The sequence below is a fragment of the Nicotiana tomentosiformis genome, chromosome 11 (genome assembly GCF_000390325.3).
Source record: "Nicotiana tomentosiformis chromosome 11, ASM39032v3, whole genome shotgun sequence".
NCBI lineage: Eukaryota > Viridiplantae > Streptophyta > Magnoliopsida > Solanales > Solanaceae > Nicotiana > Nicotiana tomentosiformis.
The window spans coordinates 117,838,750-117,982,928 of NC_090822.1; the positions used below are offsets into that span (position 1 = coordinate 117,838,750).

The 144,179-nt window shown below is 38.4% G+C and overlaps 7 protein-coding genes and 3 long non-coding RNA genes across 11 annotated transcripts; 5 read left to right on the forward strand and 5 right to left on the reverse strand.

The window, feature by feature from the left end:
- The first annotated feature begins 19,536 nt into the window (after positions 1 to 19,536).
- LOC138900882 (uncharacterized) lies at positions 19,537 to 22,766 on the forward strand. 2 transcript variants are annotated; one of them, XR_011412206.1, is made up of 2 exons: positions 19,537 to 19,951; positions 21,454 to 22,766. It is a non-coding gene; the product is annotated as an uncharacterized lncRNA (long non-coding RNA). The 2 variants fall into 2 exon arrangements; XR_011412205.1 differs by lacking the exon at positions 21,454 to 22,766 and adding an exon at positions 20,094 to 20,347.
- Positions 22,767 to 23,092: 326 nt separating this feature from the next.
- On the forward strand, positions 23,093 to 24,175 carry LOC117274770 (uncharacterized). The gene has a single exon (XM_033654123.2). The coding sequence runs from the start codon at positions 23,093 to 23,095 to the stop codon at positions 24,173 to 24,175; it is 1,083 nt and encodes a 360-aa protein (XP_033510014.2).
- A 34-nt stretch (positions 24,176 to 24,209) lies between these two features.
- On the forward strand, positions 24,210 to 24,718 carry LOC138902070 (uncharacterized). Its single transcript, XM_070189880.1, has 2 exons — positions 24,210 to 24,269; positions 24,329 to 24,718. The coding sequence occupies exons 1-2, from the start codon at positions 24,210 to 24,212 to the stop codon at positions 24,716 to 24,718; spliced, it is 450 nt and encodes a 149-aa protein (XP_070045981.1).
- Positions 24,719 to 36,688: 11,970 nt separating this feature from the next.
- Positions 36,689 to 38,540, forward strand: LOC104091328 (cytochrome P450 94A2-like). Its single transcript, XM_009596650.4, has one exon. It carries the CDS (start codon positions 36,833 to 36,835, stop codon positions 38,369 to 38,371), a length of 1,539 nt encoding a protein of 512 aa, XP_009594945.1. The 5' UTR covers positions 36,689 to 36,832; the 3' UTR covers positions 38,372 to 38,540.
- An 866-nt stretch (positions 38,541 to 39,406) lies between these two features.
- On the reverse strand, positions 39,407 to 40,689 carry LOC138900864 (uncharacterized). Its single transcript, XR_011412174.1, has 2 exons — positions 39,814 to 40,689; positions 39,407 to 39,724 (listed from the first exon to the last, which is right to left on the reverse strand). It is a non-coding gene; the product is annotated as an uncharacterized lncRNA (long non-coding RNA).
- A 21,961-nt stretch (positions 40,690 to 62,650) lies between these two features.
- LOC108944287 (uncharacterized) lies at positions 62,651 to 63,994 on the reverse strand. Its single transcript, XR_001968288.3, has 2 exons — positions 63,864 to 63,994; positions 62,651 to 63,735 (listed from the first exon to the last, which is right to left on the reverse strand). It is a non-coding gene; the product is annotated as an uncharacterized lncRNA (long non-coding RNA).
- Positions 63,995 to 66,122: 2,128 nt separating this feature from the next.
- On the reverse strand, positions 66,123 to 66,764 carry LOC138902072 (uncharacterized mitochondrial protein AtMg00860-like). Its single transcript, XM_070189881.1, has one exon. The coding sequence runs from the start codon at positions 66,762 to 66,764 to the stop codon at positions 66,123 to 66,125; it is 642 nt and encodes a 213-aa protein (XP_070045982.1).
- Positions 66,765 to 68,140: 1,376 nt separating this feature from the next.
- LOC138902073 (uncharacterized) lies at positions 68,141 to 69,283 on the reverse strand. Its single transcript, XM_070189882.1, has 2 exons — positions 69,148 to 69,283; positions 68,141 to 68,700 (listed from the first exon to the last, which is right to left on the reverse strand). Exons 1-2 carry the CDS (start codon positions 69,281 to 69,283, stop codon positions 68,141 to 68,143), a joined length of 696 nt encoding a protein of 231 aa, XP_070045983.1.
- A 57,008-nt stretch (positions 69,284 to 126,291) lies between these two features.
- On the reverse strand, positions 126,292 to 128,649 carry LOC117276677 (uncharacterized). Its single transcript, XM_070189883.1, has 3 exons — positions 128,467 to 128,649; positions 127,624 to 127,933; positions 126,292 to 126,353 (listed from the first exon to the last, which is right to left on the reverse strand). Exons 1-3 carry the CDS (start codon positions 128,647 to 128,649, stop codon positions 126,292 to 126,294), a joined length of 555 nt encoding a protein of 184 aa, XP_070045984.1.
- A 4,481-nt stretch (positions 128,650 to 133,130) lies between these two features.
- Positions 133,131 to 135,556, forward strand: LOC104085545 (thymidine kinase-like). The gene is made up of 4 exons (XM_009589602.4): positions 133,131 to 133,353; positions 134,007 to 134,151; positions 134,954 to 135,075; positions 135,179 to 135,556. Exons 1-4 carry the CDS (start codon positions 133,199 to 133,201, stop codon positions 135,453 to 135,455), a joined length of 699 nt encoding a protein of 232 aa, XP_009587897.1. The 5' UTR covers positions 133,131 to 133,198; the 3' UTR covers positions 135,456 to 135,556.
- The last annotated feature ends 8,623 nt before the right edge of the window (positions 135,557 to 144,179 follow it).

Sequence of the window (144,179 nt, forward strand, 5' to 3'; positions counted from 1 at the left end):
GAACTAATGTAGCCCTTAAACTTTATGGTGGAGTGAGTATTTGCTCGAACTCGAACTAATGTAGCCCTTAGGCTTTATGGTTGAGTGAGTGTTTGTTTGAACTCGAGTTAATGTAGCCCTTAGGCTTTATGGTCGAGTGCGTGTTTGCTCGAACTCGAGTTAATGGAGCCCTTAGGCTTAATGGTCGAGTGAGTGTTTGCTCGAACCCTAAATAAGAGCAGCCCTTAGGCTTAACGGTCGAGTGGGTGTTTACTCGAACTCGAAATAAGAGTATACCTTAGGCTTAATGTTCGAGTGAGTGTTTGCTCGAACTCAAAATAAGAGTGGCCCTTAGGCTTAATAGTCGAGTGAGTGTTTGCTCGAACTCGATTTAATGTAGCCCTTAGTCTTAATGGTCGAGTTAGTGTTTGCTCGAACCCGAAATAAGAGTATCCCTTAGGCTTAGCGGTCGATTGAGTGTTTACTTGAACTCAAAATAAAAGTAGCCCTTAGGCTTAACGGTCGAGTGAGTGTTTTCTCGAACTCGAAGAAAGGGTAGCCCTTAGGCTTAATGATCGAGTGAGTGTTTGCTCGAACTCGAAGAAAGGGTAGACGATAGGCTTAATGGTCGAGTGAGTGTTTGCTCGAACCCGAAATAAGAGTATCCCTTAGGCTTAACGATCGAGTGAGTGTTTGCGCGAACTCGAAATAAGAGTAGCCCTTAGGCTTAGTGATCGAGTGAGTGTTTGCTCGAACTCAAAGAAATGGTAACCCATAGGCTTAATGGTCGAGTGAGTGTTTGCTCGACCTCGAATTGAGGATATCCCTTAGGCTTAATGGTCGAGTGAGTGTTTGCTCGAACTAGAACTAATGTAGCCCTTAAACTTTATGGTGGAGTGAGTATTTGCTCGAACTCGAACTAATGTAGCCCTTAGGCTTTATGGTCGAGTAAGTGTTTGCTCGAACTTGAGTTAATGTAGAACTTAGGCTTAATGGTTGAGTGAGTGTTTGCTCGAACCCGAAATAAGAGTAGCCCTTAGGCTTAATAGTAGAGGGAGTGTTTGCGCGAACTCGCAATAAGAGTAGCCCTTAGGCTTAATGATCGAGTGAGTGTTTGGTCGACCTCGAATTGATTATAGCCCTTAGGCTTAATGGTAGAGTGAGTGTTTTCTCGAACTCAAATTAAGAATATCCCTTACGCTTTATGGTCGAGTGAGGGTTTGCTCGAACTCGAATTAAGAATAGACCTTAGGCTTAATGGTCGAGTGAGTGTTTGCTCGAACTCGAACTGATGTAGCCCTTAGGCTTTATGGTCGAGTGAGTGTTTGCTCGAACTCGAGTTAATGTAGCCCTTAGGCTTTATGGCGAGTGAGTGTTTGCTCGAACTCGAGTTAATGTAGCCCTTAGGCTTTATGGTCGATTAAGTGTTTGCTCGAACCGGAAATAAGAGTGGCCCTTAGGCTTAAAGGTCGAGTGAGTATTTGCTCGAACTCGAGTTAATGTAGCCCTTAGGCTTAATGGTCGAGTGAGTGTTTACTCTAACCCGAAATAAGAGTAGCCCTTTGGCTTAACGGTCGAGTGAGTGTTTGCTCGAACTCGAAATAAGAGTAGCCCTTAGGCTTAATGATCGAGTGAGAGTTTTCTTGAATTCGAAGAATGGGTAGCCCTTAGGCTTAATGGTCGAGTGAGTGTTTGCTCGACCTCGAATTGAGAATAGCCCTTATGCTTAATGGTCGAGTTATTATTTGCTCAAACTCGAACAAATGTAGCCCTTAAGCTTTATGGTCGAGTGAGTGTTTGCTCGAACTCGAATTAAGAATATACCATTGGCCTAATGGTCGAGTGAGTGTTTGCTCGAATCTAAATAAGAGTAGCCCTTAGGCTTAATGGTCGAGTGAGTGTTTGCTCGAACTCGAAATAAGAGTAGCCCTTAGGCTTAATAATCGAGTGAGTGTTTGCTAGAACTCAAACTAATGTAGCCCTTAGGATTTATGGTCGAGTGAGTGTTTGATCGAACTCAAATTAAGAATAACCCTTAGGCATAGTGGTCGAGTGAGTATTTGCTCGAACTCGAACTAATGTATCCCTTAAACTTTAAGGTCGAGTGAGTGTTTGCTCGAACTCGAGTTAATGTAGCCCTTAGGCTTAATGGTCGAGTGAGTGTTTGCTCGAACTCGAGTTAATGTAGTCCTTAGGCTTAATGGTCGAGTGAGTGTTTGCTCAAACCCAAAATAAGAGTAGCCCTTAGGCTTAACGGTCGAGTGAGTGTTTGCGTGAACTCGAAATAAGAGTAGTCCTTAGGCTTAATAATCGAGTGAGTGTTTGCTCGAACTCGAAGAAAGGGTAGCCCATAGGCTTAATGGTCGAGTGAGTGTTTGCTCGACCTCGAATTGAGGATATCCCTTAGGCTTAATGGTCGAGTGAGGGTTTGCTCGAACTCGAACTCGAACTAATGTAGCCCTTAAACTTTATGGTGGAGTGAGTATTTGCTCGAACTCGAACTAATGTAGCCCTTAGGCTTTATGGTTGAGTGAGTGTTTGTTTGAACTCGAGTTAATGTAGCCCTTAGGCTTTATGGTCGAGTGCGTGTTTGCTCGAACTCGAGTTAATGGAGCCCTTAGGCTTAATGGTCGAGTGAGTGTTTGCTCGAACCCTAAATAAGAGCAGCCCTTAGGCTTAACGGTCGAGTGGGTGTTTACTCGAACTTGAAATAAGAGTATACCTTAGGCTTAATGTTCGAGTGAGTGTTTGCTCGAACTCAAAATAAGAGTGGCTCTTAGGCTTAATAGTCGAGTGAGTGTTTGCTCGAACTAGATTTAATGTAGCCCTTAGTCTTAATGGTCGAGTTAGTGTTTGCTCGAACCCGAAATAAGAGTATCCCTTAGGCTTAGCGGTCGATTGAGTGTTTACTTGAACTCAAAATAAGAGTAGCCCTTAGGCTTAACGGTCGAGTGAGTGTTTGCGCAAACTTGAAATAAGAGTAGTCCTTAGGCTTAATGATCGAGTGAGTGTTTGCTCGAACTCGAAGAAAGGGTAGACGATAGGCTTAATGGTCTAGTGAGTGTTTGCTCGAACCCGAAATAAGAGTATCCCTTAGGCTTAACGGTCGAGTGAGTGTTTGCGCGAACTCGAAATAAGAGTAGCCCTTAGGCTTAGTGATCGAGTGAGTGTTTGCTCGAACTCAAAGAAATGGTAACCCATAGGCTTAATGGTCGAGTGAGTGTTTGCTCGACCTCGAATTGAGGATATCCCTTAGGCTTAATGGTCGAGTGAGTGTTTGCTCGAACTAGAACTAATGTAGCCCTTAAACTTTATGGTGGAGTGAGTATTTGCTCGAACTCGAACTAATGTAGCCCTTAGGCTTTATGGTCGAGTAAGTGTTTGCTCGAACTTGAGTTAATGTAGAACTTAGGCTTAATGGTTGAGTGAGTGTTTGCTCGAACCCGAAATAAGAGTAGCCCTTAGGCTTAATAGTAGAGGGAGTGTTTGCGCGAACTCGCAATAAGAGTAGCCCTTAGGCTTAATGATCGAGTGAGTGTTTGGTCGACCTCGAATTGATTATAGCCCTTAGGCTTAATGGTAGAGTGAGTGTTTTCTCGAACTCAAATTAAGAATATCTCTTACTCTTTATGGTCGAGTGAGGGTTTGCTCGAACTCGAATTAAGAATAGCCCTTAGGATTAATGGTCGAGTGGGTGTTTACTCGAACTCGAACTAATGTAGCCCTTAGGCTTTATGGTGGAGTGAGTGTTTGCTCGAACTCGAGTTAATGTAGAACTTAGGCTTAATGGTCGAGTGAGTGTTTGCTCGAACCCGAAATAAGAGTAGCCCTTAGGCTTAATAGTAGAGTGAGTGTTTGCGCGAACTCGCAATAAGAGTAGCCCTTAGGCTTAATGATCGAGTGAGTGTTTGGTCGACCTCGAATTGATTATAGCCCTTAGGCTTAATGGTAGAGTGAGTTTTTTCTCGAACTCAAATTAAGAATATCCCTTACTCTTTATGGTCGAGTGAGGGTTTGCTCGAACTCGAATTAAGAATAGACCTTAGGCTTAATGGTCGAGTGAGTGTTTGCTCGAACTCGAACTGATGTAGCCCTTAGGATTTATGGTCGAGTGAGTGTTTGCTCGAACTCGAGTTAATGTAGCCCTTAGGCTTTATGGCGAGTGAGTGTTTGCTCGAACTCGAGTTAATGTAGCCCTTAGGCTTTATGGTCGATTAAGTGTTTGCTCGAACCGGAAATAAGAGTGGCCCTTAGGCTTAAAGGTCGAGTGAGTATTTGCTCGAACTCGAGTTAATGTAGCCCTTAGGCTTAATGGTCGAGTGAGTGTTTACTCTAACCCGAAATAAGAGTAGCCCTTTGGCTTAACGGTCGAGTGAGTGTTTGCTCGAACTCGAAATAAGAGTAGCCCTTAGGCTTAATGATCGAGTGAGAGTTTTCTTGAATTCGAAGAATGGGTAGCCCTTAGGCTTAATGGTAGAGTGAGTGTTTGGTCGACCTCGAATTGAGAATAGCCCTTATGCTTAATGGTCGAGTTATTATTTGCTCGAACTCGAACAAATGTAGCCCTTAAGCTTTATGGTTGAGTGAGTGTTTGCTCGAACTCGAATTAAGAATATACCTTTGGCCTAATGGTCGAGTGAGTGTTTGCTCGAATCTAAATAAGAGTAGCCCTTAAGCTTAATGGTCGAGTGAGTGTTTGCTCGAACTCGAAATAAGAGTAGCCCTTAGGCTTAATAATCGAGTGAGTGTTTGCTCGAACTCAAACTAATGTATCCCTTAGGATTTATGGTCGAGTGAGTGCTTGATCGAACTCAAATTAAGAATAACCCTTAGGAATAGTGGTCGAGTGAGTATTTGCTCGAACTCGAACTAATGTATCCCTTAGACTTTATGGTCGAGTGAATGTTTGCTCGAACTCGAGTTAATGTAGCCCTTAGGCTTAATGGTCGAATGAGTATTTGCTCGAACTCGAGTTAATGTAGTCCTTAGGCTTAATGGTCGAGTGAGTGTTTGCTCAAACCCAAAATAAGAGTAGCCCTTAGGCTTAACGGTCGAGTGAGTGTTTGCGTGAACTCGAAATGAGAGTAGTCCTTAGGCTTAATAATCGAGTGAGTGTTTGCTCGAACTCGAAGAAAGGTAGCCCATACGCTTAATGGTCGAGTGAGTGTTTGCTCGACCTCGAATTGAGGATATCCCTTAGGCTTAATGGTCGAGTGAGGGTTTGCTCGAACTCGAACTCGAACTAATGTAGCACTTAAACTTTATGGTGGAGTGAGTATTTGCTCGAACTCGAACTAATGTAGCCCTTAGGCTTTATGGTTGAGTGAGTGTTTGTTCGAACTCGAGTTAATGTAGCCCTTAGGCTTTATGGTCGAGTGCGTGTTTGCTCGAACTCGAGTTAATGTAGCACTCAGGCTTAATGGTTGAGTGAGTGTTTGCTCAAACCAAAATTAAGAGCAGCCCTTAGGCTTAACGGTCGAGTGGGTGTTTACTCGAACTCGAAATAAGAGTATACCTTAGGCTTAATGTTCGAGTGAGTGTTTGCTCGAACTCAAAATAAAAGTGGCCCTTAGGCTTAATAGTCGAGTGAGTGTTTGCTCGAACTCGATTTAATGTAGCCCTTAGTCTTAATGGTCGAGTTAGTGTTTGCTCGAACCCGAAATAAGAGTATCCCTTAGGCTTAGCGGTCGAGTGAGTGTTTGCTTGAACTCAAAATAAGAGTAGCCCTTAGGCTTAACGGTCGAGTGAGTGTTTGCGCGAACTTGAAATAAGAGTAGTCCTTAGGCTTAATGATCGAGTGAGTGTTTGCTCGAACTCGAAGAAAGGGTAGACGATAGGCTTAATGGTCGAGTGAATGTTTGCTCGAACCCGAAATAAGAGTATCCCTTTGGCTTAACGGTCGAGTGATTGTTTGCGCGAACTCGAAATAAGAGTAGCCCTTAGACTTAGTGATCGAGTGAGTGTTTGCTCGAACTCGAAGAAATGGTAGCCCATAGGCTTAATGGTCGAGTGAGTGTTTGCTCGACCTCGAATTGAGGATATCCCTTAGGCTTAATGGTCGAGTGAGTGTTTGCTCGAACTCGACTTAATGTAGCCCTTAAACCTTATGGTGGAGTGAGTATTTGCTCGAACTCGAACTAATGTAGCCCTTAGGCTTTATGGTCGAGTGAGTGTTTGCTCGAACTCGAGTTAATGTAGAACTTAGGCTTAATGGTCGAGTGAGTGTTTGCTCGAACCCGTAATAAGAGTAGCCCTTAGGCTTAATAGTAGAGTGAGTGTTTGCGCGAACTCGCAATAAGAGTAGCCCTTAGGCTTAATGATCGAGTGAGTGTTTGCTCAAACTCGAAGAAAGGGTAGACCTAAGGCTTACTGGTCGAGTGAGTGTTTGTTCGACCTCGAATTGAGAATAACCCTTAAGCTTAATGGTCAAGTTAGTGTTTTCTCGAACTCGAACTAATATAGCCCTTAGGCTTTATGGCCGAGTGAGTGTTTTCTCGAACTCGAATTTAGAATAGACCTTAGGCTTAATGGTCGAGTGAGTGTTTGCTCGAACTTGAAATAATGTAGCCCTTATGCTCTATGGTCGAGTGAGTGTTTTCTCGAACTCAAGTTAATGTAGCCCTTTTGCTTTATGGTTGAGAGAGTATTTGCTCGAACTCGAGTTAATGTAGCCCTTAGGCTTAATGGTCGTGTGAGTGTTTGCTCGAACCCGAAATAAGAGCAGCCATTAGGCTTAACGGTTGAGTGAGTGTTTACTCGAACTCGAAATAAGAGTATCCCTTAGGCTTAATGATCTACTGAGTGTTTGCTCGAACTCAAAATAAGAGTGGCCCTTAGGCTTAATAGTCGAGTGCGTGTTTGCTCAAACTCGAGTTAATGTATCCCTTAGTATTAATGGTCGAGTTAGTGTCTGCTCCAACCTAAAATAAGAGTAGCCCTTAGGCATAGCGGTCGAGTGAGTGTTTGCTCGAACTCAAAATAAGACTAGCCCTTAGGCTTAATGGTAGAGTGAGTATTTCCTCGACCTCTAATTGATCATAGCCCTTAGGCTTAACGGTCGAGTGAGTGTTTGCGAGAACTCGAACTAATGTAGCCCTTAGGCTTTATCATCGACTGAGTGTTTGCTCGAACCCGAACTAATATAGCCCTTAGGCTTTATGGTCGAGTGAGTGTTTGCTCGAACTCGAATTAATGTAGCCCTTAGGCTTTATGGTCGAGTGAGTGTTTGCTCGAACTCGAGTTAATGCAGCCCTTAGGCTTAATGGTCGAGTGAGTGTTTGCTCGAACAGAAATAAGAGTAGCCCTTAGGCTTAATGGTCGAGTGAGTGTTTGCTCGAACTCGAAATAAGAGTAGCCCTTAGGCTTAATGATCGAGTGAGTCTTTGCTCATACACGAAATAAGAGTGGCCCTTAGGATTAATGGTTGAGTAAGTGTTTGCACGAACTCGAGTTAATGTAGCCCTTAGGATTAATGGTCGAGTGAGTATTTGCTCGAACCCAAAATAAGAGTAGCCCTTAGGCTTAACGGTCGAGTGAGTGTTTGCTCGAACTCAAAATAAGAGTAGCTCTTAGGCTTAATGATCGAGTGAGTGTTTGCTCGAACTCGAAGAAATGGTAGCCCATAGGCTTAATGGTCGAGTGAGTCTTTGATCGACCTCGAATTGAGGATATCCCTTAGGCTTAATGGTCGAGTGAGTGTTTGCTCAAACTCGAACTAATGTAGCCCTTAAACATTATGGTGGAGTGAGTATTTGTTCGAACCCGAACAAATGTAGCCCTTAGGCTTTATGGTCGAGTGAGTATTTGCTCGAACTCGAGTTAATGTAGCCCTTAGGCTTTATGGTCGAGTGAGTGGTTACTCTAACCCGAAATAAGAGTAGCCCTTTGGATTAACGGTCGAGTAAGTTTTTGCTCGAACTCGAAATAAAATTTGCCCTTAGTCTTAATGATTGAGTGAGTGTTTGCTCGAGCTCGAAATAAGAGTAGCCCTTAGGCTTAATGATCGAGTGAGTGTTTGCTCGAATTTGAAGAATGGGTAGCTCTTATGATTAATGGTCGAGTGAGTGTTTGCTCGAACTCGATATAAGAATAGCTCTTAGGCTTAATGGCCAAGTGAGTGTTTGCTCAAACTCGAACTAATGTAGCCCTTAGGCTTAATGGTCGAGTGAGTGTTTGCTCTAACCCGAAATAAGAGTAGCCCTTTGGCTTAACGGTCGAGTAAGTGTTTGCTCGAACTCGAAATAAGAGTAGCCCTTAGGCTTAATGATCGAGTGAGAGTTTTATCGAACTCGAAGAAAGGGTAGCCTTTAGGCTTAATGGTCGAGTGAGTGTTTGCTCGAACTCGAACTAATGTAGCCCTTAGGCTTTATGGTCAAGTGAGTGTTTGCTCGAACTAGAATTAAGAATAACCCTTAGGCTTAATGGTCGAGTGAGTGTTTGCTCGAATCAAAATAAGAGTAGCCCTTAGGCTTAATGGTCGAGTGAGTGTTTTCTCGAACTCGAATTAAGAATAGCTCTTAGGCTTAATGGCCGAGTGAGTGTTTGATCAAACTAGAACTAATATAGCCCATATTCTTAATGGCCGAGTGAGTGTTTGATCAAACTAGAACTAATATAGCCCATATTCTTAATGGTCGAGTGAGTGTTTGCTCTAACCCAAAATAAGAGTAGCCCTTTGGCTTAACAGTCGAGTGAGTGTTTGCTCGAACTCGAAATAAGAGTATCCCTTTGGCTTAATGATCGAGTGAGAGTTTTCTCGAACTTGAAGAAAGGGTAGCCCTTAGGTTTAATGGTCGAGTGAGTGTTTTCTCGAACTCGAATTAAGAATAGCTCTTAGGCTTAATGGCTGAGTGAGTGTTTGCTCGAACTCGAACTAATATAGCCCTTAGGATTTATGGTCGAGTGAGTGTTTACTCGAACTCGAATTAAGAATATCCCTTAGGCTTAATGGTCAAGTGAGTATTTGCTCGAATCGAAATAAGAGTAGACCTTAGGCTTAATGGTCGAGTGAGTGTTTGCTCGAACTCGAAATAAGAGTATCCCTTAGGCTTAATGATCGAGTGAGTGTTTGCTCGAACTCGAACTAATGTAGACCTTAGGATTTATGGTCTAGTGAGTGTTTGTTCAAACTCAAATTAAGAATATCCCTTAGGCTTAATGGTCAAGTGAGTGTTTGCTCGAATCGAAATAAGAGTAGACCTTAGGCTTAATGGTCGAGTGAGTGTTTGCTCGAACTCGAAATAAGAGTATCCCTTATGCTTAATGATCGAGTGAGTGTTTGCTCGAACTCGAACTAATGTAGACCTTAGGATTTATGGTCTAGTGAGTGTTTGTTCAAACTCAAATTAAGAATAGCCCTTAGGCTTAGTGGTCGAGTGAGTGTTTGCTCGAACTCGAACTAATGTAGCCCTTAGGCTTTATGGTCGAGTGAGTATTTGCTCGAACTCGAGTTAATGTAGCCCTTAGGCTTAATGGTCGAATGAGTGTTTGCTCGAACTCGAGTTAATGTAGCCCTTAGGCTTAATGGTCGAGTGAGTGTTTGCTCGAACTTGAAGAAAGGGTAGCCCATAGGCTTAATGGTCGAGTGAGTGTTTGCTCGTCCTCGAATTGAGGATATCCCTTAGTCTTAATGGTCATGTGAGGGTTTGCTCCAACTCGAACTAATGTAACCCTTAAACTTTATGGTGGAGTGAGTATTTGCTCGAACTCGAACTAATGTATCCCTTAGGCTTTAGGGTTGAGTGAGTGTTCGCGCGAAATCGAGTTAATGTAGCCCTTAGGCTTTATGGTCAAGTGAGTGTTTGCTCGAACTCGAGTTAATGTAGCCCTTAGGCTTAATGGTCGAGTGAGTGTTTGCTCGAACACGAAATAAGAGTAGCCCTTAGGTTTAACGGCCGAGTGAGTGTTTGCTCGAACTCGAAATAAGAGTATCCCTTACGCTTAATGGTCGAGTAAGTGTTTGCTCGAACTCGAGTTAATGTAGCCCTTAGGCTTAATGGTCGAGTGTGTGTTTGCTCGAACCCGAAATAAGAATAGCCCTTAGGCTTAACGGTCGAGTGAATGTTTGCTCGAACTCGAAATAAGAGTAGCCCTTAGGCTTAATAATTGAGTGAGTTTTTGCTCGAACTCGAAGAAAGGGTAGCCCTTAGGCTTAATGGTTGAGTGAGTGTTTTCTCGACCTCGAATTGATAATAACCCTTAGGCTTAATGGTAGAGTGAGTGTTTGCTCGAACCTAAACTAATGTAACCCTTAGGCTTTATGGTCGAGTGAGGGTTTGCTCGAACTCGAATTAAGAATAGCCCTTTGGCTTAATGGTCGAGTGAGTGCTTGCTCGAACTCGAACTAATGTAGCCCTTTGGCTTTATGGTCGAGTGAGTGTTTTCTAGAACTCGAGTTAATGTAGCCCTTAGGCTTTATGGTCGAGTGAGTGTTTGCTCGAACTCTAGTTAATGTATCCCTTTGGCTTAATGGTCGAGTGAGTGTTTGCTCGAACCCGAAATAAGAGTGGTCCTTAGGCTTATTAGTCGAGTGAGTGTTTTCTCGAACTCGAGTTAATGTAGCTCTTAGGCTTAATGGTCGAGTGAGTGTTTACTCAAACTCGAAATAAGAGTAGCCCTTTGGCTTAACGCTCGAGTGAGTTTTTTCCCGAACTCGAAATAAAATTAGCCCTTAGGCTTAATTATCGAGTGAGTGTTTGCTCGCACTCGAAATAAGAGTAGCCCTTAGGCTTAATGATCGAGTAAGTGTTTGCTCGAACTCGAAGAAAGGGCAGCTCTTAGGTTTAATGGTCGAGTGAGTGTTTTCTCGAACTCGAATTAAGAATAGCTCTTAGGCTTAATGGCTGAGTGAGCGTTTGCTCGAACTCGAACTAATGTAGCCCTTAGGCTTAATGGTCGAGTGAGTGTTTGCTCTAAACCGAAATTAGAGTAGCCCTTTGGCTTAACGGTCGAGTGAGTGTTTTCTCGAACTGAAAATAAGAGTAGCCCTTAGGCTTAATGATCGAGTGAGAGTTTTCTCTAACTCTAAGAAAGGGTAGCCCTTAGGCTTAATGGTCGAGTGAGTGTTTGCGCGAACTCGAAATAAGAGTAGCCCTTAGGCTTATTGATCGAGTGAGTGTTTGCTCAAACTCGAAGAAAGCGTAGCCCTTATGCTTACTGGTCGAGTCAATTTTTGCTCGACCTCAAATTTAGAATAGCCCTTAGGCTTAATGGTCGAGTGAGTGGTTGCTCGAACCCAAACTAATGTAGCCCTTAGGCTTTATGGCCGAGTGCGTGTTTGCTCAAACTCAAGTTAATATAGCCCTTAGGCTTTATGGTCGAGTGAGTGTTTGCTCGAACTCGAGTTGATGTAGCCCTTAGGCTTAATGGTCGAGTGAGTGTTTGCTCGAACCTGAAATAAGAGCGGCCCTTAGGCTTAACGGTCGAGTGAGTGTTTACTCGAACTCGAAATAAGAGTACCCCTTAGGCTTAATGATCGAGTGAGTGTTTGCTCGAACTCAAAATAAGAGTGGCCCTTAGGCTTAATAGTGGAGTGAGTGTTTGCTCGAACTCGAGTTAATGTAGCCCTTGGTCATAATGGTCGAGTTAGTGTTTGCTCGAACCCGAAATCAGAGTAGCCCATAGGCTTAGCGGTCGAGTGAGTGCTTGCTCGAACTCGAAATAAGAGTAGCCCTTAGGCTTAATGGTCGAGTGAGTGTTTTCTCGAACTCGAAGAAAGGGTAGCCCTTAGGCTTAATGGTAGAGTGAGTGTTTGCTCGACCTCGAATTGATCATAGCCCTTAGGCTTAATGGTCGAGTGAGTGTTTTCTCGAACTCGAACTAATGTATCCCTTAGGCTTTATTGTCGACTGAGTGTTTGCTAGAACTCGAACTAATGTAGCCCTTAGGCATTATGGTCGAGTCAGGGTTTTCTCGAACTTGAATTAAGAATAGCCTTTAGGCTTAATGGTCGAGTGAGTATTTGCTCGTACTCGAACTAATATAGCCCTTAGGTTTTATGGTCGAGTGAGTGTTTGCTCGAACTCGAGTTAATGTAGCCCTTAGGCTTTATGGTTCGAGTGAGTGTTTGCTCGAACTCGAGTTAATGTAGCCCTTAGTCTTAATGGTCGAATGAGTATTTGCTCGAACCGAAATAAGAGTAGCCCTTAGGCTTAATGGTCGAGTGAGTGTTTGCTCGAACTCGAAATAAGAGTAGCCCTTAGGCTTAATGATCGAGTGAGTGTTTGCTCGTACTCCAAATGAGAGTAGCCCTTAGGCTTAATGGTCGAGTAAGTGTTTGCTCGAACTCGAGTTAATGTAGCCCTTAGGCTTAATGGTCGAGTGTGTATTTGCTCGAACCCAAAATAAGAGTAGCCCTTAGGCTTAACGGTCGAGTGATTGTTTGCTCGAACTCAAAATAAGAGTAGTCCTTAGGCTTATTGATCGAGTGAGTGTTTGGTCTAACTCGAAGAAAGGGTAGCCCTTAGGCTTAATGGTCGAGTGAGTGTTTACTCGACCTTGAATTTAGAATAGCCCTTAGGCTTAATGGTCGAGTGAGTGTTTGCTCGAACCCGAACTAATGTAGCCCTTAGGTTTTATGGTCGAGTGAGTGTTTGCTCAAACTAATGTAGCCCTTAGGCTTTATGGTCGAGTGAGTGTTTGCTCGAACTCGAGTTAATGTTGTCCTTGGGCTCGACAGATAATCCCTAAATGAGAATGGTTGTTCGAACTCGAGTTAGGGTAGCCCTTAGGTTTTGTAGTCGAGTGAGGAATTGCTCGAACTTGAAATAAGAATATCCATTGGGCTTTGTAGCCGAGTTAGAATAACATCCTTAACTCGAAGTAAAGTTGCCCTTAGGCTCGATATATCCATAGAAATCGGATGCAATTAATTTTTGGAGTGACCTCTTTTCATTCTTGTGTGAAATAATATTACATGCATACATGTTTTATGCTTAAGGTTTGAGCAATCTACGCGGGCACAGTTCATTTGACCGTTTGGCCCATACAATAATCTTGTATTCTCGAGGATCTTTTAACGTAAATCTTTTTCTTTGCTGCAGCTGATACCCGAGGGCGACGCCCCCAATATTCGAGGTTGATCAGATAGAGAAGCCTCAGATACTCAGCAGCAGTATCACTTTTAGATGAGTTACATTCCAATTGTTAGGCCCAATAGCCTCGGTGCTTCCTGACGGGCCTGTCGAAGTCGTTTTTGGTCATGACCCCTAATTATTTCGACCTTGATCATTTCTTCTTTCGTTTATCACATGGTTCCGACCGGGTCCGATTCTCCTCCAATCTTCGTTATATGGACGATATCGATCCCTGCTTGACCCTGGCCCGCGAGCGGTGTCTCTCTTGGTTCTTTCGAGGTTCCTGGCTGGATAAATAGGCTCTGAAGGGACTCCGAACTGATCATCTTCGACTCTGATTTTCGATTGATACCTATTGTGCACATCGGCCAATGTAGTGGCAGGGTATTCTATTAAGTTTTGCTTCAATTGTCATGAAGCCATCGAGCTTCATTCATTCAGCCCTTGAGTAAAAGCTTGAACAGCCCAATCGTCCGTAACTGGTGATAAATCTATTCACTCTATTTGGAAAAAAGATACAAACTCCCTTAGCATCTCGTTATCTTTTTTTCTTACCTTGAAAAGGTCCGACTTCCTGGGACCTTTATGGATCCAGCGTGTACTTTTACGAAAGAATCTGCAAGCATAGCAAAAGAATCAATAGAGTTAGACGGTAAATTATGATACCATATCATTGCTCCCTTTGACAGGGTTTTGCCGAATTTTTTCAATACTACATATTCGATCTCGTCGTCTTCTAGATCGTTTCCTTTAATGGTATACGTGTAAGAGGTGACGTGTTCGTTGGGGTCGGTCGTTCCATTATATTTAGGAATTTCGGGCATGCGGAACTTCATGGGGATCGGTTTCGGAGCTGTGCTCGGGGGGAAGGGCTTTTGTATGAATTTTTTGGAATCCAAACCTTTCAATATTGGTGGTGCCCCCGGGATCTGATCAACCCTGGAGTTATACGTTTCCACTTTTTTTTCATTTGCTTCAATCCTCCTTTATCCTGACTCTATTCGTTTTGTCAGTTCCTCGAGCATCTTAACAATTTCGGGATTAGTCCCCGATTCTTGCTCATTCGACCTTACTATAGCTGGCCCTGTTTTGTGGGTGACTTCTTGGGGTGGACTGGGATCGAGCCTGGTTGGTGCCTGGGTTTGGCTCTGCAACTGGGCTATTGCTACTTGTTAAGCTTGCAACATTTTGAAAAACATACGCAAGCTGATTCCGTTTTCCTCAGTGTTTTTGGTATTTCGAGCTGCAGATCGAGTTCCACCATGAATGCTATTTTCAGGGTCGGAATGTTGGTTTGCCTCGATGGCCACATGTGAATTAACGTCTATTGGCTCTTCGACCCGAGCTCCAACAAGATCGACGAGTGGCCTTTCACCCCCGGGCGTTAAGTTGTTGTTCTCATCTTGAAGGCCAGCTTCGTTGTCGATAGGTAGGGCCATTAATTGAGGATTCGTCGTTTTCAGCCTGAAATCAAAGACACTTTCAAGAGCAAGTGTAAAATAGTGTGTTTCACAGAGACTCGTACCAAATAACCACTATTATCCCTAGCCCCACGGTGGGCGCCAAACTGTTTACCCGAAAAACGGATAGAGTTGAATTTATACGTAGTTCTAAGGGTACGTGGTATAGCTTGGTACAAATCAGAAAAGTAAGTAGAAATATATAGAATATTGACTGTATAAAGGAATGAAATACAAACCAAATTGAGTATTGAATGATTTATAAACAATCAAGATGAATCAATGTCCAAGTTCAAAAAATGATAATCTCAACTATATATCAATGTAATAATCTTTAGAATGTGAGTGTATTAATGTTTGCTTCTCTGGATCTGCTCTCCTTTACATAAATGATACCCACTCTTAATATAGTGGAAAAATTCTACTTTGGATATAATAAAAAATACATAGTGTGGATCCCATGATAAATTAGTTAATTAGCTTTTCCTTAATTCCCGCCGAGATTATCTCCCTAAGTGCGGCTGCAACGGCTCTTTGTCTCTTAGCTCGATCTTGATCGGTTTTGGTATTGGTCGATCTTCGGGTCTCGAGCTCGATATTGACTCGGGCTCGATATTGATCGGTCTCTGGCTCTTGAGCTCGATAACACTACTTCATATCATAGCTCGATATTGACTCGAGGATCGGTCCATGAGTTTTGAGATCGATAACCTGGATTTACTTCTTATCTCGAAGCTACAGTGACAACCCTCGGTTCATCACGTTCCAACCTCAATTAATTACACGAAGGAAAAACTCAGATTTGACCGTATACAATATTGTCTCGTGTCTAAAAGAAAAAAAGCTAAAGTATATTAATTTATATAGTATTAGAATTCTATCCACCTAACTACTAGGTCCGTCTCCTAGTAGTAATATTTACTCCACAACTCTTAATCAAATATCTATTCTGCATTAACTATATATTGAATGTTAGTTTTTAGTTATAATGAAATTAAGTTTTTATAATATTTCGTTTTTTTATCTCTTGTCTTTGGATTTTTTTTTTTGTAATTAAATTTTTTTATTTACCAATTGAAAATATTTACAGAGTGTTTGAAAACACCCAGCATATTTGGACAGTTGGCCCCAAATATACTAGCACCAACAAAAACAACAAGTCACTAGAGCAACTAAACAAAGGCTATCTATGGATAGAAATTGAGAGCCTCCAACTTCTTGATCAACCGAGCTTTTAGGCTTCCTCTGCAAAGAACCTCTTACACTATCAACCTGATAATTGTCTCTTGATTCCTTGTCTTCTGTTAAAAAATTCTCCTATTCCTCTCTTTCCATATATGATATATACAACATGCTAGTGTAATTCTATAGATCTCAGCCTCAACACTCCTTCCTTTTGAATATCTTATCGTCTATAAGATCTCATTTTGCAGTTCATTACTCCTCTATTAATATTTTGCCACTGTAATAGTTTCTTCCATATGACTGTATAAAATGCACACTCAAAAATATCAGATAATTAATGTCTTCATTCGCAGCAGTGCACATAGGACAAGTAAGTTCAGTTATCAATCCCCAATGTGCTAACCTGTCTCTAGTAAGAAGTCTCTTGTGAGCAGCCAAGTACATGACTAAGTTCCATTTAGGTGCACCTAGACTATTGCATACTATCTTCCTCCATTCGACTTTTGCAAAATCACCTCTCAATTGTCCATATATAGTTTTAATAGAGAACTTGTCAATCATTTATATATCGCTCTCCACATATCCAGCTTGGTTCAAGAACTTTTTGCCTTCAGGATCCTCTGTACCACCCATGTAGCTCGACTTGTTCTAGCTTCCCGGACTCGATCACCTTTTATATAAAAATGATGGACTCATATAACCCATAGCTTGGGAAGAAATTTAAAAATAACCAGATTTATAAGTGGTAATGGAAAAATAGCCACAGTTTCAAAAGTAATTGAGATTTAGCCACTTTTCATGTAAAGATAAATCTGAACGAAAATACTGTTAAAAATTCAGAAAATATTTCAGCATAATATACTGGAGTTCCAGTATAATATACTGGTCCAGCATAATATGCTGGAAGTTTATACACAGGTGCTCCAATCTTCAGTATATTATGCTGGAACTTTCCGCGTGTTGGAGTTCCAGCATAATATGCTGGAAGTTCATACACAGGTGCATCAATCTCCAATATATTATGTTGGACCAGTCTGTGTTGCAGCAAAATAGTGACTATTTTTCAATGACTTTATAAACGGTGGCAATTTTTGAATTATCAGTTCGAAAACTGACTAGCCCGTGCTATTTTTACCATAGCTTGTCCTTTTTGTTACTTAGACTCCACAACAGCTTACAAATTATAGCATTATTCCACGTATATATGTCTAAGATGTTGAGCCCACCTGCAGTTCCTGGATAACACAACTTATCCCAAGTTATTAGTGCCTTTTTTGAAACCTCAACCCCCCCTCCCAGTCCACAAGAACCTTCTACAAGTAGCCTCAATCAAGTGGACTATTTTTTTTGGTAATACAAATATCTGGGACTAGAAAACTTGTATTGAGAATAAGACAGTTTTAATCAGCTGGACTCTCCCGGCATATAATAGAAATCTAGTAGTCCGCGATTTTATCCTACCCAGAATTTTATCTATTAGAGTTTGGCATTGTACTACAGACACTCTCTTTGTACTGAGAGGCACTCTCAGATATCTAAAAGGCAACTCACCCTTCACGAATCCTAGAACTTGCATAATGGCACACTGATCATCTGAACTTACTCCACCAAAATAAATGAAACTCTTCTCAATGTTAGCAGTCAGGCCAGAAACATGAGAAAATATTTGAAAACACTCAAAAAGCATCTGGACCAATATAAAGTCACCCCTGCATAAAAGTAAAAGATCGTCTATAAAACTCAATTGAATGAGTTGCATTTTTGCATATCTCTTGTCTTTGGAGTTGTTAATTGAAAATGATCTCTAAAAAGAAAATTTACATGTTATAGCTAACTTTAGGAGTGTTTATCGATTTTTTTCTTAAAAAAAAAATAAATCAATTAAGTCGGGTTTTCAAATATTAGAACCAAATCAAACCAATTAACTTGGTTTTTTATAGGTTATTTTATGTCGATTTTTGTTGGTTTTTCGGTTATTTTGGTTTCTTGTTTGTTTTTTCCTTAAATATAAGACATTTGCTAAGTACATCTTCGGCCAACTATATTCTAGCACAACATTATCAAACCAATTATTCTTTAAACAAATTTATAATTTATTAAGATATATTGATAGTATGATAAGTAATTTAGGGACTCAATTAAAGACAAGTTATTTTTAATATGAAATAGATTCTTGGACTTAACAAAATAAAACTACCATCAAACTAGAATATAAAGGCAAAGAACTTAATTATTATCACAACAAAGAACTAGACTACCAACTAAGAGTACAAACGATTAAATATCTATCATATTTTTTTATATAAATATATACATATAAATGTGTAATAATAAAATTTTAAATAAGTATTTCTATAGTTGGTTTGGTTCGATTTTTTCCGATTATTTTGTACTTAAAACCGAAATCAAACTAAATTTAATCAATTTTAAAATTCAAAATCAAACTAAAATATTATTGACTTGGCAATGGATAATCCGATAATAAAGGTAGAAATAGAATTTAGTTAGATTAATATAGTATACCCAATATGAATGGCAATCTTCTATATCTATATCTATATATTATTAAAAGGAAGGAAGTTTGGCATAGGATTGTGACAAGTGACGGACTAAGAAAATGACACGTGTTAGTTTTTAGGACAAAAAGTAGTTGTTAGGAGTAATCTATATATCTATATATTATTAAAAGGAAGGACGATTGACATAGGATTGTGACAAGTGGCGGACTAAGAAAATGATACGTCTTAGTTTTTAGGACAAAAAGTTATTGTTAGGAGTAATAATTAGTTATTAGTTAAAGTTATCTATATCTTCTATCTATATATTATTAAAAGGAAGGACGATTGACATAGGATTGTGACAAGTGGCGGACTAAGAAAATGATACGTGTTAGTTTTTTTAGGACAAAAAGTTATTGTTAGGAGTAATAATTAGTTATTAGTTAAAGTTATCTATATCTTCTATCTATATATTATTAAAAGGAAGGACTATTGACATAGGATTGTGACAAGTGGCGGACTAAGAAAATGATACGTGTTAGTTTTTAGGACAAAAAGTTATTGTTAGGAGTAATAATTAGTTATTAGTTAAAGTTATTTATATCTTCTATCTATATATTATTAAAAGGAAGGACGATTGACATAGGATTGTGACAAGTGGCGAACTAAGAAAATGATACGTGTTAGTTTTTAGGACAAAAAGTTGTTGTTAGGAGTAATAATTAGTTATTAGTTAAAGTTATCTATATCTTCTATCTATATATTATTAAAAGGAAGGACGATTGACATAGGATTGTGACAAGTGGCGGACTAAAAAAATGATACGTGTTAGTTTTTAGGACAAAAAGTAGTTGTTAGGAGTAATAATTAGTTATTAGTTAAAGTTATCTATATCTTCTATCTATATCTATATATATTATTAAAATGAAGGAAGTTTGGCATAGGATTGTGACAAGTGACGGACTAAGAAAATGACACGCGTTAGTTTTTAGGACAAAAAGTAGTTGTTAGGAGTAATAATTAGTTATTAGTTAAAGTTAATATTTTTTATTAAAATTATAATTGAAAATAATAAAATAACTTTTTTTAAAGTAACGATCGTAGAATAGGAAGAAAAATTTAACAGTTTGTAAGTAGTGGTGTCCTAACCGCTTGCAAAATAAAAACCACATTTCTTTGGCAAGTGGTTGTACTGTTTACGCAATAATAAAATTGAACAATTAGTTTTTAATTATTGGTCTTCATAGAACATATTTTATTTAAAATAATTAAATATTTGATTTAATTAATATTAATAATATATAGATATAGCCTTTAATTTCTTGTGCATTGTGGAGGAAATGTCGAAGAAGTGGTAAAAAGAAACTGTATAAGTCAGCAAGTTTAAGGGAGAATCTCTGAGAACGTGGACTCAATATAGGATTTCAAAGTGTAATGGAATTTCCTATTTGTGGAGCACTTCATTTCCTCTCTAATTTCTCAAAGTAGTCTACTTTACATGCCAAACATGAACTTCTTTGGTTGGTAATTTCTAAATTCCCATTGAAGTGGACTATACACCTAAGGTCTCTTAATTTGTGCTCTATTGTTATTTGTTCCTGTAAGAATAACTTTATCTATAGATCCAGTTCCAAAAAGGAAGAGACGAACAAGGAAAGATGAGGAAGAATGATCTGCACAACTGCTTGTGTGACAATCAATCTCTTCTCTTCTGAAGAGAAAGCAGAAGATGAACGAAGATGCACCTATTTTTTTAGTTAAGTTCTCTACATTCTCCCCCTCTTTCTTTTAATCGTGTGTTTATTGATGATATGCCTATTTTTTCAGTTAAGTTCTCTACTTTCTCTCCCTCTTTCTTAATGAAAATCATTGAAGTGGACTAACTTCCTTTCCTGCAGATTTTGCATTTCTCAGTATGCCAATCCATTCACTGGTCTGAGCCATTTACCTAGCTAATGTGATACTTTCCTTCTGAAAGTCAGGAATGGTGATTTAGTTGTTCTATACTTGAGATTTAGCAGACGATGAGTTATTTTTCCTCTTATACTGGCTTCTATTTGTTTGTGAAATTTCGTATGTAGTGTTACCAAACATATATGAAATTAAAGGATTTTTGACATAATGTAAGGTCATTAATTTTTGTTAATGTCAATATCAGGGATGCGATAAGAACTTTTTTGTTTTCATATAAAATGAGTAATTAAGATCGTGATATTGATATTAAGTGTCAATTAAACGAGTAATTAGACTTGCTACTGTGTCACTTTAGCAAGAAATGTTACAAGATATGCTGAAATATTTGGTTCATAAAGATTTTGGGATTCAATCTGCAGGAACTTTGGAGTGAGAAATTTGAGCGATTTATATATATCACATGTTACGCTCATTCAGTCTGTCTTCATCTTGTATTTGTATTCCTCTGTAGTAGCATCTTGTTGCTTTGACATTTGCTATAGGAATTTTGAACGGAGAGAGTACATCATCTCTGTGAAATAAATGCAGAAGATCCAAACAGATCTTTACCTAGAATTCTTGAAAATTGCATGCAGAAGTTTGAGGGTGTAACACCCCTCAAAAAAAAAAAAAAAAAAGAGAGAGATACTTAAGGGCAAGGAAAGGCTTAAGCCTTGGACTAAAGTGAGATAAAAGGCTTAAAAAGCCTTAAACAAGTCAGGCTACTAAAAGAACTCTATACGAACAAAACAGAAGGTTTAAACTTCTGTTCATTCACGCAAATCTGATTCGGAAAAGAGAAACAGAACGCTAAGAAACAGAGACAACAAGATTATTTAAGCAGACAACGAAATTCTAGGTTTCTTTACAAATCACTAATTCTTGAACTCAGGTATATAAAATTCCCTATTGTCAATTATTTTAAAGTAGTAGTAGGTAAGAATTGAATAGTTAATTCCCTTCTTTCTCTGTATCAACGTTAAATTTCATGTTTAGGTGTGAAACTTTGAATTTAATTAAAATGCGCTGGTTGTTATAGAATCAATTATTTGACGGGTATAAATTAGACTGAGACCTACATATTGGCTCTAGGAGTTTTGAGGTGAGTTGATATAACCCTTTACTAAAGTGGTTCTACTCACAAAGACATGCCCACAAAGTATTTGATAAAATACTTTAAAGAGTCAACATGTGCTTAATTGAAACGAGTGGATATATATTGACTAGGTATATTCTAGTTAAAGCTTATGTATTTTACTCGAGAAGTATAAGCGTCTATTTTCATATTCTTATGCTTTATTACAGGATCTTACATGTTAAATGGTGCACAAGTTTCACACCAATAATGGACACAGTAGTCGTACAACAACAAGCTTACCCAATAACTTTTATTTCAAACACTTTGAGATGTGACACGTATCTACTGCCATCCTTATCTTCTGCTACTCAAAAATCCCCTACATGTCATTATATGTCCACAGAGCAGTACTATAAGACTAGTGTTGGAGTTTTATGTATGCAAAGAGATGATTACTTCGACTTTATGTTCACTTTAAAAAACAAATACTATGGCAATCACTTATCAAAGTTTTGAGAGTTAGATAGAACTTTTAAAAATACTTTGAGTAATTCTATTTCATGCTTATGCTATGTATGCACTCAAGAATATTGATATGAATATTGATAGATCACTTTTCAAACAAGATTTAGACTTCAAAGGTCACAAGAGAAGTTTTAGAAAGAAAATATTTTTGGGAGTATCCTCTATTCTGAGAAGGGGTCATCGTCCAGGACGAGGGTTCCTAACCAAGGCGTTGACTTCCTGAAACTACTTGTGCCAAAGTAGGAAGCACACGAGCTGAGGGTCTCGTTGCTGAAAATTTACTTAGCCAGGCTAAGGTATGATACATGAGTGCTGAGAACCATAAAGCGAGTGGCACCTCGTGGATTGGACCTATTCGATCAGGTTGGGATCGAACTCGTGTCGATCACACGGTGACTAAGACAGAATTAAGTCAGGATAGTTAGAACTCCCGAAGTATAAAGTGAAGTATTTTTTTTCTAAGAAAGAAAAAGAAAAGAATTTCTTTTAGAATATTCATAAACTGCAAATATGCAATTATTTTAGAATTGTTCTTAGAAGATTTATGTTTTTCATTCATTTAGAATCTTTGCTCGTAATGTATATTTTATTAAAGTTTCATCCCCTGTCATTGAGACTCACTGAGTACAATGGATGGTACTGACGTTCTCTTTTGGGAACCTACGTTGGTCTGCGGTACAACGTAGGAACCGATTTTGCAGGCGAGCAAGCTACGGGTTAGGACTTCCCTCTCTTCCAGTGTTATTGGTGAGCTCCGCTTTTGTTCGTGGAGTATTCCTTTGAGTCATATTTATGTAGTTATATTTCTTTGTTTACTTGAAGAACTAGCCAAACAATCTCATATCCTGAGCAGTGCGTCAGTTTATCAGTAGAGGCTTCATAGACACAGTCGGTGGATTAAGATTCAGATATTTTTGATAATAACTTAGCAGTATTTCAGTAGTTACTACGAATAAAGTTTTGGAGTTGGTTTATTTTAGATATTCAAATTAATTAAAAGTATTTGGTTAAAGTATTTCCTTTGTTGCATATAAATTTTGAGGTTATAATAGTTTTGATAAGCACAGATGGTTTGCTCGGTCAAATTTAGCGACCAGGTGCCGGTCACGGCTTATTCAGAAAATTGGTCGTGACAAACTTGGTATTAGAGCATCAGGTTTATGGAGTCCTAGGGTTCTATGAAGCCGTGTTAGTAGAGTCTTATTTATGGGTATCCATACTTATAAGTAGGAGGCTACAAGCATTTAGGAAAAGTCTCATTTTTTTCATACTTTAGATCGTGCAGTAGAGCCTCCCTCTAAGAAATTATCTAATGTATTCGCTTTTCCAAAACTCACAGAAATGGCTCGTACAAGCAACTCTAACACCGACACTCAGGATGCTGCTCAAGAAACTATTGCTACTATTGTGACTCAAGGTAGAACTAAGAAGGCTTCAACTCAGAAAAGGAAGGGTAAATCTATAAAGGGCGTTCAAGTACCCCGGGTTGAACATGAAGAAGGGGTGGAGCATGATGAGCAAGTAACCCAGGATCTAGTGCCACCCCCAACAGCAATTCCAGCTCAGACAACTATATCTCCAGAGGTGGGTCAGATATTTAATGTTGTCAACAGTGCTCTAGAGATGTTTAAAGCCTTCATGGCCAACCAGAACGAGAGAAGAGATGAGATTCCACCTCAATCAAATAGACTGAACAATTCTAAGTCCTCAAGAGTGAATGAATTTTTGAAGTTGAGTCCTCCATTGTTCCATGGTTCTGTAGCTGATGAAGATCCAATATTGTGGCTGGAGGGTGTCAAGAAAGCCCTCCGAGCGATGAAGGCATTTGATGATGAAGCTGTGAAGCTGGTTGCTTACCAGCTTAGAGATGTGGCTGGCTCTTGGTTTGAGATGTGGGAAAAGGAAAGAGATGAAGATGATGATCCGCCTACTTGGGAAGAATTTGAAGAGGCTTTCATGGCTAACTTTATCCCGGAAGAGGATAGGGAAGCTAAGGCTACAGAGTTCGAACAGCTCAAGCAAGGGAATAAAAGTGTGCAAGAGTACTACATGGAACTCATAAGGTTGGCTAAGCATGCTCCTCACATGGTTAAGACAGAAAAAGCAAAGATTCGCAGGTTTGTTGGCGGTTTGGCTTATCACATTAAGGATACGATATTAGTTGCAGCGGTAGGAATGACAACTTTCTCCTATGTTGTGGGATTTGCCAAGAACTTAGAAAAAGACAGACAACAAAGGAGAGAAGAAAAAGAGCATAACAAGAAAGCTCGGACAGCGGGCAGGTTTAATGGTACGTCCAGCGGAAGTAGAAGGGGTTCCTCCAATAAGGAGTCATTAGCACCAGCTCAGTCCAGTCATCAGTCAGGTGGTGGGTCTTTCTTTAGAAGTACTCAGAGTTATGGAAACCAGTCTCGCCAGAATTAGAATTTTAGGACATCATCCTCACATAGCCAGAGTCATGCTGAGCAACATTCACAACAACAAGGTCTTTGCGGAACATGTAAGAGGAGACATTCAGGTCAGTGCAAGCTCGGATTTCATGGTTTCTATCATTGCAGAGACATTGGTCATATAAAGGCCAACTGCCCAAAGTTGCGACGTATTTTTAGTGGGGGATCAACTCGTCCTTCTAGTTCCTCAGCTACTACAATTGCACCATCACAAGCTCGTGGTTCTCATAATCAGGTCGGGCATGGAGCAGGCAGAGGTGCAGATCGAGTTACTCAGGGAGGGGGAAAACCCCGTTTGTTTGCTACACTTGATCGTCAGAGTGCAGAGGCATCCGCAGAAGTTATTACAGGTATACTTCTAGTCTGCTCACATAATGCTTATGCCATAATTGATCCAGGTTCAACGTTTTCATACGTGACTCCATACTTTTCAATTAATCTCGGGCTAGAACCTGAACAACTTAGTGAGCCATTCCTAGTATCTACTCCAGTTGGCGAGTCAGTGGAAGCCACATAAGTTTATAGAGGTTGTATAGTTTCAGTCTAAGGTCGCAGCACCGAGGCCAATCTCATAGAGCTAGAAATGGTGGATTTCGATGTGATCATGGGTATGGATTAGTTGTCTTCTTGCGATGCCATGTTGGATTGTCGTGCCAAGATAGTTAGGTTCCAATTTCCAAATAAAGAAGTCTTAGAGTGGAAAGGTAGTTCAGCATCGCTTGTAGGTAAGTTTATTTCTTACCTTAAGGCACAACGAATGATCGGTAAGGGGTGTCTCGCCTATTTGACTCCCATCATTAATCCAGAATCGGAACCACCAGCTCTTCAGTCTGTGCCAGTTGTTAGAGAATTTCCAGAAGTTTTCCCATATGACCTTCCCGGACTTCCTCCTAAAAGAATCATAGACTTTGGCATTGATCTTATGCCAGGCACTCAACCCATATCTATACCTCCTGATAGGATGGCTCCAGCATAACTTAATGAGTTGAGGGAACAGTTGAAAGACCTTTTTGACAAGGGCTTCATCAGGCCGAGTGTTTCACCGTGGGGGGCCCCGATCCTGTTTGTCAAGAAGAAAGATTGGTCTCTCATAATGTGCGTCGACTATCGGTAGTTGAATAAAGTTACCATTAAGAACAAGTACCCACTGCCAAGAATTGATGATTTATTCGATCAACTTCAGGGTGCAAAGTACTTTTCAAAGATAGACTTGAGGTCGGAGTACCACCAGTTGAGAATCATAGAAGAGGATATATCTAAAACAGCCTTTAGAACTCGCTACGGGCACTATGAATTTCTAGTAATGTCCTTCGGGTTGACAAATGCTCCAACTGCATTCATGGACCTCATGAACAGAGTTTTCAAGCCATTCCTTGATACCTTTATTATCGTGTTTATAGACGATATTTTGGTATACTCTAAGAGCAAGGAAGATCATGCAGAACACCTCAGGATAGCCTTGCAGACCTTGAAGGAGAATGAGCTTTATGCCAAGTTTTTAAAATGTGAGTTTTGGTTGCAGTCAGTGGCATTCTTAGGCCACGTGGTATCTAGTGACGGCATAAAAGTAGATCCTCAGAAGACAGAAGCAGTCAAGAACTAGCCTAGGCCGACAATGCCAACCAAAATCAGGAGTTTCTTGGGGTTAGCTGGCTACTATAGAAGGTTTGTGGAGGGATTTTCCTCACTTGCAGCTCCATTAACTAAGTTGACTCAGAAAGCAGTTAAGTTCCAGTGGTCTGACGCTTGTGAGCAGAGTTTTCAAGAGTTAAAGAAGAGGTTGACCACTGCATCTGTGTTAACCTTGCTGACAGGTTCGGGAGGGTTCACAGTGTATTGTGATTCCTCTAGAGTGGGTCTTGGTTGTGTCCTTATGCAAAATGGAAAAGTTATTGCTTATGCTTCCAGGAAGTTAAAGAATCATGAAAAGAACTACCCCATACATGACTTGGAGCTTGCAGCAGTGGTGTTTGCATTAAAGATATGACGACACTATCTTTATGGCGAGCATTCTGAAGTATTTACAGATCACAAAAGCCTCCAGTACATTTTCAAGAAAAAAGAATTAAATTTGAGACAAAGAAAGTGGCTCGAGCTATTGAAGGATTATGACATCAATATCCTTTATCACCCGGGTAAAGATAATGTGGTAGCAGATGCACTTAGTAGAGTCAATGGGTGTCTTGGCCCATCTTGCAGTACAAAGGCGAACTTTAGGTCGAGAAATTTAAAAACTAACAAATAATGGAATTAGATTGGATGAGACCGAAGAAGGAGGTATAACTGCTTATGCCTTAGCGCAATCCTCCCTTGTTGCACATGTTAAGGCTAAGCAAGACGAAGATCTGTACTCAGTGAAGTTAAAAGAAGGAGTCAGAAACAAAGAAATCACTACTTTCACTCTAGGAAGTGACGGAGTTTTGAAGTTGAATGATCGGTTATGTGTGTCTGATGTAGATGGTCTGAGAAAGGCCATAATGGAAGAAGCTCACAGCTCGAGGTACTCTATCCACCCAGGAGCTACCAAAATGTATCTCGACTTGAAAGAGTTGTATTGGTTGAAAGGCATGAAGAAGCAAGTAGCAGCTCATATGGCTAAATGTTTGAATTGCCAGCAAGTCAAAGCCGAGCATCAGAGGCCTGGTGGCCTAGCTCAAGATATAGAGATACTACAGTGGAAATGGAAGATGATTAATATGGATTTTGTAGTAGGTCTACCTCGCACATACCGTAAGCATGATTCAATTTGGGTTATTGTAGACCGACTGACAAAGTCCGCGCAGTTCCTACCAATAAAGACGACAGATTCCGCGGAGCAGTACGTGTAGTTGTACATCAAGGAAATAGTCCGATTGCATGGTACTCCACTTTACCTTAAAAGTGGCTAAATTTCGATTACTTTTGAAACTGTGACTATTTTTGAATGACCACTTATAAATCTAGCTATTTTTGAATTTCTTCCATGTTATGAGTATACACAGAGGCCAAGTTACAGTGCGTGAAAGATAGAACACCTTTCTCCTAAAATTTATATTACATAAATCAAATGCGACTCTAATGCTATGAGTATACACAGATGTGGAGTTATCGTCCGTCAAAGATAGTCGCTTGAATATCTTTCACCTGAAAGCTATATTGTATATATAAATTAAATAGAAAAATTAACCCAAATAGTCGTTCTCCTAATCTCTTAAACTAAAAATAGCCGCCAGATGTATAATATATGTATTATTCATGTATAATATATGTATAAATATGGATAATTAATGCATAGTCTATGTATACCGACTAGAAAAAGTAAACATTAAATCTGACCGGCTATTTATGTAACAATCCTTTACTAAGTATTATTTTCTCTATAGATATATCAAATCTTGATTACCGTTAGACACCCTTAATTCCCGGCTTCGCTATTGATAACACATACTATGATTATACATAAAATAACAACACAAAGAATAAAAGAGAAGGGCACACTAAAGTCTTAGCATATGACTTTACATTATGGCTATGTTGACGTTGTCACAGCAGAGATTCCTTTTATGCATAAATTTACTTAAACCAAAGGATAAGGAGTAATAGATACAGTAGGCTGTTATCCATCTTTTTCAGATTACATTATTAATGTACAGAATTTTAATTTATGAGTTCAAATCTATCTTTTGTTATTTTTAATGAAGTTTTACACTTACGTCAAAAATTAAAATGCGGCGCTTCTTCTACATCCGCATTTGATGGCCGTATTTTGATGGCCGCAATTACTTAGAACTGTGAGCTGTCATTGGCAAAGCGATGAGTGATAAAATAGAAGCTTAATTGACAACATTTTCCACGTGATAAAACATCCCAAATACAGAAGCTTAATTGTCGACGTTCTCTGTTGAAGATACGGCATCTATTCCTATTTAGTTGTGATATATATATTTTTTTAAAAATTATATTTGTCAACTTTAAAAAGTAAGAGAAAATTAATTATTTTTAATTTGCCTTTAACATTTATTGTTCTATAATTAGGAGGCAGGTAAATAAATAAAAATTAAAGAATTAGTCAAATTATATTCCTAGTTAATTTTTCTTTAAGGATTATGCAAAACTTTATCCTCACAATTAAATGAGAACGGAGGGAGTAGAAGAGAAGCTATATTAATTAGTTTTTGTCCTTTCTTAAGATATTTGGGCTCTCCTTGACCAAATCTTTTACTATAACCCCCAAAATACCTTATTTCGTAAAACACGACGCTTGACTCCTCCTACATATTCATTTCCATCATTCAACCTTTTTCACGTGCAAATACTTTTAAATTTATATTTTATATATAAGGGCATTTCAAATATTCTAATAAATACAAAAATCGATATTTGTTTACCAAATACATCAACTATGTTATTACATATCAGTTTAAGCACTTGTACCCAAACCTTTAGCTTCTTATTAATAAAATCAGTTTCAGTTCCTAAAATATTTTAAAGGAGTAAATGTCTATCAACTATCTTAATCAACTAAATCAAACATCCCCCCCAACCCCATTTAAATTTTTAATGTGTTTAAATTTTATACACTTATAATATAATTTTTACACTATTAAATCATCTGAAGGTTCACTAGAGGTAACTATTTATAATATGTGAAATTTGTTATTAAAAAAATAAAATAGAAAACAGCTAGTTAAAACAAATTTGTCTTAACCAATCTTTTTTTCCTACCCAAGTCCACCAAAATCCCAAGATCATATCCTATTATTGGCTCTTATTTCTCAATTAAATCCAACAAAAATCGTCGGATTCAATGGACATCTGACATTGTTTTAAGTAGACCAACTCTTACTTTTACCCTCCGTCGACCTTTTGGCCATCGTCATATATTCACAGGAAATTCCTCAAATGTTCAACATATTCTCAAAAACCATTTCCATAATTATCAAAAAGGGTATCTTGGTAAGGAAACTCTTAAGGATCTTTTAGGTAATGGGATTTTTAATACTGATGGTGAAATTTGGAAATACCAAAGAAAACTTGCTAGCCATGAATTCAACTCGAAATCTTTGCGTAAATTCGTTGAGAAGGTAGTAAATGTTGAACTGTGTGATCGTCTTATTCCTATTCTGACAGGCCGCGGCTTCTCAAAACTGTGTTATTGACATACAAGATTTGCTTCAGAGGTTTGCTTTTGATAACATTTGCATGGTTGCTTATGGTTATGATCCTGCATATTTGTTACCATCTTTCACTACTAGAAATTCGCTAAAAACCGACCAAAAATACCGACCAACGTTGGTTGGTTATGGCAAATTACCGACCAAAACGCGACCATTACGGTGTGGACGGTGTTTTGATGGTCGGAATGGCTTACCGACCAAAGTTGGTCGGAAATTACCGACCAACTTTGGTCGGTATATTAAAACGACCATCTGACAAGTTTAATTACTTACCGACCAACTTTGGTCGGAAACATATTTTATTAATTTAATTTTACCGACCAAAGTTAGTCGGTTTAACTAAATTATATTTTTTTATTAATTATTAAAATTAAAAAAAAACGACCAACTTTGATCGGTAATTGAAAATATATATTTTTTAAAAATAATTAAAATTAAACATTACCGACCAACTATGGTCGGTAATCTCAACAATGCAAGCAAAAAACCGACCAAAGTTGGATGGTAGTGTTGAATTCTGGGAATTCAATGTTTATTAACCGACCAACTTTGGTCGGTATTTTGGAATAATTTATTTTTTTTATTAAAAATCGACCAACTTTGGTCGGTTTTTCTGTGTTTAATTTTGGCATAAAATGCCTGTTTTGGCAGCTAAACCACCTGCCAGCATACCAATACAACAACACAACAATAACAACAACAACAACAACAAAAACACAACAACAACAACAACAACAATAATACAACAACAACAACACAACAACAACAACACAACAACAACAACAACAACACAACAACAACAACCAAAACATTCAATAAATACTTTAAAACTAACAAATTAAAGTTCAATTGAACATAAAAATCCAAAATCAAGTTAAAACTAATTACAACAAGTTCAAAACTGGTTCTATTTGTCTAGTTCAAAATATATAAAAGTCAAGGGGTGTTTTCTACAACATCATCATCACCGTCTGATAAACGTTCATCTACAAGACGATATAGAGAACGGTCTTGTGGAGGATGGGAAGCACGATCATGGGGAGGACGGGAGGAACGATCACGAGCAGGGCGGGAGGAACGATCACGTGGAGGTCGACCCTCTGGAGATGACTCACGAGATCGGGGCAACGGAAAAGCTCCACTAGATAAGAGAGTTCTGATCTGAGCTTGCATGCCAAGGAATTGAGCATCTCTAAGCCTTTCTCTTTCCTTGGCCGCTTCTAGCTCTGATGTGAGCTTTGTCACTGTCTCCCGCATCGCGGAGATGCTCTCCCTATTAAGTTGCTCGCCTTGCGAGGAAGTCCTTATTCCTCGCATTCCACACTTATAACGATGGAAGTTTTTAGTAGGAAGCCTGTATACCTTCCCCCATTTTGGACCGCCAACAGACTCCAACCATATTCTTTCAGCATCCTCGTCCGAAGGTTGGGTTGGCTCACCCGATTCACCAGCTGGATGACTACGGATGAATTTCTCCATGTTACTTTGGTAGCGACCCTATATTATTTTAAATTAAATCAGTATTTCAAGTTTTTTATAAAAGTAAATTATAATACTTAAATAAAATTGAAAGCTTACATATGCAGTCGAGGCCCGGTCCTCGACCCACCTATCTTGATCCCCCTATTTCTTCTTCTTCACAATATGTGTCTCCTTGAATAGCTCATCATGACTCATTGGACACCCATACTTCTTTTCCTGAAAACAAATTAATTTAGTTAATAAACAGAATTGATATACGTAGAAAAGTAAAATAATTTAAGCAATTACGTACCAATCTTCTTTTTATTGTCTCTAGGCTGATCGCACCTCCAGTGTGCAAGGAGCCTCCCTTCTCGGATGCGCGAGCTTTCTTTCCTTTTTCGCTCCTCTCTAGGAACTCTGCGGTAAGCCATTGCCTTTGCAAATCATTCCACAAATTCTCAAGTAACCAGCCAGGCCTCTTGTTCTTCTTTCTAGCACCCGAGAAAGCATCCGCCAATCTCTTGCGAGCTTTATGATGAAAATTTGTAGCCACTTCCGCGCTATAGCGATCTTCTCATACACACTTGCTCTGTATTTCAAAAGTTAAATATTAGATGGAAACATCATAAATATAAATTATTAAACTGTTTAAAAGAACATTTATACCTTAAATTGATTGAAAATTTGCTCCTTCAGTGAGAATAGGCAATCAGTCCAAGTCGCATAAGGGCCATCATAAAGCTTTCTGATGGCATTGGTGATTATCCTCGTAGTCTTATTACCCAGCCTGAACCTGCAATTTAACAATAAAAACACATTAATATCTTAGTAAAAATGTTACAAATCAATAGACACAAAAATAATGAATAACACTTACCCATCACCCTCAGGGACTATGATGATCCTGCCATATCGATCATAATGCACTACCTCGTCATCACCATCCGAAGCATGTGTATCAGAGGCATGTGAAGACGGTGTAGGCGGGTCAGAGCTAATGCCTCCCAGGCGAAGGCCTGCAATAGATGGAGTCGATGATGAAGATGGTTGCGATCCCTGTGACTGCGACATAGCTGGATGCGACCCAAGTGGATGTGATACCGATGGCTGTGACCCGAGTGGCTGTGACCCGAGTGGCTGTGACATGGGTGGATGCGATCCATGTGGCTGTGATATGTAGGGATGTGATCCATGTGGATGTGATGCAGATGGCTGTGAGGCAGCTGGACTGTATGTCGGACGTATAGTCCTGTGGCCCTGTGATGGAAGACTGGGTGTCTGAATGAAGGTGTACGGCTCGTGATCTCGTGGCAGCTCAGTATAGCCGTGTGGTGGAGGATAAGACATAGGCATCTCTAAAAAGGGTGGACAAGAGGGATTATTATTTTCTACCCTCCTCTTTCCCTTCCTACCCTTTTCTCGACCCCGAGAACTAGTAAGGTCATTGTTACCTTGACCCTTGCCTGCCATCTGCATAATATAATACACATTTAGATTGAAACATATAAGAAACTAGCTATAAAACGAGAGTGCTTTAAAAAACCAACTTTTTAATCCTCATCGACGTATTGTTCCTCGTCCGAGAATTCTTCGTCCTCACTTGTTTGAGCTTCATCAGTTGATTCTTCGTCCTCATTTTCTATAATTGTTACTTCATTTATATCAACTTCTTCCAATATGCGTTCAGGAGTGCGGACTTCCTTCATGTAATGGACGACTAGCTTTCTCTAACTGTTCATAAAAACGTTTTGCGTCATCATTAGGAGTTTGTTCAATATTTTCATTGGGCTCACCCCCAAAAGCATCCGCAACCATATCCTGAATTCTAGAATCAAGATTTGTATTCTCCACCGACCTACTACTTTCACCAACAACCATGTTATGAAATATCTCACGGCTACCATCGATCTCTCCATGATTAGTCCACACAAAGTAATTCTCTATAAACCCCTTCCTATAAAGATGAAGCTTAACTTCCTCCGATTTTTTAAACTTCATACAATCGCACCTCACACAAGGGCACCTAATTACTCCTTCACTTTGGTATGGTGGAAGTGACATTGCATGTCTAATAAAGTCATCAACCCCTTCTACAAAATCCTCCCGCAATCCCCGCCGATTAGGATAATTTCTATTGTACATCCAAGTACGATGTTCCATCTATACAAATAAAACAAGAACAAATTAATTTATTCTACAATTATAAATTAATTATATCTTTTTTAGTTAATTCAAGATAATTATTTTTTCCTAATTACATCAATTTATATCCTAAAAGTTCAATTCATATCCAAAAAGTCCAATTCATATCTTAAAAGTTCAATTCATATCTTAAAAGTTCAATTCACAAGAACAAATCCTAAAAACTAAAATTTCAATTCATATCCTACGAGTTTAAACATAAACTAACTAAACTAAAGAAATTCAACCCATACCCTAAAAGTTCGATTCACAACAACAAATTAATTTATTCTACAATTATAAATTAATTATATCTTTTTTAGTTAATTCAAGATAATTATTTTTTCCTAATTACACCAATTTATATCCTAAAAGTTCAATTCATATCCAAAAGGTCCAATTCATATCTTAAAAGTTCAATTCATATCCTAAAAGTTCAATTCACAAGAACAAATCCTAAAAACTAAAATTTCAATTCATATCCTACGAGTTTAAACATAAACTAACTAAACTAAAGAAATTCAACCCATACCCTAAAAGTTCGATTCACAACAACAAATTAATTTATTCTACAATTATAAATTAATTATATCTTTTTAGTTAATTCAAGATAATTATTTTTTTCTAATTACACCAATTTATATCCTAAAAGTTCAATTCATATCCAAAAGGTCCAATTCATATCTTAAAAGTTTAATTCATATCCTAAAAGTTCAATTCACAAGAACAAATCCTAAAAACTAAAATTTCAATTCATATCCTACGAGTTTAAACATAAACTAACTAAACTAAAGAAATTCAACCCATACCCTAAAAGTTCGATTCACAACAACAAATTAATTTATTCTACAATTATAAATTAATTATATCTTTTTTAGTTAATTCAAGATAATTATTTTTCCTAATTACACCAATTTATATCCTAAAAGTTCAATTCATATCCAAAAGGTCCAATTCATATCTTAAAAGTTCAATTCATATCCTAAAAGTTCAATTTACAAGAACAAATCCTAAAAACTTGCGAATGTCTTAGCATATGACTTTACATTATGGCTATGCTAATGTTGTCACGGCAGAGATTCCTGTTATGCATAAATTTACTTAAACCAAAGGATAAGGAGTAATAGATACAGTAGGCTGTTATCCATCTTTTTCAGATTACATTATTAATGCATAGAGTTTTAATTTATGAGTTCAGACTTATCTTTTGTTATGATTTTAATGAACTTTTACACATACATTAGGACAAAACGAATGGACCATATCTGATTTCAATGTGTAAAAATAGCACAGGCTAGCAAGTTTTCGGACTAGTCATTGAAAAATAGTCAGCATTTGCAAAGTCATTGAAAAATAACTACTATTTTGCTGCAACATGAAAAGTTCAAGCATAATATACTGGAGATCGGTGCACCTGTGTATGAACTTCCAGCATATTATGCTGGAACTCCAGCACGCGGAAGGTTCCAGCATAATATACTGGAGATTGGAGCACCTGTATATGAACTTCCAGCATATTATCCTGGAACTCAAGCACGCAGAAGGTTCTAGCATAATATACTGGAGATTGGAGCACTTGTGTATGAACTTCCAGCATATTATGCTGGACCGGTATATTATACTGGAACTCCAGTATATTATGCTGGAGTATTTTTCGAATTTTGAACAATGCTTTTGTTCAGATTTCTCTTTACATAAAAATTGGCTAAATTTCGATTACTTTTGAAACTGTGACTATTTTTGAATGACCACTTGTAAATCTAGCTATTTTTTAATTTCTTCTATGTTATGAGTATACATAGAGGCCGAGTTACAGTGCGTGAAAGAAAGAACACCTTTCTCCTAAAACTTATATTACATAAATCAAATGCGACTCTAATGTTATGAGTATACACATATATCGAGTTATTGTCCGTCAAAGATAGTCGCTTGAATACCTTTCACCTGAAAGCTATATTGTATATATAAATTAAATAGAAGAATTAATCCAAATAGTCATTCACCTAATCTGTTAAACTAAAAATAGCTGTCAGATATATAATATATGTATTATTCATGTATAATATATGTATAAATATGGATAATTAATGCATAATCTATGTATACCGATTAGAAAAAGTAAACATTGAATCTGACCGACTATTTGCGTAATAATCCTTTACTAAGTATTATTTTCTCTATAGATATATCAAATCTTGAATACCGTTAGACATCCTTAATTCTCGGCTTCGCTACTGATAACACATACTATGATTATACATAAAACAACAACACGACGAATAAAAGAGAAGGGCACACTAAAGTCTTAGCATATGACTTTACATTATGGCTATGCTAATGTTGTCACAGCAGAGATTCCTCTTATGCATAAATTTACTTAAACCAAAGGATAAGGAATAATAGATACAGTAGGCTGTTATCCAACTTTTTCAGATTACATTATTAATGCAAAGAATTTTAATTTATGAGTTCATACCTATCTTTTGTTATGATTTTAATGAACTTTTACACATAAATTTATATTTTGTGTCAAAAATTAAAATGGGGCGCTGCTTCTACATCCGCATTTGATGGCCGCAATTACTTAGAACTGTGAGCTGTCATTGGCAAAGCGATGAGTGATAAAATAGAAGCTTAATTGACAACATTTTCCACGTGATAAAACATCCCAAATACAGAAGCTTAATTGTCGACGTTCTCTGTTGAAGATACGGCATCTATTCCTATTTAGTTGTGATATATATATATATTTTTTTAAAAATTATATTTGTCAACTTTAAAAAGTAAGAGAAAATTAATTATTTTTAATTTGCCTTTAACATTTATTGTTCTATAATTAGGAGGCACGTAAATAAATAAAAATTAAAGAATTAGTCAAATTATATTCCTAGTTAATTTTTCTTTAAGGATTATGCAAAACTTTATCCTCACAATTAAATGAGAACGGAGGGAGTAGAAGAGAAGCTATATTAATTAGTTTTTGTCCTATCTTAAGATATTTGAACTGTCCTTGGGTTTGACAATATCTTTTACTATAACCCCCAAAATACCTTATTTCTTAAAACACGACGCTTGACTCCTTCTACATATTCATTTCCATCATTCAACTTTTTCACGTGCAAATATTTTTAAATTTATATTTTATATATAACGGCATTTCAAATATTCTAATAAATACAAAAATAGATATTTCTTTACTAAATACATCAACTATGTTATTATATATCAGTTTAAGCACTTGTAACCAAACCCTTAGCTTCTTATTAATAAAATTAGTTTCAGTTCCTAAAATATTTTTAAGGAGTTAACGTCTATCAACTATCTTAATCAACAAAATCAAACAGGCCCCCAACCCCATTTAAATTTTTAATGGGTTTAAATTTTATACACTTATAATATAATTTTTACACTATTAAATCATCTGAAGGATCACTAGAGGTAACTATTTATAATATGTGAAATTTGTTATTAAAAAAATAAAATAGAAAACAGCTCGTTAAAACAAATTTAATTTACATCAATTACATATATTGTGTATACATCAGTTACATATAGTGTATATAAGCTTTGAACCATCCCTAATATGTAATTCCCAAGTACGTGCTATAAGTGAAGTCGACAGTCGACATGCATTCTGTTGAAAATCTAGCTACTAGTCATTTTAGAAATATAAACGTGGGGAATATCTAGTGCAAAATTCTCTAGTCTTCTAAAAAAGTTGTATATACAAACATTATATAAACAAACGATTTGGAACCTCTACTTCTTGTCTTCTCAAGCTTGCTTTCTTTAACCAATTGTATTGAGAAAGTTAAAAAAAAGAGAAGAAAATGTTCTTCAACTTTGATCTTCGTCTAATATTTTCACAGATTTATTTTTACTTCCTCCCCTTAGTATTCTTCTTGTTCTTCATCAATTTTAGAACCAATCTTTTTTTCCTATCCAAGTCCACCAAAATCCCAAGATCATATCCTATTATTGGCTCTTATTTCTCAATTAAATCCAACAAAAATCGTCGGATTCAATGGACATCTGACATTGTTTTAAGTAGACCAACTCTTACTTTTACCCTCCGTCGACCTTTTGGCCATCGTCATATATTCACAGGAAATTCCTCAAATGTTCAACATATTCTCAAAAACCATTTCCATAATTATCAAAAAGGGTATCTTGGTAAGGAAACTCTTAAGGATCTTTTAGGTAATGGGATTTTTAATGCTGATGGTGAAATTTGGAAATACCAAAGAAAACTTGCTAGCCATGAATTCAACTCGAAATCTTTGCGTAAATTCGTTGAGAAGGTAGTAAATGTTGAACTGTGTGATCGTCTTATTCCTATTCTGACTATGGCCGCGGCTTCTCAAAACTGTGTTATTGACATACAAGATTTGCTTCAGAGGTTTGCTTTTGATAACATTTGCATGGTTGCTTATGGTTATGATCCTGCATATTTGTTACCATCTTTTCCCGAGGCAAAATTTGCGAATGCTTTTGAAGAAGTTGTTCGAATTAGTAGCGAGAGATTCAATTCCCTCGCTCCGTTTATATGGAAGCTCAAGAGAATCCTCAACGTTGGATCGGAGAAGAAATTGAAGGTTTGTGCAACACAAATTCGCGAAATGGCTAAGGAAATAATCAAGGAAAAGAAATCAAATTTGACTAATTCTAGTGGTGATGATCTTCTTTCAAGATTCTTAATAAGCTCTGAGCAATATCAAGATGAAGAGTTCATTATAGATATTGTGATAAGCTTTATCTTGGCTGGAAGGGACACAACTTCTGCTGCACTAACATGGTTTTTTTGGTTGATTTTCAAGAATCCTAACGTCGAAAAAGAAATCTTGGAGGAAATCGCTAAGAGTAGTAATGAATCTTCGACGTACGATGAAGTGAAGGACATGCCATATACGCATGCATCACTATGTGAGAGTATGAGATTTTTTCCACCTGTCCCTGTGGATACTAAAGAAGCCATGCAAGATGACATTTTGCCAGATGGAACGTTCGTGAAGAGAGGAACAAGAATAAGTTATCATCCGTACGCAATGGGGAGAGCGGAGGCTATATGGGGGAAGGACTGGCAGACTTTTAAACCAGAAAGGTGGTTGGAAAGGGACGTTAAAACAGGAAATTGGAAATTTGTTCCTAGGGATCCGTTTGTGTATCCTGTGTTTCAAGCTGGACCTAGGGTTTGTTTGGGGAAGGAGATGGCATTTTTGCAGATGAAGAAGGTGGTCGTCGGAGTTCTACGGCGGTTTAGAGTGGTTCCGGTGGTGGAAAAAGGTGAGGAGGAACCAGTGTTGATAGCTTACCTTACTACTAAGATGAAGGGTGGTTTCTTGGTGAGGATTGAGGAAAGGATAAATTGATATATAGGACCCACACTCCTTTCCCTTACAATAATAAAATCTCCGTTAATTATACTAAGGGGAGAAATATAAAGAATGTATATGTTTGCGTGTGAGAGAACATATTTATGATTTTGTGTATGTTTGTCATGAGTATATAAATATATATGTTTACTTTCGTGTGCATGTATATTAATCTACTCTTATCCTCAATTATGTGAATGTGACACTTTTTTAAACTGTGTAAATTTTGATTAATATTTTAAAATATTTTTTTTTAACAAAAGTATCACATATTGAGATGAATGTATAATTCTGTACAGTAACACTAGTTTGGTTAGTTACTTTTATTGGTCCTTTATATAAATATAAAAGTGCCCAAAGGGTAAATCTATGATCTTTGAAAGCGATGTGTAACTAATTTGACCCGATCCTCCTTTAAGTTACTTTTCGTTTTTTTCTACTTCTATTTAATTGTCTATTTTCTTATGCTACCTCTAATGGCGATCTAGCCTTTTTCACATAGCTTCTTAAGTTTGGTTTAGTTTTAACTAAAAAAAAAAAAAAAAAAATCGAAATCAAATCAATCCGATAGTATATTTATATAATTTTTAAAAGTATTTTATACATATAAATATTTATTATAATATAATTTATAAATATTTCTTAAACTTTTTCACAGTTTTATCTTTTAACGTATTATTTCAAGTTTAGACTTAACATTCTTGAATGGTAAATAAATTTTATAACCCATAAATATAGTAACTCAAACAAAGTTCAAATCAATACTAATGCTAACAAAAGAAATTCAATTCATTACTAGGAATGATGAAAGTGTTGGATAATTATTTTAGTTTTACATTGGTTTATAATGAAAATGCATAACTTAGTTTATCTTTTTCTTTATTGCTAAATTTTTTTTTTGGTAAATAAAGAATTTTATTACCAAGTAATGTTATGTACAGAGTTTCAAAACTACAAAAGCAGACAAATTGCACCCGCGAGCTGAGCATAGTGCCCCAACTGCTAGGTACTCCCTATCTATCTATCTTCTACTTTGCTGCCTATGGATATGAATCCAATTCTTTTAATTTGTTTGCTACTTTTGACTTCTTGTTTCCTCGATAAAATATGTCTTGTACTATCAGCCGAAGGATCCCATCAACAGTCTTCTTCTTGTCCTGGAACAATCTTGTATTCCTCTCAAGCCATATGTAATAGACACACCCTGCGAGAGTCATTTTGTAGACCTCCGCAATGGCTTTCTTTCCATTTATTTCTCGGACTGTCCATTCAATCTCCTCATCCCACTTCAATACCGACCTTTGGAATCCCTGCCATTTGAGTAGTCTCCCCCAGATTTCTTTTGACATCCTGCATTCAAAAAATAAGTGTGGAATGGTTTCATTTTCCTCATTACACAACTTATATATTTGGTCTACTGCTTTGCCCTATCCTGCTACCTTATCTTTCGTGTGCAACCTCCCTTGGATCGCCAAATTCATTATAAAACTCCACCAAGGAACAACATAGTTGTTGCAAGTTAGTCTCCTCAATGGCACCTTTGGGAACTCCCCTCTCATCTTATGGTACATCTTTTTAATAGAGAAGAAGTGCTGGCTCATCAACTCTGTTACCTCCATTCCTACCCTTTCCAGGTATGCCTTGGCTTTAAGTATTTTAAGTAGTACCCAGGATGCTTGCTTCACTTGAACCTCCCAGATGTTCTTCCCCTTCCCGTAGTACATATGGACCCACCTTACCCACGGTTTATCTTTTTTGGTACATAGGTTCCACAGAAGTTTAATTATTGCTGCCTTGTTCCAAGTTTCAATGTGTATTACATTAAAACCCCCTGCTGTTCTGGGCCAACAAACCTTTTCCCAAGCCAACAATGCTCTCTTTGATATCTCTGTTGCGCCAGTCCAGAGAAAGCTTCTGCATGTTGCCTCTATCAGCTTCACAACTTTCTTAGGTAGCACAAAGATTTGGGACCAAAACACTTGGACTGAGAATAGTACATTCTTGATCAGTTGGATTCTTCCGGCATAGGACAAGTATTTTGTGGTCTATGAAGTTATCCTTCCCAACATCTTCTCTATAAGTGGTTGGCATTGTACTGGGGATAGTCTTTTGGAGCTCAGAGGGACCCCCAAGTGCCTAATAGGTAACTCCCCTTTTGTAAACCCTAGTGTTGTTAGAATTTCCCCTCCAAAATAAATGGAGCTTTTGTCTCTATTTGCTATCAGTCCTGAGCATTGTGAGAATTCATTAAAACAGTTCATGAGCAATTGAACTGAGATTTCATCTCCCCTACAGAAGAGAAGTAAATTATCTGCAAAACATAGTTGAATAAGCTGCAGCTTTGAGCATTTCAGATGAAAATTAAATCTGGGTTGTTTTGTAGTGTCTTGAGTTTTCTATTGAGGTACTCCATGGCAATAACAAAGAGGAATGGGGACAACGGATCCCCCTGCCTTAGTCCCTTCTTGGCTTGAAATGGGGAGTTTGGTGTCCCATTAATGATAACTGAATAAGAGACACTTGTAATACATATCATGATCCATTCTATGAACAACTTTGGGAAGTTTAGAGCATGTAGGATTTGTTCCAAGCAGGGCCATTCCAAGGAGTCATAAGCCTTTTGCATGTCTACTTTGATCATACATCGTGGGGACACTCCTTTCCTTCCATAACCCCTGACCAATTCATGGCTAATAATAATGTTGTCTAATATAATTCTGCCAGGAACAAAAGCTGATTGGCTTTGGTCTATTATAGCATCCATTACTCCTTGCAGTCTCTTTGTAAGAATTTTGGATATCAATTTATACAAAATTGTGCAGCATGATATGGGCCTAAATTGCTTGATAGTGGAGGGGTTCTTAACTTTTGGTATTAATGTAATTGTAGTGCAATTGATAGGCAGGTGCATGGTCTTTCTATTGAAGAAGGACAGGACAACATCAGTTACCTCATTCCCTATAATGTTCCATGCTTTCTTGAAGAAAAACGCATTGAAACCATCACAGCCTGGCGCTTTCTGGTCATCTATATCTTTCAGAGCATTCATCACTTCCAGTCTTGACACTGGTGCTATCAGTTTCAGCTGCATCTCTCTGTTCAGACAAGGTCCATTTTTCATTTCAATGGGTTTTATTGCAAGTATAGAGTCAGCTGCTGAGCCCAGTAGTCGTTTATAGAACCCCATTATCTCTTCTTGAATTGTCTTTTCACTCTGCAGCAGCACACCATTATCATCCATCAAATTTCTGATTTTATTTTGGGATAGTCTATTCTTCACAGATGCAAAGAAGTAGGCTGTATTTGCATCCCCCAATTGCAACCATTGGTTTCTAGACTTCTGCTTTGTTATACTTTCTTCAATAAGGATCCACTTCTCCAGTTGCTCTCTAGTTGATTTCTCTTCCTTTTTTAATTCCTCTGATATCCCCTTGATTCTCAACCCCTCCTGGACTGACCATAGTTGTTGTCTACTGTTTTTGATTTTCTCATCAACTCCTGAATAGTGAGTACTGTTGAGTTGTTTCAGTCTGTGTTTCACTCTTTTCAGTTTTTCCCATATTCTCTGCATATTCCCCTCTTTATCCATGTTGGTCCACCCTTCTATTACTTTTTGCTGGAATTCTTCATGTTCTGCTATGACATTGAAAAATCTAAATGGTCTATATGTTTTCTTCTGCTGGTCCTCCAATCTAATTGCTAACGGACTATGGTCGGAAAAGTAAGGCGTCATGATTATAATATCAAAGTGTGGATATTTGATCATCCATTCTACATTTGCCACTCCTCTGTCTATCTTACTGCTAACTGAATTATTCGACCATGTGTACATTGCCCCTATACTTCTCAGCTCTGCCATATGACAATCATTCATAAAGTCTTTAAAATCTTTAACCTCAGATTCCTGTATCTGATTGCCGTTTATTCTATCCTCTATATTCAACACTGCATTAAAGTCTCTCATTGCTAGCCATGGTCTTGCTTGATCATTTTCAATTTGCCTTAGTTCATGCCATAGACTTCTCCGATCACCAATTATATGCAGACCATAGATAGTTGTGAAGCTAAATCTCATCTTGCTATCCAATATGCAAACCTGCCCATGAATCAGTTGTACATGAGTAACTTCTACTGTGAAACTGACCCTATTAGGATCCCAAAGTAGCCAGATTCTTCCTCTATCTCCTGTTCCATAGTTGTTGCACCAGTTCCACTGCGGAGCTATTTTATTTTTGATCTTTTTTGCGACTAATTCTGTCACTCTATGTTCTACTATAGCTATTATTGCTATATTATTTTCCTTTATAAACTCCTTCATCTCCTTTTGCTTGTACAGCTTATTCAACCCCCTTACATTCCATGTGACTAACTTCATCTTGGAATGAATAGGTGTTGTCTCTCCCCTCCTCTACTTGTGCTACATTGCCCTGCTTCCATAACCTGCTTAGTTATAACATATTGCATAGGATCACCTATTGCTATAGGGTCAAAACCATTTTTGGTCTACATGCCTTCAGTTTGATGGCTCACTGGAGACCTGCCTGCTGATTTCTCCCTCACTTCTGTCCACCCTTCTTCTTTTTCTATTGTATTTTCATTTGTTGGTTCTTTCTCTATAGTTGGTATCTTAACCATCTTAGTTGTCTTAGGATTGCTTTGTGCCTTTGCTATCTGTGTTTCCCCTTTTGCGTGCCATTCTTGTCTCTGCTTAGGGGCATTCTTTCTCACTTGCTTTGGTTTCTCTTTGACCTGTTCTTGTTTCTCCTTTTGTTGGCAAGAGTGTCCCAATTGTAGGCAAACATTACAATATTCAGGACGCCAATCATAGGTCACTACCTATTCAAAACATCTACCATTTGGATCCTTCACATCAATCTTTGCAGGGAGTTTTTTTGTGATGTCAATCTCAATTAACACCCGAGCATAAGAAATTCTATCCACTCTGGTAGTACAGTCATCAGCATACAGGGGTACTCCCAAACTACTTGCTATTCGACTCAGGGATGTCGTCCCCTAACAATTCAGAGGTAAGTTTGGAAATCTTACCCATATTGGCAAAGTATTCAGTACTTCATCCTGGAAGTTGAAATCAGCTGTGCATGCCCTTGTTATTATCGGCCTGTTAATTATAGTGTTGGGGGATGCATATAACGCCTTGTCCCTGTCCTCTATAGCTGTGGAATCGGATTAGGAAGTAGCCATCGCTATGGTAGTAGACTCTTGGCTTTGCAGCAATTCCCCATTGACTTGCTATGAACCTCTCTACAGCCCCAATTGTAGGGGAGTCCCCAACCACATAGAATACAATTGCCTTGCGCCATTTTTCAGTTTCTTCTTCCACTTCTTCTTTTTCTAATTCTACGACTTTAATACCATCTCGTATAGTAGGGGCGATGTAGCTCAGATTCATACCTTTGGAAGCATATTTGTTTCCTTCAAACAAATTCACCCAGGTCAGCTTGATTGGTGGATCATGCCCTAGGTCCAGTCTTCTTTGCGCCTTATTCGTCTCTGCCACTAGATTCCCATTTTGTGGGCGGTGTAATCTTCTCCGCTACCATCTTTGCTGGTGCGGTGCAAATTAGGTCATTCACATCCCCTCTAAGATCCTCCTGCTCTGAGTTGTCAGTTCCCATGGGTCGTCGATTAACCTTTGTCAATTTCACATTTGATAGTTCAATTCTGTGCGTTGCCTTTTTTGCCCGGCCCCTAGCCATTTCCGTCGAGGGCGTACGTTAGTAATCACCACTATCGTGCGCCTTGAGAGGAAAAGCTAGATCTATCCATGTTTTTTTATCACTGTAGGAAGCTCACAAAAGTGTGTGTGAAAAATTTCCTTACTTATGTAATAAATATTACTAGTACTTATTAGTTATACTTGTTTTAGCATGATTTATAGATTATGTTATTATTCATTATGGCTTATATTAGTAATATTTATTTTGTATAATTTTATTATTGAATATTTTAGTATAATGCTATGACTTATCTCATATTATTATGTTAATTTCTTGAAAAATACATTATATATAGTTGTATTTTATTAGGACTTAAAAAATATTTGGAACACAAGTTATATATTTTATGCTACGAATACTTTATCGGAAAAAATTCGAAAATTCGAAAAAATCCAAAAATTCCGAGAAAAATCGAGATTGAAAAATCTAACTTTGTTGGTTTGGTTTATAAATTTAAAAATCCGGCATCATTGGTTTGTTTGATAATTGAAAAATTCGAACCAACCCGACCCATGTACACCCCTAATTGTGTGTTCCTCTGCTATGGCCACCAGCGAAGTCTAACGGAATAGGCTTTTCGCAGTCATTTTTCCGACAAAATGTGGCTAGCCACTTATTTGCGGATGTATTGAAACTAAAAAGCAGTATAATGCAGGTTATCAAGAACTTCATTTTTAGCTATCAAATTATGTATGTTATGTAAAAAGTTGAAAACCATTGATAAACTTCAACTCATATTAGTGAGGTATTTATAGTTGAAATTCTCTCTTCTATTCACTACACATTCACATTTCTTAATCAAAAATTATGTCATATTGATTAATGTTAATTTAATGCATTTAATAGATTTTACTCGATCACGCTTTGTTCACATGAACCAGAGCTACAACTCTCCTTAAGAATTGGAGTATTCTTTTATCATGAACTAAGTATTTTCTAACATCATATTTTCGCCAAATGAACATTTGCCAATTTATAATGTCTCGTGTCAAAAAGAAAAATGCCAAAGTTTATTAATGTATGTAGTATTAGAATTCTATCCACCTACCTACTAGGTACGTCTCTTAGTAGTAATATTTACTCCACAGCTCTTAATCAAATATCTATTCTGCATTAACTATATATTGAACGTTAGTTTTTAGTTATAATGAAATTAAGTTTTTATAATATTTCGTTTTTTTATCTCGTCTTTGGAGTCTTTTTTTTTTTTGGTAATTAAAATTTTTTATTTACCAATTGAAAATATGTACAGAGTATTTGAAAACACCCAGCATATTTGGACAGTTGCCCCAAATATGCTAGCACCAACAAAAACAACAAGCCACCAGAGCAATTAAACAAAGGCTATCTATGGATAGAAATTGAGAGCCTCCAACTTCTTGATCAACCGAGCTTTTAGGCTCCTCTGCAAAGAACCTCTTGCACTATCAACCTAATAATCGTCTCTTGATTCCTTATCTTCTGATGAAAAATTCTCCTATTCCTCTCTTTTCATATATGATATATACAACATATGTTAGTGTAATTCTATAGATCTCAACCTCAACACTCCTTCTTTTTGCATATCTTATCGCCCATAAGATCTCATTTTGCCAGTTCATTACTCCTCTATCAATATTTTTCCACCATAATAATTTTTTCCATATGACTGTATAAAATGCACACTCAAAAACATCAGATAATTAATGTCTTCATTCGCAGCAGTGCATATAGGACAAGTAAGTTCAGTTATCAGCCCCCAATGTGCTAACTTGTCCCTTGTAAGAAGTCTCTTGTGAGCATCCAAGTACATGACAAAGTTCCATTTAGGTGCACCTAGACTATTGCATACTATCATCCTCCATTCGACTTTTACAAAATCACCTCTCAACTGTCCCTATATAGTTTTAATAGAGAACTTGTCAATCATTTGCATAGCGCTCTCCACATATCCAGCTTGGTTCAAGAACTTTTTGCCTTCAGGATCCTCTGTACCACCCATGAAGCTCGACTTGTTCTAGCTTCCCGGACTCGATCACCTTTTATATAAAAATGATGGACCCATATAACCTATAGCTTGTCCTTTTTGTTACTTAGACTCTACAACAACTTGCAAATTACAGCCTTATTCTATGTATATATGTCTAAGATGTTGAGCCCACCTGTAGTTCTTGGATAGCACAACTTACCCTAAGCTATTAGTGCCTTTTTTGAAACCTCACCCCCTAGTCCACAAGAACCTTCTACAAGTAGCCTCAATCAAGTGGACTACTTTTTCTGGTAATACAAATACCTAGGACCAGAAAACTTGTATTCAGAATAGGACAGTTTTAATCAGCTGGACTTTTCCAGCATATGATAGAAATCTAGTAGTCCATGACTTTATCCTACCTAGAGTTTTATCTGTTAGAGTTTGGCATTGTACTACAGACACTCTCTTTGTACTGAGAGGCACTCTCAGATATCTAAAAGGTAACTCACCCTTCACGAATCCTAGAACTTGCATAATGGCACACTGATCATCTGAACTTACTCCACCAAAATAAATGGAACTCTTCTCAATATTAGCAGTCAGACCAGAAACATGAGAAAATATTTGAAAAAACTCAAAAAGTATCTGGACCAATATAAAGTCACCCCTGTAGAAAAGTAAAAGATCATCTGCAAAACTCAATTGAATGAGTTGCATTTTTGCATATCTCTTGTCTTTGGAGTTGTTAATTGAAAATGATCTTTAAAAAGAAAATTTACATGCTATAACTAACTTTAGGAGTGTTCGTCAGTTTTCTTCTATAAAAAATAAATCAATTAAGTCAGTTTTTCAAATATTAGAACCAAATCAAACCAACTAACTTGGTTTTTTATAGGCTCGTTTAAGTCAATTTTTGTTGGTTTTTCGGTTATTTTGGTTTCTTGTCTGTTTTTTCCTTAAATATAAGACATTTTCTAAGTACATCTTCCGCCAACTATATTCTAGCACAACATTATCGAACCAATTATTCTTTAAACAAATTTGCAATTTATTAAGATATATTGATAGTATATATAATTAAATTAAATAGTGATGAGTAATTTAGGGACTCAATTAAAGAAACATTATTTTTAATATGAAATAGATTCTTGAACTTAGCAAAATAAAACTACCATCAAACTTGAATATAAAGGCAAAGAACTTAATTATTATCATGACAAAGAACTAGACTACCAACTAAGAGTACAAATGATTAAATATCTATCATAAATTTTTTATATAAACATATACATATAAATGTGTAATAATAAAATTTGTGGTTACTCTTTTGTCTTTAATTCATGCTAAGCAGTTAATCATTATTTTGCAAAGACAACATATACAACAAAATAAATAGAAAAGAGAGAGGGTGTCCTAGGCACTGTAATTAAGCAGAATATTTATATGTATATATTCTACACTATAGTTGTAACGACCCGACTGCGTCGTTCGGTGGTTTGTGACCATGAACAGCTTCACTTCAGGTATTATGACTTGTACGCATAGTCGGGATTGAATTTCGGGAAGTTCGGGATTGAATTGGAAAGAAAATTCTCATTTCGAAAGCTTTAAGTTGGAAGAATTGACTAAGATTGAATTTTAGAGTAAACGGGCTCAGATTCGAGGTTTGAAGATTTCAGTAGGTTTGTATGATGACTTCGGACTTGGGCGTATGATCGGATCGGATTTTGGTTGCCCCGGGAGCGTTTCGGCACCTATTGTGGAAGTTAGTATTTTGGAAGAATTCCATAAATTTGGGTTGGAGTGCATTTCAATGTTATCGATGTCCGTTTGGAATTCAGAGTTTGAGAATAGCTCCGTATGGTGATTTCGGTATTGGGAGCGCGCCCGGAAGTGGATTTGGAGGTCCGTAGGTCATTTTGAAGTCGTTTGGCGAAAGTTAGAAATTCGAAGGTTTTTGAGAAGTTTGACCGGAAGTAAATTTTTTGATATTGGGGTCGAAATCCGATTTCGGAAGTTGGAGTAGGTCTGCAATGTCAAATGTGACTTGTGTGCAAAATTTGAGGGCAATCGGGCGTGATTTGATAGGTTTCGGCATCGAATGAGGAAGTTTTGAAATTCTAAAGTTCATTAAGCTTGAAATGGGGTACGATTCATGAATTCGACGTTGTTTGATGTGATTTGAAGGCTCGACTAAGTTCGTAATGTGTTTTGGGACGTATTGGTATAATTGGTTAAGGTCCGAGGGCCCCGTATGGATTCCGGGTGGTTAACGGATCGAATTTGGAATTTGAAGAAGGGCTGAAGCAGCTAAGCATATGGTGTAACCGCACCTGCGTGAAGAGGGCCGCAGGTGCGGGAAAATGGCTCACAGAGGCGGAAGGGGACAGGCTGCTGAGAACCGCAGGAGCGGGAAGATTTGCGCACCTGTGAAGGCGCAGGTGCGAAGAGAGCAACGCAGGAGAGGACACGCAGATGCGCCGCATGGAGAGCATGTGCGAAAATGTTGGGCCGAGCTAGAGCCGTACCTGCGATGGGATTTCGGCAGGTGCGAAAGTCGGGGCTGGGCAGTGTCTTCTTTAAAGCGAGGGTTTGGCTCTATCTCATTTCATTTTCACCCATGAGAGCTGATTTTGGAGCACATTGGAGTGCCATCTTCATCAATCATAATGGGGTAAGTGCTTTCTTCACGATTTTGAGTTAAATACATGAGTTTATATGGATTTGAATATGGAAATTAGTAGAAATTGGGGCTTGGGTGAAAAATCTAGAATCTTGTATATTTGAATTTTGACCACGAATTTTGGGCATAGAATTGAGAATAAATTATATATTTGAGTCTGTGATGTCATGGGCAGAGTTTATCTTCGAAAATTTTCGGAATTCGGGCACGTGGGCCAAGGATGATTTTATCGACTTTTCAAGCGGAGTTGGGAATTATTGTAAATAGGATTATAATGAGTATTTGAGTATATATAAATGAGTTTGCACAATTATTGACTAGTTTTGGAGCGTTGGGTATCGGTTTGAGTCGTCGGAAGGTCTTGGGAGCCGGTTATGGAACTTCGGAGCGAGGTAAGTCTCCTTTCTATCCTTGTAAGAGGGAATTTACCCCATAGATAAAATAATTCAATATGTGCTTGTATTTTTGGGGACTACGTACGCACGATGTGACGAGAGTATGTGTGTAGCTACTATTATACTTATGTTCGGGCAGTCTAGGACCCAAATCACGTTATACTCGCGATGCTTGCATCCTACTTGTTAATTTAATTGTTTAAAATAGATTGGAACTTGATAAGGGAATTTCAAAAGGGTTAGACTTCGCCTACTTGAGTTTTGTACGGGTCACTTGATCGTTAATGAGAATTGATATTTCTTTAAACATCAAACCTAAATAAATCCTTGATTTGGTTGTCTGAATGTGTTTATCTTTTGTGGAACGGACCGAACGCCTCAGCAGATTAAATAGATGTATCTATGGTTCGCACAATTCGACCATCTGGCACTGCACAATTTAAATATTTGTTTGATCGGGCCGTACGACCTCGGCATGATTTGCGCATGACTTAATTGATTGTTTTGAAAATTATTGATAATTGATATGGCCTCATTGGCTGGGGATTTAAATTGTTAAAAGATGAAGATAAATTTGGAAATACCCTATTAACAAGAGAATTATTTACCTATCTCATGTTATTATGTTTACCGTTGCCTCATAAAAATTCATAATTTATCATATCATTGGTATATTGATTATAACCTACAGTAAGTGTCCGAGTCAACCCCTCGTCACTACTTCTTCGAGGTTAGGCGGGATACTTACTGGGTACGCGTTGATTTACGTACTCTTGCTACACTTGCTGCATATTTTTTGTACAGGTACACATATGTTTAGCGGCCTTGTGGGCGTAGAGGCGCGATTATGGTGGGAATTTAGGTCAGCTGCATTCTATACGATGCTCCGCAACCAACAGAGTCTCCTTCGAAGTACTTACATTTTTCATGTCCAATTGTATTCCGGACAGCTGTTATATTTTATTTTACATTCTTAGTAAATTCTCATGCACTTATGACACCGAGTTTTGGGATGATTATAGGTTGCACTGTATTGGAATTATTTTTTAAAAATATTATTACGTATTTTGTGAACTCCATCTTCTGCTATTTAATTGAGGGGAATAACTATGATTTCAAAAATATTAAAATGAGAATTTACTAATTATTGGTGTTGGCTTGCCTGACAGTAGTGTCCAGTGCCATCGCGACCTTTCGAGGATTTTGGGTCGTGACAACATGGTATCAGAGCAGTAGGTTCACTTAGGTCTCACGAGTCATGAGCGAGTCTAGTAGAGTCTTGCGGATCGGTACAGAGACATCTGTACTTATCTTCGAGAGGCTACAGGGTTGTTAGGAGCACTTCCCTTCTTGATTCCTCATCGTGCGATTTGATTCCTTTGAAGCTTATGCCTTTATTTCTTTCCCATTCAATCTTATGCGACGTGAAACGCTAGTTCTAAATCGGGAATTGAGGAATTGTAATGGTACTACAGATGTGGTGCAGGATGTTTCTCCCTGCGTAGTTGATGCGACTATTATCATCGCCTTGTGGAAGGATATTCTGTCATTTCAGCTCAGTAGCTGTACTTCTGAGAGCTTTGAGGCTATGCACAGGTTGCTATGATGCTCGTGAGTTGTTATCGCACAGTATTGATGTGATGGTAGGATGCTTGCCTATGTCTTAGGGCAGTAAATGACTTGAAAGGAGGTTTACTCAGTGCATGATTCATAGATTCAGTATTTTATTTTCGACGGAGAAAAGGCAATTGAACTAAAAATATGATGGAGTAGCGGGACTCGATATTTTCGAGAATGGTGGAATCTTCGCCTGTGATGTGGCATCATCATCCTTGATTGGTTATAATATGTTAAGTTCGCCTGTGTTATGGTTTTCTTCAATTCGCCTTGGGGCAGAGTATTATAAATGATACCGAGAAAGCGTCTGTCAGAGGTCGCAGTATGCAGGGGTTCAGGATCGAATCGACATTCCTGGTATTGATGGCTCGAGAAAGATGATTTCCAGAAAGGTTTAAAGTTGGTAGCGATCTATCGGTTCAATTGCTACAGAGGTAGATTTTGATTTAAGGCAACAACTGGGCAGCAAAGGATGAGGAAGGATATGTGGGAGGTGCCTTGCGGTGGATAAACTTATAGAAGGCCAAGCGTGAGAAACAGGAGTCGGGTAGTTACTTAAAGGAGTGAGTTTGACCAAAGTGGGAGAGTGGGAGAGTAGCATGTGGGTTCTGTGATAGGATAGCTACACGCCTTGAGGAATGTTTAGAGTGATTTGGGAATGATGGTGGACGGTGATTGGGTCTACGGACTTAATTTGAAATATTGGCTATTATACGGCGGGAGATTGGATACAACAGAAAGGAGTTGCTTGATATGAAGAATGATACAACATGACTTTGGATTGGAATGTAGTGTCGCACCTTTAGTTGACGTCCATGAGGAGTGAACGGACTGGTGCAAGTGGTGAATAAGCTCGAACTCAGGATGATCTACTGATTTCGTAGTAATTATACCCAGTACAACGATGTTGGAATATGTCGGCATGTAATTTTCACAGGTGGGTTATCTCCTGTGAGCAGGTTAGTGGTCGTGTGGTGTTGACGAAACTTCTGCAAAGAATTCTACTGGCTACCCGGTAAGAGATTGAATATATAAATGTGGCTAGTGGTTCGGAGTGTTCATTAAAGGTTAATGGAAGGATTTCGAGGAATTTGGCGGGTTGATTGTGCTAGATCATGTCGATGAAGGAAGAATCTTGGTGGGTTTCAGGTTTATGCAATAGTAGCTTCAAGTTAAATGGGAGAGTCCCACCGCCCACAGTTGGATTGTATGGTCGTCTATTTGTAAGATTTCTGGTTATCGGCATATTGATGGGTTATTACGACTAAGGAAAGAGAACATCAGTGGTAATTTGAGCAAGCGATTTGAGGAATGTGTGCTATAGTTGGCCTTATCGGTTCATGTTCAGGCTTTGGGAAGACTCAGGATTTATGCTTCGTGTAGAGGCGAGTTGCAAGGAAGATAATTCGACCAGATGCTTCTTTGAGAGGGTGCTCATGTGCTAGCAGAGCCTTGTAGTTGATTATATTCGGGACCAAGTTAGAGTGGGTGACTCTCAATAACGGTCCTAGTGGATTCAAAAGTTAAGGTGTGGTGCCTAAGGATTTCGAGTCCATAGTATGGTTGAATATCGAGCTTTTGCAGCGGATTATGATAAAGGATCTTAGAGTGTTTCGTGTTATCATTGGTCTACGGGGTATCATAAGAGGAAGGGGAGCATGTAACTTTGGATTTATAGAAGAATCATCAGAATGGGTGTATCAGTTGAAGAAGCGATTATGCGCACAAGGAGGGCATGAAATGGTTCGTGGGTTTTGAGACAATGTGGTCTTGTGAAATAGGATCACTCAGGACGAGTGCGGATTGAGTTCGCCATGTTTTGAATGGAGCTATTATTATTCCTAAGGCAAGTCCAGGGTAAACTAGAAAGAGTCGGGTCGGTTAGCAATGGTTGAATCGGCATAATGATGGTAAGAATCAGCTCCTTCAGTGTGTTGGGTTATTCATGTGATTTGTGACGGTACATGCGAGGTTTGATGGTCGCCGTAACTGATCTTATTTGGAGGCTTTCGAGTATTATGGCTTGTTATGTGCAGATGGTTCCCGAAAGGGTTATGGTGGTTTAGAACACTACTTGAGGTTGGTATTTTCTACGGATATAAGGATTCAGTTGCGTGTTGCAATGGTTCTCTTGGAATGAGTTAAGTAAAAGGTTTCTATGAGATGAAGTGTTTACCCTATTAGTAGTTCGGAAGTTAAGATAAAATTCTTGTACTCTTATGCATTGGCATGATTAAGTGCAGTGATCGGCATGGGATTCGGAAGTTGAGGATCAAGGTTGCAGTTTGGTGTCGATAAGAATGTCAAGAGCTCGGATGAGCGGGAAAGGATTCAGATGGTTAGAGTAAGCTGGTATTGTCTTTAGCTCACCTGAGATCGGTGTCATGTGCAAGAGGCTTTGAGTAGTGATTTCGGATTTTTGATTTGCTTTACAGCATTTGTGCAGCCGATGGTATGGATGTGCAGACTTGTTATCTGGTGCGGAAGGTCGTGGGAGCACGTCCCACGGGAAGATTGTATAAGTGTAACATGTAGTCACTTGATTGATCGAAGATTGGAACCAAGTATGGAGATTGCGGTACTATTGTTCATGTGAGAATTTATGCCTGGAGGGCGCTCTGTTTATTTGGTTGTGGACTGTGGAGTTTTGTTCCGGATATGATGGTTGTTCTTGTGTGTTATGAGAAAAAGGGTTATTATGAACCCTTGAAAGGTTATTAGACTAGTACGGTGCGATCTGAATTGGCTTAAGGTCCGTGGGTGGATCTAGATATGAATGTGGGCTCTATGTCGGGCCGGAGGTATTCATTTTAGCATAGCGCTCCTTATGAAGGAGTATTCGGACGTTGGATGTTAATTCGTCATCGGCTATTTCATGTAATACTATATTGTGCTGCGTGAGTTGTGAAACAGCTTGATGATTTCATATGTGTTGAGGTTCCGCGTAGCGATAGTGTTATGTGAGCAGGATGGCTCTCGAGAGTTAGATCATATATTGCACCTTAGTTGTGTTTGAGTTTTGTAGCGTATGGCGCTATCTGTCTCCCAAAGGATGGTATTATGCACTTGGCGTGTTTGTGGCCGATATTCGAGTATTTCGCAGGCATAAGCATTTTAGCTCGGTAACTAATTCCTTACAAGTTATTATGTGTGAATCAGGTGGCATGCCGCCACAGACATGTTGTTTGGATCGGGTTGCACGCCGCAAACAGTGTGATGTTGAGTACAGTTCCCTATATCTATTCTTGTGTGTTTTGTTTCTCACTTTCTGAGGAACGTTCATAACGCCTTTTCGGTTGTTTAATTAGTTACGTGGGTAGAGTAGTTCTTTCCAGAGTTCGTTTTCCTTATGTATCATATTCAAGTTTGTAGCTTATTGGCACATTGTGGCATCACATGAAACTTTTGGCAGTGCCTGAGGTGGCTTATTGCCTGGGCAACTTATACTGGGTGAGACGAGATTTTTGGATCTGGGATTAGTATGATCGGATTATGTGAAGCATATTAAAGAGAAAATACCATTATTCGGTTCATAATGGGGTGATGATTCTAGTCAAGAGGAGAGATTCAATGATTTGTTGGCTTGGCAGTTAGTTATAAATTTCTATACGTCTCTTCCGTTGTGGAGGTATTGCCAGAGTTAAAACGAGACTTATATATGTCATGAGGTGTATTGTGATCATCAAATTCGTGAGATTTAGGCTATTGTTGTCAGGGGATGTTATGGGTCATGTAAGTTATGCAGTGCGTAGTGTGGATCCAGCAAAGGTATGCAATCATGTATTGGTGCATCGTATAGAGATTGATACGACGTCCGTATGATAGAAGCAGGCATGGCAGAGAAATCCGGATGTTGGAATTGGGCTTTAAGGCCTATTTGGCTAAGTAAAAGGGAAATTCTTAATATTAGCTCGAGCTAATGTGCTCAACTAAGTTGTGATAGCACGGGTAGGTGCATGAGGTGTTAAACAGTGATTTCGGACAACTCCAGCGCAATTCTTAGCACGTTCGAGGACGAACGTATGTTTAAGTGGGAGAGAATGTAACAACCCGACCGATCGTTTTGAGCTCTAGCGCGTCGTTCGGCGGTTTGAGGCCATGAGTAGCTTCACTTAAGGTATTATGACTTGTACGCGTGGTCGGGATTGAATTTCGGGAAGTTCAGAGTTGAATTGGAAAGAAAATTCTCATTTCAAAAGCTTTAAGTTGGAAGAATTGACTAAGATTGGATTTTAGAATAAACGGCCTCAAAATCAGGATTTGAAGGTTCCAGTAGGTTCATATGATGACTTCGAACTTGGGCGTATGTTCGGATCGGGTTTTGGTTGCCCCGGGAGCGTTTCGGCACATATTGTGGAAGTTAACATTTTGGAAAAATTTCATAAATTTGGGTTGAAGTGTATTTTAATATCATCGATGTATGTTTGGAATTCCGAGTCTGAGAATAGCTCCGTATAGTGATTTCGGTATTTGGAGCGCGTCCGGAAGTGGATTTGGAGGTCCATAGGTCATATTGGAGTCGTTTGGCGAAAGTTAGAAATTCAAAGGTTTTTGAGAAGTTTGACCGGAAGTAGACCTTTTGATATCGGGGTCGGAATCCGATTCCGGAAGTTGGAGTAGGTCCGTAATGTCAAATGTGACTTGTGTGAAAAATTTGAGGGCAATCGGGCGTGATTTGATAGGTTTCAGCATCGAATGAGGAAGTTTGAAATTTTAAAGTTCATTAAGCTTGAAATGGGGTGCGATTCATGAATTCGACGTTATTTGATGTGATTTGAAGGCTCGTCTATGTTCGTAATGTATTTTGGGACGTGTTGGTATAATTAGTTAAGGTCCCGAAGGCCCCGGGTGGATTTCGGGTGGTTAAAGGATTAAATTTGAAATTTGAAGAAGGGCTGAAGCAGCTGAGCATCTGGTGTAAGCGCACCTGCGTGAAGAGGGCTGCAGGTGCGGGAAAATGGCTCGCAGAAGCGGAAGGGGATAGGCTGCTGAGAACCGCAAGAGCGGAAAGATTTGCGCACCTGCGAAGGCGCAGGTACGAAGAGAGCAACGCAGGAGCGCATGTGCGAAAATGTTGGGCCGCGCTGGAGCCGCACCTGCGATGGGATTTCCGCAGGTGCGGGACCGCAGATGCGGCCAAGGCACCGCAGGTGCGGAAGTCGGGGTTGGACAGTGTCTTCTTTAAGGCGAGGGTTTGGCTCTATCTCATTTCATTTTCGCCCATGGGATCCGATTTTGGAGCACATTGGAGTGCCATCTTCATCAATCATAATGGGGTAAGTACTTTCTTCACAATTTTGAGTTAAATACATGAGTTTATATGGATTTGAACATGGGAATTAGTAAAAATTGGGGCTTGGGTGGAAAAACCTAGAATCTTGTATATTTGGATTTTGACCACGAATTTTGGGCATAGAATTGAGAATAAATTATATATTTGAGTCCGTGATGTCATGGGAAAAGTTTATCTTCGAAAATTTTAGGAATCCGGGCACGTGGGCCCGAGGGTGATTTTATCGACTTTTCAACCGGAGTTGAAAATTATTGTAAATAGGATTATAATGAGTATTTGAGTATATATTAATGGGTTTGCATAATTATTGAGTAGTTTTGGAGCGTTGGGCATCGGTTTGAGTCGTCGGAGGGTCTTGGGAGCCGGTTATGGAACTTCGGAGCGAGGTAAGTCTCCTTTCTAACCTTGTAAGAGGGAATTTACCCCACAGGTAAAAAAATTCAATATGTGCTATGTATTTGTGGGGGCTACGTACGTACGAGGTGACAAGAGTCCGTGCGTAGTTACTATTATGCTTATGTTCGGGTAGTCTAGGACCCAAATCATGTTATACTCGCGATGCTTGCATCCTACTTGTTAATTTAACCGTTTAAAACAGACTGGAATTTGATAAAGGAATTTCAAAAGTGTTAGACTTCACCTACTTGGGTTTTGGACGGGTCAGTTGACCATTAATGAGAATTGATATTTCTTTAAACATCAAACCTAAATAAATCCTTGATTTGGTTGTGTGAATATGTTTATCTTTTGTGGAACGGACCGAACGCCTCAGCAGATTAAATAGATGTATCTATGGTTCGCACCATTCGACCATCTGGTACTGCACAATTTAAGTATTTGTTGGATCGGGGCGTACGACCTCGGCATGATTTGCGCATGACTTAATTGATTATTTTGAAAATTATTGATAATTGATATGGCTTCATTGGCCGGGGATTTAAATTGTTAAAAGATGAAGATAAATTTGGAAATCCCCTATTAACAAGAGAATTATTTACTTGTCTCATGTTATTGTGTTTACCGCTGCCTCATAAAAATCCATAATTTATCATATCATTGGTATATTGATTATAGCCCATAGTAAGTGTCCCAGTCGACCCCTCGTCACTACTTCTTCGAGGTTAGATGGGATACTTACTGGGTACGTGTTGATTTACGTACTCTTGCTATACTTGCTGCACAGTTTTTGTACAGGTACACATATGTTTAGCGACCTTGTGGGCGTAGAGGCGCGATTATGGTGGGAATTTAAGTGAGCTGCATTCTATACGATGCTCCGCAACCAACAGAGTCTGCTTCAGAGTATTTACATTTTTCCTATCCAATTGTATTCCGGACAGCTGTTGTATTTTATTTTATATTCTTAGTAAATGCTCATGCACTTGTGACACCGGGTTTTGGGATGATTATGGGTTGCACTGTATTGGAATTCTTTTTTTAAAGATATTATTACGTATTTTGTAAACTCCATCTTCTGCTATTTAATTGAGGGGAATAACTATGATTTCAAAAATATTAAAATGAGAATTTATTAATTATTGGTGTTGCCTTGCCTGACAGTAGTGTCCGGCGCCATCGCGACCTTTCGAGGATTTTGGGTCATGACAATAGTATAAAAACAAGTAGTATTTCTTTATTTATTTTTCCAGATCCTACTCCGTAATTATGAGTAATTATACCTTAGTAGGAATGATGATCTTGGCTGCTCCACCACAGCCTCTAGTGTGTGGACTTGGTGGGCAGGGAATGAAATTCCTCAACATCTTATCAAGACAAAAGAAAATCAGACATGGGTAGCATTTTTTGCAGTGCATGATATATAAACACTCGTTATTGCACTCTTTTTGTAAACCTTATCATTTGACGGACGGATTCCTGCACCACGCAGTTCGTTAACAATCGCATCGCCCGCAATCTTGGTGTTTCCTCCATACTTCAGTACTGCAGCCCAGAAGTAGTCAGTATCTTTTATTGTTTGGCTAGAGCAATAGCCATGATCCCTCCATTCATGTTTCCACAGTATGTCATCGGAGCGACCCCGGATCAGACTATATCCAGTACTGTTTGCGGGCCAAAGCCCATGCAAGGTGAAACTTGTTGGAAGTTGGAACATGATTGTTGCAGTTATTTCTCCTACAGAACGTGGGTGCCCATTGTAATACGATTTGCATATTATCATAGGTGGTCGATTGAGAAATTACTTGATGGGGGACTGTAGTGAAACTAAAAAACAGTACAATTTAAGTTACCAACAACTTTATTTTAATTTTGCTATGTAAAATGATGAAAACAATCGTTGAACATCAACTCATATTTATAGTTGAAATCCTCACTTCTATAATGTTAAAATTTAATGGTATTTAATAGGTTGTTATTAGAATAATTTTTTGGACCTAATTAATATTTCCACCAGAAGAACATTTGCCAAAGTATGTTAATGTACGTAGTACTAGAATTCTATTCACCTACCAACAAAGGTTGCACGTGGTAGAGCGGTAAGTACTCAATCATTCTTAACCAGATGTCTCGGGTTCGAGTCCTGTATATGGAGTCACTTTTATTAAGGAACACTTTATCCTCCAATGTGGAACTTTTCGACACAAATCCGAATTTAGTCGACCCCAATGCGTAGTTACTTTTTAAATCAAAAATAAAAAGGAATTCTATTCACCTACCTGCTAGGTCCGTCTCCTAATAGTAATATTAATGACTCCACGTACAGGTCTAAATCAAATTTCTATTCTGCATTAACTACGCATTTAACCTTAGTTTTTAGCTATAATGAAATTAGTTTTTATTAGAGTTTCGTTTTTTTCGTTCCCGTCAAACCAACCATGGCCAAGGGGCTTCTTTTCTCAACTAGTAGTATATTTAAAACCAAGCTCGTCCCTTGCGTCGCTCTCTTTTCCTTAAAATCTATAATTATTATCTAACCTAACTATGCATAATTAATTTAACTTTAAATTTAAATTCAAAAAAAATTAATTATTACCTAACCTAACTAATTTTGTCCTAAAATTATCAAGCGGCTTTTTATTATGTTGTCACTTCATGTTAAATTGTGTCCCTTGTAAACGAAAGAGCTCATGCCATAAATTGCTAATGAAGACCGAGTCCTCAGTCGCGGACAATTGAGTGTGGCATTCCATGAAATGAATATATCAGTCAATGACGTTGCCCTTGATTGTTGGTAGAGAAGAAAATCCGCTTGAAACAAAGATTCTATTTTCAATAGTTTCAAAAACTCGAAGGAGCTTAGCCTTATTCAAAAGGAATTGATAGAAAGACTTTTCTCTCTCAGATTATCTCCTGCAACAAGATAAGAGGTAAGAGGTGTCTTTGCCTTTCCTATATATAGAAAATAGATTATTATTATGTGTGCGTGTAGAATTTTTGAGAACTTCAAATTGTCCAATGAAATATGCACGAGTGTACTAAAATATATCTCACAAGATGAAACTGCAAGTTTTAATAAACGATAAACCAAGCACGTGCAACACATCAATTTTTCGTCCCTTGCATCGCTCTCTTTTCCTTAAAATCTAACCTTGTAAGGTCGGATACCGTGCATAATTTGGTAAATACCGAATTACCATATCGAAATCGAAAATTTTGGTATTTGATATTCGATATTTTGGTATTCGGTATGATATTTGGTTTAAATTTTAAAAAATATTGGTATTAGGTATGGTATTATGTATTTTAAAATAAAATACAAAAATACCAATACCGTACCGAAATATATATTATATTACACAATACACATATTATTAATTATGACATAAATATAAAAATCTAAAATTTTACTTAACGTTATTCTCTAAATTTATCAATTAACTCTAAGCAAGCAACAAGACATTTCTAATGATCAAATTTTTTCTTTTATGTACGATTTTCTCTCTCTGGGTTGATATTTATTAGTTTTGGACAAAACTTTTGTCAACAAATATTTTTAGTTTTGTACTTTTGAGTACAATATTAGAGTCTGTGACTCTAAGCATTAGTTAGTATTCAAACCGAATAAATCGAAACCGAAAGGAGAAAAATCGAACCATACCGAATTTAATTAGGTACGGTATTGGTATTGCATTTTAAAAAATCGAATACCGAAAATACCGAATCAAAATATCTAAATACCGTACCGTACCGATCGATAAACACTCCAGTAAGGAATGTCCAACAAAAAACTTTACTATTAATTTTCTCCTCTACAAGTCAAACCAAGCACGTGCAACTTGGAACATTTAACTCCCATCTTGTCTAAGTAAATACATTTAACTCCCATCTTGTCTAAGAAAACACAGTACCTCTACTTGACTTGGTTGGTTGGAACTTGGAACTTGGAAATTGGGTCCATTAAAATTTTAAACTATGTTTTTTATGCACATTCTTTAAGAGAGTGATTATGATTTTTTTTTCCCTGTATCGTTTTAATGAAAAATATATTCTCTTCTATTTCAATTAAAATATGAGACATCAAGTTCTCTTGAGTAGGTATGTAAAAACATACTTAGAAAATAACATGGAAAGGAAAGGAAATACATCTTTGTAACTTGAAAATTCATTTCATCCTTCTTGTTTCAGTCCAAATTACACATTAAGTTACATCTACCATAAAAGAGCTAAGGCATTCAGATACTCTATCTAAGGCACCTGTGGCGGATCCAATAATAGGTTCACAGGTTCGGCAAAACCTATAGTAGATTTTGGGTCGTGATATACTCAAATTCCGACGAATTTATAATTTGATGGAAGAATACAATGCTGAATAAAACATATTCGGATATGGTGATTATAGAAAAATGTCAATGCCAATGCCAATTAGGTGAATGACATTGATGTCTTTTGTAAATAATCTTAGCTTCAAAGTGTAAAGCTACTCCAAGGATGAGTGCTAGCACCAAACGTAGTTCCAACTGCAATTTTCAAGAATTCTAGGTAAAAAATAGTTTACATTATATCGAGGATCTGTTTAGATCTACTATGGAACAACCTAATTACCTGTAACACTCTTGATGCTGTAGCAGTAGCCCTACTGAAGTCTTTCTGAGCAAAAGCACTTGCTAGTATTGCCTGATCATACGGAAAAAGAAAGGTCAAAGTTATGAATTTAGTTTACAATTGTTGATCATGCTCATGCTTTTGCAGGTTAGAAGATTGAAACTCTACTTCTCAAAACACTCCAAATGTTACATTAGTACAGAATGCATTAGAGATATATGAATCAAGACACAACTCTCAGATAATTGTAATGCATCTATACAGTGTAATTTATTGTAGTACCAATTAGTACTACCTCCAGTCCCAAATATTAGTTGAATTTGCTTCAAATTATTTGTTGTTTTACAAAAGAAAAAGAAGTCATTTCTTACTTGTTTTTCCAAAAAACAAAAGACGTTTAAGGAAAGATAAAGGATAGTTTAGATAAATATAACTAAAACTAAAGGGAGGGGTGCAAAACCTTAAAAGACAGATAACATAGACTAGAGGAAGTAATACACATTTTGTGTTTCTGATTAGCGAACAACAATGTAAATTGCTACACACCGAAAAAGCTAGTCTAGTAGCCAAAGCCTTGTCATTTGGCAACTACAAGTGTGCACATAGTGGCAGGTTACTTTTAAGAGGGAATAATGGCAGTCTTTCTTCAGTAAATCTCCACTTTTTGTGACAAGTGTGTTGCTACGATAAACACCCTTCACTTCCAACTAAGAAGTTGTGAGTTCGAGTCACCCCAAGAGCAAGGTGGGGAGTTCTTGGAGGGAAGAATGCCGAGGGTCATTTCGAAACAGCCTTTCTACCCCAGAGTACGGGTAAGGTCTGCGTACACATTACCCTCCCCAAACTCCACTAGTGAGATTATACTGGGTTGTTGTTGTTGTTCTTTCTTCAGTAAATCAAGAATTCATGGACTGTGCATCATCTCCCTGACTGTTTAATTTATTCAAGAAATTGCGCTTTAGAAAATGATAGGAAGAATATCTGACCAGAAACAGCCAACCCACAACTCACAAGAGCAAGTAGACGTGAAATGCAGCCATTTTTGTTGGTCCTAACCTTGCCGCCAATGATGAAGCTAAGGTTATGCAGAATGTCACTCATTAACAACAGAAATCCTGAAATTCTCACCACAATAAAAGAAGAAGCAAGAGAATGGAAACATAAATAAAGAACAGTTAATGGGCTAAATAAACTTTATACTTGAACATTAGCAATTTCCTACAATTAAAAGATCGAAAAGCAGAAGGAAATTTGGTGAATAAAAACATTTCAACATCTCGGGAAAGCTCATGTCTTGTAATATCTCAAGATAATTTGTTTCACAGAGATGAGGTACTCTTTCCATTCAGCTCACTTTTCAAAATTCCTATAGCAAATGTCAAAACAACAGGATGCTACTACAGAAGAATACAAATACAAGGTGAAGACAAACTGAATGAGCGGAACATGTGATATATAAATCGCTCAAATTTCTCACTACAAAGTTTCTGCAGACTGAATTCCAAAATCTTTATGAACCAAATATTTCAGCATATCTTGTAACATTTCTCGCTAAAGTGACACAGTAGCAAATCTAACTAAAAATTCAAAGGAGTGTATCACTGTAATTCCTTCATAACTGTATTAAAAAGGTAAGAGTCAGGAATTCACACAATCAATTAATTCCTTCATAACTGTATTAAAAAGGTAAGAGTCAGGAATTCACACAATCAATTCATTCATCCCGCAAACCTACTCTATATCAATTCGCTGGAACACTCTAATAACTATGGGATGTTGTGTTTGTCGCTCCCCCTCTATGTTCTCCACACTTGAGTTTGTTGCATACTCTTGTTTAAAGCTCAAAGGAGGCGTCGGGAAAGTTGCGATGGTCCAGCTGCTCTCCATTCTCTCGTTTCAATGTTACTAAGCTTTCCTTATAAATATAAACCCCACAGATGTGTCGCAGGCCTGGGTGACAAAATCCAAGACGTCTTGTCTTCATAGTCCTAACATTATAGGAGACTAGCCGAGAACGTCTAGTTGCCAAAATGAGACAGCTGGAATACCAAGTCTTAATATAAGTGAAGCATTGAAAGGTAAAAAGTTTGTTCCAAAACCCTGGTTGGATCATTATCCATATATCATTAACACAATTTGCATAAAAGGTGAAGAAGGCAACCGAGTCGTCAAGCAATATCAGACTCATATAAGATGAATCATCTGGCCCTTCAATCTCTTCAAACATCTCATTGCTAAAGTCAAACGAAAGAATGCTGGGCTTAAAACCTTCCCTTATCAGCCAGTAATAAGCTCCATTCATATAAGCAGTACCATAGGCTTCTTCTAACGAGCGTCCGTAGAATTCGAATTTAATTTTAGGTGTAATGTTTCTACATGAGTCCGTAGAACAAGAGTAGACAGCTGCATATTCATATTCACCAAAGTGAAAATTATAGTAAACCACCTTATAGTCATTAGTCAAGGGATCTAGTCCGAAGAGTGTACTCGATTTTGTGTGGAGGGAGGTGCCTCACCTCTCTGCTCGAAGGATTCCACAGCGCCATTGCAAAGACTTGCATGTACCTATTTTCGGGATCAATTTCTCTCTGCAACAAAAACAAGCCATCCACAGAACCTATAACTTTCGTCAAACCTCTTAATCTATGGATATAATCAGGAGCTTCACCATCACCATGATTCTCTGAAATCAAAGTAATAGGAGGGAAATCATCACGCGCACCATAATCATAAATCATGAATTGGGAAGGATTATTCTTGCTACAATTCAAGTATTTTCTAATAAAAGTGGGGCTCTTGATAAGAACATACTAGTTCTTGCACATGCATTTGAATCGCAACAACGACTTCACAGGCAGCCTGAGTAGAATTTCTCTGTCTAAATCTTCGGGGAAAGGCCGACGCCCAATTTCGCTAGTGCCCATATATAGTAAATGGACACACAATAATGGAGATAAATGTCACGTCCTTAGTAGTTAACTAAGTACACGTGCGGCAATTGACAACTCGCTAATGATCTTGCACAACTTGCTCACGTTCTTGCTATGCCATGTCAGCCTTACTATACTCAAGATCGCTAAGAGAATGGTAGAAAGAACAAAAGAAAATTGTTAAAGGGAGCTTTGTATAGAGAGAACTTGAATTGTTTGCTTGATGAATTACAAATAAATGACCCTATTTATATACTAGTCTCCTAGGAGCTAGTGTGTAAATATTAATTATTACACAAGTCCTTAATATTTACAAGATAAGGGCTTTCTCTAGAATTTCCTACAAGACTAAAAGATTTCAAGGACTTTCCTAGCAAATCCATAAGCATCTAGGATCTTCCAAAGAAAATGTCCATACTTCTCTAGAATCTTCTCACAAATACTAGCTTTCTTCCTATATAAGCTTCCACATGGTATTAATATATGTCAAATGGTGTCTATGTGGCATGGTGATGTGGCAGATCATCACACTCTCCCCCACCTAATATTGCGACGATCGCGGCGCAATGTTGCTGCATAAACTCTCGTATCTTATCTTTGAATTGCCATAAGTCTTCATATCGTTCCCATGTGGCCTCCTCAGGAGATTGCCCCTTCCAATGGACGAGGAACATTGCAGTGGCTTTCTGTCCTTGTTTTCACCTGGCCTGGTAATCAATAATAGCCTCAATCTCCCGGTCATGCGAGGCGGTGATAGTAATAGGCGCTCGACTTGATTGGCCCCTACTTGGATCATCCTTGGCTTCATGATATGGCTTAAGCATGCTGGCATGGAATATAGGGTAGATCTTAATATATGATGGCATGTCAAGCTTGTATGAGATCTTGCCTACCTTGGCGACGATCTTAAATGGCCCCTCATACTTGCGAATCAAATTCTGATGCATGCCCCATAGTGCCTTGAACTGTCTTGGGTTAAACTTCACCATGACCATGTCCCCAACTCTGTAGTCCGTGGGATGCCGCTTACGGTCCGCAAACTTCTTCATCTTCTTAGATGCCTTATCCAAGTAGGACTTACCAGTGTCAAGATGCTTTTCCCATCCTTTGGCCATATTATAAGCACCCAAACTCTTTCCCTCGAACGCGACTGCTAATAAATATAGAGTTTGTGGTTGTTGGCCTGTGGCTAGCTCAATGGTGTCCGCCTCGTGGGCTCACTCCACTGTAAGTTATAAGAGAATTGGGCTATGTCTAGGAGCCTTGCCCAATCTTTTTGATGCGCGCTTACATAATGCCTCAAGTAGCATTCTAGTAAGGCATTGGCCCGTTCTGTTTGTCCATCCGTCTGTAGGTGGAAACTAGTGGAAAAGTGCAGTTCCGTTCCAAGTATGTCGAATAACTCTCTCCAAAAGTTTTCAGTAAAACGGGGGTCTCGATCGCTAATAATATGCCTTGGCAAGCCCCAATACTTCGCCACGTTCTTAAAGAATAGTTTGGCGGCTTCCTTGGCAGTGCAACCTGGTGAGGCGGGCATAAAGGTGGCATATTTGGAAAATCTATCCACCACCAACATAATAGTACCATAACCATCGGACTTTGGTAGGCAAGTGATAAAGTCCATAGTCACGCTCTCCCATGGATGTTCTGCAACTGGTAGTAGCTCCAAAAGTCCTCCTGATTTTTATTGCTTAACCTTGTCCTATTGACAGACAAGACAAGTCTGCACATAACACTCTATATAATCTCACAAGCGTGACCAATAGTAGACTAACTCAACCAAGGCCCTAGTACGACGTTGGCCTGGATGACTAGCCCACATTGTGTCATGACTCTCCCTTATGATCCACCGTCTAATGTCTCCAAACTTAGGCACATAGACCCGCCGACCTGTGGTAAGTAGTAGGCCGTCTTCGACCCAAAAACGTCTCGTATTGCCTTGGTTGGCTAACTCGATAAGTTGTTTAGCTGCTGGATCATGTTGCATGCCTTCTTTTATAGCCTCACGAACGTCCCATCTTGTTGAAGTGATTGCAGCAAGCTCGGCTTTCCGGGTCAAGGCATCGTCTACAATGTTACCTTTGCCCGGCTTATACTCCAACACATAATCAAATTCGGCCAAGAAATCCTACCACTGAGCCTATTTTGGGGTGAGCTTCTTCTGCGTCTGAAAGTAGCTAGTAGTTACATTGTCGGTCTTGACCACGAACCTCGACCAAAGAAAATAAGGTCGCCATGTACGAAGGCAATGCACAATAGCAGTCATCTCCTTCTCTTGCACTGTGTAACGCCGCTCCGTCTCATTTAACTTGCGACTCTCGAATGCTATGGGATGCTTATCCTGCATCAAGACACCCCCAATGGCCAAATCTAAGGCATCTGTATGCACCTCTAATGTCTTGGCAAAGTTAGGTAATGCCATGACTGGCTCCTCTATTACAGCTTCCTTGAGGTCTTCAAATGCCCTTTGACAATGCTCCGTCCAAACCCATGGCTTGTTCTTCTTTAGCAACTTAGTCAATGGTGCGGCCTTTGCTGAGTAGCCACTGATGAACCGACTATAGTAGTTAACAAAGCCAAGGAAAGATCTCAATTCAGTTACCTTTATAGGTGCCTCCCACTCCTGGATAGCACGTACCTTAGCCTCGTCCATGTGCATCTCGTCATTGCTAATAACATGGCCTAAGAAGTGCACCTTTAATTGTGCAAACTCGCATTTCTCCCTCTTGATGTATAGCTCGTTCTCCCGCAAGACTTGGAAAACCTTTCTTAAGTGCTCCATGTGCTCCTCCAAGGTGTTGCTGTAGATAACTATGTCGTCTAGGTAGACTACCACGAACTGATCAAGGTAGGGATGAAAAATCTTGTTCATAAGGGTGCAAAGTGTGGCCGGTGTATTGGTTAAGCCGAAGGGCATCACCAACTACTCAAAGGCTCCATATATCATCACACATGTTGTCTTTGGCTCATCCCCTTCTGCAATGCGAACCTGGTAGTAGCCCTTGCGAAGATCCACCTTGGTAAAATATTTGGCTTTCCCAAGTCTATCGAACAAGTCAGTAATGAGCGGGATCGGGTACTTATTCTTCGATGTGACCTTATTAAGTGCTCGGTAGTCTATGCACAAGCGTAGTGATCCATCCTTCTTCATCTGGAACAATACTAGTGAGACGAAAAGGTACCTTTGATGGGCGAATGTGACCATCATCTAGCAGCTCTTTCAATTGTTTCCTGAGCTCCTCTAGCTCGGGCGGTGCCATACGATATGGGGCAAATGCGGGTGGTTTAGCCCCTAGCTCCAACTCAATCTTGTGATCCACCTCTTGCCTAGGCAGCAAATGCTTAGGCAACTCCTAGGGCATGACGTCTTTGTTTTTCTCAAGCAACTTCTCTATGCAAGGCGGAAATGTCTCTTGAAAACTCTTGTCTTCCTCCAGACTTGTGATGGTTGCCACGAACGTTGGCTCCCCCTTCTTGATCCCCTTGACAACCTACATAGCTGAGAGTTGTGCTTGGATCTGTCCGTGTGGCATAGCCACTGTAGGTACCATGCAAGCTCCTTCTTGCTCCATAACCAAGAGATATTGGAGATATGGTCGATCAAAGTATGACAATGTCTAAAGAACTCTTGCCCCAATATGATGTCAAAGAAATCCATAGTGGTTACGGTAAAGTTTGTCATACCTTTCCAAGTTTCCAATTTGACACCAACTCCATTAGCTACCCCACGAGCATTCTGTACCTCGACATTCATAGTCTTGATGCGAGAGTTGGTTGGAGCAAGCTTCAATTCTAGTCTCTTTGCGACAGCCTCAGTCACGAAATTATGAGTTGCTCCAATATCCACTATTGCACGAGCAGGCTTGTTATTGATGATAATATCCACGTACTGATTGCCATTCTCAGTAGGTTGGATAGTTTTCTTCTTGACGGCACCACATAATCCGATCATACCCAAATATGCGGTTCCCAAACTCTCTGTTTGCGGCTGCTCCTTCCGTTCATGGTCCATGGCGCTGAGGATCTTTAGGTCGAGACAATTACTGAAGCTGTGCAGCCCTCCGCATATGTAACATCCTTTCTTCTCGGCCTGTGCCTTCTTTTCGGTATAGCCTGACGGCCACTCGACCTTTTGGAATCTTGAGTCTTGTAGTATTGTTATTGTATCTCTTTGCCTTTGCCACGATCTCCCCCACCTTTGACATTGTTAAACTTTGTTTCTTTTACTTTACCTTTGTCGTGCTTGTCATGCCTGAAATCCATCAATGATTCAGCCTCCACTATGGCTTGGTCTATATCTACGACTTGCCGGCGTTGCAACTCCTGCTTAGCCCAATTTTGAAACCCGTCCATGAAGTGGAACAACAAGTCATCATTGGTCAGGTTGGGTATTTGAAGCATAAGGGTAGTAAACTCCTTGACATAGACACGTATGCTCCTTGTTTGCTTCAACTCCCTAAGCTTGCGCCTTACCTCGTACAATACATTATTTGGAAAGAACTGTCTCTTGAACTCGGCTTTGAACTGATCCCACGTGCGAATAGTACATAGACCTTTATCCACGTCGGCCATCTTCCTTCTCCACCATAGCATGGCAACCTCTGAGAGGTACAACACTGCAGTGTTGATCATGGCCTCGTCTTCCCTCACTTTGCCATGCTTGAAGTAGTTCTCTAAGTCCCATAGAAAGGTTTCCACTTCTTGTGCATCACGAACACCTTTGAACACCAGGGGTGAACACCAGAGGTTTAGGAGCCTCGATCTTTGCCTCGCTCGCCGTCACAACATTGTTGGCTGCATCGGTCATGCCAGCACTAACATGCTCCTCGAGTGACTCTATCTTTGCCTTCATAGCATCGATAGTACTCAAAGCCTCCATGAGTCTGCACTCTAAGGCAGTGATGGTTTGCCTTAGTTCCATCACGGTATGTGTATGTCCCTCCAAGTTATTTCGGATACTCTCAATGTCTTCAAGAGTATGCCCCTCAAGAACGCTAAGGGTGCCTTCTACCTTCCCAAGCGTTGGCCAAAAATCTCCACGGCGTCCATCCCCGCATTCATCTTCATCACCCACTCTTTACCGAGTGAGACGTCCTCGGGAAGAACCTCTACTTCATCCTCGCTCGCCTCAGTGGCAGATGGTACTTAGGATGTAAGCCCTTCACTTGACACAACCTCGGGTGGTACCTCCTGGCTCTTGTTGGTGGCATTCCTCTTTTTGTTACGGCTGCTCTTGCCAGCAGCATCCTGGATGACATTGGCTTGGGTGTTGGCAGCGTTAATTTCTCCGTCGTTCGCCATTCTCTTAGTTGAAACCTTTGCTCTGATACCACGTTGTCACGTCCTTAGTAGTTAACTAAGTACACGTGTGGCACTTGACAACTCGCTAACGATCTTGCACAACTTGCTCACGTTCTTGCTATGCCAAGTCAGCCTTACTATACTGAAGATCGCTAAGAGAATGGTAGAAAGAACAAAAGAGAATTGTTAAAGGGAGCTTTGTATAGAGAGAACTTGAATTGTTTGCTTGATGAATTACAAATGAATGGCGCCCTTTATATACTAGTCTCCTAGGAGCTAGTGTGTAAATATTAATTATTACACAAGTCCTTAATATTTACAAGATAAGGGTTTTCTCTAGAATTCTTTACAAGACTAGAAGATTTCAAGGACTTTCCTAGCAAATCCATAAGCATCTAGGATCTTCCAAAGGAAATGTCCATACTTCTCTAGAATCTTCACACAAAAACTAGCTTTCCTCCTATGTAAGCTTCCACATGGTATAAATATATGCCAAATGGTGCCTATGTGGCATGGTGATGTGGCGGGTCATCACATAAATGTGTGCTCTTAACAAAGAAAAAATCCCAAATAACGGTTAAGTATTACAAGCGAAAAGAACACAAAAAAATTGATTGGGAAAAAACTAGATCGGTAGGACTGAGGAAGATGAAGAAAATGGTAGTGCCATTGATGAATGAATTACTGCACATTTCCCTCTCTAAATAGAAGAAATTATTGTAATACATTTCCCATTTTGAGGCATTGCTTCCTTCTCTTTTATTTAATTGCCATCCATATTTGATTTACTATATTATAGCCTGTTTGGCCAAGCTTCTAAAGAGGCTAGAAATAATTTTTTTTCCAAAAGTAATTATATTTTCCTAATTTGAGGTGTTTGGCCAAGTTTTTTTGGGGAAAAAAAAATATTTTTGGGAAGAAGCAGAAAAAAATAGCTTCTTTCCAAAAGCAGAAGCACAAACAGTTTTGACTTTTCTTCCTACCAAAAATACCCTTAACAAAATATAGTATATACTAAAATAACCGTCAAACCTAATACTTAGGATATTAAGGTATAAATATTTCTTATTATTTTTAGGATAGCTTTTTAATATATAATGACTTTAGGGGTGAATGTTTTTATATTTGTTGAATAATTTTTAATATATTTAACTTATATTAAAATAATTAAGTACTTTTAAATTTTATTTTCATATTGTACTTAAATAAAATGAAATGATTTAATTATTGCATGTAATAACAAAATTTTGAGATTATTTATTTACTCATAATATTAACTATTAAGTAAATCTATTCATGTCCTTATTCGTAATTTGATACTTAAAAGTATTTTTTGAAAAGCTTGGCCAAACACAAATTATTGCTCAAAAGTACTTTTCAGAGTGATTAGACAAACACAAAATACTTATATCCAAAAGTTCAAAAGCACTTCTCAAAATAAGCTGATTTCTCCAGCTTGGCCAAACGGGCTATTAATCTAACCAAATTTACCAGTATGAAATTCTACATTTACTATTACAGAGTTGGATAATCGTGGAAAAGGCCTTATAGTGGATTAAATTGGAGCAAGACGAGGTAAGTCCATTGTCTATTCTTGTGAGGGGAAAATTACCTCATAGGTGATTAAAATTTAATAATTGTTGCTAATTGTGGGGGCTACGTATGCACGAGGTGACGAGAGTCCGTGCGTAGCTACTATTAATGCTAAAGTTCGGGTAGTTTAGAACTCAAAGCATGAATTACTTGTGTAAATTGTATTCTTTATTTAATTAATATTATTTGATATATACATATATTGTGAATTGTTAGATAAAAAATATTAAAGGATAAAAATCTCATATACTTGATTTTTTGTTTTAATTAATTAATTATTAAGAGAAATTGTTCTTCCTCTCGAATTAATCTTATAATAAATATTCTCTCCTTCCGGAGGTACATAAGAAAATGTCCTCCTTTCTTGTGGAACGGACCGAATGCCTCGGCAGGATAGATGCATCTATGGATCGTGCCGCACATCCCTCGGCAGTGTACACGACACTCTGGATCGGGTCGTACGTTATCGGCAGAAATCGTGCTTAATAATAATAATCACACGATACTTTAATAATTTATTTCAGCTTGCGAAGTTAATGGATAAATTGAAAAATCCTTGGAATTTAATGAATTATTATGCCTGCTTGTCGAGGAATTAATTGTTATTCCTGTAAATGAGATTAATTGATAAATTGGAAATTATTTGAATTGAAGGAATTTAATTAATATATTGAGAATTGTTGCATTTGAAGGAATTTGATTATTTTCGTTGATTAAATAAATTATTTTAAATTCTGTAAATCATGCTGATTTAAATATCCTAGTTGTATTTTAATTATTATTATTGACCCATAGTGAGTGTCAAAGTCGGCCATCTCGTCTCTACCACTTCGAGATTAGGCTTGATACTTACTGGGTACACGTTGTTTACGTACTCATACTACACTTGCTGCACTTTTTGTGCAGGAACTGAGGCGAGTACTAGTGGGGGACCTATCGTCTTACACCCACGTTATCTAGAGGCATAATGGTGAGTTGTTTCTCTGATCCGTTCTGCAGCTACTAGTGTCTCACTTTGTATTCTTTTTTTTTATTCTGTCTATTTTTATTTCAGACAGTATTTGAGGTTTTGTATAATCTACTAGATGCTCATACACTTGTGACACCAGGTCTTGGCACACACATTAGTAGAATTTGGATTTTATTATTTTTCTTGGTTTTAAATTTTGTCAATATATGCTTAATTTATTAATTTGGCTTGCCTAGCTGTAGTGTTGGGCGCCATCACGACCTATATGTGAAATTGGGTCTTGATAACATGGTATCAGAGCACTAGGTTCACGTAGGTCTCACAAGTTATGAGCAGGCCTAATAGAGTCTTGCGGATCAGTAAGGAGACATCTGTACTTATCCTCGAGAGGCTATAAGGTGTTAGGAAATTAACTTTCTTCATATTCCATCGTGCAATTTATGTAGTTCTAAATGTCCTTTTATTATTCTCTCACAGATGATGACAACGCGCTCTAATGATGTTCCAGACCAGGGAAGAGCTACTCCCCCAGTTGCTAGAGGCCGAGGGAGGGCTCTAGCCCATGGTAGAGAGAGAGGACATCCCAAGACTGTTCCGGTTATGCCGCCAGTGGGTCCAGCAGCGAATCCCATTATTGAGGAGCAAGGTGAGGTGCCTGTGGCAGAACCAGCTCTGGTGGATTTCACATCTGCACCAGGATTTCAGGATGTCATGGGTCGTATGATGCGGTTCATGGATAATATGACTTATGCTGGTTTATTTCCGGCAGACCCAACCACATATCAGGCGGGCGGGGGAGCACAGACCCCTACCGCACAGGCTCATGGACTGGTAACTGCTGTATATCAGACCTAGGGTGCACTACCCGTGGGTGGAGCCCAGCCAGTGGCAGCAGCTACACCTGAGCTCAGGCCAGCTGTAGCCGCTGATCCTCAAAAACTATTGGACAGATGGACTATACTACATCCTCTTGTCTTCGGGGGTGAGCGACATGAGGATCCACAGGATTTCATTGATCGTTGCAAGGATATACTGTACACCATGAGGATATTGGAATCCCATGGGGTTGATTTTGCTACTTTTTAGCTAGAGGGTAGAGCCCGTAGATGGTGGCAGTCTTATGCTCTTGGCAGACCAGCAGATTCTCCTCCCATGACTTGGGACAAGTTTACCCGTATCTTCTTGGACAGGTATATTCCACCCTCCCAGAGGGAAGAGTTGCGGTTTCAGTTTGAGCAGCTCCAGCAGGGTCAGATGTCTGTGACTGATTATGAGGCAAGGTTTTCTGAATTATCTCGCCATGCACTTATGATACTCCCTACGGAGGCGGAGAGAGTGCGGAGGTTTGTAGCCAGTTTACATACTGGTATTCAGGCCACTATGGCATGAGAGATTGAGATGGGTACTTCTTATGAGCGAGTTGTAGAGATAGCCCGGAGGATTGAGGGTATGCGTCAGCGGAGCAGAGAGCAGATTATGAGAGATAAGCGGTTCAGGTACTCTGGATAATTCAGAGGTGCTCCATCTGGGGGCAGAGGTCAGTTCGTGAGGGGGCAGTCCAGCAGACCCCCATTTCCAGCACCACCACCTCCTCGAGGTGCTCCAGTGCGACCTTATCTCAGTGCTATACTAGAGAGTTCCTACCGCCCACCAGCTATTCAGGGTCCTCCTAGTGGGTATTCAGTTCCCTAGGGCTAGACACTTAGTCAGCAGCCCATCGCACCGAAGAGTTGTTATGAGTGCGGGGATCCCAGTCACATGGGGAGGTTTTGCCCCAGGCTTTGGGGTAGACCAGTACAGCAGGGTCAGCATCCTATGCTTATTGGACCAGTTGCTCCACCAGCAGTCTGACCACCAAGAGGTGGAGGACAGGTGGGTAGGGGTCGTCTTAGAGGTGGAGGTCAGCTAGTTGGCGCTCCAGCTCAGTTCTATGCTTTTTCGGCTAGACCAGATGCAGAGGCCTCAGATGCCGTGATTACAGGTATTATTTTTGTTTGTGGCAAAGATGCCTCAGTATTATTTGATCCAGGATCTACATATTCATATGTGTCATCTCTATTTGCTCCATTCCTGGGTGTTTCTCGCGAGTCCTTGAGTACTCTTGTTTATGTGTCCACTCCTGTGGGTGATTTTGTTATTGTGAACCGGATCTACCGGTCCTATATTATTACATTCTGTGGTTATGAAACTAGAGCAGATCTCTTATTGCTTGAGATGAGCGATTTTGAAATTATTCTGGGTATGGATTGGTTATCTCCATATCATGCTATTCTAGATTGTCATGCCAAGACTGTTACCTTGGCTATTCCAGCATTGCCTAAGCTGGAGTGGAAGGGTTCGCCTGTTAGTTCATTTAATCGAGTTATTTCTTTTATAAAGGCTCAACACATGATTGAGAAGGGTTGTTTGGCTTATCTAGCCTCTGTTCGGGATATTACTGCAGAGACTCCGGCTATTGATTCAGTGCCTGTAGTTCGGGAGTTCTCTGATGTATTTCCATCAGATCTTCAAGGTATGCCACCTGATCGTGATATTGATTTCAGTATTGACTTGGCTTCAGATACCCATCCTATATCTATCCCACCGTATCGCATGGCTCCAAAAGAATTGAAAGAATTGAAAGAACAGCTTGAAGAGTTACTAGCCAAAGGGTTCATCAGACCGAGTGTATCGCCTTGGGGTGCACCAGTATTATTTGTGAAAAAGAAGGATGGAACAATGCGGATGTGTATTGATTATTACCAATTGAACAAAGTCACTATTAAGAACAAGTACCCATTTCCGTGTATTGATGATCTATTTGACCAGTTGCAGGGTGCTAGGGTATTCTCTAAGATCGACATGAGGTCAGGGTACCATCAGTTGAAGATTCAGGATTTGGATGTTCTGAAGACTGCTTTTCGGACTAGATATGGTCATTATGAGTTTCTGGTGATGTCTTTCGGTTTAAGTAATGCCCCGACAGCGTTTATGGATATGATGAACAGGGTATTCATGCCATATATTGATTCGTTTGTCATTGTCTTCATTGATGACATATTAATCTATTCGCACAGTAAGGAGGAACATGAGCAGCATATGAGAGTAGTGCTTCAGACATTGCGGGAACAAAAGCTATATGCTAAGTTCTCTAAATATGAGTTTTGGCTAGAGTCTGTAGCATTTTTGGGACATATTTTATCGGGCGAAGGTATTAAAGTTGATCCCAAAAATATTGAGGCAGTATAGAATTGGCATCGTCCCACTTCGGCAACTGAGATCAGGAGTTTTTTGGGTTTAGCAGGTTATTATCGTTGGTTCGTGGAAGGTTTTTCATCTATTGCAGCACTTTTGACCAAATTAACCCAGAAGGGTGTTCAGTTCCGATGGTCTGATGATTTTGAGTCAAGCTTTCAGAAGCTCAAGACAGCACTAACTACAGCACCCGTGTTAGTGTTACCATCTGGTTTGGGAATATATACAGTGTATTGCGACGCATCACGCGTTGGCTTGGGTTGTGTATTGATGCAGGAAAGGCGAGTTATTGCATATGCTTCACGTCAGCTGAAGCCCCACGAGAAGAATTATCCAGTACATGATTTGGAGTTAGCTACGATTGTTCACGCTCTAAAGATTTGGAGGCATTATCTTTATGGGGTGTCTTGTGAAGTTTACACTGATCATCGCAGTTTGCAGCATTTGTTCAAGCAGAGGGATCTAAATTTGAGGCAGCGCAGATGGCTGGAGTTACTAAAAATTATGATATTACTATCTTGTATCATCCGGGCAAAGCAAATGTGGTTGCAGATGCCTTGAGCAGGAAGGCAGAGAGTATGGGTAGTTTGGCTTTCATTTCAGCAGAGGAAAGGCCATTAGCCTCGGATATTCAGTCATTGGCTAACAAACTTGTCAGGATGGATATTTCAGAGCCCAGCCGAGTTCTTGCATGTGTGGTGGCCCAATCTTCACTAATTGAGCAGATCAAGGCTCGCCAGTATGATGACCCATACTTGATGGTTCTTCGTGAAACGGTACTACGAGGTGGTGCCAAGGAAGTTACTATTAGAGCAGATGGTGTTATGCGACTCTAGGATCGTCTATGTGTTCCTAATGTGGATGGACTAGGAAAAAGATCCTGGAAGAGGCACACAGTTCTCGATATTCTATTCATCCAGGTGCTACTAAGATGTATCGTGACTTGAGGCAATATTATTGGTGGCGACGAATGAAAAAGGACATAGTTGAGTATGTATCTAGGTGTCCAAATTGCCAGCAAGTTAAATATGAGCAGGCCAGGTGGCCTACTTCAGCAAATGACTATACCAGAGTGGAAATGGGAACGAATTACTATGGACTTTGTAGTTGGGTTGCCGCGGACCTTGAGGAAGTTTGATGCAGTTTGGGTGATTGTTGACAGGTTGACCAAGTCGGCACATTTTATTCCTGTTGTGACTACGTATACTTCAGAGAGGTTGGTCCAGATTTATATTTAGGAGATAGTTCGTTTGCACGGTGTTCCAATTTCCATCATATCAGATAAAGGCCCTCAGTTTACTTCACATTTCTGGAGAGTAGTACAGAGTGAGTTGGGGACATGTGTAGATCTCAGCACAGCCTTTCATGCGCAGACCGATGGACAGTCAGAGTGGACAATTCAGATTTTGGAGGATATGCTCAGGGCATGTGTGATCGACTTTGGAGGTCAGTGGGATCGTTTCCTGCCTTTGGCCGAGTTTGCTTATAATAACAGTTACCAATCCAACATCGAGATGGCTCCATTTGAGGCTTTATATGGTCGGCGATGTCGTTCACCTATCGGATGGTTTGAGCCAGGTGAGGCTAAGTTATATGGTACTGATTTGGTAAGGGATGCCTTGGAAAAGGTAAAGTTGATTCAGGAGCGACTTCGTACAGCACAGTCCAGACAAAAGAGTTACGCGGATCAGAAAGCGCGTGATATATCATTTATGGTAGATGAAAAAGTTCTCTTGAAGGTTTCGCCGATGAAGGGAATTATGAGATTCGGGAAGAAGGGAAAGTTGAGCCCAAGGTTTATAGGCCCATTTGAGGTGTTGAAACGAGTTGGGGAGGTTGCTTATGAGCTTGCATTGCCTCCCAGCCTATCGGGAGTTCATCTAGTTTTCCACGTATCTATGCTCCGGAAGTATCATGCCGACCTATCACATGTGTTAGACTTTAGCATAGTTCATCTAGATAATAGCTTGGGTTATGAAGAGGAGCTAATTGCCATTGTTGATAAACATGTTCGCCAGTTGAGGTCCAAGAGGATTTCTGCAGTAAAAGTCCAGTGGAGGGGCCAACCAGTCGAGGATTCGACTTGGGAGGCCGAGGAAGACATGCGGAGCAGATATCCACACTTATTCAGCACTTCAGGTACAATTCTAAACCCGTTCGAGGACAAACGTTTGTATAAGAGGTGGAGAATGTAATGACCCAACCGTTCATTTTAACTTTTAGAACCCCGTTCCCTAAAATAAAACTTCCCGTATGTGCTTGTATTGATTTATGACTTGCGGGGATAGTTGGTTCGGGATTTGGAAGTGTTTGGGGTAAAACCGGAACACTTGGTTCCTTAAGTTGGCCTTAAAGTGCTAAGTTTGACGTCGGTCAACATTTTGAAAAAACGACCCCGGAGTAGAATTTTGATGATTCCAACAGCTCTGTATGGTGAATTTGGTCTTAGGAGCGTGTTCGGAATTTTATTTGGAAGTCCGTAGTTAAATTAGGCTAGAAATGGCAAAAAACAAGAATTTAAGTTTGGAAGTTTGACCGATGAGTTGATTTTTTGATACCCGAGTCGGAATCCAGTTCCGAATATTTTCATAGCTCCGTTATATCATTTATGACTTGTGTGTAAAATTTGAGGTCAATCGGAGTTTATTTGATAGGTTCCGACATTGAATGTAGAAGTTGAAAACTCTTAGTTTCATTAAGCTTGAATTGGGGTATGATTCATGGTTTTAGCATTGTTTGATGTGATTTAGAGGTTCGACTAAGTTCGCATGATGTTTTAGGACTTGTTGGTATATTTGGTTGAGGTCCCGAGGGCCTCGGTGAGTTTCGGATGGTTAACGGATCAACAATTGGACTTAAACAATTGCTGCAATTTTTCTCTTCTGATGGAAATTCTGGGCTGAGATCGAGCCCAAAATCGAGGCCCAAGATCGAGCTCCCAAAATTCGAGCTCCCAAGATCGAGCTCCCAAAAATCGAGCTCCCAAGATCGAGCTCCCATGATCGAGCTCCCTGAGATCAAGCTCCCAAGATCGAGCTCCCTGAGATCGAGCTCCCAAGATCGAGCTCCCTGAGATTGAGCTCCCGAGATCGAGCTCCCCTGATCGAACTGGACAGATCTGTAAGTTATAAAAACAGAGGGCATTCGTCCCATTCGCCATTTTTAACAAATTGGAGCTTGAGCAGAGGCGTCTTTTGATAGATTATCAAGGAAAAGACATTGGGGTAAGTGATTCTAACTTGGATTTGGTCTATAAACATAAATATATCATTGTTCTCATCATTTAATTAGTGTTTTGAGATTGAAATTTGGAAAATTTTAGAAATCTCATAGAAACGAATTTTCTAGATTTCGGTATCGATTCGGAGTCAGATTTGAGTGAAAGTGGTATGGTTGGACTCATAATTGAATGGGTTATCGGATTTCATAACTTTCGCCGGATTTCGAGATGTGGGCCCCACGGATGAATTTTTAATTAATTTCGGGATTTTTATTTAAAATGTAGTATTTTCTTATAGAATTGATCTTATAATTTTTAGTGATTGTATCGAATTATTTTTGGCTAGATTCGAGCCAGACAGAGTTGGATAATCGTGGAAAAGGCCTTATAGTGGATTAAATTGGAGCAAGACGAGGTAAGTCTATTGTCTATTCTTGTGAGGGGGAAATTACCTCATAGGTGATTAAAAAATTTAATAATTGTTGCTAATTGTGGGGGCTACGTATGCACGAGGTGACGAGAGTCCGTGCGTAGCTACTATTAATGCTAAAGTTCGGGTAGTTTAGAACTCAAAGCATGAATTACTTGTGTGAATTGTATTCTTTGTTTAATTAATATTATTTGATATATACATATATTGTGAATTATTAGATAAAAATATTAAAGGATAAAAATCTCATATACTTGATTTTCTGTTTAAATTAATTAATTGTTAAGAGAAATTGTTCTTCCTCCGGGATTAATCTTATAATAAATATTCTCTCCTTCCGGAGGTACATAAGAAAATGTCCTCCTTTCTTGTGGAACGGGCCGAACGCCTTGGCAGGATAGATGCATCCATGGATCGCGCCGCACGTCCCTCGGCAGTGTACACGACACTCTGGATCGGGCCGTACGTCCTCGGCAGAAATCATGCTTAATAATAATAATCACACGATACTTTAATAATTTATTTCAGCTTGCGAAGTTAATGGATAAATTGGAAAATCCTTAGAATTTAATGAATTATTATGCCTGCTTGTCGAGGAATTAATTGTTATTCCTGTAAATGAGATTAATTGATAAATTGGAAATTATTTAAATTGAAGGAATTTAATTAATATATTGAGAATTGTTGCATTTGAAGGAATTTGATTATTTTCGTTGATTAAATAAATTATTTAAATTCTGTAAATCATGCTGATTTAAATATCCTAGTTGTATTTTAATTATTATTATTGACCCATAGTGAGTGTCAAAGTCGGCCATCTCGTCTCTACCACTTCGAGATTAGGCTTGATACTTACTGGGTACACGTTGTTTACGTACTTATACTACACTTGCTGCACTTTTTGTGCAGGAACTGAGGCGAGTACTAGTGGGGGACCTATCGTCTTACACCCACGTTATCCAGGGGCATAGTGGTGAGTTTGTTTCTCTGATCCATTCTGCAGCTACTAGTGTCTCACTTTGTATTCTTTTTTTTTATTCTGTCTATTTTTATTTCAGACAGTATTTGAGGTTTTGTATAATCTACTAGATGCTCATACACTTGTGACACCAGGTCTTGGCACACACATTAGTAGAATTTGGGTTTTATTATTTTTCTTGATTTTAAATTTTGTCAATATATGCTTAATATATTAATTTGGCTTGCCTAGCTGTAGTGTTGGGTGCCATCACGACCTATATGTGAAATTGGGTATTGATAGAACTGATTTAAGCACAACGAGACATGCTTCAAAATGTTGGAATGACCAAACTAATTCAACAAGCACCCAAAGAACATCTAGTGAGAGTTTAACAACTTAAAGCTGACAGGAACATGCCGAAACGCTTAATAAAATTGCAAGCAAGTCCTCACTGATTTCATGATCCTTCCAATAACTATATGACTATGTCGAACTCGAATGGATCATATCAAACAAAAGCGTTTAGATCTGAAGTGATATATTAAAATACAGAAACAAAGTCATGAATGGCACAGAAAAGCACTTGGATCCAACCTTAGTTAATCCCTACACTCAAGATTCAAGCACTCCCCAAAATCTGTTAGACCTATGGCCCTGACCATACTGATATTAACACCGCAATCAAGATAAGGGATAGAGTCAGAAAATGAACCTGAAATTGAGCTTTTGATTAAACTTCGGCCGTGAATATACAATGAGAAACCCGGCAACAAAACTGAAATCGAACTGAAAAGGCAACAGGGGACGGAAATCGACTCCTCCAGCAGCGACGAACTCAACGACTTCTCAATCGAACTCCATTTTTCAACCAAAATCCAAATTGAAAAGAAGTGACGGAATATATATATATTTTTGAATTTTTAGACAGTAATCGAAATAAAATAGAATGAAAGAACACTGAACATATTTCTCTTTTTTTATATTTTTCTTGTTCTGGAACTAAACCAAAAAATCAAAATGAAGATCAACAATTGAGAAGAAGAAGAACGTTTTTTAGAACCCTAGCTTTCCTTTCCAATTTCTCTCTCCAAAAAGCCTCTTATATCCGTTACTCTCTACTATCTGTGTGTTTATGTGGCTGCCCGTTCTCTCGTGTCTGAAGTGGGGGAATTAGCTTCTTTGATTTGGGGAAGTTGGAGGCCTCTGGAACTTTCAGTCCTAGGGGTATTTTTTTAAGTGTGGAAACGGCTCCCCTCTTTATGAAGAAGGTGTGGGGTATTCTTTGTGTGTTTGTTGGGTGGTGTTGAAGTGTAGAGGAATTAGGTTTAATTTAGGGATTATAAAAGGGTTGTGGGTTAGGGAATGGGAATGGGTTAATAGGCTGAGGGGAGGAGTGGGTTCAGGTCCGAAAATGGGCTTCACCAATAAATTATTTTGGGCCAAATTCAATTCTTTCTCATTGAACAAAAATAAAAATACTATCAAAATAAACTAATTAATCTTAGTTAATAAGAACAAACTATTTTTGTGTTTTTAAACTTATGTTTTAAAATAAAAATTAAAAGTTGACGAAAATCCTAAAGAAATAAAGTCAAATAAATATTCTAAAAATACTAAGACTACTAAAGATTATTCTAATGTGCGGGTTAAAAATTACGTGCTTACACAAATCATGAATTATTTGTGTAAATTATATTCGTTATTTAATTACATTATTTGATGTATATCGTAAATTGTTAGTGAGAGATAAAGATGGAAATCTCATTTGCTTATTTCTGTTTAAATTAATTAATTGTTAAAAGAAAATTATTCATTCTCTCGAATTTATCTTATAATAAATATACTCTCATTCTGAAGGTACATAAGAAAATATCCTCCTTTCTTGTGGAGCGGGCCAAACGCCTCTGCAGAATAGATGCATCTATAGATCGTGCCGCACGTCCCTCGGCAGTGTACACGAAACTCTAGATCGGGCCGTACGACCTCGGCAGAAATCGTGCTTAATAATAATAATTACACGATACTTTAATAGTTTATTTTAGCTTGTGAAGCTAATTAAAATTTGGAAATTCTTGGAATTTAAAAAAATTATTTATCTCTGCTTGTTAAGGAAATTAATAATATTTCTGTAAATGAGGATAATTGATAAATTAAAAATTTATTTGAATTTAAGGAATTTAATCACTTCTGCTGGTTCAATAAAATTATTGTTAACTCTGTGAATCACGCTAATATAATTATTTTTATTTTCATGATTACTTAATATTATTGACCCATAGTGAGTGTCAAAGTCGGCCATCTCGTCTCTACTTCTTCGAGATTAGGCTTGATACTTACTGGGTACATGTTGTTTTCGTACTCATACTGCACTTGCTGCACATTTTATTGTGCTGGTTCATATATGTCTAGCGGCCTTGTGGGCGCAGATGTGTGATTAATAATTGTGGGGACATAGGTGAGCTGCTTTCTGTATTACGATCCACAGCCAACAGAGTCTCCTTCAAAGATATTATATTTTCCTGTCTAATTTATATTCTGGATAGATGCTGTATTTTAAATTTTAATTCCCTAGTAAATGCTCATTCACTTGTGACACCGAGTTTTGGGATGATTATGGGTTGCACTGAATTGGAAATTTTTAAAGATATTATTACGTATTTTGTAAAATTCATCTTCTGCTATTTAATTGAGGGGAGCAACTATGACTTCCAAAATATTAAAATGAGAATTTATTTTGTATTTATTGTTGGCTTGTCTGACAGCGGTGTCCGACGCCATCACGACCTTTATGGATTTTGGGTCGTGACAATATGGTATCAGAGCACTAGGTTCACTTAGGTCTCACGAGTCATCAGCAAGTCTAGTAGAGTCTTGCGGATCGGTACAGAGACGTATGTACTTATCTTCGAGAGGTTATAAGGTTGTTAGGAATACTTCCCTTTTTGATTCCTTATCGTGCGATTTTATTCCTTTGAGGCTTATGCCTTCATTTACTTCCTACTCAATCTTATTCGACGTGAAGCGCTTGTTATAAATTGGCGATAGAGGAAATTTTTAATGGTACTATAGATGTAGTACAGGATGCTTCTCCCTGTGTAATTAATTGGGCTGTTATCATCGCCTTGCAAAAGGCCGCTCTGTCATTTCAAATTAAGTATCAGTACTACCTAAGGTTTTGAGATTTGGCATTGATTGTTATGACGATTCGTGCGTTGTTATCGCACAATGTTTATGAAATGGTAAAATGCCCGTCTATGTGTCAGGGCAGTAAACGACTTGAAAGAAGGTTTTCTTAGTACATGATTCAAAGGTTCCATGTTTTAATTCCAGTGGAGAAAAGGCAATCGGACTATGAATGTTCAGGTTTGGAGTTGATGGAGTAACAAATCTTGATATATTCGAGTGTGGTAGAGTTCTCAATTTTGATATGGTGTCATCGCCTTGTAAAATATGTTAAGGTTCACCGGTGTTATGGTTTTCTTCAAATCGCCTTCACGACGGGGTGTTAGGAATTGGTATAGGGGAAGCAGCCATTAGAGATCGTGGTGTGCAGTGATTCAGGATCGAAGTAGCGTTCCTAGTATTGATGTCTTGAGAAGGATGATCGTCAGAAAGGTTTAAAGCTGGTAACGAGCTATTAGTACAAGTGCTACAGAGACGGATTTTTAGCTAATGCAACATTTGGGCAGCGAAGGATGAGGAAGGACATGTGGAAGATGTCTTGTGGTGGTTAAGTTCCTAGGAGGCCAAGTGTGAGAAACATAAGTCGAGTAGTTCTTAAAGAAGAGTGGCAAGGTAGCATGTGAGTTACGTGGTAGGATAACTTCGCGGCTTGAGGAAAGTTTGAAGTGATTTGGGATTTAGGATGGACAGTGACTGGGCCTACGGACTTAAGTTGTAATATTAGCTGCTATATTGAGGAATATCGGATACAACATGAGGGAGTTGCTTGATATGAAGAAGGACAACATGGCTTTGGATTGGAATGTATTGTCGCACCTTTTAGTTGACATTCATGAGGAGTGAATGGACTAGTGCAGCTGGTGAATGAGCTCGGACTCAGGATGATCTACTGATTTTGTAGTATTTGCACCCAGTGCAGCGGCGTTGGAATATGTCGGCATGTAATTTCCACATGTGATTTATCTCGTGTGAGAAGGTTAGCGGGTGCGTGCTATTGACGAAGTTTCTGCGAAGAATTCTACTGGCTACCCGGTAAGAGATTTAATATGTAAATATAGCTAGTGGTTCAGAGTGTTTATTAAAGGTTAATAGGAGGATTTCGAGAAATTTGGCGAGTTGCGTGTGCAGGATCATGTCAACAATGAAGAAAGAATCTCGGTTGATTCCAGAATTATGTAATTGTAGCTTCAAGCTAAATGGGAGAGCCCCACCGTCTATGATTGGATTACGTAGTGTCAACTTGTGCGATTTCTGGTTATCGGTGTATTGGTGGGTCATTACGCCTAAGGAAAGAAAATATTGGTGGTAATTTGAGCAAAGGATTTGGGGAATGTGTCCCATATTTGGCCTTATCAGTTCATATTCAGGTTTTTGGGAAGACTCAGAGTTTATACTTCGTGTAGATGTAATGCACATGGAAAGTGAGATAGTCGGGTGTTTCCTTGAGAAAATGTCCATGTGCTAGCATGGCCTTGGAGTTGATCATGTTTGGGAACAAGTCAAAGCAAGTGACTCTCGATAACGGTCTTAGAGGGTTCAAAAATTTAAAGTGCGGTGCCTAAGGATCTCGAGTCCGTAGTATGGTTGAGTATCGAGCTTTTGCAGCAGATTATGAAACAGGGCTTGGAGTGTTCTGCATTATCTTCAGGTTGTGGTGTAGCATTTGAGAAACGAAAGAAAATAACTTCATATTCATAAAAGAAGTATCTGAATGGGTGTACCAGTTGAAGATGAAAAAGTGCGCACAAGGAGGGGTATGGGATGATTTGTGGATTTTGAAACAGTGAGGTCTCGTGAAATAAGGTCACTCGGGATGAGTGTGGATTTGAGTTCGTGATGTATGAATGGAGCTATTATTATTTCTAAGGCAAGTTGAGAATAAATTGAGAAAATATGGGTCAGCTAGCAATGGTTGAATTGGCATGATGGTGACAATGATCAGTTCCTTCAGCGCATTGAATTATGCATGTGATTTGTGGCGGTACGTGCGAGGCTTGACGGCCGCCGTAATTGATTTTATTTGGAGGAATTCAAGTATTAGGGCATGTTATGTGTAGAGGGATCCCAGAAGAGTATAGTGGTTTAGACCACTACTTGAGGCCGGTATTTTTCTGTGGATATGGGAATTCAGTCACGTGTTGCAATGGTCCTCTTGAAATAAGTTAAGTAGAAGGTTTCTATATGATGAAGTATTTACCCTATTAGTGATTCGGGAGTTATGATGGAATTCTTGTACTCCTGCGCATTGGCGTGATTAAGTGCATTAAGTAGCATGGGATTCGAAAGTTGAGAATTCAAGATTTCGGTTCGGTGTTGACAAGGATGTCATGAGCTCGGATGAGCAGGAAAAGGATTTAGATGTTTAAAGTAAGATGATATTGTTTCGGCATCACCTAAGGTCGATGTAAGGTGTAGGAGACCTTGTGTATTGATTTGTAGATTCTTGATATGCTTTACAACATTAGTGTAAGCGGTAGCATGAATGTTCAGACTTGTTACCTGGTGCGGAAGGTCGTTGGAGCGTGTCTCGCGGAAAGATTGTGTAAGAGTGACATGTAGTTACTTGATTGAGTGAAGATTGAAACCAAGTATGAAGATTTTGGTAATATCGCTGATTCGAGAATTTATGCCTGGAGGGCGCTCGGTTCATTTGGTTGTGGACTGTGGAAGTTTGTTCCGGTTATGATGGTTGTTCTTGTGTGTTATGGGAAAAAGGGTTATTTTGGATCCTTGAAGGGTTATTAGCCTAGTACGGTGCGATCAGAATCGGCTTGAGGTCTGTGGATGGATTTAAATATGAATATGGGCTCTACAGCAGGCCGAATGTGTTCATTGAGCAGAGCGCTCCTTATGGAGGATTATTAGGACGTTGGAAGTTGTTTCTTCGTCGGCTATTTCATGAAATACTATATTGTTCCGTGTGAGTTGTGAAACGACTTGATAAATTTCTTATGTGTTAAGGTTCCACGTAGTAATGATGTTATGTAAGCATGATGGCTCTCGAGATTCAGATCATATATCGCACCTTAGTTGTGCTTGAGTTTTGTAGCGTATGGCGCTGTCAGTCCTCCCAGGGATGGTATCATACACTTAGTGTGCTTGTGTCCGATATTCGGATATTTTGCAGTAATGAGCATTTTAGCTCGGTAAGTATTTTCTTATAGATTCTTTTTGTGCAGATCGGGTGGCACGTCGCCACAGGTATGTTGTTTGGATCGGGTTGCACGCCGCAACAGTGTGATGTTGAGTACAGTCCCCTATATTCTATTTTGTGTATTTTGTGTCCAATTTTCTGAGGAAGGTTCATGACACCTTTCAGTTGTTTAATTAGTCACGTGGGTTGAGTAATCCTTTACAGAGTTCGTTTTCCTTATGTATCGCAATCGAGTCCGTAGCTTATTAGCTCATTGTGGCGTCATATGAGGCTTTTTGATTGTGTCTGAGGTGGCTTATTGCCTAAGCAACGTATACTGGGCGAAACGAGATTATTGGGTACGGGATCAGTACGATCAGATTATATGAAGTATAATAAAGAGCAAATACCATTACTTGGTCCGTAATTAGGCAATGGTTCTATTCAAAAGGAGAAACTCAATAATTTGTTGACTTGGCAGTTGGTTATGAATTTCTACATATTTATTCCCTCGTGGAAGCATTGCAAGAGTTGGAACAGGACTTATAGGAATCATGAGATGTGTAGTGGATATCAGATTCGTGGAATCTTGACTATTGTTATCTGGGATGTTATTATGGGAATGTGAATGGTGCGGTGCATGGTCTAAATTCAACCAAGGTATGCAATACTGTATTGGTGCATCGTGTAGTGATTGATATGGTATTCGTAGGTTAGAAACATGCATGGTGGAGAATTCTGGATGTTAGAATTGGGCTCTAAGGCTTAATTGCCTAAATAAATGGGAGAATCTTCAAATTTGCTAGAGTTAACGTGCTCAATTGGGTGTGGTAGCACGAGTAGGTTCTCGAAGTGTTAAACAGTGATTTCGGATAACTCCGGAACAGTCCTTAGCACGTTCGAGAACGAACGTATATTTAAGTGGGAGAGAATGTAACGTCCCAACCGGTCGTTACGACTTTTAGAACCCTGTTCCCCTAAATAAAACTCCTCGAATGTGTTTTTAATGATTTATTACTTGCGGGGATGGTTGGTTCGGGATTTGGATGTGTTTGGGTTGAAATCGGAACACTTGGTTCCTTAAGTTAGCCTTAAAAGGCTAAGCTTGACTTCGGTCAACATTTTGAGAAAACGACCTCGGAATCGGGATTTGATGGTTCCAATAGGTTCGTATGATAATTTCGGACTTGGGCGTATGTTCGAATTGGGTTTTGGATAACCCGGAAGCGATTTGGTACTTAATAGTGAAAATCAACTATTTGAAGGTTTAAAGTTCCTTAAAATTGGTTTGGAATAGGTTTTGGAGTAATCAAGGTCCGTTTGGAATTCAGAGCTGGGAATAGCTCCTTATAGTGATTTAAGACTTGCACGCAAAATTTGGTGTAATTCCAAATAGTTTAAGTATGTTTCGACGCATTAGAAGTAAATTAAAGAACTTGAAAATTTTAAGTTGAATCAATTTAGTTTGAGGTGTAATTCTTAGATCTGATATTGTTTTACACGTTCCATGAGTTCGAGCGAGTCGATTTTAGGATTACAAACCTGTTGGTATGTTCGGGCGTGGCCCCGAGTGTTAAACGGACGAGGCTCAGATCAATATTTGGAATTTTGCAGAAGAGCTGAAGCCTTCTGCTTCTGGTACGTTCGCACCTGCGCTTGGACAGCCGCAGATGCGACTCTCGCAGATGCGAGGTTTATGCGTAGAAGCGAAAAGGGAAAGGGAGGCCTGCCATCGTAGGTGCAGAATCTCGGGCGCACCTGCGAAAGCGCAGGTGCAAGAATTTTTGTGCAGATGCGAGGTTTGGCAGGCGAGGGAAAACTCCCACCTGCGAGGCTTTTCCGCAGGTGCGGTACCTCTTTCGAAGGTGCGAAAAAGACTTGGACAGAATGTGTTAAAAATCGGGGTTCAGTCATTTTGAGCACATTATTCCTCCATTTCCGGGTGATTTCGGAGTTTTTGAGAGGGGGATTTCAACTAGCAATTTGGAGTTAAGTTAATTCTATACACCCTGAGTTAAATACATAGATTATGGGTAGATTATAACTAGTAAATCTTAGAAATCAAAGGCTTAGATGAAAAACCTAGATTTTTATAAAAATGAGATTTTAACCACTAAAATAGTTATGGAATTGGGTACAAAGTATATATTTGAGTTCTTGAGATTATGGGTAAAATTTTCGGATCCAGAATCCGGGCACGTGGGCCCGGGGTGAATTTTAGGAATTTTCCCATTTTGGGTTGGGTAATGTATTTAATAGCCTAAATTCGAATTATTGAACATGTATTAATTATTTTGTATAACATTTGGATAGTTTCAGATATTTTCGGCACCAAATCGATAATTTTACGCGATGCGATAATCGAAAAGTGGACTTTGAGACAAGGTAAGTCTCTTGTCTAAACTTGTAAGGGGAAAATTACCCCATAAGGAATGGAATTAATAATTGTTGCTAATTGTGGGGGCTACGTACGTACGAGGTGACGAGAGTCTTTGCGTAGCTACTATTAATGCTAAAGTCCGGGTAGTTTAGGACACAAAGCATGGATTACTTGTGTAAATTATATTCGTTATTTAATTACATTATTTGATATATATCGTAAATAGTTAGTGAGAGATAGTAAAATATGGAAATCTCATATGCTTATTTCTGTTTAAATTAATAAATTGTTAAAAGAAAATTGTTCATCCTCTCGAATTTATCTTATAATAAACATACTCTGATTTCGGAGGTACATAAGAAAATGTCCTCTTTTCTTGTGGAGCGGGCCGAACGCCTCGGCAGAATAGATGCATCTATGGATCGTGCTGCACGTCCCTCGGCAGTGTACACGAAACTCTGAATCGGGTTGTACGACCTCGGCAGAAATTCTACTTAATAATAATATTTACACGATACTTTGATAGTTTATTTCAGCTTGTGAAGCTAATTGAAATTTGGAAATTATTGGAATTTAAAGGATTTATTTATCTCTGCTTGTTAAGGAAATTATTGTTATTTCTGTAAATGAGGCTAATTGATAAATTTAAATTTTATTTGAATTTAAGGAATTTAATCACTTCTGCTGGTTCAATAAAATTATTGTTAACTTTGTGAATCACGCTGATATAATTATTTCTATTTTCATGATTACTTAATATTATTGACCCATAGTGAGTGTCAAAGTCGGCCATCTCGTCTCTACCTCTTCGAGATTGGGCTTGATACTTACTGGGTACATGTTGTTTTCGTACTCATACTGCACTTGCTGCACATTTTATTGTGCTGGTTCATATATGTCTAGCGGCCTTGTGGGCGCAGAAGTGTGATTAATAATTGTGGGGACATAGGTGAGCTGCATTCTGTATTACGATCCGCAGCCAACAGAGTCTCCTTCAGAGTTATTATATTTTCCTGTCTAATTTATATTCTGGACAGATGCTGTATTTTAAATTTTAATTTCCTAGTAAATACTCATGCACTTGTGACATCGGATTTTTGGATGATTATGGGTTGCACTGTATTGGAAATTTTTAAAGATATTATTACGTATTTTGTAAACTTCATCTTCTGCAATTTTATTGAGGGGAACAACTATGAGTTCAAAAATATTAAAATGAGAATTTATTTAGTATTTATTGTTGGCTTGTCTGACAGCGGTGTCCGGCGCCATCACGACCTTTTATGGATTTTGGGTCGTGGACACTTACCAACACTTTGGGAAAGAAAAGGACTCTTGAAAATCTCCTCTAACCGTTTGGTTCTTGAAAATGTTGAAGAAATGGCTTAAGGCCCGTTTGATTCTGTTTTTAAGTGCTGGGCGACAGTGCTCGTCGCGTTCGCGAAGGGTATAGGTTGCTAAGCTTACATGTTCGCGAGTCCTCTCTTGCGTTCGTGAAGGCTACTCCCATCTGGCCTTCGCGTTCGCGATGAAGGATTACTGACTTCCCCCCAGTGCCTAACACTACGCATTCGCGATGAGCTGGTCGCGTTTGCGAAGGGTAACTCCCCATCACTTCGCGTTCGCGACCAAGCCTTCGTGTTCGCGAAGAAGAAAATTCCAGCCTGACCAACTTACTCTTCGCGTTCGCGAGAGTACCTTCGCGAACGCGAAGAAGGACATGCAAGAACACCTGCCGCAGCAAAATACCAGATTTTCCCAAGTCCAAAACATCTCGTGGCCTATCTGAAACTCACCCGAGCCCTCGGGGCTCCAAACCAAACATGGACACAAGTCTAAAAACATCATACGAACTTGCTCGCGCGATCAAATCGCCAAAATAACACCTAGAACTACAAATTTAGCACCAAATCGAATGAAATTTTCAAGAAAGCTTTGAAATTCCTATTTCCACAACCGGACGTCTGAATTACGTCAAATCAACTCTGTTTCTCACCAAATTTCATAGATAAGTCATGAATATTATATTGGAGCTATACCGGGCACCGGAACCAAAATACGGATCCGGTATCAACAAGGCCAAACATCAACCAATTCTTAAAAATAATTAATTTTCATCAAAAATTCATAACTCGAGTTAGGGACCTCCAAATTCGATTCCGGGCATACGCCCAGGTCCCATAATTCGATTTCGACCCACCGGACCGTCAAAACATGGATCCGAGTCCATTTACCAAAAATGTTGATCGAAGTCAACTAAAATCAACTTTTAACTCAAAAATTCTTATTTCCATCAATTTTCAAATAAACGTTTTCTGGAAATACGCCTGGACTGTGCACGCAAATCGAGGAGGGTAAAAAAGAGATTTTTAAGTCTTAAGAGTGCAGCTTCAAGTTCTAAAACATAAGATGACCCTTTGGGTCATCACATTCTCCACCTCTAAAACAACCGTTCGTCCTCAAACGGACATAGAAAAGCACTTTGGCTGGTGAAAAGGTGGAGATATCTACTTCGCATATCGGACTCGGAGTCCCAAGTAGCTACCTCAATAGGCTGACCTCTCCACTACACTCGAACTGAAGGGTAACTCTTTGATCTTAACTGGCGAACTTGCCGGGCTAGAATAGCCACCGGCTCCTTCTCGTAAGTCAAATCCTTGTCCAACTAGACAGAGCTGAAATCTAACACATGGGACGGATCGTCGTGATCCTTTTGAAGCATGGACACATGGAATACCGGATGAACAACTACTAAACTAGGTGGCAACGCAAGCCTCTAAGCCACCTCTCCCACTCTCTCCACAATCTCAAAAGGTCTGATATACCTAGGGCTCAACTTGCCCTTCTTTACGAACCTCATTACACCCTTCATGGGTGATACACGAAGCAACACTCTCTCCCCGACCATGAATGCAACATCATGAACTATGCGGTCGGCATAACTCTTCTGCCTGGATTGAGTTGTGCGAAGTCTATCCTGAATAATCTTGAACTTATCCAAGGCATCCTGTACTATGTTTGTGCCCAACAACCGAGCCTCTCCCGGCTTGAACCACCCAACTGGCGACCGACACTGCCTACCATATAATGCCTCATAGGAAGCCATCTGAATCCTCGGCTGGTAGTTGTTGTAGGCAAACTCTGCAAGGGGAAAGAACCGATCCCATGATACTCCGAAGTCTATAACACAAGCACAGAGCATATCCTCCAAGATCTGAATAGTGCACTCGGACTGCCCGTCCGTATGAGGATGAAATGTTGTGCCTAACTCAACCCGCGTACCTAAATCACGTTGTACTTCCCTCCAGAAGTGCAAGGTGAATTGCGTACCTCGATCAGAAATGATAAACACGGGCACACTGTGAAGACGGACGATATCACGAATGTAAATCTCTGCCAACCTCTCCGAAGAATAGGTAACTACCACAGGAATGAAGTGCGCTGACTTGGTCAGCCTGTCCACAATGACCCAAACTGCATCGAACTTCCTCTGAGTCTATGGGAGTCCAACAATAAAATCCATAGTGATACGCTCCCACTACCACTCAGGAATCTCTATCTGCAGAAGCAGACCACCAAGTCTCTGATGCTCGTACTTTACTTGTTGGCAATTTAGACACCGAGATACATATGCAACTATGTCTTTCTTCATCCTCCTTCACTAATAATGCTGCCGCAAGCCCTGATATATCTTGGCGGTGCCCGAATAAATAGAATACCAGGAACTGTGGGCCTCCTCAAGAATCAGCTCACGAAGTCCATCCATATTAGGGACACAAATACGAGCCTGCATACTCAAAACTCTGTCATCTCCAACAGTAACCTGCTTGGAACCACCGTGCCGCATTGTATCTCTATGGACAAGCAAATGAGGATCATCATCCTATCGATCCCTGATGCGCTCAAACAAAGAAGACCGAGCAACTGTACAAGCTAGAACATGGCTAGGCTCAGAAACATCCAACCTCATGAACTGGTTGGCCAAGGCCTGAACATCCAATGCAAGCGGTCTCTCACCAACTGGAATATATGCAAGGCTACCCATACTAGCTGACTTTCTACTCAAAGCATCGGGCACCACATTGGCCTTCCCAGGATGATACAATATGGTGATATCATAGTCTTTCAATAGCTCCAACCACCTCTTCTGCCTCAAATAGAGCTCCTTCTGCTTGAATAAATACTGCAAGCTCTGATGATCCGTGAATACCTCACATGGCACACCGTAAAGATAGTGAATCCAAATCCTCAGCACGTGAACAATGGCTGCCAGCTCTAGATCATGAACGGGGTAATTCTTCTCGTGAACCTTCAAGTGCCGCGAAGCATATGCAATAACCTTGCCACCCTGTATAAATACCGCACTCAGACCAATACGAGATGAATCACAATATAATGTATAAGATCCTGAACATGTGGGTAACACTAATACCGGTGTCGTAGTCAAAGCTATCTTGAGCTTCTGGAAGCTCGCCTCACACTCATCTGACCACCTGAACGGGGCACCCTTCTGGGTCAATGGGGCTGCTATGGATGAAAACCCCTCCACAAACCGACGGTAATAACCTGCCAATCCCAAGAAACTACGGATCTCTGTAGCTGATGTGGGTCTAGGCCAGTTCTGAACTTCTTCAATATTCTTAGGATCCACCTAAATACCCTCTACTGATACAACGTGACCCAAGAAACCAACTGAACTCAACCAAAACTCGCATTTTAAGAACTTAGTATATAACTGGATGTCTCTCAAAGTCTGAAGAACGATCTAACGGTGCTGCTCATGCTCCTCTCGACTGCGGGAGTAGATCAAGATATCATCAATAAACACAATCACAAAGGAATCCAGGTAGGGCTTGAACACCCAGTTCATCAAATCCATGAATGTTGCTGGGGCATTTGTCAACCCAAAGGACATCACCAGAAACTTATAATGCTCGTAACGAGTCCGAAAAGCTGTCTTAGGGACATCGAATGCCCTAATCCTCAACTGATGGTAGCCAGATCTCAAATCAATCTTCAAAAATACCTGGGCACCCTGAACATGATCAAATAAACCATCAATCCTCGGCAATGGATACTTGTTCTTGATGGTTACTTTGTTCAACTACCGATAATCTATACATATCCTCATCGATCCATCTTTCTTCTTCACAAACAACACGGGTGCACCCTAGGGCGAGACACTAGGTCTAATGAAGCCCTTATCAAGCAAATCTTGCAATTGTTCCTTCAATTCTTTCAACTCTGGCGGGGCCATACGGTATGGCAGAATGGAAATGGGCTGAGTGCCCGGGGCCAAATCAATACAGAAATCAATATCCCTGTCGGGTGGCATCCCCAGCAGGTCTGCAGGAAACACCTCTAGAAACTCACGAACAACTGGCACTGAATCCATGGGAGGAACCTCCGCACTAGAATCGTAGACATAAGCCAAATAAGCTAGATACCCCTTCTCGACCATATGCCAAGCCTTCACATAATAGATAACCCTGCTGGTAGAATGACCAAGAGTCCATTTCCACTCTAATCGAGGCAACCCCTGCAAGTCTAAGGTCACCGTCTTGGCGTGACAATCTAATATAGCATGATAAGTTGATAGCCAATCCATACCCAGTATGACATCAAAATCGACCATATCGAGAAGTAGAAGATATACACGAGTCTCAAGATTCCCAATGGTGACCACACACGAATGATAAACACGATCTACAACAATAGCATCTCCCATTGGTGTGGACACATACACAAGAGCACTCAAGGAATCATAGGGCACAACCAAATATGAAGCAAAATAGGATGACACATAAGAGTAAGTAGACCCCGGATCAAATAAAACTGAAGCATCTCTACTGCAAACTGAAACTGTACCTGTGATAACAATGTCAGATGACTCAGCCTCTGGCCTGGCTGGGAAAGCATAACACTGGGGTTGGGCCCTACCACCATGAACTGCGTCCCTAGGACAACCTCTAACTGTCTAGTCTCTACCTCTAATGGCCTGACCTCCACCTCTAACAGTTTAGCCCCTACCTCTAGCCGCATGACCCCTGCCTCTGAATAGTTGAGCAGGTGGTGCAGCAACTGGTACCGGAACCATGGCACGAGAACTCTGATATTATGAGTTGCATCTTGCCCGAGGGCAAAATCTAGCAATGTGCCTCGCATCACCACAAGTATAACATGACCTCGACTGTTGTGACTGCTGACCCTGAAAATAACCATGTCGACCTGAGTAACCACCTTGATAACTCTGAAGTGGAGGTGCACTAATAGGAGCTGGTGGTGCATTGTAGGTGTCACGACCCAAACTAACCCTTGTCGTGATGGCGCCTATCGTGGAACTAGGCAAGACAACTCATTTCCAAAGCAAACTGATATTTTCATTTCAAATATAATTTTAATGTTATTTAACATAAAAAACCTTCGTAAAGGAGTTCAAATCAAAATAAAATGCGGAAGGAAAATCCTGACATCGGGGTGTCACTAGTCATGAGCATCTACTACAATTTGTCTAACAATGTCAAGGCTAACTCGGCCTGGAAAATAGCTAAATACAACTAGAGGAAGATAAGAGGGAGAAGAGCAGGGGTTGCGATCGTCAAACAGCTACCTTGCTATCTCCGAGAAAATCTGCAACCAGAACAATCAACAACCGCTACCGTGACCAGCTACACCTGGATCTACACATAAGGTGCAGGGAGTAACGTGAGTACGCCAACTCAGTAAGTAACAATAATAAATAAAGACTGAGCAGTAGTGACGAGCAATAAAGCATATAACGTTCATATCATGAAATTTCAGTAAACTACCTCACGCTTTTAAAATCAGGATTTGAATCAAAATATCTCGTTTAAACCCATTTCCAGTAAAAAAAAAATCATTTAAGGATATTTTCAACAGCTTTCAAAGAGATGAAAAATGCAAAGGTGAGAAAAAATGATGAAATCATAAACAGCCCCTCGGGCAAAGCATCACTCATATACAGCCCCTTGGGCAAACCTCACAATCACTCTTGCCACTCGGGCATACCTCACAATCACTCTTGCCACTCGGGCATACCTCATAATCATTCATCTCTCCCAGTCACTCAGCACTCGGCACTCAGAACTCGAACTCAGTAGGTACCTGCGCTCACTAGGGGTGTGTACAGACTCCGAAGGGGCTCCTTCAGCCCAAGCGCTATATCAAGCCAAATCATGGCATAAATCACTCAGGCCCTCGGCCTATATCAAACATGCTGCGGCGTGCAGCCCGATCCCATAAATATCCTCACCAATCAGGCCCTCGGCCTCACTTAGTCATAAACCTCTCAAGCCACTCAAGCATTTCAGTAAAAAAAATAAGGTGCTCAACCCAAAACAACATTTATATGCATCAAAATCGAATAATAAAACTAAGTTATGCAGTAAACATGTATAACCATGATTGAGTATAGATTTTCAATCGAAAACAGTGAGAGGATAATAAAAATAAAATAAAACCCCTAAGAGTCCAAACAGCACTGGCACAAGGCCCAAACATGTCATTCAGCCCAATTAACAAAAATTCTTTCTAAAAACACATAAGTATCATATAATTTCCACAAAATATGCAACTTTACAGTTGCTACGGGACGGACCAAGTCACAATCCCCAACAGTGCACGCCCACACGCCCGTCACCTAGCATGTGCGTCACTTCAAAATAGTAGAATGATACGAACTCCGGGGTTTCATACCCTCGGGACTAGATTTACAATCGTTACTTACCTCAAACCGGTCAAATCTCTACCCCGCAATGCTCTTGCCTCTAGACTCGGCCTCCAAATTCTCCAAATCTATTCATAATCAGTACAATATCATCAATATACGCTAACAAAATGAATTCCACAAGAAAAGCTACAAAATTAGACCGAAACCCAAAATTGGCTCAAACCCGGCCCCCGAGCCCACGTCTCGAAATCTCACAAATTCACAAAACTAGAAATCTCATTCACTCACGAGTCTATCCATACCAAATTCATTAAAATCCGACATCATTTGGTCCTACAAATCCTTAAATTACTCTCCAAAAATTCCAAGCCCTAACCCCTTATTTTCACTAATTACATGATTAAACAACGAGGAATCACCATATATACGAGTATTAGGGCTCAAGCAACTTAACTCACTAATAGCCCTTGAATCACCCTTCAAAAATAACGCCAAAGGCTCCAAAAACCGACTTGAAAATAGTGAAAATGAACCAAATTCGCGAAGGGTTCTATTTATGGTTTCTGCCCAGGTTTTCGCACCTGCAGGCTCTTTTTCCACGCCTGCGGGACCGCATCTGCGGTCAAGGCGCCGCATCTACGAACTCCACTTAATTCCCCAACTTTCGCACCTGCGCTCCAGGCCTCGCACATGCGGGCTCGCAGGTGCGGCCAAATCCTTCGTGCTTGCGCTCCAGCCTTGGCCTCACATTTTTCCGCATCTGCACAGTAAATTCTCGCGCCTGCGAAAGCGCACATGCACGCTCATACTCCGCTTCTGCGGAAATTGACCAACCACCTTTTCCTCGCATCTACGCACCTTCCCTCCGCGCATGTGACCTCGCACATGCGACTCCCCCTTCTGCAGGTGCGGAAATAGCAGAAGCAGCAGCTTCAGCTGCATTCCAACTTCGACACATCCGTTAACCACCCAGAATCACCCCGAGGCCCTCGGGACCTTAACCAAAAATACCAACAAGTCATATATCAATATACCAACCTAGTCGAACCTTCGAATCACTCAAACCAACATCAAATCATCAAATTATTTTCGGATTCAAGCCTAAGAACTTCTAAAATTTCAAATTCGGCAATCGATGCCGAAACCAACCAAACCACATCTGAATGACCTCAAATTTTGCACACACGTCACAAATGACACTACGAACCTACCCAAACTTCCGGAATTCCATTTCGACTCTGATATCAAATTTTCCACTGCCGACCAAAATCTCCCAATTTTTAACTTTCGCCAATTCAAGCCTAATTCTACCACGGACCTCCAAATCACATTCCTGACGCACTCCTATGTCCAAAATAAACTAACGGAGCTAACGAAACCATCATAATTCAAATCCGAGATCATTTACACATATTTCAACATCCGGTTTACTTTTCCAACTTAAGTTTCTACTTAAGAGACTAAGTGTCTCAATTCACTCTGAAACCACTCCGGTCCCGAACCGACTAACCCGATATAACATAATATAGCTGAATAACACAAAGTAGAAATGGGGAAAACTGGGCTATAACTCTCGAAACGACCGGCCGGGTCGTTACATCTTCCCCCATCTTAAACATTTGTTCGTCCTCGAACGGGTCTAGAAACATACATGGAGTCTCGAATAGGAGTGGATATATGCTCTGCATCTCCCGCTCATTCTCCCAGGTGGCCTCCTCCATAGGCTGACCTCTCTACTACACCTTCACTGAAGCTATATCCTTTGACCTCAACCTTCGAACCTGCCGATCCAGAATAGCCACCGGCTCCACATCATAAGTCATACAACCCTCCAACTGAACCATGCTGAAATCCAAAACATGGGACGTCTCTTCAATATACTTCCGGGGCATGGAAACATGAAACACCGGAATGCACATTCGACAAGCTGGGTGGCAAGGCAAGCTTATAAGCCACCTCCCTTATTCTCTAAAGCACCTCAAAAGGCCCAATGAATCGGGGGCTCAACTTGCCCCTCTTCCTAAACCTCATAACACCCTTCATGGGTGATACCTTCAGCAAAACCTTCTCCCCAACCAAAAAAGACACATCACAGACCTTCCTATCCGCATATCTCTTCTGCCGAGGTTGCGCCGTGCGAAGCCACTCCTGAATCAATATCACCTTATCTAATGCGTCATGGACCAAGTCTGTACCTAAGAGCCTAGCCTCACCCGACTCAAACCATCCAACCGGATATCTACACCTCCTCCCATATAAAGCCTCGTACGGAGCCATTTGAATACTCGACTGATAACTGTTGTTATATGCAAACTCCGTGAATGGCAGAAACTGGTCCCATGAACCCCCAAAGTCAATGACACAAGCACACAACATGTCCTCCAATATCTTAATAGTGCGCTCGGACTGCCCATCCATCTGAGGGTGAAAAGCTGTGCTCAACTCAACCTAAGTACCCAACTCTCGCTGCACGGCCCTCTAAAACTGCGATGTGAACTGAGTACCCCTATCTGAAATGATGGAAACTGGGACACCATGCAGGTGAACGATCTCTCGGATGTAAATCTCAGCCAACCGCTCTAAAGAGTAAGTAGTACCAACTGGATGAAGTGCGCAGACTTGGTCAACCAATCCACAATAACCCAAATAGCATCGAACTTCCTCGAAGTCTGTGGGAGCCCAACTACAAAGTCCATGGTGATCCGCTCCCACTTCCACTCAGGGATCTCTAATCTTTGAAGCAAGCCACCCGGTCTCTGATGTTCATACTTAACCTACTGACAGTTGAGACACCGAGCCACAAACCTAACTATATCCTTTTTCATCCACCTCCACCAATAGTGCTGCCTCAAATCCTGGTACATCTTCGCGGCACCCGGATGGATGGAATACCGCGAGCTGTGGGCCTCCTCAAGAATAAACTCTAGAAGCCCATCTACATTAGGCACATATATCCGGCTTTGCATTCTCAGCATGCCATCATCACCAATAGTCACATCCCTAGCATCACCTCTCCGAACCCTATCCTTAAGAATGAGCAGGTAGGGGTCATCATATTGACGCTCCCTGATACGGTCATAAAGAGAAGACCTGGAGAGCACACAAGCCCAAACCCAACTAGGCTCCGAAATATCCAATCTGACAAGCTGGCCCGCTAAGGCCTGAACATCCAATGTCAAAGCTGCTGCTGGAAGATATGCTAAACTCCCCAAACTCTCTGCCCGACAACTCAAAGCATCGGCCACCACATTGGCCTTCCCCGGATGGTACAGGATAGTGATATCATAGTCCTTAAGAAGTTCCAACCATCTACGGTGACACAAATTAAGATAATTCTACTTGAACAGATGTTGCAGACTCCGATGATCAGTATAGATCTCACAATGAACCTCATACAAATAATGACGCCAAATCTTCAAGGCGTGTACAATGGATGCTAACTCAAGATCATGGACATGTTAGTTCTTCTCATGGGTCTTCAACTGGCGTGAGGCATAGGCGATCACCCTACCCTCCTACATCAAAACACAACCAATGCCTATCCTCGAGACATCACAATACACGGTGTACGAACCTGAAGCTGATGGTAGAACCAACATTGGAGTTATGGTCAAAGTCTTAAGCTTCTGAAAAATCTCCTCACACTCATCCGACCACCTGAAAGGAGCAACCTTTTGGGTCAATTTGATCAAGGGCAATGCAATAGATAAAAATCCCCCCCCCCACAAAGCGACGGTAATAACCCGCCAAACCAAGGAAGCTCCTAATCTCTGTGGCTGAGGAAGGTCTAGGCCAACTCTGCACCACCTCTATCTTCTTCGGATCCACCTGAATACCCTCACTGGACACCATGTGCCCCAAGAATGCTACTGAACTGAGCCAAAACTCATATTTGGAGAACTTTGCATAAAGCTTCTCCTCCCTCAATCTCTGTAATACAATCTTCAAATGTTGAGCATGCTCCTCCTGGATACGAGAGTACACGGGGATGTCATCAATGAATACAACAATGAATGAGTCAAAATAGGGCTGGAATACACTATTCATCAAATGCATGAACGCTTCTGGGCATTGGTCAGCCCAAAAGACATAACCAAGAACTCATAATAGCCATATCGGGTCCTAAAAGCTGTCTTAAGAATATCTGAATCTTGAATCTTCAGCTGGTGATAACTGGACCTCAAATCAATCTTGGAGAACACCCTCGCTCCCTGAAACTGGTCGAATAAATCATCAATACGAGGCAAAGGATACTTGTTCTTGACTGTGGCCTTGTTCAAATGCCTGTAATCAATACACATTCCCATGGGACCATCCTTCTTCTTCACAAATAGATCTGGTGCACCCCAAGGTGACACACTAGGCCGAATAAACCCCTTATCAAGGAGTTCCTGAAGTTGTTCTTTCAATTCTTTCAACTCCGCCGGTGCCATATGATACGGTGGAATAGAAATGGGTTGAGTGCCCGGCACCAAATCAATACCAAAGTCAATATCCTTGTCAGGCGGCATGCCCGACAGGTCTGCAGGAAACACATCCAGAAAATCACGTACCACCGGAACAAAATCAATGGCAGGAGTCTCTGCACTAATATCCCTCACAAAAGCCAAATAAGATAGGCAACCCTTCTCAACCATGCGCTCAGCCTTCAAATATGAAATCACCCTACTTGATACATAATCTGCAGAACCGCTTCACTCAACCCTCGGAATTCCTGGTATAGCCAACGTCACCGTCTTAGCGTGACAATCTAGAATAGCATGACATTGAGATAACCAATCCATACCCAATATCACATCAAAGTCGACCATACTGAGCATCAAAAGGTCCACTTGGGTCTCTAGACCCCCAATAGTCACCACACATGATCGATACACGGTCCACAATAATAGTATCACCCACAGCAGTAGATACATATACAGATGAAACTAAAGACTCATGGGGCATATCCAGAAAATGGGCGAAATATGAGGAAACATATGAATACTTGGAACTAGGGTTAAATAATAATGAGGCATCTCTATGACAAACTGAGACAATACATGTAATCACAATATATGAAGGAATAGCATCTGGTCTGGCAGGGAGGGCATAGAAATGGGCCTGGACACCCCCTGATCTACCTCCCCCTCTAAGGTGACCCCTAGCTGACTGACCTCCATCCCGAGCTGAATGGGCGGGTGGTGAGGTAACTGGTGCTGAAGTCGGAGGCTGACTCCTCTGCTGAGATAGACTTCCATGACGATGAGGACAATGCCTCCATATATGCCCAAACTCCCCAAACTCAAAACAACTCCATGGTGCTGGTGGCGGGAACTGAAGGGAACCCCTAGCACCGGGATGACTGGTAGAAGAACCTGGCATGGAAGAGCCCTGAACAAGTGGAGCACGGGATGAACTCTGAACTGGAAGGGCACTAAGTGATTAGTGGCCCTGATGAGAATTGTGAGAACCATGGCCAGATGATGCACCATGATGAAATAGCCGACCTGACTGAGCCTGTCTGAAATGACGACCTCTACCGTGCTGGAATTGACACCCAAAAGGAGCACCGCTGAATCCACCCTGACCATGAGGCCTCTTGGCCTCCCTCTCAACCCTCTCCTGACCGCAAACCATATCAATCTACTGAGCAATATCGACAACCTCATCAAAAGTAGCACCCGAAACCCTCTCTCTGGTCATAAGCAACTGTAGCTGATAAGTGAGACCATCAATAAACCTCATGATCCTCTCCCTGTCTGTGGGAACCAACCAGATAGCATGACGGGCCAACTCGGAGAACCGCATCTCATATTGTGTCACAGACATATCACCCTGGCGAAGCCGCTCAAACTGTCTGCGCAGCTCCTCTCTGCGGGATCGAGGCACGAACTTCTCCAAAAAGTCCACCGAGAACTGCTGCCAAGTAAGGGGTACGGCGCCATTAGGCCTACACCCCTCGTAAGTCTCCCACCATCTGAGTGCAGCCCCAGAAAACTGAAAGGTAGTGAATGAAACCCCACAAGTCTCCAGAATACCAGCAGTATGGAGTATCCTCTGACACATGTCCAAAAAGTCCTAAACATCCTCTCTCTCTTTATATGCCACTGAAAGGTGGTGGCTGGAGTCTCTCAAACCTCTCCAACCTATGCTGATCATCCTCAGGCATAGTAGGAACCATATAATCCTGAGCAACTGCAACCGGTTGGGCTGGTGGTGCCCCCGGTGTCTGAAGTCCCTGAATAACCAGCTCGGGTGTGCGAGCGATGGGAGTCTGAGTGACTCCCCGGGACTAAGAAGTGGTTGCGATCGTCGAAATAGAGACCGCCTGAGCAAGGCCGGTACACGCTATCAGAATCTGAGCTAAGGCCTCCTGAAGGCCTGGAATCATAATAGGTACATGTGGTGCCTGAGCTGGTGCATCAACAACTGGAACCTGGTCCTGATCTAGGACAACTGGTGGATCAGCAGGTACTGCCCCAGCTGTAGTACGGGTTGCACCTCTGCCCCCACCACGACCTCGACCTCGCGCGGCCCTAGCTAGTGGTAATGGTGGCTGGCCCTCCTGACCGGTAGCACGAGTCCTCACCACCTGTGAGAGAATGAAACAACAAATGTTTAGTTACTAGAATCAACAGATTCGCATGGCAAAAATTCAAGAATGTAGAGTTTCCTAAAGGTTTTGCAGCCTCTCAAAGATAAGTACAGACGTCTCTGTACCGATCCGCAAGACTCTACTAAACCCGATCATGACTCATAAGACCTATGTAACCTAGGCTCTGATACCAATCTATCACGACCCAAACTAACCTCTGTCGTGATGGCGCCTATCGTGGAACTAGGCAAGTCGACTCATTTCCAAAACAAACCAATATTTTCATTTCAAAGATAATTTCAATGTTATTTAACATAAAAAAAACCTTCGTAAAGGAGTTCAAATCAAAATAAAAGTGCGAAAGGAAAATCCCGACATCGGGGTGTTATTAGTCATGAGCATCTACTACAATCTGTCTAACAATGTCAAGGCTAACTCAGCCTGGAAAATAGCTAAATACAACTAGAGGAAGATAAGAGGGAGAAGATCAGGGGTTGCGATCGCCAAACAACTACCTTGCTATCTCCGAGAAAATCAACAACCAAAACGATCAACAACCACTACCGTGTTCAGCTACACCTGGATCTGCACACAAGGTGCAGGGAGTAACATGAGTACGCCAACTCAGCAAGTAACAATAATAAATAAAGACTAAGTAGTAGTGACGAGAAATAAAGCATATAACGTTCATATCATGAAATTTCAGTAAACTACATCATGCTTTTAAAATCAGGATTTGAATCAAAATATCTCGATTAAACCCAGTTCCATTAAAAAAATCATTTAAGGATATTTTTTAACAGCTTTCAAACAGAGGAAAAATGCAAAGGTGAGCAAAAATGATGAAATCATAAACAGCCCCTCGGGCAAAGCATCACTCATATACAGCCCCTCGGGCAAACCTCACAATAACTCTTGCCACTCGGGCATACCTTACAATCACTCTTGCCACTTGGGCATACCTCATAATCATTCATGCCTCCCAGTCACTCAGCACTCGGCACTCGGCACTCGCACTCAGTAGGTACCTGCGCTCACTAGGGGTGTGTACAGACTCTGGAGGGGCTCCTTCAGCCCAAGCACTATATCAAGTCAAATCATGGCATAAATCACTCAGGCCCTCGGCCTATATCAAACATGTTGCGGCGTGCAGCCCGATCCCATAAATGTGCAACATGTTGCGGCGTGCAGCCCGATCCCATAAATATCCTCATAAATCAGGCTCTCGGCCTCACTCAGTCATAAACCTCTCAAGCCACTCAGACATTTCAGTAAAAACAGGGTGCTCAGCCCAAAACAACATTTATATGCATCAAAATCGAATAATAAAATTGAGTTTTGCAGTAAATAGGTATAACCCTAACTGAGTATAGATTTTCAATCGAAAATAGTGAGAGAATAATAAAAATAAAATAAAACCCCTAAGGGTCCAAACAGCACTGGCACAAGGCCCAAACATGGTATTCAGCCCAATTAACAGAAACTCTTTCTAAAAACACATAAGTATCATATAATTTCCACAAAATATACAACTTTACAGTTGCTACGGGATGGACCAAGTCACAATCACCAACAGTGCACGCCCACACGCCCGTCACCTAGTATGTGCGTCACGTCAAAATAGTAGAATGATACGAAAACAGGGGTTTCATACCCTCAGGACTAGATTTACAATCGTTACTTACCTCAAACCGGCAAATCTCTACCCCGCAATGCTCTTGCATGTGGACTCGGCCTCCAAATGCTCCAAATCTATTCACAATCAATAAAATACCATCAATATGCGCTAACGGAATGAATTCCACAAGAAAAGCTAAACAATTAGACTGAAACCCGAAATTGGCTCAAACCCGCCCCGGGCCCACGTCTCTAAATCCGTCAAAATTCAGAAAACAAGAAAGCTCATTCACTCACGAGTCTAACCATACCAAATTCATCAAATCCGACATCGTTTGGTCCTTCAAATCCTTAAATTACTCTCCAAAAATTCCAAGCCCTAACCCCTCATTTTCACTAATTACATGATTAAACAACGGGGAATCACCATATATACGAGTATTAGGGCTCAAGCAACTTACCTCACTGATAGCACTTGAATCACCCTTCAAACATCACTCCAAAGGCTCCAAAATCCGACTTGAAAATGGTGGAAATGAACCAAATTCGCGAAGGGTTCTATTTATGGTTTCTGCCCAAGCTTCGCACATGCGTGCTCTTTTTCCGCACCTGCGGTCAAGGCGCCGCATCCGCAAACTCCACTTAATTCCTCAGCTTCCGCACCTGCACTCCAGGCCTCACACATGCGGGCTCGCAGGTGCGGCCAAATCCTTCGCGCCTGCGCTCCAGCCTTGGCCTCACATTTTTCCGCATATGCACAGCAAATTCTCGCACCTGCGAAAGCGCACATGCGCGCTCATACTCTGATTCTGCGGAAACTGACCAACCCCCTTTTTTCTCGCATCTACGCACCTTCCCTCCGTGCCTGCGACCTCGCACATGCGACTCCCCCTTCCGCAGGTGAGGAAATTGCAGAAGCAGCAGCTTCAGCTGCATTCCAACTTCGACACATCCGTTAACCACCCGGAATCACCCTGAGGCCCTCGGGACCTCAACCAAAAATACCAATAAGTCATATATTAACATACCAACCTAGTCGAACCTTCGAATCACTCAAAACAACATCAAATCATCAAATTGCCTTCGGATTCAAGTCTAAGAGCTTCTAAATTTCCAAATTCGGCAACTGATGCCGAAACCAACCAAACCACGTCCGAATGACCGCAAATTGTGCACACACATCACAAATGACACTACGAACCTACCCCAACTTCCGGAATTCCATTCTGACCCCGATATCAAATTTTCCACAGCCTACCGAAATCGCCCAATTTCTAACTTTCGCCAATTCAAGCCTAATTCTACCACGTACCTCCAAATCATATTGTGGACGCACTCCTAAGTAAATAATCACCTAACGGAGCTAACGAAACCATCAGAATTCAAATCCGAGATCGTTTACATATAGGTCAACATCTGATTGACTTTTCCAACTTAAGTTTCTACTTAAGAGACTATGTGTCTCAATTCACTCTAAAACCACTCTGGTCCTGAACCAACTAACCCGATATAACATAATATAGATGAATAACACAAAAAGAAGCAGAAATATAGAAAATGGGACTATAACTCTCGAACGACCGGCCGGATCGTTACAGTAGGCTAGCTAGTCGGAATAATGCATCTGAGGGCCACGACCACCTGAGGCACCGTGGGATGCCTGGAGTGCTGAATGAAATGGCCTGAGAGGATGGCCCCTACCAAAAGTACCCCTACCCCTAGATGAGGCATCGCTGAACTCACAGGAATAATGAGGTCTCTTGTCAGACCCCTGACCTCCCTAAGTAAGAACCATCTCGACTCATCTGGCGACATTAGCAGCTGCCTGAAAAGAAATATCACTCCCAGTCTCCTTATCCATCTGCAATCTGATAGGCTGAGCAAGTCCATTAATAAACCTCCCCACCCTTTCTCTCTCGGTGGGAAGCAGAAGAATAGCATGACAGGCCAAATCCACAAAACGGGTCTCATACTGAGTAACAGTCATACTGCCCTGCTAGAGACATTCAAACTTCAAACTGACGGCGACGCTCCTCTCTCAATGTGATAGGTAGAAGCTTCTCTATAAAGAGTTGGGAGAACTGGTCCCAAGTAAGAGTAGGCGACCCAGCTGGTCTGGTCAGCAAATAATCTCTCCACCATTTCTTGGCGTAACCAGTCATCAGAAATGCAGCAAAATCGACCCTATTGGTATCCACTATACCCATGTTCCGTAGAACCTCGTGACAACTGTCGAGATACTCTTGGGGATCCTCTGAAGGAGCACCACTGAAGTGAACTGGGAAGAGCCTGGTAAACCTGTCCAATCTTCACAAAGCCTCAAAAGACGTAGCTAACCTATCACCGGTCTGTGGCACAACAACCGACTGAACTACTCCGACTGGATGAGCTACTGGAGATTGATACTGGGGAGCTATCTGCTCCGGAGTGGGAGTAGTGGGAGTTTGGGCCCCTCCTCCAGACTGAGAGATGGTCGGTGCCATGGGAAATGTGCCAGTCTGGGCCACACTCTCCATAAGGCCCATCAAAAGGACCAAAGATGTAAGGCCCCGAAAATATTTTCTAATGATTTAATATTTTAAAGTACGCCAACGGTATTTGGGAATAACGTGTTAGAGTATTAAAGGAGTTTTGTGAATGGAAAGGATGTCTTAATTCGCACAAGATCCTAATTCAAATGTATGCTGCTACCAAAGTATAACGACTTATGAGGTGATATACCTTCAAATTAAATATCTTTAAGTCTACTTTATAACTCTTCAAACTCTTCGTCATTCGGACATTTCTACAAGAAGTTATGATCAAATACCCAAAGGCTGGCTTGTAGCTCGCTACAGAGCTCGTGAGGCCAAGTGTAAGGCCAGATGTAAGACCAGCCTTTAGCCTGGCGAGGCCAGGTCTATAGCCAGGTCCAGAATTTCGGATATCCAATCTTTTATTGTTATAACCCAACCCAACTTCGGTAAATAAGCCTTGAAGCTCATTTTGGAGCAAAATTCTGATATTTTTAGAGAGAAGTGAGAGTGTTCTAGAGAGAGGAAGAAGCTCAAGTGCTTTGTTCATCAAGATCTTGTCCAAGCCTTGAAATCCAACAAGAAATCCCTCAAGTTCTTTATCTAAGAGGTAAGGTTCCATACCCTAGTTTTCAATTTCGAATTTGGGTAAAAGATGGTTGCTTTGGAGTATGATTCTTGGGTGTGAGAGTATTATTTATACATTCATGTACAAATAAGTTTTATGGGGAGATTGTTGAGCTCAAATGGGTAAAGTTTGGGTTGTGAAGTGAAAGAAACCTTGTGGAAGAATCTTGTAACCAATTTGCACATATATTGTTAGATAAAATGCTCAAATGAGCTGAAACCATAAATATCTTCCTAATAATGGTTCAATTTTGTTATGTCTCAAAATAGATTGGGATTGCTAGAATTTCCAAAATGTTGTAGTAATTTAAGGAAAGCTCAAATCAAGGTATGTTGGCTAAACTTTCTCTCTTAGAATAGATATCCATAACGTTTCCGTAAGATCAAGTATGATTGGCTCAAGACTCCTAACTTCTATATTCCGGTTTATTCCCTATAAACTTGTTTATTCCGAATAATCCTTATGTCGAAAGATAGATGTTCAAAGTATGGTTTGCATATTAAATGTTGTGTCTTTGAGTTGTGTTTTAGATGAGAACTAGTATACTAATTGTGTGAGAAAATCTCAATATTCTTAAGACTCGAAATTGCTCATATGTGTACCTAAAGTCTGGATTGGAAATGTATTATTGTTGATAACCTATAAAGGTGGTTGGAAATAAAATAAGTGAACTGGGATATAAAGTGTGGCCAATGTGCAAGAGTGAAAGTTATACTTGTGGCCAATGCTATCAATGAAATGAAATGATGTGAGAAAGGTTATGAAATGAGTCTCGACTCAAATGTTTTAAAATGACTTCGAAAATAGAATTGCCTAAAAGCTTTCGTACTCAAGTCATGCCATAAGTGGTTGTTTTAACAAATACTATGCTTTGTGAGTATTTCCAATGCGTTTTGCGTTCTTACATATTCATGAGTGGAAATTGTGTATTGCCCTTTGTGGGGGGAAATGTGTCAAGAATAAATGGTGTGTTATTTGCCGATGATTTAAACTTGCGCATCAATTGCCAATCATTTTACTCCACTTCTTGGAAAGAAATCTATGGTGCTTAAATTGGTCATTTCAAATGAACTTAAAGTTGTGATTTCCGGAATATTATATGTATGTTGATATTTATAATGATGATACATGAAAGGGAAGAAATAAAAGTGTGGAATAACAAATATGGCCACCGTGCCTTGAATAAAGAATCTTGTGAATGGACAAAAGAGCCAAGGAAATATTGTTGTTATTATTGGTTGAAAAAACTAGTGGAGATGATGAGGTAAATACATTTGTACCTATGTTATTTTTGTGAATTATTCCCCTTATTTGGGATGAGATTGATATGATAAAATTATTCCTCTTAATTGGGATAAGATTGATTGATATAAAAAGGTTGATGTCTCGAATAAGACAGCCTAGCCGATCGGGTCGTGATCGGACACCATGTCGCACATGGTGGTGATTGTGCTGGAAATTGTAATTGAAATTGAAATTTTGGTTGATGTCTTCAGATAAGACAGCCTAGCCGATCGGGTCATGATCGGACTCCGTGTTAAAGACAGTGGTACTGATATTGAGAGTAATTTTGGTTGATGTCTTCAAATAAGTCAGCCTAGTCAATCGGGTCGTGATCGGACTCCGTGTTAAAGATGGTGGTACTGATATTGAGAGTAATTGTGGTTGATGTCTCTAATGAGATAGCCTAACCGATCGAGTCATGATCGGACTTCGTACTGAGAATACGGTGGTACTGGTATTGCGAATAATGGTATTGTGGACAATGGTATATCGATGCTAAAGAAATCTCCCAATGTGAGATATGGAAATTAATTTGAACACTGTCTTGATCCTAAATTAAGGTTTGATGTTGATTAAGGTTTTAATAGTCTAAAAGAAATACAATTGTCTGAATTAAAGAAACAGTAGAACAGAAAAGATAGACGGGGACTTCAAGGTCTGTGAACACTGACAGATCTATCTTGAGTCTCCTGATAATGGGTCCAATAGCTAAAGTCTCGATCAACCTGAGCCGGTACCAAAAGCTGTACATAAAGTACATAGTACAGTATCAGTACAACCGACCCCATGTACTGGTAAGTGTCGAGCCTAACCTCGATGAAGTAGTGACGAGGCTAAGGCAAGAAACCTACAAATCAACATGTACAGTTTAACAATGTATATACAAATAACAGTAATGAAGAATTAGACAGGAGATATCGAGAGGGAAAAACATGCTGGGGGGAAATACGAGATAAAGAACTACAGCAGAATGATAACTAGAACAACCAATATATTATGAATCAACAGGAACGTGAATACCGTAAAGAAAAAATGCACGGCATCACCCTTCGTGCTTTTACTCTCAATCTCACCATAAATCAATAGAAATGGCACGACATCACCCTTCGTGCTTTTATTCTCCTAATATGGCACGACATCACCCTTCGTGCATTAACACTCACAATATGGCACGGAATCACCCTTTGTGCATTAACACTTACAATATGGCACGACATCATCCTTCGTGCATTAACACTCTCCCTTACCATAATGCAATGCATAAATAATAACAAAGAGATAGAATACCAAGTACAAGCCTCACTTCAGCATTTGGTTCTACAATATCAATCTCAACTTTGAAATAAATACTCAATTATCACCAGAAAATGCGTAAACATGATAAGAACGATCAATTTAACAATACTAGTCTAAACACGTAACAATTAGGCATAGGAAAGAGACAACTTAAGAAAACGGGAGAAAACAGGAAAAACAGGTAAATTGGCAGCGCATAAGCACTCGTCACCTCACATATACGCCTCTCACATGAATTTCACATAGTAAATAATTTGAGTTTCCTAATTCCCTCAAGTTAGGGTTAGATACAACACTTACCTTGCTCTGAAGGCTACTTAATTCTTAATCACAACTTTTCCTCTAGAATTCACCTCCAAACCACTCATATCTATTCAAAAATGACTCAATAATATCAAATATTGCTAAAGGAATCAATTATATTGCATAAATTAAATTTTCCAATTTTTTTCCAAAAAGTCAAAAAATTGACCTCGGGCCCGCTTGGTCAAAACCCGAGGTTCGGACCAAAATTCATTTACCCATTCACCCCGAGTCCGGATATATAATTGGTTTTGGAATCCGACCTCAAATTGAGGTCTAAATCCCCAAATTTCCGAAATCTCTAGTTTCTACCCAAAATCCCTAATTCTACCATGAAAACACTAGATTTTAGGTTGATAATTCATGAAATGTAATGGGTAATTAAAAGAAAATGGTTTAGAATCACTTACCAACACTTTGGGAAAGAAAATGACTCTTGAAAATCGCCACTAACCGTTTGGTTCTTGAAAATGTTGAAGAAATGGCTTAAGTCACGTTTGATTCTGTTTTAAGTGCTGGGCGACAGTGCTCATCGCGTTCGCGAGGGCACTGTCGCGTTCGCGAGACCTTGCTCGCGTTAGCGATGAAGGATTACTGACTCCCCCCCCCCCTAACACTACGCGTTCGCGACCAAGAAAATTCCAGCCTGACCAACTTACTCATCGCGTTAGCGAGAGTATCTTCGCGAACGCGAAGAAGGACATGCCAGAACACCTGCTGTATCAAAATACCAGATTTTCCCAGGCTCCGGAACCAAAATACGGATCTTGTATCAACAAGGCCAAACATCAACCAATTCTTAAAAATAATTAATTTTCAGACTTTTAATTTTTATCAAAAATTCATAACTCGAGCTAGGGACCTCCGAATTCGATTCCGGGCATACGCCCAGACTGCGCACGCAATCCGGGCTCGTTTACCACCGGGACCGTCAAAACACGAATCCGGGCTCGTTTACCAAAAATGTTGACCGAAGTCAACTAAAATCAACTTTTAAGGCAAAATTCTTATTTTCATCAATTTTCAACATAAATGTTTTTCGGAAACACGTCCGGACTGCGCACACAAATCGAGGAAGATAAAAATGAGATTTTTAAGGCTTAAGAGCGCAGATTTGAGTTCTAAAACATAAGATGACCTTTGGGTCATCACATTGACATGATTCGGTGACTTGGTTGTTGTTTATGGATTTGACTACTGCTTAATTACTTGAATTTATTGGGTGAGCTTTAATATAGTTGTGATTTTATTCTTTATATTGTTTATTTAAAAGAGGAGCATCTTATTGGATATTATTGCAGCGTATGCCTTAGTTTATTTTGGTTATTCTTTGAAATAATCGAGAGTTTTTTGAGTTACCGTTTAAATTAAGATTGAAAAATATTCACGAGAAGTTTCTCTTAGATAATATTTACCAATATATTCTTGCAAGTTTCGACACACTTCGCATTAGTTTATTTGAAAGATTTAGATTTAATCAAAAGAGGAGTCTGAATCGGAAGTATAAGCTAATCACCTATTGAATTTGTGAATCGATAGAACCTCAAGGGTGAAATCTAAACAGTATAATATCCAGAATAACAATCGTGCACCTATCATGTCAAAACTCTTATTTCTCACATTGATAAGAAACCAACTCTGCTAATCTCTAGTTATTTGCCATCAATTGTCCATTGGTTTACTTTAGTAGTTAATTCATTCCAATCAAGTTTTGATCATCCTGAATAGCAGTTAAACCAAGAATTTCTAGAAAATTATTTAAATCCAATCCTTATATAGATGATAATTGTACTATACTATCTTTGGCTAGCGAGCATCAATTTCTTGTTGTGTTTTGCGCTCAATATGATAAAAAGTATTTAAAAATTTTGGTCAAAGTTTATATAGTTTGAATCTCGAAAAACTAAAAAGTTTTATATAAAATGAAACTGAAGGAGTAATTAATTCAAAGACTTAATTACTTGTTCTCAATCTTTAAAAAATAATTTTATTTTTTTCGCATTGTGGTTTAGTACTTTTACAATAATATAAAAAATATAATAATTTTTGAACTCCGTCCTTACTCGAATAATATTTTCTCTTTATTATACTTTTCTATAATATTTGAAATCTACATTCGAGCGTTGCACGTATATCCTATCTTGATAGATAAAATATTATATTAAACATTATATTTGAGATATAAACTAAAAATTTAAACTTTTGAAATTGAAGAATATTGATTATGATTCCTTTTTAGTTTCAACAAAAATACATAGCCTTTAAAAAATTTAAGAGCTTTTATGGGGAAAAACTTCAGTGTTTATTTTTGATTTAGTGGTTTTTTTTTTTTCATTTACCTTTTTTTTTGGAGCATCCATTTGTAATCCTGTTTGCTCTAAGTTTTTCTGTCTAGATTCATTCTCATCTTTATCTATTCATATTATTTCATGGATAAGATGACTGAAACAATAGTCTTTTTTAATTATTGAAAAATAACTTGCACGATTGATATATACCTCGAACAACTGAGATTACATTATCTGCAATATTAGTTTCCTATTTTTGACTTAGTTCTATTGCTAAAATTATTCATTATATTTCTTTAATGAAGACCAAAGAATCCTAACCCTAAAAGGATTCCTTAGTGGTTAAAAAAAGGAGTCCTAAGTATCAAAAGTTTTTTTACTTAAACTTTTCTGAACGTTGCTTTTTTTTTAATAGATTTGTTATGTTACATCATTAATTAAAGAAGGATTTATGCAAGATATTTAATATTAAAACTTTATGTACATACTTCAAATAAGGAAGGATTTAATGTATTAATCTAGTTTATTTAAAACTCCTAAATAGTAAGGAGAAAACGTAAAATGACGATTTTGTCTAATATAAAATTTACTTTTAAGGAGCAAAAAAGGCGAACGACATTTCGCTAATGGCCTTCGTGCTTTAATATAGTATAGATTAAATGTCTTTTCTTTGATTCTACAAATTTATCGTAAATGGTTTTATTTTTCATTTAAGACTTACCCAAATAAAATACATCTGAAAAAAGTAAATTGAATAGAGTTTAAACTCTATGTATTACTACTGTACATAGTGACGGATCAAGCATTTTAAGGTAATAGATACTATTAATTAGTGCTGGCAAATGATTGGAGGAGTCAGATTGATATGGACAGATTGAATATGTTTTAGACAACACGGATAAAATTTTCAAATCACTCATATTTAATACGGATAATGTTATTTTTTTGCTTGAATTTTTTCCTTGTATTTTTAGGAAACCCATAATCCCTATAGGTTTAGGAAAACCCAGTGACCTAATAGATTTGGGAAAAGAAAACCTATAGTCCTTGTCAAATTGGGAAACGTTTCTCTTATAGGCTTGGGACTATGTGGGATCTATATATAGGGGTTGTAGTTGGGGATTCTATAGATTGTGTTGCACTTTTCTTCTCATTCATAGTGGAAAACTCTCTCTGCTTTTTCCCCGAGGATTAGGCTTAGCCGAACCTCGTTAAATCCTTGTATTGATTTTTCTTCTCTATTTGCTTTGTATATGATTGTGTGCTAGTTAACCCACAATATTCCGTAACAATTGGTATCAGAGCAAGGTTCGAATTTCTACATATAATCTAGGGTAAGATGTCTTCATCATCTTCAACAAAGTACGAAGTAGAGAAATTTGATGGGAGTTATAGTTTCAGTCGATGGAAGATTAGGATGAAATCGTCCCTGATGTTACAAGGGTTATGGAAGGCAATTTATGAGGATTTTTCTGAAGAGATGAAAGAGACAAAGAAGGCATACATGAAGAAGAGGGCATTGAGTACGATCTTCATGAGTTATAGATAGTATTCTACTGGAAATTACTGAAGAAACTTCTACAGTAATGCCATGGAAGAAGTTGAAAGATCTGCATTCTAAGAAATTGCTGACAAACCGCCTCTACCTGAAAAAGAGGTTATACAATCTCCGTATAAACGAAGGTACAACTGTTAAAACTCACCTTGATGAGTTTAATTCAATTATAATGAACCTGAAGAATGTGGATATCAAAATTGAGAGTGAGGATCAGGCCTTGATTGTGTTATGTTCTTTACCACTGTCTTATGATACTTTTGCCGATACGCTGCTATATGGGAAAGAAAGCATTTCACTGAAAGATGTTAGTAATGCACTTAAGTCTAAAGAGTTCAAAAAGAGTTTTCCAAACAGCAAAATTGAGGGCAAGGGTCTTGTGATTCGAGGAAGAACACAACAAAAGGACTTTAATAGGAAAAAGTCAACCGCCAGATCGGAGTCTAGAGAAAGGAAGCATAACTGTTATGAGTGCGGGGAGCACGGTCACTGCAAGAGATATTTTCCTAAGCTGAAGGAGAAAAGAGGGAAGCAGAAAATCGATAACTCAACAAATATTGTTGACACTGAAAATAATTCTGATGATAGTGATTATGTAGGGGAAGTCTATGCTGTGAGTTCTAGTCATGGGCAGAATTCCTGGGTTCTTGATTCTGGTGCTACTTTTCATATATGTCCACACAAGAATTGGTTTGCAACTTACAAGCAAATGAATGGGGCTGTCTATATGGGAGATGATAATTCATTACCAGTAGAGGGGATTGGTAACATCAAATTGAGAATGCTCGATGGAATTATCAGAAATATTGAGTGTTGGCATGTTCCTCAGATAGAGAGAAATTTGATTTATCTTTCGACTTTGGATGATCAAGGGTATAAATTTCACTCCCATAATGGAATACTTAAAGTGTGTAAAGTCTCCATGGTACTCATGAAGGGCAAACTACATTCTAAATTGTATCATCTTCAAGCCAGTATAGTTGAAGGGGAAGATATTGTAGCTTCTCGAAAAAGTAATCTGAATCAGTCTCAGTTGTGGCACTTGCGACTTAGCTATATGAGTGATAATGGATTGTCTTTGTTGAGTAAGCAGAATTTATTGAATGGGTACAAAAATCAAGTTTTGAATTTTTTGTGAGCATTGTGTGTTTGGTAAACAGACAAGGGTAAAGTTCAGCAAGAAGGTCGAGCACAAGTCCAGAGACAAATTAGATTATATACATTCAGACTTGTTTGGTTTAAATAGGGTTCCCTCCAAGAGTGGTGACAGGTATTTTATGACTTTGATTGATGATTATTCAAGGATGGTGTGGGTGTATTTTCTGAAAACAAAAGATGAGGTATTTCCGACATTTATTAAATGGAAGACGATGGTTGAGAGGCGACGAAAAGAAAAGTTAAGCATCTTCGAACTGACAATAGGTTGGAATTTTGCAATTCTGAGTTTGATAATTTCTGTAGCAGAGAGGGAATAGTGAGACACTGTACTTGTGTCGGAACACCACAACAAAATGGTGTTGCAGAACGTATGAACACAACACTTTGTGATAGGGCACGAAGCATGCTTTCACACTCATGTGTTAGCAAAGATTTTTGGGCTGAAGCAATCAATACAACTTGTTATTTGGTCAGCAGATCTCCATCCACAACTATTGAGTTCAAAACTCCTTTTGAGGTATGGTCCGGTTCGCCTGCTGATTATTCAAATTTAAGAATATTTGGTTGTCCTGCTTATGCTCATGTGAGGGATGGAAAACTTGAGTCGAGGGCAAAAAGTGCATATTTTAAGGCTATGCAACTAGAGTGAAAGGTTATAGGTTGTGGTACACAGATCAAAAGACTCCAAGGCTAATTATCAGTAGGAGTGTAACATTCAATTAATCTTCCTCACTGGACAGTCAGAGGGAGAAGGCAATAGCAGAAACATATCGTGGTGTCACTGATCGCATAGAGCTAGAAATTGAATCTCCACTAGCTCAGCCCAGTAGTTCTAAAGTAGAAGAAGTAGAGGAGGTACAAAATATTGATCAAGATGATAATGTTGATGCACCTACGCAACAAAAACCATATAGCATTGCAACAGGCAGAGAGAAAAGAGTGATCAACCGACCGCAAAGGTTTGCAAACGCAGTTGATGGGAATCTTCTTTGACATACGAATCCTAAGGGATTTACTTTGGCAGTTGCAGAGACCATTGATGCGTTTGAGTGTTATAGCTATCCAGAAGCTATTCCGGGTACAGAACCAAATCGACGGATTAGTGTTATGGCTGAAGAGATTGAGTATCTTGACAAGTTTAGGTGTTGCCTAGACTTGGTTGATGTATGCAGCAACGAATAGAGCCCTCACGAGGGCTGAGGGTAAGGTAAAGAGGCGTTGTACCTGTTGATGAAGAGAATTCAATCCAAGGGGAAGATTTATTATTTTGTGGCTTGAATTATTTTCTTGTATTTTTATGAAACCCATAATCCATATAGGTTTAGGAAAACCCATTGTCCTAATGGATTTGGGAAAGGAAAATCTATAGTTCTTGTCAAATTGGAAAGCCTTTCTCTTATAGGCTTTGTACTATTTGGGATCTATATATAGGGGTTGTAGTTGGGGATTCTATAGATTGTATTGTATTTTTCTTCTCATTCATAGTGGAAAACTCTCTCTGTTTTTGCCCTGAGGATTAGGCTTACCGAACCTTGGTAAATCCTTGTGTTGATTTTTCTTCTCTATTTGCTTTTGTGGGTGATTGTGTGCTAGTTAACCCACGATATTTCGCAACAAATAAAAAATAGAATGAATGAGGAAAAATATGACTATCCATATTTTCTTGAATATTATCGTCACTGCGAGGATTCCAAACCACAGTATATGATGTCAAATTTAGGAGTGGTAAATAGAATGTATTTTCATTTTGTGACACGATGAACTGAAGGAAAAAACGACAAAGTTAAGAACATAAGGGAAAGCCATGTAAAAGGGAGACAAAAAAGAAAGTCAAACGAATAAGAAAAACTTCCAGAAAAAGAAAAGAAAAAAAAAGAATAAGAAATATGAAGAGAAGAACAATATGAGTACAAAGAGTGCACTATGTAAGAATCGAACTCCGGAACATACAGAGCGCATCCTTAGATTCCATTAACTAGTAGTACCCACCGGTCTATTTGAGTAATGGGTGCTCACCCAAAATATATATCCATTTCATACGAAATTATTTATAAAATTATATGCATTGTTATCACGGGCAATTCTCTATGTGGATCCACCCATGAGTGTACAAGACACTTGTAACAAACCCGATATTACACCCAAACCAATTGATTATATTAACTCACCAAATATAATTACAATAACCAAATGTCCATAGAACAATAAAAAATAACACTGAATAGAGACGAGATGACAAAAGAAACTACAACAGGAAGTTAAGAAGAAAGGGGATGAGATATAGATTCAGAAGAGGAGATGAAAAGCATAGACTTGAGTTGAAGCTTAACATAATTCGTATGCCCTGTATTCCCCCTGGATCCCAAATATAATGTCCTAGCATTATATTCGGCTGTTTAATCATTGTGCCTCTTCTCAATTTAGCTTCAGGCCCAATACTCTTAACTGGATTAGTTTTGTGTAAAAATGGCGTGTGGTAGCCACTAAATAAGGTGGTGTTTATTTTTTATCCACCAATTCTAATGTTGAGCAAAAATAGCCACTACTCTATTAAAATTAATATGAAAAGATATTTTTACCCTTTCTTCTATTTCTTTTATTCCCAAACCCTTCCTTTTTACCCTCCTTTATACGCTTCTCTCATTTAAGTTCAGAGCCAAAATTTCATAGGCAAAATTTCGCTCCCTCAATATCATTCCTGCATGCAACTCTCTTCTCTCGATTGAAGTTCAGAGCCAAAATTTGATAAGCAAAATTTCGCTCCCTCAATATCGCTCCTGCCCCAGCCCACAACAATTTTCTGTGTATATTTTGTCCAACTTAATCTCTTCTCATTTGTCATCTTCTCTGCAGCGAACCAGCGTACTGGTATGTTTTCGATTTTGCTTTTATGCATTTTTCTTTTTGTATATCTCTAATCGTGATCAATGTTGTATTTGTCATCAAGTATGTGTGAAATGTCCAAAATAATGATTATAACTTGATTCGCTGAGGAATAAGGTACAGATTTTTGTGAGAAAGTTATTGAGAACCTTTTGGTATTGAAATGTGTTTGTGGTTCAATCAATATATTGATTATGTAATGACATTTCAGAAAAATAGTCCTAAGAATTTGTAAGCTAATTATGTTTAGAAATTTTAGTTAACTGTGCTTCTATTAAAGATGCATCTAATTAGGTCCTGAATTTTAGTTTTTTAGTTTAAATATTAAGGACATTTCAGAAAAATAGTCCTATGAATTTGTAAGCTAATTTTAGTTAATTGTGCTTCTATTAAAGATGCATCTAATTAGGTCCTGAATTTTAGTTTTTTAGGTTAAATATTAAGGACATTTTAGAAAAATAGTCCTAAGAATTTGTAAGCTAATTTTAGTTAATTGTGCTTCTATTAAAGATGCATCTAATTAGGTCCTGGATTTTAGTTTTTTAGTTTAAATATTAAGGACATTTCAAAAAAATAGTCCTAAGAATTTGTAAGTTAAGTTTAGTTAATTGTGCTTCTATTAAAGATGCATCTAATTAGGTCCTGAATTTTAGTTTTTTAGTTTAAATATTAAGGATATTTTAGAAAAATAGTCCTAAGAATTTGTAAGCTAATTTTAGTTAATTGTTCTTCTATTAAAGATGCATCTAATTATGTCCTAGATTTTAGTTTTTTAGTTTAAATATTAAGGACATTTCAGAAAAATAGTCCTAAGAATTTGTAAGCTAATTTTAGTTTATTGTTCTTCTATTAAAGATGCATCTACTTAGGTCCTGGATTTTAGTTTTGTAGTTTAATTATTAAGGACATTTCAGAAAAATAGTCCTAAGAATTTGTAAGCTAATTTTAGTTTACTGTTCTTCTATTAAAGATGCATCTACTTAGGTCCTGGATTTTAGTTTTGTAGTTTAAATATTAAGGACATTTCAGAAAAATAGTCATAATATTTACGTTCTATTTCCTTCGTTGTAGTGTGCTAATGGAAGGAGATCGTGTTTTCGAGTTTGATAATTGGCATAATTCGATGAGCTATTGGAAAGGAGATTTTTAGTATAAGGAAACAATAAAAAGTTTCTTGTCGAACACGCAATGGAAAAAGTTGAGGGATGGTGTTTTCGGAAACGTTTTCCGATTACAAGGTGTGAAGTTCTGTGGTAGACTTATTCATTGTGTGTTACTTTCAGAAATTATAAGCAATGACTCGCATTCAATGACATTCAAGGTTTTTGATCATGAAGTGAAGTTTACACGTGAAGCGTTCCAGATAATTACTGGGTTGAAATATTCTTCTTCAGTGGACTTCAAAGTTTTACGTGAAGGAGAGAATAGGCTTTCGAAAGTCTACTTCCCTGGAAAGGATAGAATCAAGTTAGGCGATTTGTAGCATTTTATTACTAGTCACCCATATGGTACAACTGCATCATTTGTAGGCAGCCATGATGATGCGGTGAAGTTGGCAACAATTTATTTTGTTGAATCTGTGTTGATGGGGAAGCACAAGAATCAGAATATGTCTGAGCGGGTAATGAAAAGCGTAGATGACGATGAACTCTGCTCTTCTTTCAATTGGGGCTCTCTTTGTTATGAAAAGTTACTAAAATCATTGAAGAGCTGCTTGAAGCCCAAACAAAATACTTCAGACAATGAGAATGAGAAAGAGAAAGAGAAAGATAAAGAGAAGGATAGTTATACTATACTTGGCTTCCCTTTCGCCTTCTGTGTTTGAATTATGGAAGTATTCCCAATTTTTCAGGAAAAATAATTTGTGAACTTCAGAGAATGTGGGTTCCCCCGGATGCTATGTTATTCAGATATGAAATCTCCACATTATGACACCCTATGTAAAAAATACTTCCATAATGAAAAAGTAAGTTAACAGGGTTACTAGCTATTTTTTTGTTTATGTGTTTTAGTTCTGAATACTTACGTTTTTTTTTTCTTATATAATAATTGTATCAGTTGCTCGAGATGTTACCATTTCTTTCTTCTGAAGTAGATGCGGAGCCCACTAGTGTACATGTGTCATTGTCTCAAGATCAAAGTTCAATGCCTTCAACACAATTTGATGAAGTCTTGCTTAAGGAAATTGTTAACGTAGGTTTTCTGTCTTTAAATACCATTAGTTTTTTATTTGCTTATTTTTGCTTAAGAGACTTTTTTGTTTTTATAATTTTTGATTCAGAGATTATCAGAGAAGTTCAAAAAGGATATGGAGGTAGAATGTACTAGAATACATCAAAAAATAGCTTTATCAGAAAAAAGGATTCAAAATGACATCAAAGTAATATCCTTAATTTCCGTGCTTGTAACTCTAAGTTAAGGATACCATGTCCTTAATTTTTGAGCTTGTAACTCTCAGTTTAGGACTTCCTATTCTTAACTTTTGAACTTGTAACTCTAAGTTCAGAACTATATGTCCTTAACTTTTTAACTTGTAACTCTAAGTTCAGGACTACATGTCCTTATTTTTTGAACTTGGAACTCTAAGTTAAGGACTACATGTCCTTAATTTCTGTGCTTGTAACTCTAAGTTAAGGACCAAGTGTCCTTAATTTGTGAGCTTGTAACTTGAAATTCAGGACTACCTGTCCTTAACTTTTTAACTTGTAACTCTAAGTTCAGGACTACATGTCCTTAACTTTTTAACTTGTAACTCTAAGTTCAGGACTACATGTCCTTAATTTCTATGCCTGTAACTCTAAATTAAGGACCAAGTGTCCTTAATTTGTGAGCTTATAACTTGAAGTTTAGGACTACCTGTCCTTAACTTCTTAACTTATAAATCTAAGTTTAGGACTACATGTCCTTAACTTTTTAACTTGTAGCTCTAAGTTCAAGACTACATGTCCTTAACTTTTTAGCTTGTAACTCTAAGTTCAGGACTACCTGTCCTTAACTTTTTAACTTGTAACTATAAGTTCAGGACTATGTGTCCTTAACTTTATAACTTGTAACTCTAAATTCAGGACTACATGTCCTTATTTTTTTAACTTAGAACTCTAAGTTCATGACTACCTGTCCTTAATTTCTGTGCTTGTAACTTGAAGTTTAGGACTATTTGTCCTTAACTTTTTAATTTGTAACTCTAAGTTCAGGACTATATGTCCTTAATTTCTGTGCTTGTAACTCTAAGTTAAGGACCAAGTGTCCTTAATTTGTGAGCTTGTAACTTGAAGTTTAGGACTACCTGTCCTTAACTTCTTAACTTGTAACTCTAAGTTCAGGATTACATGTCCTTAACTTTTTAACTTGTAGCTCTAAGTTCAGGACTACATGTCCTTAACTTTTTAGCTTGTAACTCTAAGTTCAGGACTACCTGTCCTTAACTTTTTAACTTGTAACTCTAAGTTCAAGACTACGTGTCTTTAACTTTATATTTTGTAACTCTAAATTCAGGACTACATGTCCTTATTTTTTTAACTTGGGACTCTAAGTTCATGACTACCTGTCCTTAATTTCTGTGCTTGTAACTTGAAGTTTAGGACTATTTGTCCTTAACTTTTTAACTTGTAACTCTAAGTTCAGGACTACATGTCCTTATTTTTTTTAAGTTGGAACTCTAAGTTCAGGACTACCTGTCCTTAATTTCTGTGCTTATAACTTGAAGTTTAGGACTATTGGTCCTTAACTTTTTAACTTGTAACTCTAAGTTCAGACTACATGTCCTTATTTTTTAAACTTGGAACTCTAAGTTTAGGACTAACTGTCCTTAATTTCTGTGCTTGTAACTCTAAGTTAAAGACCAAGTGTCCTTAATTTGTGAGCTTGTAACTTAAAGTTTAGGACTATCTATCCTTAACTTTTTAACTTGTAACTCTATGTTCAGGACTACATGTCCTTAATTTCTATTCTTGTAACTCTAAGTTAAGGAACACTTGTCCTTAATTTGTGAGCTTGTACCTCTATGTTAAGGACTAATGTCCGTAACTTATAAGCAGCTAACATTCTGATTCTTATTTTAAATACGATCTCACAGGCTTTAAAGAAAAACCTAGGATCAAAGATTGATACTTTATTGAAGCTTCTTGACAAACCTCATGAAAGGACCATAGAGAGAGAACCTAGTGTTCCAATTAGCAAAGATGCAGTTGATGATCAATGTGATGATATAGATGTGCATGTAGAAGATCATTATGAAAGCGATTATAGAGATGCGCATCTAGAAGATGAAACTGATATTGGCATCGAAATTGGGAAAGGTTAGATACAGTTTTTGAATTTGTTATCATTGAAATTTATATTCAATAGCATAATACATATAAACTTTTTTGTGATTACAAATGTGTGTAGAATCTTTTGATGGAATGGAATGTCAAGACCAGGAAAATTCAAAAGAGACAAGTGTAACAAACATAATTTATAAATCTGGAGTACAATCTCAGGATTTAGAAAATCCATTGGGAACAAGTATAAGTGAGATTGTATGCAAATGTGTTGAAAAAATATATGATCTATCTACACCTCTCTCACTTAAAGAGAAATTTGGAAATAAAAATGATGCCAATCAAGGTTAGATGGAATTTTCATGACATGTTGAATGTTAGTTTTAGTAAACTATTAGTAACAAGTATTAATTGTAAATGTTACAGAATCTTTTAAAACTGTAAGGAAAGAAGATGGAGTGGACTATCAAGATGATGAAATTTTAAAAGAGAGAAGTGGGGGACAATCTCAAGACATAGAAAATACCCAAGGAACAAGTATAAGTGAGATTGTTTGCAAATGTATAGAAGGAACGTATGATATCTCTACACCTCTCTCTCTTACAGACAATATTGGAAGCCAAAAAAATGCTAGTCAAGATAATGATTTAACTGGCATGATCTTGACAGTTGCAATAGGTTAGACGGAGTTTTTTTTCATCTTATACATGTTTGTTTTAATCAAAGATTAGTAACAAGTAATAATTGTGTTAGCTCCTGTAAATATTTTGCAGAATCTTGTGAACTTGCAATCGAAGAACATGGAGAACAGTTGCAAGATAAAGAAAATACAAGCAATATGTCAGTACTATTGTCTGTTAAAGAAATACAAAAAGCCAGCGTGGCCAACACAAGTATTGATTATGTCCTTAATATTGTATTCATAATTCAAATTGTCAGGACATTTCAAAAATTATGTCCTTTGTTTTTGTCTCTTCATTTGACAATTCATAGAATTGACAACTTACAGCAAACTAATGTATATGTAGTGTTGCTTGCAGAGCAAAACAAAAATGAAGTCATTAACCAATATACTAGGAAAAGGAAGAGAGATAGTATTGGTTTTGATGGTCCATCATTTGCTATTCTTACTCCTACTCCTCCGACTACACAAATGAGCATTGATGGGGGTTTGTCTATGGAGGTTGAAGGAAATGTTGAAGAAGAGCTTGGTCGAGGAAAAAGGAATAAGAAGCTTAGTTGGCAATTGAAATCTCCTTTTGAACAGAAAAGAAAAAGAGGAACATCGATGGCGCACAATGAAAATACTCCTAAGTATACAGGCTGGATAAAATCAAAATATACTCGTACATGTATTTTTCATTATGCCAAAGATGATGAAAACTTATTGAATAAATTCATTGGGTGGTTGGGCAAGGAGAAATGGAAAGGTCGCAAAAAAGTGTAAGTCCCTAAATGTATTCATTATTTCTTAATTGCTTACATTTGTGTCTTGAACTTGTAATTTTAAATTCAGGACTAAGTGTATTGAGCTTCCAACTCTAACTTCATGACTAAATGTCCTAAATTTTTGAGCTTGTAACTCTAAGTTAAGGATTAAGTGTCCTTAACTTTTGAGATTATAAGTCTAAGTTCAGGACTAACCATCCTTAACTTTTTAACTTGTAACTGTAAGTTAAGGACTACCTGTCCTTAATTTTTAAATTTGCAACTCTAACTTTAGGACCAACTGTCCTTAATTTTTGAACTTCCACTCTAAGTTCAAGACCAATTGTCCTTAACTTATGAGCTTGTTACTCTAAGTTCAGGACTTTAATTTATGAGCTTGTAAGTCTAAGTTCAGGACCAAGTGTCCTTAACTTTTGAACTTGTAACTGTAAGTTAAGGACTACCTGTCCTTAATTTTTGAATTTGCAACTCTAACTTCAGGACCAAGTATCCTTAATTTTTGAACTTCCACTCTAAGTTCAGGACCAATTGTCCTTAACTTATGAGCTTGTTACTCTAAGTTTATGACTAATTGTTCTTTAATTTATGAGCTAGTAAGTCTAAGTTCAGGACCAAGTGTCCTTAACTTTTGAACTTGTAACTGTAAGTTAAGGACTACATGTCCTTAACTTTTGAATTTGCAACTCTAACTTCTGGACCAAGTGTCCTTAATTTTTGAACTTCCACTCTAAGTTCAGGACCAATTGTCCTTAACTTATGCGCTTGTTACTTTAAGTTCATGACTAATTGTCCTTTAATTTATGAGCTAAACTCTAAGTTCAGGACCAATTGTCCTTAACTTATGCGCTTGTTACTTTAAGTTCATGACTAATTGTCCTTTAATTTATGAGCTAGTAAGTCTAAGTTCAGGACCAGGTGTCCTTAACTTTTGAACTTGTAACTGTAAGTTAAGGACATCCTGTCCTTAAATTTTGAATTTGCAATTCTAACTTCAGGACCAAGTGTCCTTAATTTTTGAACTTCCACTCTAAGTTCAGGACCAATTGTCCTTAACTTATGCGCTTGTTACTCTAAGTTCGTGACTAATTGTCCTTTAATTTATGAGCTAGTAAGTCTAAGTTCAGGACCAAGTGTCCTTAACTTTTGAACTTGTAACTGTAAGTTAAGGACATCCTGTCCTTAAATTTTGAATTTGCAACTCTAACTTCAGGACCAAGTATCCTAAACTTATGACCTTTTTACTGTAAGTTCAGGACCAAGTGTCCTTAATTAAAAATTGAGAACTAACTTATAAACTTTCTAACTTTGATATTTTCAAAATTTTCAGGGGACAAACTGATATATATGCTGAGGATAATGGTGTGAGAAAGAATCCATATAAATTGTACCATCAAAAAATCAGTAGAAAAATGTTCTTCCTTGAGCTTGCAGATAGTAGCTTTGTACTTGATGATAAGGTTTGATAATTCACAAGGCATTTATTTTCTTTCTTCTTAATTTATTGTTTTTTATTTATTTACGACTGATGGATTTTTTTTCTTTTTTTTTCTTTTTATGAAGCATATTGACATTGCCCTGTATTATTTGAGAAAGAAGGAATGCTACCACCCTTGCGCCCATTCTTTTCGTTGCACAACTACAGATATACTTTTTGATAACTATATGCTAATTGTGTATAAGGATTTCAATGAAGATGCTTCAAATTTATTTTGGTGTGATGATAATCAGTTGGTTCTCACACCATATGTGTGGGGTGACAATCGTAGATGTGGAATTGCTTGGATAGAGGTTGACAAAATCTTTTTTCCATGTCGGCTTCCTTCAGAAGATAATGATGTTGTGACACATTTTCTTTTGGGGGTATTGGATTTGAATGAGAGAAAGATTGATGTGTACGATTCCATATATAGTGAGCCAAATGAGCAAGGAATGAAACACATTGAAATGTATGCACGCATGATCCCCCACTTGCTAAAGTTCTCACAGTTTGAGAAAAATCACAAGTCTTTTGGAAATGCATTCAACAAATTTGATATTCAGTGGCAAAGACCACCACACCAAACTGGATCGTACGTGTTGACATTTGCTATATAATTTATATGTACTTTAGATTTATTTTATTAAATATATTGTTTAATTGACTCCATATTTTTTTTAGGACTGATTGTGGTGCATTCCTAATCAAGTATGTGGAGTTGTTGATAATGGGAAAGGATGTGGAGAAATTCCAACCTGAGGACATATCAAACTTCAGAAAAGAACTTGCAGCAAATCTTTGGACACATGGAGAGTGGAAAAGAAATTCTGGTTATGATACACCACCAGAAAATGTCGGCGACGACTATGATAGCGAAAATGAAACTTTCTGCCCAAAGGAGTTGTAGTGTAGTTGTAAAGAAAGTCAGCTGTAGTGAAATTGGTATAAAATTGCTGTAAAGAATCCATATGAATTCTCAAAATATCCTGTAAATTGTCACAAGGCACTTTATTTTATTTGCATAGCATAATGTTTTGGTCACAGCTATGCTAAATTATAGTTTCAGCAGTAATATGAAGGCATCGTGTTATTAATTTCTATCTTTCTGTTAACTATTGATTTGTCCATTTTTTCACAGTTTTAAAGGGCCAATCTTTGATTAAATTGTCTTGAAGTTTTTAGAAATTCAAAGCAACACACATTGATTGTTGTAGAACTTCAGAATCTGTTAACTACATCCTTTTTTGTTGAAGGATGAAAATAATATTCAAGACATATTTTTTTAAATGTGCTAAACTTCTGGAATATAGACAATAAACTGAGATTTTCAAAAGTTAAGGACATTTTAGAATTTTATGTCCTATATATTAGATTCATACTTCAAATGTTCAGGACGTTTCAAAAAATTATGTCCTGAAGTCTACTTGTACCAATCTCATTTTAAAAATAAGATGTAGCAAGCTGTGTTTAGCAAGCTGTAGATGTCAATTTTATAACTACTGATTTGTCCATTTTAAATTGCCACTTTTTTATTAAATCTATAGAGATATAGCAAAAGATACATTGATTGTTGTAGAACTTCAGGACATTATGTTCATAAACGTCATGATTTGTTGAAGGATGAAAATAACATTCAGGACATATTTTTCTGCAATGTCCTGAACTTCTGGAAATCTAGATAATAATCTGAGATTTCCAGAAGCTAAGGACATTTTAGAAATTTATGTCCTTAATATTAGATTCATACTTGAAATTTTAAGGACTTGTAAAAGATTATGTCCTTAAGTTATACTTGTACCAATCTCATTTTAAAAATAAAGATGTAGCAACTTGCAGGCGTCAAATTATATAAAGAAAAGGACTTTCTTGTTTACTTACGGCAAGAATAAAATCTCATAAATAATAATTGGTCCGACAAAGGTAAATTAATCTCCCAGAAAAAGAAAAAGAAACAAAGAGCAAGTAAGTGCAAAGAAACTTTGAAAATTCAGGACATCTTTTATATAACCATCTGCTAATGTTTACTTGCTCAAATAAAAACAATCTAAATGAATCCAATTTATAGCAAAAACTTAAAAGAGTAGATAAACATAAGTGGATATATCTATTATTCTCTATGCTTCCTTGAAAATGGATGGACTGCCGGAGAATATATACAAGATGTTCTATTATGACCAATTCTTCTGCAACGACCACATTTGAATATTATTTTTGATGATTCGGTAGCTTGTTTATGCCTTTTCTTCTGCCTTCTACCTGGTGGGACTTTGAAATCTGGAGGTTTAATAATTTGTGACTTAACACTCTCTGGTACAATCCAAGAATCCGTATGTCTTACAGGATGTATTTGTCTTTCATATGTTTTCAGCCAAGATTCCTTTAAGTACCAATCCGAGCAGAAATTGGACTTCTTGATATTTCTCTTCTCGATAGCTGCAATTGCATGTATACATGGTAATTCATCAAATTGAAACTGAAAACAATCACATGTTCTTTTGTTTAAGTCCACCAAGAAAGTAATTCCTTCTTCCTCAACTCTAGAATGCCATGAATCAACAGGGAAGACCTTCAAAGTTGAAAAACTATAAGTTAGTACATTATGTTAAATTATCATTAAAATAATAAGCTAAAGTAAGAACATAATACTTATATTTAAAGTAAAAGCTAAATCTATCTTTTTCTTCAATTCCTCTTCTACCCAACAAGAAATGTCATAAAAAGTTCCTTCTGCTTCATTTCTTCTTTCATAAAACCAACGTTGTAGCTTCATTTGGATGAAATTCATCATTCTTAATATAGGCAACTTCATTGCTTCTAATAGCACAGAATTCATTGACTCAACTATGTTTGTTGTGAGCATGTCATATCTTCGTCGTGGACTACAAGAACGTGTCCACCTTTCCGGTGGTTCTTTCATCAAGTAGTCAAAAGTCTTCTTATCAACTTTTGTTATATCTAACATGTATAGATCAAATTTTTTGCGCCTTATACTCTTGTAGCACTTTGGAAAAGTTTTATGACCTCACTTTTCACTTTCCTTCGCTTTAGGTTCTGCTCCAAATGATAGATACAAATCCCATGGTGGCTTTCAGGATATACCTTTGCAATGCCATGTGCAATAGATTGATGCATGTCCGATAAAAAAATTAAATTGTCACGGCTCTCAATTGCATTGCGAAGCTCACTAAAGTACCACTCATAGGAATTGTTATTTTCAGATTCTTCAATTCCAAAGGCTAGTGGGAATATTTGATTATTTGCATCCTTTGAAACTGAAATCATTAAAACACCACGATATTTTGACTTCAAAAAGTTGCATCAACAGCAATCACTGGTCTACAATGATTCCAACCAGCTATTGATGATCCATATGCATAAAACATATAAAGAAACCTGAAAATACAGTTTAACAGAAGGTTAAAAATACAGGACACCAAATCCTTAATATTTTCACTGCACATATCAAAGTTAAGGACACAATGTCCTTAACATTTTTAGTGCACACATCAAAGTTAAGGAGAACTTGTCCTTAACTTTTAGAATGCACACATCATAGTTAAGGACACCATGTCCTTAACTTTTACAATGCACACATCAAAGTTAAGGACACCATGTCTTTAACATTTTCACTGCACACATCAAAGTTAAGGACACCATGTCCTTAACATTTTCACTGCACACATCAAAGTTAAGGACACCACGTCCTTAATATTTTCACTGCACACATCAAAGTTAAGGACACCATCTCGTTAACTTTTTCACTGCACACATCAAAATTAATGACACCATGTCCTTAATATTTTCACTGCACACAGCAAAGTTAAGGACACAATGTCCTTAACTTTTTCACTGCACACATCAAAGTTAAGGACACCATCTCGTTAACTTTTTCACTGCACACATCAAAGTTAAGGACACCATGTCCTTAATATTTTCACTGCACACAGCAAAGTTAAGGACACAATGTCCTTAACTTTTTCACTGCACACATCAAAGTTAAGGATACCATGTCCTTAACTTTTAGAATGCACACATCAAAATTAAGGACACCATATCCTTAAGTTTTTCACTACACACATCCAAGTTAAGGACACCATGTCCTTAACATCTTCACTGCACACATCAAAGTTAAGGACACCATGTCCTTAACTTTTTCATTGCACATATCCAAGTTAAGGACACCATGTCCTTAGCTTTTTCACTGCACACATCAAATTTAAGGACTCAATGTCCTTAATATTTTCATTTCACACATCCAAGTTAAGGACACCATATCCTAAAGTTTATAAAACAGACTAATAAAAATCTTTTTGATTGTTCACTTGTTGTTGTCGTCTATCTTTATGTTAGTGTATGTTCCCGGATTTTTACTTTTCATCATATACAAGTATGAAGACAATAATTCATAATTCTCTTAAGGAGTTCCTCTTATTAAAGCTGAAGCACGTTGAATAGCACGCCACGCCTTGTGATAACCAATGTCTAGTCCATGCAATTTTTGCATTTCTGCCATGACTAAGGCTGGTACAACTTCAAACCTTGGGTCTCGAAAATTGTCGATAATGTAACCACTAATCAACTTTGAAGTTGCATGCCTTTGATCAGCTTTCATAGTGTTAACTAAGCAGTCATGATTTTTCTCAATCTTTACTATCTTGAATAGTGTTGAATCTTTAATTCTGAAAGCACGCATACACCACACACACCTATCATCATTGCATTTCAACGAATATCTTATTGAGATTGATCTAACAACCTTGAATTCAAAATGTCCTTTAATTGCTATATTGGAAAAATAGTTAATTATACTCTTCTTTTTGTCAAATATTGATCCCACTTTTATTTCATCCAACGAAGCATTTTCTCTTAATATCGTAGTTGGGGATTCTTTTTGTTTCGAATTTGAGCTTTGTCTAGTTAGTTGAGTAACAGTTTTTTCAGCAACTTCTTCTATTACTAGTGCACTCTCTAAGACTTGAATACCCAAAGCTTGTTCGTTGTCAATCTATATAATGTTTTGTCCTTCTACTTGAATAGAATCAAATGTTTGAAACACCTCTTCAGTTATTGGTTGAGCTTCAACCACATCTATTTCCATTATCTATTGGCATTTATCTTGATTGTCTTGTTGAGTTTCTGTATTGACATGTTCAAAGGTGCTTGTAGAATCAAAAACTCTTTCCGAAATATCAACAATGAAACGACAGCCCTTGAAGAGTGAATGACTTTTTAGTAACTCTATACATGTGTGAAGATCTGAATCTTTGGGTACAAGCATTCCCTTGCTTGTTCCCAGATTGATATCAAACCATATCATTGCTTCAAATTTGTCTCTATCCAATTCAATAATTTCAAAGACCTGGTTAATGAAATATTCAAATCGAATTGCCTCAGGTACTAGAACAAGCTTTGTTTGATGATCAAGATACTTATAGTCTGCAGTCCATCTACCATTAAAAGCAACTATAATACATATTGTATCCATCCTGCAAGTCAAGAAAATGGGAAATTCAGGACATATTTATACAACAATTGTGAAGTTAAGGACAAGATGTCCGAAACTTTATCAATACAAGTTGCAAAACACAGGACACTATGTTCTTAATATTTAGAACAACAGTCCTGAAGTTAAGGATATCATGACCTAAACTTTATCAATACAAGTTACAAATACAGGATACTATGTCATTAATATTTACATAGTAGTCATGAAGTTAAGGACATCATGTCCTAAACTTTATTAGTATAGGTTGCAAAAATAGGACACTATGCCCTTAATTTTTACACAGTAGTCATGAAATTAAGGACATCATGTCCTAAACTTTATCAGTACAAGTTACAAAAACAGGACAATATGTCCTTAACTTTGATGTGTGCAGTCAAAATGTTAAGGACATGGTGTCCTTAACTTGGATGTGTGCATTGTAAAAGTTAAGGACATGATGTCCTTAACTTCGATGTGTGCATTGTAAAAGTTAAGGACAAGTTGTCCTTAACTTTGATGTGTGCATTGTAAAAGATAAGGACAAGTTGTCCTTAACTTTGATGTATGCAGTGAAAACGTTAAGGACATTGTGTACTTAACTTTGCTGTGTGCAGTGAAAATGTTAAGGACATGGTGTCCTTAATATTTAGAACAACAGTCATGAAGTTAAGGACATCGTGTCCTTAACTTTATTAGTATAGGTTGCAAAACCAGGACACTATGTCCTTAATTTTTACACAGTAGTCATGAAGTTAAGGACATCATGTCCTAAACTTTATCAGTATAAGTTGCAAAAATAGGACACTATATCCTTAACTTTGATGTGTGCAGTCAAAATGTTAAGGACATGGTGTCCTTAACTTGGATGTGTGCATTGTAAAAGTTAAGGACAAGATGTGTGCATTGTAAAAGATAAGGACAAGTTATCCTTAACTTTGATGTGTGCAGTGAAAAAGTTAAGGACATTGTGTCCTTAACTTTGCTGTATGCAGTGAAAATATTAAGAACATGGTGTCCTTAATATTTAGAACAACAGTCATGAAGTTAAGGACATCGTGTTCTTAACTTTATTAATACAATTTGCAAATACAGGACACTATATCCTTAATATTTAGAACAATAGTCATGAAGTTAAGGACATCGTGTCCTTAACTTTATTAATACAAGTTGCAAAACACAGGATACTTTATCCTTAATATTTTTTAGAACAACAATCATGTTAAGGACACCAAATCCTTAACATTATGTCCTCAATATTTACAGAACAATCACAGAGTTAAGGACGCAATGTCCTTAATGTTATCAATACAGAAAAGAAAAAAAAATCAAATTCCTAGCATCTTATTCTTCAGTAACAAAATAAAAATCCACAAACACACAAAAGCATATAGAGATATCTGAAACTTTAGAACTTACTGTAATTTTATGGTGAATTTTGGACGAGAAAGTTGAATTCTGAACTTAGACAAAAAGTTTAAAATCGAAAGAGAAGCTTCTGCAATTTTGGACGATCACAACAATTCTCTGCACGTAAGTTTGAGCTGCTGCTGATCGTGAATAAGGAGCGTATGTATCAGCGAAATCCTATATAGCAGAAGGGTATTTTTGTCTGGGCGGGTAAAAATTTATTAAAGCAGTGGCTAAAGACTAAATACATTTAAAACAGTGACTTAAAAGTAAATACATGTGTTATTACTGGCTATCTGTGCACATCGCCCCAGTTTTGTTGCACACTTCTGACCCATAATCCATACTGAGTCACGCGGGTGCACAACACACTTAGAAATTCAATTCTATATACCTAATTTTGAATAGAGAGTTGGTCGATTAGGCTAGATTTTACTACCAATGGGCATGGATAGATACGATCTGTCGAACCATAATTAATGATTTTGGATTCAAGCCCGAGAAACAAACAAATAAATTACTAGGAGAGAGCCTTCACTATTAATGGGTATTGCGCTGGATTAATTGAGCACCAAATGGTTATATTAAAAAAATTAGGATCAAGTTTGAAAATTGAGTTTTATTTATTTACTTATTTATGTTTCCCCAAAAAGTAATATTCAAAATTTCAAACTAAACAAAAAGGGAAAAAAAATATTCCACTTTCTCTTCTCAAACAAGCTTCCCAATAGCTTTCCCTCCAAGATTTGTATAACTCCACCTCGTTTTCATTTCCCTCCGAATTTAAAAAACTCGAATTTCAAAAACTTTCATTGCTCTTCACATGGCCCCTACTATTATCTTCCTATATATATAATTCATTGAAACTTTCAGATCTCTTCATCAATTTACACTATCAAACAAATCACATCTGATAAAATTTTGCACAATTTTGTCGCCATGACTTTTTCATCTTCTGCTAAAGACCCAATGTCTGTAACCACAAAGCCCAATTATTTGCCGACCGGCGAAATCCATGTTATTGTTGGTCCTATGTTTGCTGGAAAAACAACTGCTCTTCTTCGCCGTGTCAAATTGGAATCTAATGATGGCAGGTACTAGTATTCTTCTTGTTAAATTATTTTTCTTAATATTTTGTGTTACATTTTTGTTAAATTAAGTTGATTTCTGAGGACAAATTTAGATATTTCTAAATTATGTGAAAAGAACTAGGAGTTATAATTTATTGATAGTAGAGGCTGATCCATGATCTAAAGGTAGTAGACCGGTTTCTTTTTTATGTTTAAATATGTATAGTTGATGAAAAGTTTTTTGTGTGTGCATCTAAATGTGCTGAATTATGCAAAAAGAAAAAGTGAATATATGATGGATTTAAGTTATATGCAAAAATATTTAATGTGTTATAGCTTGTTACTTACTGTTTATTGTAGGCAATCAATGGGTGCTTATTAACTATTTTAAGTGATTGGACTGTGTAAATATTTTTACACCTCATTGCATAGAACTTAAAGTCATATATGATAGATCGTCACACCTACTTTAAACCAATTGGCTTTAAATTTTGGATTGGCCGTGCTATATGATTTAAAATCGATCTGGGGTTTAATGGGTTTGATGATTTTGAGAGTAATTGAGGTTGATCAACATTCTTATACATAAGTGATTCTGTCATTAGAAATTATGGGCTGGATTGTATATCTTATATTTTTTTAGGCTGCAAGTTTGATTTTTCAAACTGTATAACCAGAAACGTGGTAATGATAAAGTCAAGCAAAGATACACGATATGCAGTAGATGCAGTGGTAACACATGATGGGACAAAATTCCCATGTTGGTCATTGCCTAATCTCTCTTCTTTCAAACAAAAATTTGGAATAGATGCATATGAAAAGGTACGAATCCAGTTCTTCCTTTCCCATTCATTGTATTCATAGATTTAACATGTTAAGATTTTGTGTATTCTTGAGAACTCCTAGATTGTATTCCTAAAAGCAATGATCTTTATACTAGTTTATCTTGCACAGTTCAATTAACCAGAGCTTCAAGTCTGGCAGTGTGAGGTTGCATAATTGATGATGATAATTCCATTTTTACTCGTGTGCTAAGCCGCTAACTGTATTACAAGTTTTATATAATATTTACACCATTAATTGGAGAAAATGAGCACCCTTTTGGACACAATTGTTGAGGGTAATATTAACATTAAAATTTGATACTGACATCATAGTTTGATTGGATATATCTTGTGTCTCTTCACTACTGGATTAAGGCTTTATGGGCTTTGTGAAAATTATATATGAGTGCTGTATTGTTCAAATTTAAAGTACATGATGGAAAAAGCTGGCTGTAGTGTGAGACTTTAAATGGTCTTTAATCTGTTTAAATCCACGAGAAGAAACGAAAAGTGCAGTTGATTGTTGATGCATAGTATCAGAGATTGTCTGCACATACAATGGTATACACATTAGTATAAATTGATCCAATATGTGTCTTTATGTTATTGCGCTTTGATGAGAAAGCACGAGGGATGTCTTGAAAAGAACCATCTAATATAGTAGGAATAACTATTGTTGTAAAGACATTGTACAACATATTGCAATTATGTGATATGTGTCAATTGTCTAGGAGGCACAAATAAGGGCTAAATGCTGCAAAATATGTTTCAATCTCCGAGTAACTCTATTTCTTGATTAGGTGGATGTGATTGGCATTGATGAAGCTCAGTTCTTTGACGACCTTTATGATTTTTGCTGCAATGCTGCTGATCTTGATGGGAAGACTGTAATTGTAGCAGGTCTAGATGGCGATTACTTGAGGTACTCCTCAAATTCTTGAAAACTAGTTTTCAAATCTGTCAAAAACTCCAAGTTCTTTAGCAGAGAACTGTGTTCTAACATGGTATGGGGTACTTGCTTGCAGGAAGAGTTTTGGTTCAGTGCTTGACATCATTCCACTTGCTGATACTGTGACAAAGTTGACGGCCAGATGTGAACTATGTAACAAAAGGGCATTTTTCACTTTTAGAAAGACTAGTGAGACAGAAACTGAGCTTATAGGTGGTGCTGATATGTACATGCCTGTTTGCCGTCAGCACTATGTCAATGTACAATCTGTCAATGAAGCTGCAAAAATAGTTCTTGAATCTCATAAACTGCCAAGTAGCCTTATATTAGAAACAACTCTAGTTACTCCATAATACTTTTGTTCAACTCCTTAAAATTATTAGTTGTCTGAAATGCTGGTTTGATGATCATGTATCTTTCCTCAATATAAAAGTAAATGAAATGTTTTGCTTCATACTTGATACTCTAACAGTTACCCGAAGTGACATACAAGAAAATGATGGCTTAATCTTGTTTAATACCAGAATGGATTACAGAATTTGTAGTTTCTTTGGAGTTTTTTCTTTCTCAATTAAGGTTAGATCATAGCTAAAGATATGCCACTGCAATGGTGAATAGGCTTGAATCGTCGATTAGAGAGTTTTTTTTTTCCCTTTGGTCTTGTAATGTGCAAGAGGAATTTCTTAGTAGGTTCTTCAATGTGCGTTCAATAATTATTTATACTATACTAACATAATTTCTTCGATCAAAGACCATACATTCCTGTTCTTCCTTGGTCCTTCATGATGAAAAGGAAGAAGAGAAGCTCTTGAGCCATATTTAGAAGCTTACTATCGCTTTATGACTTGATGCAAGTGGTAGTGCCCGAATATTGATTCACTAAGAAACGATAAGCTCCTTGTACAATTTAAAGTCAAAAATTAGCTTCCTGGGGATTTACAAGGTATTTGCAAGACAATCAATTTTGAAACCAAACATTTCATTGAAATAACTAATATGGATTGTTAATGTTTTTAGCCATCCCCATCTTTAAATGAACCAAGGAAGATACAATACTTTATGACATAAATTCCTAAGCTAAAAACTTGAAATTAAAGAGACTTTTTAGACATGAAGTCCTAGCTTTCAGCAATAATATTTTGAAAACTCTGAAAATGAATCAGATAAAGTCTTACCAAAACTAAATATCAAACCGATAAGTGTTAAAGAGCAAATGAAACAGATAGATACTGCTACACAGCTTGAAGAAGGTAGCACAACGTATAAACCAGTCATAAATGCTACCATAGCAATCAAGACAAGGATGCCAGCAGTTACATAACGATTCAATCTTTTGGTCTCTCGTTCGTAAGTTGCAAGGTAATGTAAGAACATTGCGGAAGTTGAAGATGTGATGGCAAATGTAGCTGCTACTGCGAATACTTGGAAGGCTGCTTTCTTCTATAGGATTGCCATGCCTTTACTTGGACCATCATCACCATTGTAGCCACCAGGAATGGTAAAGCAAGCTGCGAAAGAGACTGTTGCTATGAGCGTAGCCACTATCAAATGCGTGTTCGCTCTTTCTTTCCATACTTCCATTCATTCTCTAAGCATCTCTTCACGTAATGATGTCTGTGAAAATTAATATAGTTAAGTGGATATCTCCATTGTGGTATAAATATCTCTTATTTTTGAATTCTCCCTCAAGTTCTCCTTATTAGAGTATGCAAGGTGAAGAAGATTTTGGCCTTGGACATTGGTTTAAAATCTCCTCCACAACCTCTTGCTTATCATTAATGGCTGCTAAATGCAGAGGTGTCATATTGTATTCTCTAATGATTTTAAAAGCCATTTCTCTATCTGCAACTAATAACTGTTTCACTAATTTTGCAGAGCCGAAATATGCCGCGAAATGGAGAGAACTCCATGCAAATTCGTCTACTTGCTTTGTCAAAGTTCCTTCCTTTTTCACTATCATTTCCAAGCATTCTACGCAAAGGAGTAGTCCTAGTTAGTAAGGGTAATTCCAACAAATGTGAAAAAAAGGAAGTAAAAGAAGTAGTTGTACAAACATTTAGAGGCGAAAAGGTTCTTTACCTACTACTATACCTTTTCTTTCTGTTGTTTTCTTCCTTTGTAGGACTTACCAATGTTTTTAAAACCAACTAGACATCAGCATACTTGAATCACAACTAGTTTAGTTTTTTTTTTTTTGAAACTAGTTCTAGAGGATTAATTGTTTTCTGACATTTCATTTTCTTGCACTCCTCTGTTTCAGTTTGTTTGAACCTTTTCGTAGTACGAGTGTCAAATTGACTAATTTTTTGTGTAAATTAGGACATAGATTCTTTAAGTTTTTTGAAATAAAATGTAAATACGTAGAAACTACTATAAGTTACAATGGTTAACAAAACGATAAACTGCAACAAATGGAGTAGTAAATTAAAGTTAACATCTCTAGTTAAAAATGCCAATTAATTAAAGTAAGGAAAGGGGGATATAAACCTGTAGTAGGAAAAGGATGCATTACAACTGCATGTAGCGCAGTTGCGGCATTAGGGCCGGCATAAGATGGTGAAGCGGAGTTGTTCAAAATCAATTCAACAGAAACATTATCTCCTCTTTCCACAGCAAGATACAATGCACTTAATTTTCCCGGCTTTATTACGCGGATGTGAGAAGCCAACATACCATAGACATTTTATTTTATAGTCGTAAAATTGTAGTAAAAGATAATTTTAATGAAAAATATGGAATGATCAATAGGCGAAGGGTTTCCAAAAACTATCTATAGGATAGTAATTTCTCCACACGGTATAAATGGTTTGATTAAAATTCTATGACCTGCCCTCGAAATCAAGCTTGTAGTGTTTGATTTTTTTTTTTTAACCACCAGAACTCAACCAATAAGGAGTGAACGACAGAATTGATAAAAGGTTCAGAAGAATGGATAATGCTTTCTGAATCTAATGTTTTAAGAGTCTTAAATAGATTTTCAAAAAGCCAACAGTTAAATTCAGAACAATTTACTTATTTTTTCTATTTACAATAGAAGTATTATTTTTAAATAAATAATACACACAATTATTATATTTTATATATAAATATATTAGTATTATAGTATTGTTATAAAATAAAGACTGTAAAATAAAGACAAGTATAGAGAGAAACTGCTATATTATTCAAATTTCAAACTTATGTACATAATGAATTGAAAACTCCTCTATTTATAGAAGAAAGGAAGCTGCCGTGTAAGTTGCTTGTAAGCTGCTACTGCAAGCTGCTTGTAAGCTGTTACTGCAACCTGCTGTGTAAGCTGCTACTGCAAGCTGCTTGTAAGTTGCTACTGTACCAGATATAAATAACCTTCTACCGGGGGTAATGTTTATCCATAACGGAGTACCAAAATGATAAGCTTCTTCAGTAGACTTATTTCCAATAGAGTACTAAATAGATAAACATATTTACGGCGGAGTCTCATATGGATAAACTTCTTCAGGAAGCTTATTTACAACAGAGTACTAAATGAACATCCATAATATAATATATTTATAACACCCCCCTTGGATGTTCATTAAAAGATAATGTGCCTCATTAAAACCTTACTAGGAAAAATCCCGTGGGAAAAACATTCTAGTGAAGGAAAAAGAGTACACATATTTAGTAATACGCATTGCTAGCTGCCTCATTAAAAACCTTATAAGGAAAACCCTGTGGGAAAAAACCTTAGTAAGGAAAAAAGAGTACATCGCGTATTTTACTCCCCCTCATGAAAACCTTGTTTCAAATATTTGAGTCACCGCATTCCAATCTTGTATACCATTTTCTCAAAAGTTGAAGTTGGCAAAGATTTAGTAAATAAATCTGTTGGATTGTCACTTGAACGGATTTGTTGCACATCAATGTCACTATTCCTCCATTCAATTGGGTTATGCATGCAGCATTGTCTTCGTATAAAATTGTGGATCTTTTATCACATTCCAAACCATATTTTTCTTGAATAAAATGAATCATTGATCTCAACCATACGCATTCCCTACTTGCTTCATGAATAGCTATTATCTCAGCATGATTTGAAGAAGTAGCAACAATAGATTGCTTTGTGGAGCGCCATGATATGACAATACCTCCACATGTAAACACGTACCCGGTTTGAGATCGAGCTTTATGGGGATCAGATAAATAACCTGCATCTGCATAACCAATAAGATTTGCACTACCTTTATTAGCATAAAACAAACCCATATCAAGAGTTCCCTTTAAATATCGAAAAATATGCTTAATCCCATTCCAGTATCTCTTTGTAGGAGAAGAGCTATATCTTGCTAGTAAATTAACAGAAAATGCTATGTCAGGCATTGTAGCATTAGCAAGATACATAAGTGCACCAATTGCACTGAGACATGGTGTTTCAGGACCAAGGAGTTCCTCTTCCTCTTCTAGAGGTCGGAACGGGTCCTTATTCACTTCAAGTGATCGAACAACCATTGGTGTACACAATGGGTGCGCTTTGTCCATGTAAAAGCGTTTTAAGACCCTTTCTGTATAGGCAGATTGATGGATAAAGATCCCGTCTGCTAAATGTTCAATTTGCAGACCAAGACAAAGTTTTGTCTTTCCAAGATCTTTCATCTCAAATTCTTTCTTAAGATATTCAGTTGCCTTTTGGAGCTCTTCTGGAGTTCCAACAAGATTTATGTCATCAACATAAACAGCAAGTATAACAAATTCGGATGCCATTTTCTTTATAAAAATATATGGACAAATAACATCATTTATGTAACTCTCTTTCAGCAAATATTCACTGAGGCGATTATACCACATGCGCCCAAATTGCTTTAAACCGTACAAAAATCTTTGTAATCTGATTAAGTACATTTCGCGAGATTTTGAATATACTTCAGGCATTTTAAATCCTTCAGGGATTTTCATGTAAATTTCATAATCAAGTGACCCGTACAGATTAGTTGTAACCACATCCATTAGATGTATTCCAAGCCTTTCACGTAATGCTAAACTGATGAGATATCGAAATGTTATGGCATCCATAGCGGGTGAATATATTTCTTCATAACCGACTCCAGGTCGTTGTGAGAATCCTTGTGCGACAAGGCGAGCCTTGTATCTTTCAACTTCATTTTTGTCATTCCTTTTTCGCACAAAAACCCATTTATGACCAACTAGTTTTATACCAGCAGGTGTTTGGACTACGGGTCCAAAGACCTCTCTTTTAGCAAGTGCGTTCAATTCTGATTGAATTGCCCATTGCCATTTTGGCCAATCAGATCTTTGTCAACATTCTTCGACAGACCGGGGTTCAAAATCCTCACTATCTTCCATAATGTTAAGTGTAACATTATATGCAAAAATATTATCCACCACTATTTCAGATCGATTTAAATTAATCCCATCACCAGTAGAACTTATTAAAAATTCCTTGCTCACTTGAGTCTTGAGTTCATTGATTTCTTCAGGAATCTCAAAACTAATCAGATCTTGGGTCTCTTCAGGAGATCCCTTCATAGTATAGTTATCATTTGTCGATTTTTTTTTCCGAGGATTTCGATCCTTAGAACCCAAAGGCCTACCACGCTTCAAGCGTGCTTTAGGTTCACTAGCTCTCATGCTAGTAGATGGTCCTGCTGGGACATCAATTCGGATAGACACATTCTCTGCAAGGATATGCGACTTAGTTATCCTATTCAAATCAGTAAATGCGTCTGACATTTGATTTGCTATATTTTGTAAATGGATGATCTTCTGGACCTACTGATTACATATAGGAGTACATGGATCAAAATGAGATAACGATAAAACTTTCCACACAATTTCTCTTTTGATTTCCTTTATCTCTACCCCTAATTGTGGAAAATTTGTTTCATCAAACCAACAATCTGTAAATCGAGCAGTAAATAAATCTTCTGTCAATGGTTCAAGATAGCGAATAATAGAGGGTGATTCAAACCCAATATATATTCCTAACCTTCTCTGTAGGCCATCTTACTGCGCTGTGGTGGTGCTACTGGTACATATACATCACATCCAAAAATTCGTAGATGAGCAATATCTGGTTCATGACCAAAAACTAATTGTGACGGAAAAAATTTATTATAATGTGTCGGTCTGAGACGGATAAGTGATGTTGTATGCAAGATAGCATGTCCCCAAACAGTAGTGGGCAATTTTATTTTCATAAGTAGTGGTCTTGCTATCAATTGTAGGCGTTTAACAAATGACTCTGCAAGGCCATTTTGAGTATGAATAAGCTACAGGATGTTCAACTTTTATCTCAACTGATAGACAATAATCATCAAAATCTTGAGATGAGAATTCTCCAGCATTATCAAGGCGAATAGCCTTTATGGGATAATCTGGGAATTGTGCCCCTTAATCGAATTATTTGGGTTAATAGCTTTGCAAACGCCAGGTTGCGAGATGATAATAGACACACATGAGACCATCTTGAAGATGCATCTATTAGGACCATAAAATATCTAAACATCCCACTTGGTGGGTGAATAGGTCCATATATATCCCCATCCCCATGTATACGTTCTAAAAAGGCAGGGGATTCAATGCCAACCTTCATTGGTGATAGTCTAGTGATCATTTTTCCTCGATAACAAGCATCACAGGAACATTCATTATTTGTAAGAATCTTCAGGTTCTTTAATGGATGCCCACTCGAATTTTCAGTAATTCGTTTCATCATTATTGATCCAGGATGGCCCAAACGGTCATGCCAAAGCACGAAAATATTTGAATAAATAAACTTCTGGTTTATGATAGAGTGTGCTTCAACTGTACTAATCTTTGAATAGTATAAGCGAGAAGATAAAGTTGGGAACTTTTCTACAATGCACTTCTAGCCAGAAATATTCTTTGTAATACAAAGATATTCCATATTCATTTCATCTATCGTCTCAACATGATACCCATTTCGGCGGATATTTATAAAACTCAACAAGTTTCTTCGGGACTTGGAGGAGAATAATGCATTGTCTATTATAAGTTTCGTTCCCTTAGACAGAAATATAGTGGATCTTCCGGAGCCTTCAATTAAACTTATATTACCCGAAATTATTAAAATATTTACTTTTTCCTTATGCAAATAAGAAAAGTATTTCTGATCTTTGAATATGGCATGAGTTGTTCCACTATCAATTACACAAATATCTTCATGATTGGTCTTTGATCCAAATATAATTTGAGGATTATCCATATTCTTCAAAATGACATAAACAAAATAAATATGATAGTAAACATTATTATCAAAGCATAACTTTTATTTATGTACAACAATTACATAACCATACTATCTACTACAAACAACAAAAATTAAAATATTTACATCTCTACAGATTCATCACCGATCGCATGACTTGTTTCTCCTTCCGGGAGTGCAAAGTAATCAGCTACATCCAAATGCATGAAGTCTAAATTATCTTCAGAAATAAAATTTGCTTCAGCATTTTTCTTTGTCTTCTTCAGGGAGGCTTGATAAAGCTCAACCAGGTACTTTGGTGTACGACAGGTACGTGACCAGTGCCCTTTTCCTCCACATTTATAGCATGCATTTTCTGGCTTTGCTGCTTGCACTGCTTCATGCTTTTGTTCCTTCCTTTTCCACTACTGGTGGTGAGGAGGGTTCTTTGGTACATTATTATTACCATGATTAGAGTTTCTTCCCCGACCATAACTGGGACCACGTCCTCTTCCACGCTTAGCTTGGTGTAAGTTCGTTTCATTCACTTCAGGGAGCGGACAAGAACCAGTAGGTCGGCTTTCATGGTATTTCATTAATAGCCCATTATGTTGCTCGGCTACAAGAAGATGTGAGATAAGTTCAGAATACTTTTTGAATCCCAACTCTCGATATTGCTGCTGCTGGAGTATATTCGAGGCATGAAAAGTGGTGAAAGTTTTCTCCAATATATCATGATCAGTAATATTATCACCACATAGTTTCAATTGAGAAATAATTCTGAACATAGCAGAATTAAACTCACTTATAGATTTAAAATCTTGTAGCCTTAGATGAGTCCAATCATAACATGCCTGTGGAAGAGCGGCCATCTTTAGGTGGCCATATCTATCTTTTAAATTATTCCACAGTATGACTGGATCTTTAATAGTGAGATATTTCATTTTCAAGCCTTCATCAAGGTGATGGCGTAGGAATATGATTCATTTGGTACGGTCTTGGTTTGATGCTTGATTTTTGTCCTTAATGGTGTCTGCCAGACCCATCGCATCAAGATGAATTTCAGCATCAAGCACCCAAGACATGTAGCTTTTGTCCGATATATCCAGGGCTACAAATTCAAGTTTAGAAGGATTTGATATTATTTAGAAAAAGAAAGTACGTACCTACGATACTTTCAAAGTATTTGCTCGAGATGACAGAGTCTTGTGCTGATAACGTGTTATAAAATAAAGACTGTAAAGTAAAGACAAGTATAGAGAGAGACTGATATATAATTCAAACTTCAAATTTATGTACATAATGAACTGAAAACTCCTCTATTTATAGAAGAAAGGAAGCTACTGTGTAAGCTGCTACTGCAAGCTGCTGTGTAAGTTGCTCTTGCAAGCTGCTGTGTAAGCTGGTACTGCACCAGATATAGATAATCTTCTACCGGGGGTAATGTTTATCCATAACGGAGTACCAAAATGATAAGCTTTTTCAGGAGGCTTATTTCCAATAGAATACTAAATAGATAAACATATTTACGATGGAGTCTCATATGGATAAACTTTTTCATGAAGCTTATTTACAACGGAGTACTAAATGAATATTCATAATATAATATATTTATAACAAGTATATAGTTTTGACAAGTGTACTTTTCGATAAATGAATGACTAGGATCCAACTATTGGAAGGGCATGCGCGCCGCGTCATGAAACAAGAGTGTGAAAGAAAATAAGTTTTGTGCACTGCGGCAGAGAAAATATTTATAATTATATCACTTGTAAAATAATTACTCCTATATGTAAATCTTATGATAAACATTAATTAATAGGTATTATCATTTTTAGTCTATGCCAGAAATTATTTACATTCAGTTGTCAAAAAATATATATAAAATTTG

Coding starts and splice junctions, on each gene's coding strand:
- LOC138902070 (XM_070189880.1), top strand. CDS start 24,210: ATGCTGAGCAACATTCACAACAACAAGGTCTTTGCGGAACATGTAAGA. Junction 24,270..24,328: donor ATGTAAGAGGAGACATTCAG/GTCAGTGCAAGC, acceptor GGTCATATAAAG/GCCAACTGCCCAAAGTTGCG.
- LOC117274770 (XM_033654123.2), top strand. CDS start 23,093: ATGGCTCGTACAAGCAACTCTAACACCGACACTCAGGATGCTGCTCAA.
- LOC138902072 (XM_070189881.1), bottom strand. CDS start 66,764: ATGGAGCACTTAAGAAAGGTTTTCCAAGTCTTGCGGGAGAACGAGCTA.
- LOC138902073 (XM_070189882.1), bottom strand. CDS start 69,283: ATGGCGAACGACGGAGAAATTAACGCTGCCAACACCCAAGCCAATGTC. Junction 68,701..69,147: donor ACCACCCGAGGTTGTGTCAA/GTGAAGGGCTTA, acceptor TGGTGTTCAAAG/GTGTTCGTGATGCACAAGAA.
- LOC104091328 (XM_009596650.4), top strand. CDS start 36,833: ATGTTCTTCAACTTTGATCTTCGTCTAATATTTTCACAGATTTATTTT.
- LOC104085545 (XM_009589602.4), top strand. CDS start 133,199: ATGACTTTTTCATCTTCTGCTAAAGACCCAATGTCTGTAACCACAAAG. Junction 134,152..134,953: donor GAATAGATGCATATGAAAAG/GTACGAATCCAG, acceptor TTTCTTGATTAG/GTGGATGTGATTGGCATTGA. Junction 135,076..135,178: donor CTAGATGGCGATTACTTGAG/GTACTCCTCAAA, acceptor ACTTGCTTGCAG/GAAGAGTTTTGGTTCAGTGC.
- LOC117276677 (XM_070189883.1), bottom strand. CDS start 128,649: ATGATTTCAGTTTCAAAGGATGCAAATAATCAAATATTCCCACTAGCC. Junction 127,934..128,466: donor TTGCACATGGCATTGCAAAG/GTATATCCTGAA, acceptor TCAACTTTGAAG/GTCTTCCCTGTTGATTCATG. Junction 126,354..127,623: donor AGATTTCAAAGTCCCACCAG/GTAGAAGGCAGA, acceptor GACAATTTACAG/GATATTTTGAGAATTCATAT.